The 144,179-nt window shown below is 47.9% G+C and overlaps 2 protein-coding genes and 1 long non-coding RNA gene across 9 annotated transcripts; 2 read left to right on the top strand and 1 right to left on the bottom strand.

Annotated features, from left to right (window-relative positions):
• Nucleotides 1-14,291: 14,291 nt before the first annotated feature.
• On the top strand, nt 14,292-20,826 carry TSKS (testis specific serine kinase substrate). The gene is made up of 10 exons (XM_030194971.1): nt 14,292-14,859; nt 15,158-15,256; nt 15,348-15,431; nt 16,803-16,886; nt 17,243-17,571; nt 17,697-17,891; nt 18,457-18,615; nt 18,870-19,002; nt 19,174-19,298; nt 20,652-20,826. Exons 1-10 carry the CDS (start codon nt 14,614-14,616, stop codon nt 20,824-20,826), a joined length of 1,629 nt encoding a protein of 542 aa, XP_030050831.1. The 5' UTR covers nt 14,292-14,613.
• A 3,261-nt stretch (nt 20,827-24,087) lies between these two features.
• CPT1C (carnitine palmitoyltransferase 1C) lies at nt 24,088-92,998 on the bottom strand. 7 transcript variants are annotated; one of them, XM_030197976.1, is made up of 19 exons: nt 92,937-92,998; nt 62,525-62,702; nt 55,937-56,076; nt 55,623-55,794; nt 55,362-55,463; nt 55,069-55,206; nt 54,825-54,902; nt 53,910-54,017; nt 47,320-47,407; nt 45,310-45,505; nt 44,928-45,116; nt 44,331-44,436; nt 44,104-44,220; nt 41,389-41,553; nt 34,465-34,599; nt 34,075-34,227; nt 32,996-33,109; nt 27,186-27,278; nt 24,088-24,864 (listed from the first exon to the last, which is right to left on the bottom strand). In XM_030197976.1, exons 2-19 carry the CDS (start codon nt 62,663-62,665, stop codon nt 24,775-24,777), a joined length of 2,325 nt encoding a protein of 774 aa, XP_030053836.1. In that variant the 5' UTR covers nt 62,666-62,702; nt 92,937-92,998; the 3' UTR covers nt 24,088-24,774. The 7 variants fall into 7 exon arrangements, with proteins under 7 accessions (XP_030053836.1, XP_030053839.1, XP_030053832.1 ...); XM_030197979.1 differs by lacking the exons at nt 47,320-47,407; nt 92,937-92,998 and adding exons at nt 46,679-46,763; nt 92,611-92,915; XM_030197972.1 differs by lacking the exon at nt 92,937-92,998 and adding an exon at nt 92,611-92,915.
• A 68-nt stretch (nt 92,999-93,066) lies between these two features.
• Nucleotides 93,067-95,361, top strand: LOC115466617. Its single transcript, XR_003941564.1, has 3 exons — nt 93,067-93,245; nt 93,311-93,387; nt 94,747-95,361. It is a non-coding gene; the product is annotated as an uncharacterized LOC115466617 (long non-coding RNA).
• The last annotated feature ends 48,818 nt before the right edge of the window (nt 95,362-144,179 follow it).

Here is a 144,179-nt window from a genome sequence, read left to right on the forward strand (position 1 = left end):
CTGTGTGTGAGTGTGTATGTCACAGAGATACCTCCCCCCCACCCTCTGTGGTCTGAGGACCCCTCCCCCTCATGTGTGCCCCTCCCCTCTGGACCCCCTGCCTGTCTCCCCCCTCTGCGTGGTTTGCAGGACCGTGCGAGTGTGTGTCTGTGACAGAGAGAGTGAGACTGGGTGAGAGAGTGTCTGTGAGAGAGTGTGGTTGATTGTCCTCTGTCCCCCTCCAGCCACCCAGCAATTCTCCTCTCTGCCCTGGCCCCCCCCTCCAGCCACCCAGCAATTTTCCTCTATCCCCTGCCCCCCCTCGAGCCATCCAGCGATTCTCCTGTGTCCCCTGCCTCCCCCTCCAGCCAGCCATAGATTCTCCTCTCTCCCCTGCCCCCCCTTCAGGCACCCAGCGATTCTCTTCTGTCCCCTGCCCCTCCTCTAGCCACCCAGCGATTGTCCTCTGTCCCCTGCCCCCCCTCCAGCCACCCTTTTATTCTCGTGTCCCCTGCCCCCCTCCAGCCACCCAGCTATTCTCGTGTCCCCTGCCCCCCTCCTGCAGCCACCCAGTGATTGTCCCCTGCCCCCCTCCAGGCACCCTGCGATTCTCCTCTGTCCCCCCCTCCAGCCACCCAGCTATTCTCCTGTGTCCCCTGCCCCCCTCTCCAGCCACCCAGTGATTGTCCTGTATCCCCTGCCCCCCTCTAGCCATCCAGCGAGCCCCCCCTCCAGCCACCCAGCTATACTCCTGTGTTCCCTGCCCCCCCTCCAGCAACCCAGCGATAGTCCTGTATCCCCTGCCCCCGTTACTGAAAGCCCTGGCCGTCTCGAGTTCGTTCCCTTAGTCCTGCCTTCTGAGTACCCGCCCTCAACATCATCACGTTTTGACGCGACCGCCCTTGACGTCATCACGTTTTGACGCGAGGGCACAGGAGAGAGAGATATGACACCATTAAGAACCCTTCAGTGAAGCCACGGAGTCAGCTTCAGAACGTTGGAGGTGCGTTTTATTATTTATTGCATTTGTATCCCACATTTTCCCACTTATTTGCAGGCTCAATGTGGCTTACAGAGGTCTGTTATGGCATTGCCATTCCAGGGTGTCAGATACAATTGGTGATGCAGAGAGATTAAGGATGGCAAGAGGTACTAAGAAATTGAAATACAAAGAAGACTTTCGGATAGGGGTGGATTGGTGAGGTGGTATAGTTAAAGCTATGAGCCCTCTTTGTAGGCCTTATTGAAGAGATACATCTTCAGGGATTTATGAAAGTTGGATTATAGTAGATGATGCAAGAAGGTCAGAGTAAAACCTATCTATAGATGGTATACCATTAAACAATATCCATACATTAAAGTGTCATTTCATAATATTGAATTAAAAATAAAAAACATGAAAAAATGTTGATACATTAGTTTATTATTGAACCAGGGTATGGTTGTGTATATATAGCAAAATAAAATGAAAGGATGTGTGCATGAGCCAATGAATCCAAGAAAGCTATGCAGGGGACTAACTTCAAATGATATATTATGAATTGTAACATACATTGATAATAATTTTAATTGCTGGATATAAAGGGAACTCACTGTTGAGTTCAAAAACAGTATTTGCATCAAACGCTTAAAGATTCACCTTTCAATCAGGTCCTTCTTTCTCATTTTTATTGAATTGTATGATTCTTATTTACATGTATATTTTTTATCAAATATGTATGTTTAATCAATATAGTGTTTTTTATTTAATTGTATTTCTTTTATATCATTTCACATCATTGTATTTCTTTGTTTTAATTCTGCTTATGTTTAATGTTCTGTAGCCCCCTGAGGCAGGCACTTAGTGCCAAAACACAGCGCCTACAATAAAGTGTTTTCACTATCGATGACTGTTCCGTGTCCTTGATCTTTCTCAAGCCTCAGATACCCAACTCATGCCAAGACTCCATGCTACCAATCCCAGGGCAAGCAATAGCTGCCCCATCTTTGTCTCAATAGCAGACTATGGACTCCTCCAGGAACTTATCCAAACCTTTTTTAAACCCAGCTCTGCTACTGTTACCACATCCTCTGGTAAAGACATTCAGAGCTTAACGCTATTGCAAATCCACAACTGGCTTGAAATCTCAAATCTGGAAATGGGGAATTTGGGAGTTCTGGCAAGAGGAAATGGACACAGAAAACCACCTTTGTTCAGAGCACCATGTAATGCAGCAATTACTATGCTTCTAGTCACCTTCACTGAATTTAAAAACTGTCATACTGGCTCAGACCAAAGGTTTCTGTGTCTGAGAGTAGCCTGCAGCTGGACATTGAAAGGAAAGCAGTAGAGATGCCAAATGATTGGGCAAAAGTAGCCTAGTGGTTAGTGCAGTGGACTTTGATCATGGGGAACTGAGTTTGATTCCCACTGCAGCTCCTTGTGACTCTGGGCAAGTCACTTAACCCTCCATTGCCCCTGGTACAAAATACGTACCTGAATATATGTAAACCGCTTTGAATGTAGTTGCAAAAACCTCAGAAAGGCGGTATATCAAGCCCCTTTTCCCTCCCTTAAATGACATACTTTTATGGTGTTAAGGCTTACAATCTAAAGGGCTCCTTTTCCAAAGCGCTGAATGCAATTCTGCCCCTCACACATGAATGGGCTTCTTCACATTCTGGGCACAGCTAATCAGTAGCGCTGCTTTGTAAAAGGAGTCTGAAGTTTGTAGCTGGGGCAATGAAGGGTGTAGCGACTTGTACAAGCTCCCAGGGAGCATCACAATGTGCAGTACTGCAACAGGTTCAATGTCCAGAACACTTGTAGCTATATTGGTGTAAGGAAAAAGTGAAATCTCTGAACATTAGGATCCCTTGATTGTATAACAACAGGAGCTTCTGAGATCACACAGGCCCCTTTGCCAGAGGACAGGGAAAGAGTTAAGAGGGGATCTGTGAAACAGAAAGAGGAAGTGGAGGAGGAGAAAGGGGACCACTGAGGAAAGAATGCAAGAAAAAGGTAGATGGCAAAAAATAAGATAGACATACAAAGTACAGAAATATTGAAAATAGAAGACAGTTTAATAGTAAAACAAACCCAGTTCCAAAACAGAAGAGAATGCAGAAACCAGGGGGAAGGAGGATACAATGAGAAGTCCAGATAGCACATAGCATCAGGCCTTACAGCTTGCTGAAATCCTGGTGCACTGCCCACACACCCTTTTCGGTCGCATGCTGAGATTTGGGCACCTGGTGTTGTCAAATAGAATGTGTGTTAAGCCTGTAAAATGTATTAGATATTTTCCTCTTTTAATTATGTCCTGAAATGTATCTCTTCTATTTGGCTAGCAGGTGGTGCTTCTTTGCTGTACAGCTGTTATAGGGAAATGAATGTTCTTTTTTCTTTACCACAAGCAGGAAGCAAGCAGCCGTATACTTTTAAAACTTGACTGGGCTCCGATTGGCCTGGAGTTTGAAAAATTACCCAGTGGTACTGGCTGTTGCGTCAGTCTTAGCCAGAGAGGAGAGACCGATATTTCCTCAGGAAAGAGATCGCTCTATGAACAGTTATATGTCCTGACCTTCCCAGGTACTGTTTAGACAGTATATAGATGTTTAGTGTTATAACTGATCCATATTTCAGTTACCTATTATTGTTTGATGATTGCACATTTTTTGTTCATTGTTCCAGTGTGACAATAAACCTGTTTAGTTTGTTGGCTCTGCTGTCTGGACTGATAAAGAATGCTGGTGGTTTGTGTGTTGGGTCTGTGAGTACTTTCTGTCAACTGTGGGACCACTGGGAGTGTGGCCTCCAGTAACCTAGAAATCACTGGGGATAATTTGAAAGCAGGAGACTTGCCCAGAGGCAGTTGTGACCCAGTCAGTGGGAAGAGGGTGGTGTAAAAGTGGCAGGTTCAGGTGGACCTGAGCCATGCAGGGGATACACCCTCTGTGGCTAACCCCAGGCGGGTGGCTAGGCATTTTGTGACAACCTGCAACTCTGAATTGGTGCCAATTAACATCAACTGCTTATTAGCATTCAGTTTATTGCTTGCTAATGACTCATTAACCAATTAGGTTGCAGGCACATTTCAGGATCACATCCAAACCTGGACAACATTTTTAGAATCCCGGGCTATAAATGCAAACAGTTCCACTGCTCTTTCAAATCATGCGATATTGCTTAACAAAACTGGACTTTCTTATGTAAAAACACTGAAAGGATTCGGTAATATGCTTTCACTCCCTTGCACTGAGTTCTTCATTCACTTCCAAGTGATGTCAGAGCCGGGAAGAATAAGGGCAAGGTCATGTGACTGCTGGCTATGACCTCACACATTGTGATATCATTAAGAACACCAGCACTCCACGTCTAGGAAAACTTCATTTGTATACATACACAGGATTGGGGGGGATTCGCTATTTTTGTGTTTAATCAGAGGAAAGGGGAATAAGTTCTATTTTTACAAGAATGACACCGGTTGTCTTTAAGACAATCTGGCAGTGCCAGGAGATTAATCAGATAGGGGACCAGCCATGTACCGATACAAAGCTGCTACCGGAGGTACCACTGACTGACGACCGTCAACCAAAACTGGACAAGCTCAGAATGTTTGTTAGGAGAAAGAAAGCCGTCTCCTTCCATGGGTAAGAGAGGTGGGCGGCTTACAGTTAGTGTATGACTATGTAAAACATGGCATCAGAAACCCGAAGCCTGACTTGTTTCAGCTCAATTTCAACTGTGATTTCACATCACACACCCAAGCTAATATGAGGCTTACCCCTCCCTTAACTGTGATTTCACATCACAGACCCCAGCTATTATGAGCTTTCCCTTCTTCACCACTAAGGCTCCTCTGTGCTTTTGCCAGACTTTACCCCTCGCACCTAAGAAGACTCCCCTGTGCTTATCCCAGATTTACCCTCACACCTGAGACTTTTTTGAATTCTGTTACTATTTTGTTTTAAAATCATTTTTACTAGTAGAAATCCCACACCCTCATTTATTTATTTATTACATTTGTATCCCACATTTTCACACCTATTTGCAGGCTCAATGTGGCTTACATAGTACCGGAGAGGCATTCGTAGACTCCGGTATGAACAAATACAAAGTGATGTGGTACAGCGAATGATACATACCTGTAGCAGGTGTTCTCCGAGGACAGCAGGCTGATTGTTCTCACGACTGGGTTGACGTCCAAGGCAGCCCCCATCAACCGGAAGAAAACTTTGCGGGCGGTCCCGCATGCAGGGCACGCCCACCGCGCATGCGTGGCCGTCTTCCCGCCTGTGCGCGACCGTTCCCGCTCAGTTGAATGACAAGCAAAGGAATAAGTAAAACGCAACTCCAAAGGGGAGGAGGGAGGATAGGTGAGAACAATCAGCCTGCTGTCCTCGGAGAACACCTGCTACAGGTATGTATCATTCGCTTTCTCCGAGGGCAAGCAGGCTGCTTGTTCTCACGACTGGGGTATCACTAGCTCTCAGGCTCACTCAAAACAAGAACCCAGGTCAATTGAACCTCGCAATGGCGAGGGCATAACAAATTGACCTACAAAGAACAACTGAGAGTGCAGCCTGAACAGGATAAATCGGGTCCTGGAGGGTGGAGTTGCATTCAAAACCCAAACAGATTCTGCAGCACCGACTGCCCGAACCGACTGTCGCGTCGGGTATCCTGCTGGAGGCAGTAATGTGATGTGAATGTGTGGACCGATGACCACGTCGCAGCCTTGCAAATCTCTTCAATAGTGGCTGACTTCAAGTGGGCCACTGACGCTGCCATGGCTCTAACACTATGAGCCGTGACATGACCCTCAAGAGCCAGCCCAGCCTGGGCATAAGTGAAGGAAATGCAATCTGCTAGCCAATTGGAGATGGTGCGTTTCCCGACAGCGACCCCCTTCCTATTGGGGTCGAAAGAAATAAACAATTGGGCGGACTGTCTGTGGGGCTGTGTCCGCTCCAGATAGAAGGCCAACGCTCGCTTGCAGTCCAATGTGTGCTACTGATGTTCAGCAGGGCGGGTATGCGGTCTGGGAAAGAATGTTAGCAAGACAACTGACTGCCTAAGATGGAACTCAGACACCACCTTTGGCAGGAACTTAGGGTGAGTGTGAAGTACTACTCTGTTATGATGAAATTTGGTATAAGGAGCATGAGCTACCAGGGCTTGAAGCTCACTGACTCTACGAGCTGAAGTAACTGCCACCAAGAAAATGACCTTCCAGGTCAAGTACTTCAGATGGCAAGAATTCAGTGGCTCAAAAGGAGGCTTCATCAGCTGGGTGAGGACGACGTTGAGATCCCATGACACTACAGGAGGCTTGACAGGGGGCCTCGACAAAAGCAAGCCTCTCATGAATCGAACAACTAAAGGCTCTCCAGAGATGGCTTTACCCTCTACACGATAATGGTAAGCACTAATCGCACTAAGGTGATTCCTTACTGAGTTGGTCTTGAGACCAGACTCTGATAAGTGCAGAAGGTACTCAAGCAGGTTCTGTGCAGGACAAGAACGAGGTTCTAGGGCCTTGCTTTCACACCAGACGTCAAACCTCCTCCACTTGAAAAAGTAACTCTTCTTAGTGGAATCTTTCCTGGAGGCAAGCAAGACGCGGGAGACACCCTCAGACAGACCCAACGAAGCAAAATCTACGCCCTCAACATCCAGGCCATGAGAGCCAGAGATTGAAGGTTGGGGTGCAGAATCGCTCCGTTGTTCTGCGAAATGAGAGTCGGAAAACACTGCAATCTCCACGGTTCTTTGGAGGACAACTCCAGAAGTAGAGGGAACTAGATCTGACGGGGCCAAAAAGGCGCTATCAGAATCATGGTGCCGTGGTCTTGCTTGAGCTTCAGCAAGGTCTTCCCTACCAAAGGTATGGGAGGAAATGCATACAGGAGGCCGTTCTCCCAATGGAGGAGAAAGGCATCCGACGCCAGTCTGCCGTGTGCCTGTAGTCTGGAACAGAACTGAGGCAGTTTGTGATTGGTCTGAGAGGCGAAAAGGTCCACCGAGGGGGTGCCCCACTCTCGGAAGATCTTGCGTACCACTCTGGAATGGAGCGACCACTCGTGCGGTTGCATGACTCTGCTCAGCCTGTCGACCAGGCTGTTGTTTACGCCTGCCAGGTATGTGGCCTGGAGAAGCATGCCAAACTGGCAGGCCCAACGCCACATCCTGACGGCTTCCTGACACACAGGGGGCGAGATCCGGTGCCCCCCTGCTTGTTGATGTAAAACATTGCAACCTGATTGTCCGAATTTGGATGATTTGGTAGGACAGCCTATCCCTGAAGGCCTTCAGTGCGTTCCAGACCGCTCGGAGCTCCAGGAGGTTGATCTGGAGATCTTGTTCCTGGAGCGACCACACCCCCTGGGTTTGGAGCCCATCGACATGAGCTCCCCACCCCAGGCGAGATGCATCCATCGTCAGCACCTTCGTGGGCTGCGGAATTTGGAATGGACGTCCCAGGGTCAAATTGGTCCGAATTGTCCACCAGTGCATCGAATTGCAGCAACTGACGGACAGGCGGATGACATCTTCTAGATTCCCAGTGGCTTGGCACCACTGGGAAGCTAGGGTCCATTGAGCAGATCTCATGTGAAGATGAGCCATGGGAGTCACTTGGACCGAAGAGGCCATATGGCCCAGGAGTCTCAACATCTGCCGAGCTGTGACCTGCTGAGACGCTCTGGTCTGGGAAGCGAGGGACAGGAGATTCTGCGCCCTCGCCTTGGGAAGAAAGGCCTGAGCCGTCTGAGAATTCAGCAGAGCTCCTATGAATTCCAGAGATTGGACTGGCTGGAGATGGGACTTCGAGTAATTTATCACAAACCCCAGCAGCTCCAGAAGGTGAATAGTGCACTGCATGGACCGAAGAGCTCCTGCCTCTGAGGTGCTCCTGACCAGCCAATCGTCGAGATATGGGAACACGTGCACCCCCAGCTTGCATAGATACGCCGCAACCACCACGAGACACTTCGTGAACACCCGTAGCGCAGAGGCGAGCCCAAAGGGCAGCACACAATACTGAAAGTGCCGTGTCCCCAGATGGAATCAGAGATACTGTCTGTGAGCTGGCAGTATTGGGATGTGAGTGTAAGAGTCCTTTAAATCCAGGGAACATAGCCAATCGTCTTTCTGAATCATGGGTAGAAGGGTGCCCAAGGAAAGCATCCTGAACTTTTCTCAGACCAGATATTTGTTCAGGCCTCTCAGGTCTAGGATGGGGCGCATCCCCCCTGTTTTCTTTTCCACAAGGAAGTACCTGGAATAGAATCCCTGCCCTTCCTGCCCGGGTGGCACGGGCTCGACCGCATTGGCGCTGAGAAGGGCGGAGAGTTCCTCTGCAAGTACCTGCTTGTGATGGGAACTGAAGGATTGGGCTCCCGGTGGACAATTTGGTGGAGGGGAGACCAAATTCAGGGTGTATCCGCACCGTACTATTTGGAGAACCCACTGGTCGGAGGTTACGAGAGGCCACCTTTGTCGAAAAAGTTTCAACCTCCCCCTGACCGGCAGGCCGTCCGGCACGGATACTTTGATGGCGGCTATGTTCCCATGGATCCAGTCAAAAGCCCGTCCCCTGCTTTTGCTGTGGAGGCGCAGGGGGAAAAACGTCCACCTGCAGAGGTGGATGCTGAAGGCGCCCGGTGGGAGAGCTTGTCGAGAGTGGTTTCCCGCTGGTGTAGTTGGTCCACCAACTGCTCGACCTTCTCGCCGAAAATGTTATCCCCCCGGCAAGGGACATCCGCCAGCCGCTGCTGGGTGCGGTTGTCCAGGTCAGAGGCACGCAGCCATGAGAGTCTGCGCATCACTATACCTTGGGCCGCAGCTCGAGATGCCACATCACAGGTGTCATAGATACCCCTGGACAGGAACTTTCTGCACGCTTTCAGCTGCCTGACCACCTCCTGAAAAGGCCTGGACTGCTCCTGAGGGAGCTTGTCGACCAGGTCCGCCAGTTGCCGCACAGTGTTCCGCATGTGGATGCTCGTGTAGAGCTCGTATGATTGGATGCGGGTCACGAGCATGGAAGATTGGTAGGCCTTCCTCCCAAACGAGTCCAGAGTGCGAGACTCCTGCCCAGGGGGCGCCGAGGCGGTATCCCTCGAACTCCGTGCCCTCTTGAGAGCAGAGTCCACGACCGCCGAGTCATGAGGCAATTGAGGCCGCATCAACTCTGGGTCTGAGTGGATCCTGTATTGGGACTCCACTTTCTCGGGGATGGTAGGATTAGATAGTGGCTTCAACCAGTTCTGAAGCAGTGTCTCCTTGAGGACATTGTGCAATGGCACAGTGGAAGACTCTCTAGGTGGTGATGGATAGTCGAGAACTCCGAGCATCTCCGCCCTCGGTTCATCCACAGTAACCACGGGAAAGGGAATGCTGATGGACATATCCCTGACAAAAGAGGCAAAGGAGAGGCTCTCAGGAGGCGAGAGCTTCCTCTCCGGTGAAGGAGTGGGGTCAGAGGGAAGGCCCACAGACTCCTCCGAGGAGAAATATCTGGGGTCCTCCTCCTCCCCCCACGAGGCCTCCTCCTCGGTGTCGGACATGAGCTCTCTCAGCTCAGACCTTAACCAGGCCCGTCTCGACTGCGAGGAACCACGTCCTTGATGATGGCGTTGAGCGGTGAACTCCCGCGCCGGAGGGGACGAAGCTCCCTCCATCGACATCGACGGGGACTCCACCTGCGTGGCGGTCAACACTAGCGCCGCAAGCGGCGTCGGTGTCGGAGGCCTCAGCATCGGGCCAGAGCCCACCGGCGCCTCCATCAACGGCGCCGGGGGCGCAAGCACCCCCGTTGCCAGCAGAGCCTGGCGCATCAGCCCTTCCAGGATCCCAGGAAGGATGGCTCAGAGGCACTCGTCAAGGCCCGCTGTCGGGAAAGGCAGAGGGGCCGGTGTGGGTGCCGGAAGCTGCTCGGGTCCAGGAGACGGTACCGAGGTACCCGCGGACTGACGCAGTGACACCTCTTCGATCGAGGGGAAACGCTCCTCCCGGCACTGCCGCTTCCCGGGCGTCGAGTCGTCCCTTGATGTACCGGAGCTGGCAGTCCCATGCGCCGTGGGCGACCGATGACGGTGCTTCTTGGCTTTCTTGCGATGCCCGTCATCGGCACTCGGCGGAAGAGACGAGGAGGAGGTGGAACCCCCCCGGCCTCGAGGTATCAGATCCGACAGGGTTCGGTCCCGATGGCCCTGAGCAGAGGGAGTGACCGGGGCAGACTGCCCGCGCGGCCACTCACCACCACCGTCGCCGGCGGGCCAAAGGTACCTGTACTCCTGGGGTCGACGCCAGAGTCGGTGCTGACTTCGTCGACATCGGTACCGAAGACCCGGCCGTCGACACTGATGCCGTACAGGTCGACGTCGAAGGGCCGGCGCAAATTTCAAAAAGACGGTCCCGCAGAACTTGCCTCGCCACCTGTGTCCGCTTTCGTAAGCCGAGACACAAGGTGCACATCTTGGAATTATGCTCCAGGCCGAGGCACTGGAGACACCAAGCGTATCGATCTGCGAGCTCTGCCGGCCGCACCGACCACACTTTTTGAATCCACTCGGGACCTTCGAGGACATTTACGGAAAAATCGCGTCAGCGAAGTCAAAATCGTCGATGGTGGCGGTGAAAAGCACACCCGAAAAAGAAGAAACGACTGCGCGGCCACAAGGCCGCAACGACGCGCCCTTGCGGCTAAAAACGAGGAAAACTCTTTCGCTGTTTTTTTTTTTTTTTTAAAGAAAATAACACGCGAACGCGTACTCGAAAAGAGAAAAAACCGCGGCTATGCCACAATCCGGTTTCCGGGGCTGACTAAGAGAGAGACGGGAACACGTCTCTCTCCAGCGCGGAATGGAAAAAAACTGAGCGGGAATGGTCGCGCACAGGCGGTGGGCGTGCCCTGCATGCGGGACCTCCCGCGAAGTTTTCTTCCGGTTTGTGGGGGCTGCCATGGACGTCAACCCAGTCGTGAGAACAAGCAGCCTGCGTGTCCTCGGAGAATAAAAAGTTCATTTGGAGCAGTCAGCGGAAGAGTTTTGTTGTGTCCATTACGTACTTTACTTTTGTTGTGTTGCAGGGATCAGGCATTTAGGTTGGATCAGTAGGGTATGCCTTTTCAAACATGTTAGTCTTTAGTAATTTCCGGAAGTTTAGGTGGTCGTACGTTGTTTTCAAGGCTTTTGGTAATGCGTTCCAGAGTTGTGTGCTTATGTAGTTAATTTGTATTTAAGACCTTTGCAGCTTGGGTAGTGCAGAGTTAGATATGTTCATGTTGATTTAGATGTGTTTCTGGTTGGTAGGTCAATAAGGTCTGTCATGTATCCTGGGGCTTCGCCGTAAATAATTTTATGGACCAAGGTACAGACCAAGGTACAGATTTTGAAGGCAATACATATGTTCTTTGATTGGGAGCCAGTGTAGTTTTTGGCGGAGGGGTTTTGTGCTTTTGAATCGTGTTTTTCCAAATATAAATCTAGCTGCTGTGTTTTGGGCTGTCTGAAGCATCTTTAAAATTTGTTCTTTGCATCCCGCATAAATTCCATTACAGTAGTCTATGTGGCTTAGTACCATTGATTGTATCAGGTTGCGAAATGTTTCCCTCGGGAAGAATGGTTTCACGCGTTTGAGTTTCCACATTGAATGGGACATTTTCTTTGTTGTGGATTTCACTTGGCTCTCTAGTGTTACGTTACGGTCCAGTATAATGCCGAGGATTTTCAGACTGTCTGTGATAGGGAGGGTGTAGTCTGGGGTATTGATACCTGTGGGGTTGTCCGCGCTGTATTGGGATAAAAGGATGAGTGTTTTTTTTTTCTTTGTTGAGTTTTAGTTGAAATGCATTTGCCCACGAGTCCATGATGGTCAAACTGAGCTTGATTTCGTTGGTGATTTCTGTCAGTTTGTGTTTAAAAGGAATGTATATTGTGATATCGTCTACATAGATTTTTATTTATTGCATTTGTATCCCACATTTTCCCACCTTTTTGCGGGCTCAGTGTGGCTTACAATAGGATATGAATAATAGAAATACATTTGTTACAATTTGGTTATGGATTACATTGTGCAAAGATATACGAGACATTCAAATATCAAATTAGGAATATGACAATGGGACATAAACAGAAATAATTGGAAGGGGACAATGGGAAGCTAAGGGGTAGTGTTAGACAAAGACATATGGTGTCTATAGTTCCGTGGATAAGTGTATGATAGACTGGGGTGCGGGATGAGGGATCAAAGTGGATGTATATTGCATTGATGAATAGTGAGTATGGACTCTATGTGAGTTGGCTCTGTCCGTAAGTTTGTTCAAACAGGTGAGTCTTTAGTAGTTTACGGAAGGAAGCTTGATCGCCAATCATTCTCAGGTTGCGCGGTAGTGTATTCCAAGCCTGCGTGCTCTTGTGGGAAAAGGTTGACGCGTGCAGCGTCTTGTATTTCAGGCCTTTGCAAGTGGGGAAGTGGAGGTTTAGGTGTGTTCGGGATGATCTTTTAGCGTTTCTGGGTGGTAGGTCTATTAGATCAGACATGTACGCTGGGGCTTCGCCGTAGATGATCTTATGGACTAGTGTACAAACTTTAAAAGTAACGCGTTCCTTAAGTGGAAGCCAATGTAGTTTCTCTCATAGTGGTTTTACCCTTTCATATCTTGGTTTTCCGAAGATGAGCCTGGCTGCTGTGTTTTGGGCTGTTTGAAGTTTCCTCAGTATTTGCTCTTTGCAGCCCGCGTATAGATGAAATGGTTGAGGCCTTAGTTACCAGCTCCATGACTGAATATTTATTATTTATTGCATTTGTATCCCACATTTTCCCACCTATTTGCAGGCTCAATGTGGCTTACAGAGTTTTGTTATGACAGTCATTCCAGGAAATCAGATACAATTCCTAATGTTACTCCTGATTTTGTCTCGGGGGGCAATTTCTCCAAATGGGTTAGTTGTGCACATGCCAAGACAGGAACGAACCTCACTCCTAAGCCAGGATCTCTGGTGTATCATCTCAGGCTCTCAAATTTACTGCAAACACTCACCATAGACTTACATTGTACCCTAGGAGGTTCATTCTGTGACCTCTTTCATTACAGTTTGGATTTCTCAGGGATACTATCCTCTAGGACCAGCCAACTTCCCCTAGCAGATCACAAAATCCTGCTTTGTAGCAAATACTCCAGAAATTTCCTACATTTCCCTGGGTACAATAGGGACAGAGAAAGTAACTGAATATAATGTAAACCACTTTGGTTGTACTATCACAGAAAGGCAGCATATCAAATCCACCATACTCGTTTACCCTTTGTGTCAGTGGCTGAACAGGGCCCAGCCCTGGATATCCAGCAGCCCTCTCTCTGCTTCTGGCCATCACCACACCACATGGTTTTGCCAACGATGAATTAGTTGGCTCCTGCTTGATGCATATCAGTTTCTTTCCTCCATTGGCTACTGCTCCTTTATTTATAAGGATTTATTTACTGCTTTTTTGAAGAACATTCTTCCAATGGCATGTACTAGAATAAGTCAAACATATGCAATAGACAATTACATAAGAGTACTACAGCCAAAATACATGACTCCACTTGTTAACGTTGAATCGTAGCTACCATCCAACGGCTCCTTGGTCTATCTTAGATCTCCACTCTCAGGAGTAACCACACTGTTGCACCATCTTCAAGAAGGAAGACTTTTCCATCCAACCCCTCTACATATGTTGGATTGTGAAGAGATGGAAGAGTGCTGGCCCTAAAGATGATCTCTGAGCTACTCCTCTAGTCTCTCTCTCTTTTTTCTTTTTTTTTAATATATTCTTTTCATTGCAAAAACATGCAGAAAGGTACACCACCTCACACTAAAGTTGTATCAAGTGAAACAACTCCAGCCATGAACATTTTGTGTTTTATCCCCCAAACCCAACCCCTCCCCTACCCACACTGATGCTAGTCACTGCCCCATTATATTCCAAGCAGGACTGGAAATGAAACAGAAAGTCCATTCTAAGCCAGCTACCCAGGACCTGCGGACATACACAAAACCCCAACACACTTCAACACCCAGCTATGTGCTCTATGTGGCACTGCACTCCAGATGGGTTCCCATAGTTGTTGAGACTTACACCATTCCCTTGAGGCTGAGCCCACCCATCATCAGCACAGCACAGACTAAATTTCACTATTGTGTTACATTAGGTGCCTGAGGCTGCCTCCCATTCATCAAAATAGCATTACAGGCCAATGTAGTCAAATAGTATAATAAAATATGGGAGCAAAGCTGTAACATCAGCAAACAAAAACAACTGAGAACTAAGAGCTAAATGAGCCTGTAGAAATTTATTACAAGGTTCAAAACCCTTGCGGCAATAACAAAAAAATATACCCAAAGTGGCTAAGTTGGGCCCGCATTTTAAACAAAAATTAGCAGTGGCGATGCCCATTCGAAACGCCGTCCTTGGGGAAATAGGCCTAGGAGACTGACCTCTCATCTCCTTCACGGAGATATACAGGTGGAAAGCTGCATCCTACATACTTTTTACATTGCACTTAATTCTAGTCCAAAGAAGAGGCAGATGTCATTTACACACTTAACACAAGGATCCCAGTTTCAGTTACTGATCGCAGTCAAATTAAGGAGTGTTTTTCTAACTGGATGCTTGAAAGAAACCCCTTCGCCTCCCTTTTCAGGGTGGAGACCTGTAAGGCCGATGATTCCATGCAGTGGCACCTGCAGCTGAAGCGCTCCTCCGCTTGCACCAATGTGTCGGCCCTGAATCTGGCTGAGGTGGACAATGAGACCACAGAGAGTGAGACTACAGAAGAGGGATCGGGTTTGGCCAGTGAAAATCTGATGGCCTTTCTGCAGCCTGAGCCGGATTCTGAAGAGGAGAATAACTCGGTAAGAAAGGAACTAAGAAAAGCAGGGCTGCCTGCTGATCAGATCACTGAATGTGACGTCTCCATCACTTCTGACTGAATGTTATTTGTTTGATTCTGTTTCTCAGTATTGCATCCATATACTGGTTTCCGATTAGCTAAAGCAAAGCCTGTGCTGCTGTTAAAAACTCTTCAGTGTAGAAATCCTGTGCATGATCTGCCTTTCCAAACCTGGTGTTTGTGTTCTCTCCATTACACTCCCAGCCCTCTCCTGGCCTATGAACCACTAAGTGTGTTAGAGGCTTTTTGTTTCTCTGCAGGAGACAGGCCTGAGCGAACGCTTGATGAAAGCCAAAGACTCCATCAGTGACCTAACGAAAAGATCTGCCAACATCAATCAACATGTAAAAAACTTGGAGGTATGTGCTTTAGCTCCCACCCTCCTCTTGATCTCACACAGCTGTGTAGATGCCTCTTCCCATGTCACCTAGTGCATGTATCTCTTTACAGAGCGAATGTGCGGCCTTGTGTGAAAATCTGGAACTGAGACATCAGGAAGCAGAGGAGTTGGAAGCTTACTGTAATAAACTGGAGGTACTGTCCGCTGTTGCCAGCCCACTGCAACCTTACGTGCAAGTGGTCTTCTCCAAGGCAGGCTTGGTTCCCATTTAAGAAGCTTTGTGTGTGTGTGGGGAAGTGGTGGTAATGGATGTGTGTGGATGGCAGGGTCTCTCTGGTAGACAGTTGGGTTCTATTGCTAGCAGTTTCTTCAGTGAAGGGATGGATTCTATTGCTGGAACAGTGGCTAGGTGCAGGGAGGACTATTTGAGCAAAGACACGTGGGGGGGGGGGGGGGGGGGGGGGGCAAGGTTCTCCTGTTGCCATCAAATGGATTGAGAGTGGGAACCCCAGGCTATGACCGAGTCCTGACACTATAAAATGAATTTATATACCCCATCTAGACAAATATAGCACTGCTTATCAATCATTTTGGGGCTGTAACCACTGCTTGCAGCCAAATAAAATTGTGCAGAAAAATGATGCACCTATGGAGAGCCTACCCAGGTCATGACCCCAAATGTCAGTTTTTTAACCCTAGTTGGGGTCCTGACCCACAGTTTGGGAAGCTCTGATAGTTGCCTTATTAAAAATTCAAAGTGTGATACATTTACATAAAATGGAGAAAAATTAAGCATCTCCTTAAAATACAACTCACCCCTCACAAAAAAAAAAAAATTAAAAACCCCAAAAAGGACTGAAAAACTACTGCCCATGAACTGCCACAGAATCCCCACTACTTTCAACATCTGATCATAGGTTACACAGTCAAGCTTTAGTCACTTTGCAGAATCTCAAATAATTAAGTTCCAGTTGTAAATCCAATGGTAAATCCTTCCACAACTGAGGACCTAAGAAAGCAAGTGCTCGTTACCTAACACATTAAAGCAGGACATAATATGGAACACTTAATAATGACAGCTGAGAGGACTGAAGATACTTCCGACATAGCTTGCAACGAACCACCCTAAAGACCATACACAGTTTCTTAAATTTAATCTACTTCTCCACTGGTAACAAGTGGAAACATTGGAGTGATATGATCACACACTTTTGCTCCAGTTAGTAATCTACAGCACCTATAAGCACTCCAGTTGTTACTTTGGCAAAATAGAATGTAAATAGTTGCAATAAGCTAGCTGATTAATGATTGGAGCATCCATCACCTGAACAAGGTCAGCTGTTTGGAAGAATAGCCTTGTGCACCATAAAAGGCATAAGCTAGCAAAGCAAGATTGAACCACGCATGATATTTGCCCATCTAAAGTCAACCGTGCATCAGAATAAATCCCCAGACTACATATCTACTAAGTCACCTTCAACAGGATTTCATTAATGTCATTCCCCATTCTGCTAAACTTGATACATTCTGACTTATCGGCCTTTCATCTTTCCTTGTGTGTACAGGAGACCTGTCAGAAAGTGACAAAATCTGTAGAAGACGCTGAGAAGAAGGTCAGCATGCTGAAGGAGAATTCCCTTATCCTGGAGGTACGGGGGCCATGATCGGGGTAAAGGCCAAAGTCCACCTTGGTCTTGGTTGCTAGTACCCATATTGGACAGCTACTGGTGAACAGCATCCTTTCCCACTCTCATCCTGTGACCAAGGAAGGTATTTATGAGGAAACAGCTGTCCTGCTGAGCACTGATTCTCTTTTTGAGAAGCCAGAATGGTTCAGTATCTGCTTTCTTCCAAGCATGCACAGTGTTATCATCTGCGTGTCATGGCTGTCAGATGCTGCAATGAGATGCTTAGCAGTGAGGTGTAGAGTGTAGGAAGCCCAAGGCTATGGTGTGGGGGCATGCTCCTGTGACATCCAGTGACATTCTACTCATTCCTCCTCCAGGAGAGGCTGAATTCCTTGCAGGAGGTGGTGAGGCAGCACGAGCTGGAAAGTCACGAAAGCAAGCAGCAGGAAACAAAGATGGCAGCAAGCACTGCAACGTGCAGCACAGAGATACCTTTCAGCCCTACAGGCCTGCCTAGAGTCACAGCCAGAACCGAGGATGCTTGGACAGGGGTGCTAAGTAAAGCCGTGGCCCTGATGCTCACCTCCATTGTGGGCCTACAGCACTCCTGTGAGCAACAGACCCAGAGAACACAACCGGCCATGGAGACTGCAACTCCTGTGATAGAAGAGATCAAAATGCTGACCTACACCCTGAACCAAATCAGGTACTGAAGGCTTTATATGCACTAATAGGGTGGTTGTCATGTTTACTTGGGGTAATGCTATTTCTCTCTCTCTCTGTGTTGGCAGAACGTGCCTGCAGTAATACTTTCTCTCTCTCCTTTGGCAGGGAGGGCCTGGAGGAGTTGGAGGGGAACCATCAGAAGGAGATCCTGTCACACGAAGAAGTCCTAAGGATCATTACTCATATCTGCAGTCGCTTTGATCTCTTCCTGTCCCAGTGGGAGCGGGCGCAGAAGGAGCAAGGCTTCATCGTACAGAGCCTCCAGGAACTGCAGTCCAACACAGATAATGTCTCCACCACGTAGGTCCATTGCGGGGAGGGGGGGGGGGGGAGTAAGAACTTGACTAATGACATGGTGCATCCAAGAACTGTAGTTCAATACAGCAAGGGTCTCTCCACCACCTGGGTTCATGGTTATTATATCTAGCTCCAGCTTGTCCTTTAATGGTTCACATTTGGCTTGGGCTGATTCCGGCAAGTCTGTAGCTGCTTGTTTGTATTCAGTGGGTTCTCTTGTAGCTCTGCAAGGCTTCTGGCTGTGGCTAGTTACGGTTTGCGTTTAGCTGGTTCTCTTCTAGTTCTCCAAGGCTTCTTGTTTTGGCTAACTGGGCTTTGTCTTTAGCAGGTTCTCTTGTGGCTCTGGAAGGCTTCTGGCTTTGTCTAGTTGTGGTTTCTCTTCACTTTTTTCACATCAGGCTCATGTCTAGCTCTGGAAGACTTTCTCTTTAGTTGTTTCACATCTGGCTCTAATTGATTGTGTTTGTCTGCCTCTGCACATCTGGCTTAATGTTTGCTTGGCTAGTCACATTTTTATTTCATTTGGTACTTTCAAATGCCAATCTAATAAATTGTCCTTCTTTTGTAGCATGAAGAGAATTTCCTCCTCCTTTTCTCAGCTCCAGAAAGACATGGACACCCTGTGGCAGGTGAAGCCTCTGATAGAAGACATCTCCAAGCAGCTGTCAGGGACAAAAGGCTTTGAAATGCCAGAGTGCTCCATGTTGGGGCTCACCGAATGCCCCAGGTACCAGTAGAGTATAGGGGAGACTATCAGCCCCAAAAGATGTAGAACTTGGCCTATGCAGAATTGTATAAACTAAAATATTGCCTGGGAGAGAAAGATGGTTGTACTGTTTGTAATTGAGTTTGAGCTCCCATTGAATGGAACGGTAGGTTGGGTGGGGGTTGTGGGGACCTGGACAAGATAAGTAAAAAGGGAACATTGGACTGGATATTCAAGATGATGGGTGCCCTATTTTCTTCCTTTCCTTCCTCTAGTGCCAGCTGCTTGACTACCGAGAGCCTTAAACAGACCATGGAGGAAGCAATGATCCCACTATTAGAGGAGATCAAACTTTTCAACCAGCGCAATGCCTGCACCAGCTGTCAGCAACTGCAAAAGAAAATCCTGGTACTGTGAAAAAGCTCTAGCAGCTAATGAATAAAGTCTATTTTCAGCTGCATAGCCAGAGATCCCGTTCTGCCCCCTCTTGCACTTCTCTACAGGATGCCCAATAGCTGTGATGAATTTAGTAGCGTTTTTCTCTCTTTCCCTTTCTTTTCTATTATTTCCCCCTAACAGGAGCTGGAACGTCATGCTCTTGAGACACACATGCAGGCGGTGGTGTTGAGATCCGACCTCAGAGTTGTACACGATGATGCCCTGAGACTGCAGAACATTCTGTCCCACCGGAAGCTGAAAACTGAGTGAGTGCCCAGAGCTGTGAATATTATCCGTTAGACAGCAGACATATTGGGGGAGCTGCAGAGATCTAGTTCTGGATGTCCTATCAAAAAAAAAAAAAAATCGGGAAACTGGGAAGCAAGTTGCCCCTAATCCTGTCTCTACGGTTTATCATAACTGATGTGTAAAAGAGAATCATCACAAATCTCCTCTAGGGATGGTACCCAGTATTTGTAAACAAAAGAAAAACAAGAATTATAACCTCAATGCCTGTGCAAGTCTAGGCAAAGAAGCTTAAGTTAAATATGAGCACTGGGCCCCAGTTCTGTGCTAAAACAGGACCTCCTCACCTGTGCCAGGGAGGAACTGCTGCACCAGAGTCTCCAAAATGAATGTGTGAGGACTTCTCCCTTATATGTAGTTTGAGGCTTCACTGATCCCCTATCATTAAATAGCAAGCTGACTCAAAAGGCAGAGACAGAATGGCAAATTGAACTAAAAAGAAAAGTCATTTCATGGGACTGAGAAGCACAGGGAGTGCGCTTCCCACGTGCATGCCAGTAAAAAACAAAAGCAGCTGCCGTGCCTCACTTCTGGCAGCTGCTTGGGAAGGGAACTGTCCCATTTCACTGTGTTGGGACTGTTCAGCTGACATGAAAAGACTTAACAGTGTCCCAGAGGCCAAGGGACGAGCAGGCCTCAACGCATAACTGCTGCTGGGTGTACATCAATAACCTGTCTCTAATCCATAAAGAGTTTAGTTGGTGCTCTTTGTTTTCCATATTTAAACCTGTGTTCAGCTTAGAATGTACATTATTGCTGAGCAGCATCTGGATGCCCAGTGCCAACTTCTAAAGGACTGTAAAACGTCACTCCTTAATGAAGCAGCCCTCCAGTGCGGTGGTTTTCAACCCAGTCTGTTTTTTAGGATATTCAATGACTATGCATAAGGTAGATTTGCACAGCAAGAAGGCAGTGCTTGCAAATCTAAATCATGCATATTCATTGTGGATATCCTGGCCAGGTGGTCCCTGGGTTGAAAATCACTGCTCTAGTGCAGGGCTTGTCAATCCAGTCTGCTTTTCAAGATATCCACAATGAATATGCACGAGATAAATTTGCATGCGCTGCCTCCACTGTATGCCAACTTCTTATGCATATTCATTTTGGGGATCCTGAAAACATGACCAACTGGGTATGTCCCAAGGACAGAGTTCAAAACCCACGCTCTAGTGCATGCAATGGGTTTTGTTCATCCATGTGACTGAGTACCCTACTTGAGGCACTAGGATTTATCACCTCTGGAAATAGAGTTGGTGTACTGAAGGGAAGACAAGGGCAAAATGCCAACTCCCTATCTCTAATCCTCCTTACAGAGAGAAAATGGACTTGGAGGACATCTATCTGAAGATGTGTTCCATGCAAGAGAAACTGTGCAAGCTGTCAGCAGACCAACCAACCGCCGTGAGGGAGGCTGATGAGACCCTGGAGAGCTGTAGGTCCTGTCCCGATGGAAATGTTCAAAATAGTAGCTCCATGTCATTAAATTAAAAAATTATTCACTGGAATCAAAGTCCAGATGGATGTCTCTTGACAAGGTTTCTCAAATTTACACCTAGGCACTTTCATGAGCCATGTACACACAGTGTGTTCAAGGAGGGAAGAGTCCAGAAGGTAACACTAGCAGCAGGGTACCAGCCTTGCTCTGTATACTCAGAGAGGGAATTCATGCATAAACCATTCTGAGTCAAACCAGCATCCGCTGGGACAGTATGACTGCAATCGTGGCCAGTCTGGGATACATTATACCTGGCAAGTTCCATGAGAAAATCAACTTTTCATAGCTCATTTCCAGGGAGAAAATGGCTTTCCTGTCAACTTGTGTAATCATTTTAAAGGACTTTTCCTCCAGGAACTTGTCCAACCCTATTTTCCCAATTCCATGTATTAAAATTAATATACCGCCTTCCACAAAATGCGTCGAGGTAATTTGCAAAAGTACAGAATTACATAAGCATCTACCATTTGCTGAAGACTGAGGAATACTTGCTGGCTGTGGACTGCACAGGACCCTAAATAGAGTAATGCCATTAAATGAGTGGCTCCCAGTTTCCATCTGAGGAGCTGAAGGCTGCACCAGCCCCCTAGTGAAGTCAGTTATGAGCTGGCTCAATCCACGGGCATCCATATCTTGGCCATAACCTACTCACCTGAACTGGTCTGGCATGGACGATAAGGAATGGTATATTTTAAAGAAATGTCCACACTTCATGCAAATTTTTAACCTCGGCAACCTTTTGAAAAGTAAATACTACAGCAAAAGTTCTCTCTCTCCACTGGCATTGTGACGACTATTGGGAAGTGGCCCCACCCCTGTTACCCCTTACACCAGGTCCCCCCTTCTCCTCAGTTCCAGGACCAGATGCTCCATGACACACGTCATTTACTGCATCTAGAAAACTGACTTCCCTAACAAGTCTGGATGAGACATTTACTCTATTAATACTGGAGTAATTGAAATCTATTACTATTGTGTTGACAAAAATTAAGGGGGGCTACCACAATTGGTAGCAATTCACTATCTCTTTCCTCCCTGTACAGTGAAAGGTAGAATACCCCACTACTATTCTCTTCCTCATCACACAAGGAATTTCTAGCCATAAAATCTGTGCATTGCATTTTGTTTCCTACTACTTATAGACTTCTATCCTGCCATCCTTAACATATAGTACCACTCTTCCAGCCATTTGACCAAAATGATAAAGGGGATGGAACTCCTCCCGTATGAGGAAGGGTAAAGAGGTTAGGACTCTTCAGCTTGGAAAAGAGACGGCTGAGGGGGGATATGATTGAGGTCTATAAAATCCTGAGTGCTGTAGAACAGGTAAAAGTGAATCGATTTTTCAATTTCAAAAAGTACAAAGACGAGGGGACACTCAGTGAAATTACATGGAAATACTTTTAAAACAAATAGGAGGAAATATTTTTTCACTCAAAGAATAGTTAAGTTCTGGAACTTGCTGATGGAGGATGTGGTAACAGAGGTTAGTGTATCTGGGTTTAATAAAGGTTTGTACAAGTTCCTGGAGGAAAAGTCCATAGTCTGTTATTGATATGGACATGGGGCAGCCACTGTTTGCCTCAGGACTGGTAGCATGGAACATTGCTACTAATTGGGTTTCTGCCAGGTACCTGTGACCTGGATTGGTCACTGAAGCAGGATACTGACCCAGTATGGCTGTTCTTATGTTCCTAGTTTGATATAATTTGGCATTACAATTTTCCATTGGGGTCCTCCCTTCTACCAGGTCCTCTGAGATGCTATATCTGCATTTAGTGTCATACATCTCACTCTACAATATTAGCTTTTTAGACTTCATTTACATACAATTGGGGCCAATAGTAGAAAAAAAAAAAAAAAAAAGTTCAGCTCCTAAATTTGTGCTCTATTTCAACCCACCTTAGAAGCATTTGCAGCTGAAAATCTGCCCATTACCACCCACTCCTAAATTTAGGACCTTAGTGAAATTGAGACATTCAGTCCTGTTAAATTTTCAGAGGACAATTTAGGAGCATAAGTCCTTTGACTAGTGGGCCCTATTCACCACCTGCCTAGAATCATTTTTCTTTCTTTATGCTTTGTTGAAATGCAGCTGGACTACTTGAGACGCTCTCACAATTGCACTATAACAATAATCTCATTTGCCAGTATTTTTGTTGAAGGTATACTATTCCAAACCATGCGTTCCTAGGATGCCGGTTCACATCAGTGTTCTCAGGGTGTTTTGTTTTTTGTTTTTTTTTTTTTTGGGGGGGGGGGTTACACTAGCAGCAGTGTGTCAGGAATACTCATTGCTTTTACACCATTTTACAGTTTACACATTGAGGCTGACTCAAAAGAAAGTTGAAGCAGACTTCCTGTATGTACTAATCAGGTTTTAAATAATGGCTTTTAATGGCCCTCAAGTGTTTCTCAATATTGAAATTGCATTGATAAATGGCAATAAGATTAATCAGAGACACTGAACACAGGAAACAAAGCAAAAGCTCAGAGGCAGACAGGATGCAACAGCCCCAAGCACATTCCTCTGGAGAAGAAATGCCCTGCTCCAGAGGGGAGTGACATGGCACTTGGTCCTTTGCCTACAGAGCTGTCCACAGGACAGTGGAATAGCCCTGTTTCTACCCAGCAGCTTGCAGGAGGAATGTGCCCTTGAAACAGCTCTGCTCATGATTTCCACAAGACTCTGGTGCTTTTCAGTCACAGAAATCCAGCATAGGCCCATGGCCAGGTAACGTTAATTAGCATGCAGCACACGTGGGAGTCCTGTGGCTTGAACAGCAAGATCCAAGTGAGGAAGGAGGCCTAGGCCAGAGCAGTACAGTAAACGTTTGCTGTCTCTGGAGGACCTCAGTTTCTCATCCAGCACTCTGCTCCTGACAGGCAGACAATCTGCAAATATCCCTTTCCGGGGAGCTGAGAATGGCCTCTGCAGTTTTCCCTGAGTGGGTTGATGGTGGGCTGGGCTCCACCGCAACACGCAGCATCCTCAGAGGTGGCAGCTCAGCGATGGACACATCTATTCCCATTGCTCAAGAGGACATAAGCTGGGGGAATGTTTCGGAATGAAGTCCACACAGCCCTCTTTGCTTGTCTGTGGGATCTGGTTTCCAGAGTGACACACCTTGCTGCTCTCCTGCACCTGTGCCTCACAAACTAGTAGATAAATGGCCCCAGCATATCACCTTCCAACTGGGAGCCTAAAGAGAAGGCAAACAAATACTTTTCTAGGTTTTATTTTTTTTTTTTTTAATCAGGGTTTATACACAGCAGCATGAAGTACCCATAGCAGGCCACCTGTTCCCTGAAACATGCAGAGCCAGCAGCGATGGAAAAGACCTAGCAGCAAGTGGTTTCATGCCTGTGTCCTAAGACAACCTCAGCACTCCACATATGGGAGGTAGAGCAGACAGATTAGATGCTTTGGTCTCGGTAAAATTCTATTTATACAGATATAAACCAATGCACTGTATACGTAAGAGGGGGCCTGGCTAAAAGGGTGAAGAGGGTGCAAGGATAAGCATGGGTGGGGGGGGGGAGAGGGAGAGAGAGAGCACAATGCAAAGATGAGTATACTAAGACTAAATTCAATGCAGTCTGAAAGGGTAAGGCAAAGCAGAGGATATGCCGGGTGTGAGAGAGAAAGCAAATGTTTCCTTTGCTGCAGGCAAGACACACTGTTAGGGAGAGGGGGCATTGACAGAGCTGCATGTGCCATGTGGTTCCCTGATTCAAGGTGCCCTACAGATCGGGTGGTTTATGTGTGCGTGGAGGTCCCTATGTAAAGCTGCTCCACAGTTCATACAGTGTGTGCAGCTGCTCTATAGACATTTTACGTGCTATTTCTGTGCTGTGAGCGATGAGGCAATCCCTGGCCTTGTTGGCATTTCTTTGCTCTTCCTTTCTGGAGTGCAAACGGCTAGCAGCCAGGGGTGGTCCTACTTGTTGAGGTACTTCTTATCCAGCCTGAACAAGGCCAAGATATCCAGGAGAGCCTTTTGGATGTGGGCACCAAATCGATGAGCACCCTGTAAAGATCCCAGAGAACAGCAGCTTAAGAAAGGGCAGAAGGAAAGAGCTCCATGATTGAAGCAAAGAGACTCAGACCTACAGGGGTCAATATTCAGCCACCAGCATGATTCCTGGATATTCTGTGCCAGACCATGTCCAAGCTTTGGCATTGAATATCCGGTTTATGAGGCACCAGTTAACACATGACCGCTTAAAGTCGATATTCTGAACTTAACCAGCAATGGATTGCCGCATAAGATAGGACTGTGTTTTATGCGGTAACCCTGGCTGGTTACACGCTAAATAATCAAAACTGGCCAACTGGCAACTCTGCACCCAGAACACTGCCTAAATAGCTGCTAACCGCTAATTTTCAGTGGCAATAACCGGTTAAGTGCCGCTGAAAAGAAGAAACTAGGCTTATCTGCTAGATTTCTTTCCTTTAGGCTTTCCAGATCAGTCCAGACAATACATTTAGGTTAGGAACGCGTATCAGCAGATGGAGACTGACAACACCTAAACTCTGAGTAGAATAACCCTCCTGTGCAGCTGCCAGGCAGCTAGTATGACAGTCTCAAAGCAGAAAAGACCACAGAAACATTAAAACTGTCGGCTGTTTTCCAAATACCAAGCACAAAGGGACAAGGCCGTGCTAAGCACTCTCTTTGTTTAACTTACATCTTATACAAAACCAGAATTTAACTGCTCTCCAGACCTCCACAGGTGCACACCACACCGACAACAGACTGCTACACCAGCACGCTAGCCACCTGCCACAAGCCAGGAACTAAGAAAGGGTTCTGGACTGGTTTGGAAAGCCTAAAGGAAAGAAAATTAGCGGGTAAGCCTGAATTTCTCCTTCCTTGTTGGCTGATCCAGACCGGTCCAGACATTACACTTGGGAAGTACCAGAGCAGTAAGAATCATGGGCGGGACCCACAGAGCCCTGAAGACAGAATGCCTGTGCTGAAAGCTGCATCCTGTCATGCCTCACATTAATTTGATAATGATGCATAAATGTACACAAGGAAGATCAGACTGCCCCTCAACAGATATCCTGTGGTGGAAAACTAGACTCCGCCCAAGAGGCAGCCACTTCCCGAGTGGAATGAGTTTGAGCCCCGAAGGAACCTGTCGGTCCCTGAGAAGACAGGCCAAAGAAATAATTTTGTTCAACCATTTTGCCAACATCGCCTTGGAAGCAACCACCCTTCCTGCTGCCTCCTAATAAGACAAATGATCCAAACAGCAGATCTCCTCAGTTCTCTACAAATAACCCACTGTACATCAAGGTGAGAAATCTGACATTGCTGTTTGTCCCTGGAAGAGTCCCCAAGAACCAGAAGAGACTGATTCACATGAAAAGATGACCTTGCTTCAGGCAGAAAGGAAAGAACCATCAGCAATGCCACCTTCTCTGCAGAGAACAACAAAGAAGGTTCCCTGCATGACAATGCTTGGAGCTCTGACAACCTCTTAGCAGACGTAAAGGTGACCAAAAATACCGCCTTTAAGGTAAGATCTTTCAGCTTACAAGATGACAATGGCTCAAAAGGAGCCCTCACCAGAGCAGACAAAACCAAATTCAAATCCCATGGCAGAACTAAAGGTTGGTGAAGAGGCTGATGAAGCTTGACACCCCTCCCCCCATGAAAACTTATGACATCAAGCAAGGAAGCCAGAGGCCTGCCCTGAACTGGACCCCGAAACAGGCCAATACCACCAGCTGCACCTTCAAGCAGGCCAAGGCTAGGCCCTTCTCAAAAAGAAACTCCAATATCTGGGGCAAAGACGCACGCAGAGGCGAACACACCCTATTCTGACCCTAGTCCTCAAAGACCCGCCAAGGACATATATCTCTTACGAGACTAACATGGTGATTATCACCACTTAAGGCTCACATGACCAACATGCAGCTGAGGCACAGTGGTCTTCCCCAAACCAGGGAGCCTGACACGGGGGAGGGACCCGGCCAACCGGGTGTGACACTCCTAGGGTTGTATGTGGCCCCCACGGACCAGCACCCCATTTCTAGAAGGCAACACAGGAGAACAACAAAGGGTCAAAACATCCAGAAAGACTGCCCCCCAAAAAGAAAAAACAGTTCTCCAGTGGGAAGTTTATGTGTTCTCAGTCTCTCTCTGCTGGTAGGCGTGCATAACCGAAGCGTAGTGTTTGAACCGGTCTGGAACAGCAGACAAGGAATTAGCAGATAGCCTTGCAGTTTAACTGGTTAGCGGCTGTTTCTGGCCAGTTAAATCATTTTGAATAATTGACCAGATAGTTTTTAGTTTGGCTATGGGAAGGAGAAGTAAAGAACTGGTCTGCGTTCACTCACTGTCTCAGGGCTGGAATGTTTGCAGGACACATGGAAATTGATAAGATCTTCTCCAACAATGATATAAGAGACACCGTAGCCATCATCTGCCACCTGGAAGAAAATGGTTTATTAGTCTTCATATACAGTCTTCATATACTGCCTTTTCTGGCTAACAGCAAAAAGCGAAAGCTACATACCTGTAGAAGGTATTCTCCGAGGACAGCAGGCTGATTGTTCTCACTGATGGGTGACGTCTGCGGCAGCCCCTTCAATCGGAGATCTTCACTAGCAAAGACGTTTGCTAGCCCTCGCGTATGCATGCACACCATGCATGCGCGACCGTCTTCCCGCCCGAACTCGCTCGTGTTCATCAGTCCAGTAAATAGCAAAGACAAAGAAAGACACGGGAAGACACACCTCCAAAGGGGAGGCGGGCGGGTTGGTGAGAACAATCAGCCTGCTGTCCTCGGAGAATACCTTCTACAGGTATGTAGCTTTCGCTTTCTCCGAGGACCAGCAGGCTGCTTGTTCTCACTGATGGGGTATCCCTAGCCCCCTGGCTCACTCAAAACAACAAACATGGTCAATTGGGCCTCGCAACGGCGAGGATATAACTGAGATTGACCTAAACTTATTCAACTAACTGAGAGTGCAGCCTGGAACAGAATAACAATGGGCCTAGGGGGGGCGGAGTTGGATTCTAAACCCCAAACAGATTCTGCCCGAACCGACTGTCGCGTCGGGTATCCTGCTGTAGGCAGTAATGCGATGTGAATGTGTGGACAGATGACCACATCGCAGCCTTGCAAATTTCTTCAATAGTGGCTGACTTCAAGTGAGCCACTGAAGCTGCCATGGCTCTAACATTATGAGCCGTGACATGACCCTCAAGAGTCAGCCCAGACTGGGCATAAGCGAAGGAGATGCAATCTGCTAGCCAATTAGAAATGGTGCATTTTCAGACAGCCACTCTCCTCCTGTTGGGATCAAAAGAAACAAACAATTGGGCGGACTGTCTGTGGGGCTGTATCTGCTCCAGATAGAAGGCCAATGCTCTCTTGCAATCCAATGTGTGCAGTTTGACGTTCAGCAGGGCGGGTATGCGGACGGGGGAAGAATGTTGGCAAGACAATTGACTGGTTCAGATAGAATTCCGACACCACCTTCGGCAAGAACTTAGGGTGAGTGCGGAGGACTACTCTGGAGACACCCTCTGAGAGACCCAAGGAGGCAAAATCTAAGCTGAAGTCTGGAACAGAACTGAGGGACCTTGTGATTGACTCGAGCGCCGAAGACATCCACCAAAGGGGTGCCCCACGCTTGAAAGATCTTGCGTACCACTCGGGAATTGAGTGACCACTCGTGAGGTTGCATGATCCTGCTCAATCTGTCAGCTAGACTGTTGTTTACGCCTGCCAGATACGTGGCTTGAAGAAACATGCTGTTCCGGCGAGCCCAAAGCCACATTCTGACGGCCTCCTGCCACAGGGGGCGAGATCCGGTGCCCCCCTGCTTATTGATGTAGTACATGGCAACCTGGTTGTCTGTCTGAATTAGAATAATTTGATGGGACAGCCGACCTCTGAAGGCCTTTAGAGTGTTCCAGACCGCTCGTAACTCCAGGAGGTTGATCTGTAGACCTTGTTCCTGGAGGGACCAACTCCCTTGGGTGTGAAGCCCATCGACATGAGCTCCCCATCCCAGGAGAGACGCATCCGTTTTCAGCACTTTTTGCAGCTGAGGAATTTGGAAGGGATGTCCCAGAGTCAAATTGGACCGAACTGTCCACCAATGGAGGAACTGAAGAAAACTCGTGGACAGCAGGATTACGTCCTTTAGGTCCCCAGCAGCTTGGTACCACTGAAACGCTAGGGTCCATTCAGCTGATCTCATGTGGAGGCGGGCCATGGGAGTCACATGCACTGTGGAGGCCATGTGGCCGAGCAATCTCAACATCTGCCGCGCTGTGATCTGCTGGGACACTCGTACCCAGGAAACAAGGGACAGAAGATTGTCGGCCCTCGCTTCCGGAAGGTAGGCACGAGCTGTCTGAGAATCCAGCAGAGCCCCTATGAATTCGAGTTTCTGAACAGGAAGAAGGTGGGACTTTGGATAATTTATCACAAACCCTAGCAGCTCCAGGAGTCGAAAAGTCATCTGCATGGACTGTAGAGCTCCTGCCTCGGAGATGTTCTTCACCAGCCAATCATCGAGGTAAGGGAACACGTGCACTCCCAGTCTGCGTAGAGACACCACTACCACAGCCAGGCACTTTGTGAACACCCTGGGCGCGGAGGCGAGACCAAAGGGTAGCACACAATACTGAAAGTGCCGTGTTCCCAGACAAAATCGAAGATACTGTCTGTGGGCAGGCAGTATTGGGATATGAGTGTAAGCATCCTTTAAGTCCAGAGAGCATAGCCAATCGTTTTCCTGAATCATGGGAAGAAGGGTGCCCAGGGAAAGCATCCTGAACTTTTCTCGGACCAGATATTTGTTCAGGGCCCTTAGGTCTAGGATGGGACGCATCCCCCCTGTTTTCTTTTCCACAAGGAAGTACCTGGAATAGAATCCCAGCCCTTCTTGCCTGGGTGGCAAGGGCTCGACCGCATTGGCGCTGAGAAGGGCGGAGAGTTCCTCTGTAAGTACCTGCTTGTGTTGGAAGCTGAAGGACTGAGCTCCCAGTGGGCAATTTGGAGGCTTGGAAACCAAACTGAGGGAGTATCCCAGCCGGACCTATTTGGAGAACCCACTGATCGGAGGTTAAAAAAAAGTTTTAACCTCCCCCCGACCGGCAGATCGTCCAGCACAGACACTTTGACTTTGGCTATGCTCTGCTGGAGCCAGTCAAAAGCCCGTCCCTTGCTTTTGCTGGGGAGCCGCAGGGGCTTGCTGAGTCGCACGCTGTTGATGAAAACAAGCGCGCTGGGGCTTGGCCTGGGCAGCAGGCTGGCGAGAGGGAGGATTGTACCTACGCCTATTAGAAGAATAGTTAACAGTCCTTCTTCCGTCATAAAAACGTCTACCAGTTGAGGTAGATGCTAAAGGCGTCCGGCGGGAGAATTTGTCGAAAGCGGTGTCCCGCTGGTGGAGCTGCTCTATCACCTGTTCGACCTTTTCACCAAAAATATTATCCCCCCCCCCCCCCCCGGCAAGGAGAATTCGCAATCCACTGCTGAATCCTATTTTCCAGGTCGGAGGCACGTAGCCATGAGAGTCTGCGAATCACCACACCTTGAGCAGCGGCCCTGGACGCGACATCAAAAGTATTGTAAACACCCCTGGCCAGGAATTTACGACACGCCTTCAGCTGCCTGACCACCTGCTGAAAAGGCTTGACTTGCTCAGAAGGGAGCTTATCCACCAAGTCTACCAACTGCCGCATATTGTTCCGCATATGAATGCTCGTGTAGAGCTGGTAAGACTGGATTTTGGCTACGAGCATTGAGGAATGATAGGCCTTCCTCCCAAAAGAATCCAAGGTTTTAGAGTCTCTGCCCGGGGGCGCCGAAGCATACTCTCTAGAACTCTTGACCTTCTTAAGGGCCAGATCCACAACCCCAGAGTCGTGAGGCAACTGAGTCCGCATCAACTCAGGGTCCCCATGGATCCGATACTGGGACTCGATCTTCTTGGAAATGTGGGGATTAGTGAGCGGCTTCGCCCAGTTCTCCAGCAGTGTCTTCTTGAAGACATGATGGATAGGTACTGTGGCGATTCCTTAGGTGGCAAAGGATAGTCCAAAAGCTCAAACATTTCAGCCCTTGGCTCATCCTCCGTAACCACAGGGAAGGGAATTGCCGTAGACATTTCCCGGACAAAGGCCGCGAAAGAGGAGGAGAAAGCTGTCTTTCAGGGGAGGGAGTGGGATCAGAAGGAAGACCGTCAGACTCCTCATCCGAGAAATATCTGGCGTCTTCCTCTGCCTCCCACGAGGCCTCACCATCGGTGTCGGACACTAGTTCATGAACCTCTGTCCGAAGCCGTGCCCGTCTCAACTCCGTAGACACATGGCCACGGTGGGAACGTCGAGAAGTAGACTCCGCATCAGCAGCGATGAAGCTCCCTCCATCGATGTCGTCGGAGAGTCTACTTGGGAGGCAGCCGACGCGGGTACCGCCAGCAGTACCGGCACCGGAGACCTCACGACGGGCAAGGGGCCAGCCATCGCCTCACTCGATGGCACCGGTGGCACAAGCACCCCCGATACCGGAGGAGAAGGGCGCAACAGCTCCTCCAGAATCCCTGGAAGGATGGCCCTGAGGCTCTCGCTTAGAGTGGCTGTCGAGGAAGGCTGGGAGTCCGGAACAGGCGACGAACTGAGAATCTGCTCGGGGCACGGAGGCGGTACTGGGCTGTCCAGGGTAGAGCGCATCGACACCTCCTGAATGGAGGGTGAGCGGTCCTCCCGTCGTCGATGCCTAGTGGGTGCCGACTCCCTCGGCGACCCAGAGCTCTCGGTACAATGATGGGAAGGTGACCGGTGACGATGCTTCTTTGCCTTCACACGATGTCACCAGAACCTCCCAGTACCGACGAAGAGGACGTCGAATCCAAGTGCCTCTTCCTCGGGGCCGGGTCCGAAGAAGGTCGATCCCGGGGGGGGGGGGCTGTACCGCAGGAACCCTCGAGGCAGGGGGAGACCTACTCGAGGGCTCACCACCACCAGCAGAGGAATGGACAGCCCTCACCTGCACTCCGGACGAAGAGGCACCCTCCGATGACATCAGTACCAACGATGATCTCGGTACCGTAGACGCTGGAGCACCGGTCGATGACCTCGGTACCGCCTATGTCGATGCACCGGCCGATGACCTCGATACTGAAACCGTCGAAACACCAGGTGAGGCCCCAAACAGAACGTTCCACTGGGCCAATCTCGCCGCCTGAGTTCTCTTTTTTAACAAACAACAGAGAGTACAGGCCTGAGGATGGTGCCCAGCCCCCAGACACTGAAGGCACGAAGCGTGCCTATCAGTGAGTGAGATAGCCCGGTTGCACTGGGTGCACTTCTTGAAGCCGCTGGGAGGCTTCGATAACATGGGCGGAAAAATCACGCAGGCGAAATCAAAATTTGCGATGATGACAAAGGCACCAAAAATAAAAAGGGAGCAAACCCATACGGGTGGCCAACAGGGCTGCTACCGAAAGCGAAAGGAAACTTGTACGGGAAAAACAACTCGAAAATAAAGGAAAGTTTTCTTTTTTTTGAAGAACACGCGAACTAGAAAAATAAGAAGACTTCCGAAACGGAAGGACGCAAAAAAAGCGCGAGGGTCTCCTCAGGGCACAGAACGATGGTAAACACAGCAGTCCCGAGCACGGAAAAAAGAAGACTGACGAACACGAGTGAGTTCGGGCGGGAAGACAGTCGCGCATGCGCGGTGTGTGCGCGCGAGGGCTAGCAAACGTCTTTGCTAGTGAAGATCTCCAATTGAAGGGGCTGCCGCAGACGTCACCCATCAGTAAGAACAAGCAGCCTGCTTGTCCCCGGAGAAAGGTATACAATACATAAAATCAAATTAAAAGACAGAAAATGAAAGGAATTACAGCAAGTTGTAATGGGGTCAGATGCTTAATTATGCATTGACCCCCCCCCCCTCTTTGCTACTGCTTCCATGGCCCCCGCTCAAACGGCAAACATGGACACAGTTTTCTAGTGCAATGCACAGTCTAAATCCCCTTCCTACTCCATATTTCTGAAACTTACTCTCCCTGAATGCTAGTCCCAGTTTTACTATGGAGAGAGAGTAAGCTTCAGAAAGATGGAGTAGATAACATTTAGAAGGCACAGCAAAGGGCAGAAAAAGTAATGAGACTTTACTCACGGGTCCAAAGCCACCTCCACATGAGACATACTCTGGGTGGTTCACCAAATCAAACAGCTCCACCTGCTGAATGGGGGTCTGACTAGTGGACAGTCGCCAGGGCTCGGACAGTACCTGCCAAGGAGATGAGGGGCATAACAGCAAGATGTTATACCTGAACATGCAACCACAAACTTCTGCAGTGAGAGACAAGCCTCAGAAAGCACTTCAAGGTATCTGAGCACCATCCCCCCCCCCCCCCCCCCCCATGGATGAAAAGGGGCCTTTCCTCCCTAAATCCCCTAGAGAGCTTTCCTTCTGTATTTTTCTCTATAAGGACATATAGGGGTCCCGTCCTGTCCCAGCCCGTGTATGTGTTCCCTGGAGATTTCCCTCTCTGTATCTCTCAGTCCCTCTCTACAAGAATGTAACAGAGGGTCCTGTCCTATCCCATCCAGATCCACTCTCCCTCCTGGTGACTATTTTATGAAGATTTCGATTTCTTCCCCCCTCCCCCTCTCTCTTGTAGTCAGGGTGGCAGATGTATTTCTTGATGGGGTTGTATAAGCACAGTCTCTCCTCAGTGAAAAAAAATCTATAAGCCTCAATATGCAAGAATCCAGAGCAGCAAGGTAATAAGCAAACCTTGAAAAGGCAAGGGACCCACAATAGCAGGGAAGTACAGGTAAAGGAAATGTGTGGACGCTGCAATAATGCAGTGCAAAGGGGAAATTGGCATGTCGATAACCCATCATACTGTACATTCTCTGCTAATACCGTGACTGCAAGCCCATTACTTACATTCTTCCATTTCTGCTCACACAGGAGCTTTGTTCTCAGTAAGTTGTCACCAGAGCCAGGCTTTTTTTTTTTTTAATAAAAAATTCCCACATTTGCAGATCGTGCCATTCTATAAAATGCCAAGTTTGGCAGTTCAGACCCTGGCAACTCAGGCTCCAGGACACACTTAAGCTTCGCTAGCTTTTCTTACCACAGTTTACCCGAGGGGGGGGGTGCTAAGCTGCTAAAAATGTCAGGTTGGAAGACTGGTGCTAAGCTTGGTGTTCAGGTCTGCCCAAATCTCAAGGCCCTTTCTGTACCTCCTTCAGGAAGGGAGAATCCTTTCCCAGGTATTTTGACACAATGTAGAGGCAGAAGAGGTGCCGATCAATACCAGCTCCAGTCATGGCGTTCCTATAGAGTAACTGGTGCTTCTCTGCTGCTGTCTTGAAGAGCTTCAACCGCTGCTCATCCTAGAGGAAAAGGAACAGACACTTCGCTTACTAGCTGCAAGCAAGAAGCTCCTCATTTAAATCTCATACGCAAGGGCTTGCCGGGGGGGGGGGGGGGGGGGGGGGAGGACCTGGGAGATTTCCATGCTGTCTCACAGCTCAATGTTTCAACAGGAAGCCCTCCACACACCAGGGAATGCTCTCAGTCTCTCTACTGTTCTTCTGTGTGCAGCAGTCTCTGCTACCTGCTGAACTCACCGTCTCACTACAGTTCATCATCGCCTTCACAAAATTTGAAGATTCCACCGTACAGGAACGAACAGTCTCAGTCCTGCCCTCTCGGAAGAGCCGAGTCATGGATGCCTCATAAGTTAAGCAGAATTTGCCTTTGTCCTAAAAAGAAGTAAAGGAAATACAGATTACACGCCAGGCTAGCCTAGAGACAGTGTAGAGAAATACATCCAGAAATACCCCCCACACATTACTGGGGACAGAAACTGTAGAAACTTGAATCTTTCCTACTGTAAAACAGTGCCTTGTAACTCCAATTTCTTAGGCAGCCTTATCTCTTAAGTATGGGGCTCTCTAAGATGGCAGTTAAGGGTCAGAGGAAAATTCCAGTTTTCTGTAAAGCCACTGGTCAACTTTTAACCCAGGGGAACGAGGAACCCAATAACACAAGACGACACTTGAATAAGGAGGAGAAAGGTGGTGGCCCCCCAGCTGTACAAGTCCAAGGTCTGGAACTCTCTCATAAGAATAGCCATACTGGGTCAGGCCAATGGTCCATCTAGCCCAGTAGCCTGTTTCAAACTGTGGCCAATCCAGGTCACAAGTACCTGGCACAAATCCAATTAATAGCACCATTCCATGCTATCAGAGAGGCTGAATGAATTCTTTGACCCGATTTTTAAAGAAAAAGATATGAGATATGGTTTTCAAGGGTGACAATGCGGAGGAACTGAAAGAAATCTTTGTGAATCTGGACGATGTACTGAGCCAAATCGACAAATTAAAGAGTAGTAAATCACTTGGACTGGATGGTATACACCCCAGGGTACTGAAAGAACTTAAATGTGAAACTGCAGATCTGCTGCTAATGATCTGTAACCTGTCGTTAAATCATCCGTAGTACAAGAAGACTGGAGGGTGGCCAATATAACACCTATTTTTAAAAAGGGATCCAGGGGTGATCCGGGAAATTACAGACCAGTAAGCCTGCTGTCAGTGCCAGGCAGAACAGTGGAAACTATTATAAAGAATAAAATCACTGAACACACAGACAAGGTGAAATTAGGCCTTACCTGCTAATTTTCTTTCCTCTAGATCCTCCAGACCGTTCAAGACGCTTGGGTTATGCACTCCTACCAGCAGAGGGAGACTGAGAACACTAAAACTTCTTATACAAGTAGCCTGTGCAGACCTTCTACTAACCAGTAAAAGAGTAACAAAGCAGAGGAACAAAACACCTCCACCTAAACAAAACCACTGAACCCACACTCAGATCCCCTCCCCTTAAGATGGGGGAATTCAACTGCAGATGGGCACAAACGGTACCGCAAACTGCCCTTAGTAAAACTCCAGGACCCAAATCACAGGAGCTACTAGAAATATCAGCAACGGAAGTCTAAAGAAAATATCATACTGAACTGTCCGATACACTGGGTGGGCTCTTGAACAGTCTGGAGGATGTAGAGGAAATAAAATTAGCAGGTAAGGCCTAATTTCACCTTCCTCAGCAATCCTCCAGACCGTTCAAGACGCTTGGAACGTACCAAAGCAGTAAACACATCTAAGGGTGGGACCTGCGAAGCTCAGAGGACAGGACTGCAGCTCCAAAACTGGCATCCTCCCTTGCCTGTACATCCACTCTGTAATGTTTGACAAAAGAATGCAGGGAGGACCACACCGCCACTCTACAAATGTCCACCAGTGGAACAAAACTACTCTCTGCCCAAGAAGCCACCATCCCCCTAGTGGAATGTGCCTTGAGCCCCACCGGCACCGTACGGCCATTCAATATGTAAGCCGAAAAGATGGCATCCTTCAACCACCGAGCTATAGATGCCTTAGAAGCAGCCGCTCCCTTCTTGGGCCCCCCATGAAGAACAAATAACCTGTCCGAAGACCTGAATTCTTCCGTCCTGCGCAAGTAAACCTTCAACACTCTGTGCACATCCAATTTCGCCAAATGACGCTAAGAAGCATCCCCCGTCCGGTCCCCCCAAGACCGGCAATGAAATCACCTGATTGACATGAAAGGAGGATACCACTGTAGGCAAAAACGAAGGGACATGACGCAGCGAAACCTTTTCCTTAGAAAACCACAGAAACGGAGGCCTACATGAAAGAGCCTGAAGTTCCAAAATCCTGCAAGCCGACGATATAGCTACCAAAAAGACCACCGTCATAGTAAGGTCTTTTATCGAACAAGACTCCAAGGGCTCAAAAGGAGAACCCGCCAAAGAGTCAAGAACGATATTAAGATCCCACTGAGGAACTACCGGCCGCTGAGGACGAAGCAACTTCACCCCCCTCAAAAAACGGACCACATCCGGGGAAGACGCAACCAACCTGCCCTGCACCTTACCCCAAAAACACGCCAAAGCAGCCAGCTGCATCTTCAAAGATGACAATGAAAGGCCCTTCTCAAACCATCCTGCAAGAAATCTAAAATGCACGACACAGAAGCTGTCGAAGGGACACACGCCCGGTCCCCACACCAATCTTCAAATATGCGCCACACACGCACATAGGCCAAAGACGTTGAACGTTTGCAAGACTGCAGCATCGTCTGAATCACCTGAGGGGAAAACCCTTTCCTTCTCAACCGTTCCCTCTCAAGGGCCACACCATAAGAGAGAACCGAGCTGGATCCGGCATGACAATTGGACCCTGACACAACAAAACCGAGCCCCCCAGCCACAAAGGCTTGCCTTCTAACAAGCGCATCAGATCCCTGAACCACAGCCGACGCAACCAATTCGGAGCCATCAACACCACCGGACCCGCATGACATTCTACCCTCTGTAGAATTCGACCTATCAAGGGCCACGGGGGAAACATGTACAGCAACACCCTCTGAGGCCACGGAAGGACCAATGCATCGATCCCTTCCGCTCGCGGATCCCGACGCCAACTGAAATACCGAGGAACCTGAGCATTCTGTGCCGACGCCATGAGATCCACTACTGGCATTCCCCACTTTAGAACTATCTGGTCGAACACCGACCGGTGCAGACCATTCTCCAGGGTCCTACATGTGTCTGCTTAGAAAATCCGCGTTCACGTTGTCCACCCCAGACACGTGCGCCGCCGAAATCTGCACTAGATGCCTTTCCGCCCAACTCATGAGCAGAGCCATCTCGATTGTCAACCGCGGACTCTTTGTACTGCCCTGCCGGTTGACATACGCTACCGCTGTCACGTTGTCGGACATGATTCTTACTGCCTTTCCGACCACACTTGAGCGAAACACCAACAGAGCTAGCCGAATCACCCTCGTCTCCAACCGGTTGATAGACCACTGAGCTTCCTCCGTCGACCACCGCCCCTGCGTGGACTGACCGAGACACTGAGCTCCCCAGCCCAGCAGACTGGCATCCATTACCAGAATCACCCACTGAAGAGGTTCCAACGGCGTGCCCTTTTTCAGATGGGCCGAGCACAGCCACCACTGGAGACTGCGCCGAGGAGCCCCCCTCAATGGCAACCGCAACTTCGAACTGTGTACCTAGGGAGACCACCGGGACAACAGAGCTGCCTGAAGCTGACGCAAATGCGCCCTGGCCCATGGTACTACCTCTATTGTCGCTGCCATGAGGCCTAGAACCCGAAGGTACATTCAAACCGTCGGACTCTGAACGGACATTAACAGCCGGACCTGCTGCTGAAAAGAGGCGATCCGAGAATCCAGCAGAAAAACACAACCCACTGCCGTGTCGAACCGCACTCCCAAGTACTCCAGACTCTGCGACTGGATCAACTGATTTTTGACTACACTCACTACCCATCCGAGCAATTCCAGAAACGAGACCACCTGAGCCGTCACCGCAACACTGTGAGCCCGAGACTTCGCCCGGATCAACCAGTCGTCCAGATACGGATGCACCAGAATTCCCTGCCTCCGCAAAGCCGCTGCTACCACCACCATTATCTTGGAGAAGGTGCGTGGAGCCGTTGCCAGACCAAAAGGCAGGGCACAGAACTGAAAGTGCCTCCCTAAAACAGCAAAACGAAGGAAACGCTGATGGGCCTCTCGGATCGGCATGTGCAGATATGCTTCCGTGAGATCCAGTGACGTGAGAAATTCTCCCTGACGAACAGCCACTATGACCGAGCGCAGAGTCTCCATGCGGAAGGATGGCACCTTGAGCGCCCCATTGACCCTCTTGAGATCTAAAATGGGTCGAAACTGGTCCTCCTTCTTTGGCACCACAAAGTAAATGGAATAACAACCCATTCCCTGCTCGTGCCGAGGAACGGGTACCACAGCTCCCAACTGGATTAAGTGACCCAGAGTCTCTTGAATAGCCTTTAACTTGACTCGAGAGTGACAAGAAGAGGGAAGAAACAGATCCGGCAGCGGGTGCTTGAACTCGAGCGCATAACCGTCGCGAACGACCTCCAGCACCCACTGATCTGAAGTAATTTGGGTCCACCCCTGATAAAACAGACGAAGTCACGCCCTGACCTTCACCAGAGGCTGGACCCGCACACCTTCATAAGGAGGACTTATTACCATTTCCAGCACCTCCGGAGGAGTCCTGACCTCCTCGACAACCCCCTCGAAAGGACTGCGTCCGCTGGAAAAAACGGCTTTTAGAAGGCGATACAAATCTGCCCGGCCTGTACCACCTCGCGTCCTTAAACCGACCTCTAGCCGAACCACCTCGACTAGCCGCCTTAGGCCGTAACTCCGGCAACTGTGAGACCTTGGTATCCCCAAGACCACTCATCAGTTTATCCAAGTCCTCTCCAAACAATATAGAACCTTTGAAAGGTAGAGAACATAACTTTGCTTTAGAGGCCGCATCTGTCACCCAGCCCCTAAGCCAAAGAGCCCTACGAGTCGTCACCGCCAGAGCCATATTCTTAGCCGAAGCCCTTAGCAAATCATAAAGGGTGTCCGCCAAAACCGAAGACCCCATCTCCAATTTGGCCAGGTCCTGAACCAAACCAGTCCTAACGCAGGCTCATCCAAGAGCTTCTCCGCCCAACGGAAACAAGCTCTGGCTACCAAGCCCCCACACACAGAGTCTTGCAAGGCCAAAGCCGACAAATCAAAGCTGCGCTTCAGAAAGGACTCTAGCTTCCTATCCTGAGGATCCAGTAAGGCTGTACTGCCATCCACCGGAATGGCCGTAGCCTTGTAACCGCCTTAACCACCGCATCCACAGTAGGTGGTTTCAGCAGGGCCAAATCTTCCGGAGGCAAGGGATACAGCCGCGCCATAGCCCTAGACACCTTACAAGCAGCCTCCGGCACAGACCATTCCTGAAAAACCATGTCTCTAATGTCTGAATTCATAGGAAAGGAACGGGAGGCTCTCCGAATCCCCTTAACTAAGGGATCTACCTGGGGTCCCTCGGCAGAGGGAGTGGCCGCCGGAGCAAACTTCAAAGTAGAGATCACCTGATCAATGAGCTCTAACAACTCCTCCTTATGAAAAATGTGAACCACTAAAGAATCTTCCCCAGGCTTTAGCCCATCCTGACCCTCAAACTCATCTAAGAGATCCTCCTCTCCTGGGTCACTCCAAACCTCCAACCCAGGCAGAGAAAGTATCTCCATAGGCTCCGAAATATCCACCCGCGGGCGCTTAACTCCCACTGAGCTAGCAGCCTCCGGGGAACAAGCAGCCCGAGAGAAGCCAGCTCTCCAGGCATTTAAACAGAGACCAAACAAACTCAGGAGGGAAACCAGACCCCCCCCCCCCCTCCGACGCTGCTGAAGCCCCAACAACACTTCCCGCAGTCTCCACGACGGACCCCCTCGCTCCCGAGGCGGCAGGTCCATCGCGTGATCCACGGCTAAACTAGGCACGCTTCCCGCCACACACGGGTCCCCCGGCGCCGGTACAGAATGTGCGGCCAAAAGGGACGCACTTCCCACCAAAAACGGCTCCGTCGAGGCCGACACGGGACGTGCAGCCAAAACCGGCCCCGCCTTTGCCGGCCCGGAATGTGCGGTCAAATCGCCGCCCAACACCTCCGCCGACTCAGCTGAAAGCACGGGGGCAAGAGCGCTGACAACGTAGGCTTCCCACAAAATTTACATTGGCCACCTTTCACTTCAAGGGAGATGGAGAGGAAAAAGGGGGGAGGGACCCGGGGCACCCGAGTTTGCACCCCTGAGGCTGAAAGCCAACCAAGCTGAAAACAAATCCTAACAAGCCTCAAAGAATTCCTGTGGCACAGAATAAAAGCAGAATAAAGCCAACAATAAAGAAAAAGCTGAAAGACAACAAAGAGAGACTAATGGGCTACCTGCTGGGAGACTGAGAAAATACAGAGGCTAGGGTCACATGACCAGGGCTCCTATTGGCTCGCTAGAGTCAGAGTTTTTTTCTCAGTCTCCAACCTGCTGGTAGGCGTGCATAACCCATCAGTCCAATCCTGGGCCGGTCCGGAGGGATGCTAAGGAAATACTGGTTAGTACAAGGTCTGCACAGGCTACTTGTATTAAGAAGTTTTAGTGTTCTCAGTCTCCCTCTGCTGGTAGGAATGCATAACCCAAGCGTCTTGAATGGTCTGGAGGATTGCTGAGGAAACATGGTTTAAATGAGACAGAGACAACATGGTTTCAGCCAAGGGAAGTCTTGCATCACCAATTTACTTCATTTCTTTGAATGTGTAAATAAACACATGGATAAAGGTGAGTCAGTTGACGTAGTGTATCTAGATTTTCAGAAAATCTAGTGTATCTAGATGTTCAACAAAGTCCCTCATGAGAGACTCATGAGACTGCTGGAGATGGGAAATACTGAGGAGCTGGACTGGATGCCAAAGAGTGATGTCTCAGCTCAGTTTTCAGTTCTCTATCTCCACTTGCTGGTTGATGGATACAACTATCCCACATGTTCTGGAATAGAGGGAAACTATGTAATGTAAGATTCAAAGCTAGAAAAGGAGAGAGATGAAAAGCAGGGGGAAAAGAAGTAACATGGACGATGAACCTTACCCTATAGTGTGCCAGCTGCAGAGCGATCTGGACAAAGGCATCAGGGCTGGTCCGACACTTCTTGATCAGACCTTTGCCAAAGTCTTTAAAGGGAAAGGTGTGGAAATCGACATCATCTGCCAGCGCCTGCACTTCTTGGAGGGAGCTGTCAATCGCCTCCTGGCACTGCAAGACAAACACAAAGTGAACGGACTTCTTCAGAATGGAGTTTGCCCAGAGGCCACTGAGGATTCTGGAATCTGGCAGGCTCCTGCTCCTTGCTGGACATCCGGGGGGGGGGGGGGGGGGGGGGGACCCTGCATTCCAGAGGCATAGCCAGGTTTTGATGTCAGAGGGAGCAGACTTTTTTGTTAAGTAGGCACCGGTTGGTGTCGGCTAGGTGGCAGTGCCGGTACTGTCACTCAAGTGGGATGGCTGTGGCAATGATTTTACACAGGCAGCTTCTGCTGGGTCCCGCCTATGAGGAAAGTAGGAAGTTACATCAGGAGGCGGGATGCAGCAGAGGTCCCTGAACTGGCCAGAGCAGGCAGCCTGTCTTCTTAACTACAAGTAAAAATATTCAAATTGTGACCACCACCTCAGGAACAGCACAACCACTCTTTCCACTGCTAGACACGTTTTAAGATCAGATGGGCTTTTGTTTGTATGGCGACTCTACAGGATGTGGAAACCACTAGTCCCAAGCATTTTTACTTCAGGTAACAAGGGCCACCAACCCCAGACCCTACTTTCAAATAGGGCCAGAAACTTTGTGAAGTAACACGAAATACTGCAAGGAGATTCTCAAAACCTATACTAAAAACTTACCACACCATAACTGCCCTAACCCACCTATGAAAAGACAGTGATAAATATTATATCGGGCCCTAGAGCACCAATATACCTGCTACTGGGAAACTGACTGCTACAGATTCTTGCACAAACACTACATGCTAGCACAGGGGTGGGCAACCCAGTCGAGTTGTCAGAATTTCCCCAATGAATATGCAAGAATATTCATTGGGGAAATCCTGAAAACCTGACTGGGTTGAGGCTCTTGAGGACCAAGGTTGCCCACCCCTCTGCTAGCAGAATCCTTCACCTCAGAATATAGAAAGCCTCTCATCTGATACAAAATAGGGGACCACAAAAACCATGCAGACAAAACCTGAAATGGAGACCCCCAAGAAAGCCAGACTCTAAAGTAGGGCAGTGCTGGTAAAAGAAAAAAAAAAAGTATTTTCCTCTATACTTTGTAAAATAAAAATAGAAAAAAAAATGTACATTTAACAAAGCAGGCATATTTTAGTCCTTATAAAGTATTACATAAAAATACATATTTTTTTTCTTTTCTACCTTTGTCATTTGGGAAGTTTCTTTTTATAATTAACCCATTAGTGCCCAATGTTCCCGTAAGAAGCCATATGGGAACAGTGGGCACTAATGGGTTAAGCTGGTCTCCCATTTCTTTTCCACTTTCCGTGAGTCAGTTTTCTCCCAAATTCTTTTCCAGGTTGGCCTTTCCATTTCTTCTCTCTCGTTTTCTACCTTTCCTTCTGTCAGGCACTGATCTTTCATTTTGTTTTATTCCTCACAATTTTCTCTCCTCTATGTTTATATCCACCCATTTATTCTACTCTCATTCTCTCTCTCACTATCTAGTCCTTAGTCTGCTTTTCACAGATTTGTCTCATCTACCAACTGGCTTTTCCCATCTCCTTCATTCCCTCCCTTTGCCCCTCTGTCCTTCCTCAGTCTCCTCCCCCCCCCTTACTCATTCATTTTTATAATATACCACTGCATTCCACAAAGCAAAAGGAGCAAATTCCCACAAACCGTCTTTCTCTTTTGATCTAGGCACAAGAAAAAAAAGATTTTAAATGCTCCCAGGTTTCAACCTAATTCATGTTTAATGTGGGATATACATGTCATAAATAAATAAAATAAACATCAATGTTGAGCACCTAATTATCGTATAAGATGTCTGTTTTAGTGGCCCTTTACCAGGAGAAATAAAATCTTACATGAATATAACATGTGCTAGGGTGTCCGTATACTCTACCTATGAAAAGTTATTCCATTATTACACTTCCACTGTGTACATCCGTATGCTGCATAAGCTGACATGTTTGAAAATATAAGTGAGATTAAATAAAAATGCTACCAACAATACATTGGACACATCTCTCTCGCTTTCCACCCCTCATGATCACTCACTGACAGGTCCACGGAGGCATGGAAAAAAGAACTGAACGCTTAGCTTAGTTTCCTTGCCCTGTCCCTCACTTACTGGTTCACCCCGCTGCCTGCCCAGTGCCTTGGATGAGAACAAAATGAAGCTGTGCGCGGGGTCATCATAGCTCCATGTGTGCCACCTGCTGCCAGTTTCCCTCCTCCTCCGCCCTCCCATGATGTAACTTCCTGTTTCAAAGAAGAGGGAAAATGGCAGTGGAGCACATAAGAGCTATGATGACCCCACACACGGCTTCATTTTGTTCTCAATCAAGGCGCCAGGCAGGCAGCGAGGCAAACCAGTGAGTGAGGGACAGGGTAGGGAAGGTAAGTTTGTAGTTCCTTGAGGGGCTGGGATAGCCTAAGCTATGGTGCATAGGTGCCATTTTTTTTTCTTTTTAGTCTTCAATCCAAACCTACTTGTATGGTCCTGAAATATCAATTACATAAATGGGTGAATGAAACCTTCTCTCCATTTGCTCTGCAAAGACTACACATGCTCACCTCTGCAGTTATCTCCCACTGCATCCTCTGTGGTGCTGGCAGCATGGGGTCTGCCTCGCCTTTGCAGTGCCCATCTACATTATAACCCAACTGGAAACAGTCCGTTGCAAGCACAGACTAAATAGTGGAAGAAAAACAAACAGAATAAGCAGGCAGTTTGCTGAGAGCTGCAGCCAACTAGCCATGATAAAGCGCAGCTCTGGGTTGACTCTCTCTTCCCTACTGACCTCCCACAGGTGTCCAACGATAGGTGCGTCAGCCCACGAGTGCTCTGCATTCAGACCAATTTTCCCGTTCTTGAATATAATGAATGTAAATGATTTATCGAACCACCTATAAAAAAAACCAGGTGAAAGAGTTTGAAGACTGTAAGACTATACACGTGGGAAAATGTGGACATGGCCTCTATCCATATACTATCTGTGAGCAGAGCCTGAATCCCAGAGAGTCACATATGGCTTATGCAAATCACCACTACTTGGCTCACCTCAGTGCATAACCCCTAAACGGAACCATGACCAGATCTCAAACAAGGCCCACATATCTGAAAGACAAGCACATTAATACTTACTGCTACACAGACACAGGGATCTGCTGGGTATTGGTTATTGCTGGAGACAGATTTTTTTTCAGGCTCAACTGCAATTAGCTTTCCAGGATATCCAAAATTAAAAATACATGAAATACGCTGGTGTGATCTAAAGATCCAGGCAATGCAAATTCCTCTCATGCGCATTCATTGAGTATATCCTGAAAGAACTGCAGTAGCATCAGGTCCGGGACAGAGTAGAAAGAGCTTAACTCCACACTGACCTCTTACTAACCTGTCATAACACTTCCCATGCAGCAAGGACTTGGCATAAGCATCCAGAGAATTCACCGGATCCTCATAGCGTAGCCCCTGCTCGCTGTCATCAAGGGTGACAAAGAAAGCAGCTTTCTCCACCAGCTCCAGGCACTGTCCATTCTTCCCGTTCCGGAAATAAGCTTTTCGTGCTTTAGCCCAGAAAGTCCTGTAAGACAATTATCTTCAGGGAATACTCTACTCATCTGCAGGTCCTACGCCCCCTTCCAAAATGTGGACAGCCTGCGTGCAGTGCAAAGTGTACTATTAAAAAGACAGGTCCTTAGGACAGCCCATAAAGAGATCTTCCAATTATAAGCTGTTAATTCTGTTCTGGGGGGTTCCCCTCTCTCTGCTCTCACCTGTTCCCTGCAGTCAGGGCTGCCAGCTTCATTTCACCTGGAAGCGCAGGGGACTCATCATCCAAAATGCGCTGGAACTGCAACTCGAGCTCCTTGGGCTTCAGCAGTCGCCCACCATGGTAAACCCAGACGCGGAAAAAGCGCCCTTTGTGGTACACCACGATGTGCTTGCTGTCCTGGTAGTGCTGAATGGAATCTGTACAAGAGAAAGAGGAGCACAAGAACATGTGTCTGTCGTTCTAAGAGCACTGGAGCTCATGCCATACTGACTGTTTACTAAAGCGGAATTCAAACAACCCAAGAACTAGATTACTGCAAACATAAGCTCTCAACAGGCAGAACCTCAGCTCAACCTAGTATCCCTCTTGGTTTGAAGGCCTAAAACTTTGATAATAAATGCAAGCAATGATGTCTTGCAGATACAGCAAGGGTGACAGTTAATGGCATATCCTTGCTCCTAAGAGAATAGGAAACAATTATTTTCTGGTGCACTACAGGTAGACGCTTTCTTCCTCTCCCATTAGAAACAAATGCACTAGAAGCAACCCCCAGCATCCAGATTCCCACCCAAAGCACAAGACACTCCACAAACAAGAAAGATTCACAGACACATGCACATTAGTGAAAACACATCATGTCAGAATTACAAAGTGAGCAACTGAATGAGCGGGCAAGCCAGCAAGCCAAACTTCACCCCCAACCATCAGCACCCAAAGACACTTAATACAAACACAGAAGGCTGAGATTAAAAGAAAGCCACGTCACCTACCCCCCCCACCCCCCCCCCCCCCCCCGTGCACAGGCCTCTGCTACTACTCCCCTGACCCCAAGTAAGGTTGTGACAAGTCATCCTGCCCCGCTGTGTGTATTCCCTGGAAATGTTCCTTTCTGTATCTCTCAGCCCCTCTCTCCATAAGGATGTTGGCAGGGGTTTTGTCCTTGCACTGTCCCAGCCTCCCTGTGTGTATTCCCTAGAAATTTTCTCTCTCAGCCCCCCTCCCCGAAAGATGTTACAGAGGTCCCATCCTAATCCCATATATATTCCTTGAAGAATTCCCTTTATCTCTTTTTTATTTTTTTTTTTTTGGGGGGGGGGGGGGAGGTTTAAGGATACTGCAGGTGTCCTATCCTACACTGTCTCAGGTCCCCCCCTTCCCTCATGTATAAGCACTGAATATTTCCCCGTCTCTAAGATCACGGTATGAGTGCCAGTTATGCAAATTGCAACTCAGGCTCCCTCCTTCTTCTGTTTCATGAGGCCAAGCGCAGGTTCTCCTCTCATGCCTGTATTTTAGAAAGGCTAAAGCCTGAGCCACTGCTAAATGGCTTCTGCATCGCCCTCCTGTATCTGGATGGGGAAATGTCCTACCTGTGTCCAAGCCTGGGATGCGAATTGTGTTAAACATGCGCTCGTACTGAGCGGAGCACATGGGTAAGGTGCCCTGGATCATCAGCTGTGAGAAGAAAGGGGCAGAGGGAAGCGGAGGGCACAAAAAGAGAAGAAGAAAAAGCCAGAGGGAATGAAAAGCGACAGAGAAAAAAATAAAAAGACAGGAGGAAAGGGAGGAAGAGAGATCATGATCAAAAGCCTTGGAGAGATCAGATCACATCCGTAGCTACTCCGCTTTTATACACAACACACACAAGACCCTTCACCATTCTTATGAGTCCATCTCCCCGGCCTTTTCCTTTAGGTTTGCACACAAGCTATACAGTTTCTTCCACCTTTATCTAGGGAAAAATCCCTCCATAAATGCTTTGATATTCTGGAGTACGTGAATGGGGATGAGAAGCAATAATTGGCTACCTGAAAGTATCCAATCACAAACTTTCCGCTGAAGGTGGCCTGTGATTAGCATCCAGTACTAGCTGAACAAAGTCAGTCTACCAGGAAAACGCCTCACAGCAAGTGAGCAAACCTTTAAAGAGGATGAGAAGGAAGAAGGAAAGGTGGATTCTGTTAAGCCCGCTCACCATTACAGTTCATTTCTGGCTCACCCAGGAACTCACCTGTCTCTTCTCCAGGTATACGTGTGGTGTTAAAGGTTCGCTCCCACTGGGATGAACAGAGCGGGATAATGGATCCGGGGACCCTGCTCTGTGCTCACAAAGAAGGAAAGGACGGAGGGGATGAGGCATGCGGGCGAGCACCAGCCAGGGGTGCCACAGGGTCAGATAGGTTCCATAGAAGGGAGATAATAACAGAATGCAAGATCAGTCCCCCAGCCCTCTGCATCTCTTCTTGACCCCCCAACCAGACACAAAAATCAAGACGCTACCCTTTCTTCTGCAGGGCTTTTCCACTGTGCCTGAGGTCCTGCAGAAATGACAAACAGGCTGGTGGCACCATAGGGGCTAACTCGAGCTTTTGGGGACATGTGCCCATATCATCAGATGAATGATCTCAATGCACAGATGACTACTCCACTGTGTCTCACGCAGGTTCTTGCAGGATCTTACATGACTGGTGATAACAGAACTATATATTCTGAAGACTAACTGCTTCAGACTGAAAACTGATTTAATTCACATTTCTGTCCAGGTATCAACCTTAATCTGTATGGCACACTATTGCCACAGTATGGTAAAATTATGTATCATACCTGATAATTATCTTTCCATTAATCATAGCTGATCAATCCATAGACTGGTGGGTTGTGTCCATCTACCAGCAGGTGGAGATAGAGAGCAATCCTATGTGGTCATGTGCTGCCGGAAACTCCTCAGTATGTCGATATCAAAGCTCCATCCGCAGCACTCAGCACTTAGAGAATTACACCCACAAAGGGACACTCTGCCCAGCTCACCACCGCCGAAACGGGGGAGGGGAATCCGTCCAGCTCATCCCCTAGGAGCGGGGGAGGGACACCACACCCGCCGATGCGGGGAGATCTGGCTTATCCTGCAACCGCGGGAGGAGCTGACTGACCTTAACACCGCCGAAGCGAGAGGGGTACAAAGCTGCCCTACAGCCGCACAAAGCGGGAGGGAGCGCCGGCAGAATTTAGGTCTCAATCCAGCCCAGTAAAACGGAGGGGAGAGAAATGCAGCAGCTCACTGTAACACAAAATCGTCTCCTGAAGAATCCAATTGAAAAAACGAACACGAAGTCCTCCTGAACAGGAACTGAAGACTAAACTTGAACCTGAAATGCAACCACAATATAACAGCACAGATATCTGGGAGGCTATGGATTGATCAGCTATGATTAATGGAAAGAAAATTATCAGGTATGATACATAATTTTACCTTCCATATCATCATGCTGATCAATCCATAGACTGGTGTGATGTACCGAAGCAGTACTCACCCAGGGTGGGACATAGAAATCCCTGACCGCAACACTGAAGCTCCAAACCGGGCCTCCGCCCGAGCAGCCACAATCAAGCAGTAATGACTGGAGAAGGTATGAGGCGATGCCCAAGTTGCCGCCTTACAAATCTCTTCCAAGGAGACGGACCCGGCCTCTGCCATCGAGGCCGCCTGTGCTCTAGTGGAGTGAGCCTTCAGTCGGATAGGCGGCACCTTCCCCGCGGCCACATAAGCCGTTGCAATGGCTTCCTTGACCCATCGTGCCACTGTAGGCTTGGCAGCCTGCAGACCCTTACGAGGACCTGCGAACAGCACAAACAGATGATCCGACTTCCGGAAATCATTGGTCACTTCCAAGTATCTGATGATGACTCGTCTCACATCTAGATATTTGAGAGCAGAGTACTCCTCTGGGTAGTCCTCCCTACGAAAGGACGGTAGACAGAGCTGCTGATTCACATGGAAGCGAGAAACAATCTTGGGCAGGAAGGAAGGCACTGTGCGAATAGACACTCCTGCCTCAGTGAACTGCAGAAAGGGCTCTCGACATGATAGCGCCTGGAGCTCAGAAACTCTTCTGGCTGAAGTGATAACCACCAAAAAGACTGCTTTCAACGTCAGGTCTTTCAGAGATGCCCTCGACAAGGGTTCAAAAGGCAGCTTCTGCAAGGCTCTTAGCACCAGATTGAGATTCCACGCAGGTACCACTGAGTGCAGAGGACGGCGCAGGTGATTAACTCCCTTGAGAAAGCGCACCACATCTGGCTGCGAGGCCAGGGAAGCACCCTTCAGGCGACCCCTGAAGCAAGCCAGAGCCGCTACCTGGACTTTAAGGGAACTGAGCAACAGGCCTTTCTCCAGACCTTCTTGCAGGAACGCCAACACTGAAGAAATTGGAGCAGTGAAGGGAGAAAGAGAGCCTGCCTCACACCACGATGCAAAGGTACGCTCTCAGCATAGTGGCGATGGCCTTGTCTGAGAAGCCCTTCTTCCTCAGACGCTGCCGCTCAATAGCCAGGCCGTAAGACCAAAGGGGGAGGGATCCTCCATCACCACAGGACCCTGATGCAACAGGCCCGGCTCCGCTGGCAGCCGCAGAGGGCCGTCCACTGAGAGCCCGATCAAGTCCGCATACCAGGGACGTCTGGGCCAGTCCGGACCCACCAGGATTATCCGGCCCGGATGCTTTGCCACCCGGTCTAGCACCCTGCCCAACATGGGCCAGGGCGGGAACACATAGAGAAGCTCCTGTGTCAGCCACTGTTGGAGAAGAGCATCTACTCCCAGAGATCGAGGGTCCCGTCCTCTGCTGAAAAAGCGCGGCACTTGGCAATTGGCCGATGACGCCATCAGATCTAGGCTCGGCTGGCCCCAGCGCTTCGTGATGTTCAAGAACGCCTGAGCAGATAGCTGCCACTCTCCGGGATCCAAGGTATGGCGACTGAGAAAGTCCGCCTTGAGATTCATGACTCCCGCAATGTGGGCCGCCGACAGCTGTTCCAGGTTCGCTTCCGCCCACTGGCATAGATTCATGGCCTCCTTGGCTAGAGGGGCGCTCTTGGTACCTCCCTGGCGATTGACTATGAGGCTCATTTTCAAAGCACTTAGCCTCCCAAAGTTCCATAGAAACCTATGGAACTTAGCCTCCCAAAGTGCTTTGAAAATATGCCTCATAGGCCACAGCCGTGGCATTGTCCGACAGGACCTGTACTGGCTTCAACGCCAGTACCGGGAGAGACTCCAAAAGCGCCAACCGAATGGCTCTGAGTTCCAGGAGGTTGATAGACCACTTTGCCTCTGCAGGAGACCAGAGCCCCTGCGCTGTCCTTCCCAAGCAGTGGGCTCCCCAGCCCGTCAAAGAGGCGTCCGTCGTGACGACAACCCACTCCGGGGTCCAAAGAGGCATTCCTGCGGGCAGCTTGTCTGGCCTCAGCCACCAGCTCAGCGCCTTGCGCACCGCTGGATCCAAGGGAAGGCGCACAGCATAATCCTCCGACACTGGAGTCCATCGCTGCAGCAGGGAGTGCTGTAGAGGTCTCATATGGGCCCTGGCCCAGGGCACTACTTCCATCGTGGCCGTCATAGAGCCCAACAGCTGCACATAGTCCCAAGCCCGAAGAGGAGAGGCTACTAGGAACTGGTCCACCTGAGCCTGAAGCTTGACAATCCGATTGTCTGGCAGGAACACTCTGCCCACTTGGGTATCGAAACGAACTCCCAGATACTCCAGGGACTGAGTCAGGCGCAGCTGGCTTTTCTCCCAGTTGATGATCCCCCCAGGGAGCTCAAAAGAGCAATCACCCGGTCTGAAGCTCTGCCGCACTCTGCATAAGAGGGGGCTCGGATCAACCAGTCGTCCAGATAAGGATGGACTTGTACTCCTTCCTTGCGTAGGAAGGCCGCGATGACCACCATTACTTTGGAGAAGGTCCGCGGAGCAGTAGCCAACCCGAACGGGAGGGCTCTGAACTGGAAGTGTCGGCCCAGGACTGCAAAACGCAGAACGCGTTGATGAGGAGGCCAGATGGGAATATGCAAGTAAGTTTCCTTGATGTCCAAGGATGCCAAGAACTCCCCTGCCGCTATAACAGAGCGGAGAGTCTCCATTCGGAAGTGCCGAACTTTCAAGGCCTGATTGACCCCTTTGAGGTCGAGGATAGGCCGCACAGAACCTCCTTTCTTTGGTACCACAAAGTAAATGGAGTAACGTCCCTTGCCAAGCTGATCTTCTGGCACCGGAACGACCGCACCCAGGCGGATCAGATTGTCCAAAGTCTGCTGCACTGACACAGCTTTGACTGGAGACTTGCAGGGAGAGTGCACAAACCCGTCTCTTAAGGGTCGGCAGAACTCTAGCTTGTAGCCATCTCTGATGACTTCCAGCACCCAAGCGTCTGAAGTTACCCTGGTCCACTCGCCCAGAAACAAGGACAGACGTCCTCCAATCTGCTCTGAGCCATGGACCAGGGCCCCGTCATTGGGTACGAGACCCTGGGAGAGGCCCGGAGGATGCACCTCCGGGACGGCGGTCTCTGCGAAAGGAATGCTGCTTGGGGGAGAAGTTCCTTTTGAAGGAAGAGGGGGCAGAGGAGCCCGACTTGCCCGGGCGATACCGACGGGCTTCCTGAAACCGTCCTTTGGAGGAACCGGGGCGGGCACCACTGGCCCAAGCCCTGACCTCCGGTAACCTCTTGCCCTTAGACGTGCCGAGATCGGTCACAATCTTGTCCAGCTCGACCCCAAAGAGCAACTTGCCTTTAAAAGGCAACTTAACCAGGCGAGACTTAGAGGCGTGGTCAGCAGACCAATGCTTCAGCCAAAGCCAGCGCCGTGCAGAGACTGTCTGAGCCATACCTTTAGCCGAGGCTCTCAAGACATCATACAGCAAGTCTGCCAAGTAGGCCAAGCCCGATTCCAGGGCCGGCCAATCAGCCCTCAAGGAAGGATCCGAGGGGGAAGCCCGCTGCACAATCGTCAGGCACGCCCTGGCCACATAGGAGCCGCAAACTGAAACCTGCAAACTTAAAGCAGCCGCCTCAAAGGACAACTTTAAGGCCGTCTCCAATCTTCTGTCTTGTGCGTCCTTTAGGGCCGTGCCACCTTCCACCAGCAACGCCGTTTTCTTAGTCACCGCAGTGATTAAAGAATCCACGGTAGGCCAAACAAAGGCCTCCTGTTCACCTTCAGGGAGAGGATAGAGGCGGGACATAGCCCTAGCCACTTTAAGGCTCGCTTCTGGGAAATCCCATTGAGCCGAAATCAAGGTGTGCATGGCTTCATGCACATGGAAGGTTCTAGGCGGGTGCTTCGTCCCCAGCATAATGGCAGAGCCAGCAGAGGCTGAGGGACAGACGTCCTCCGGAGAGGAAATCTTCAAAATGCTCATGGCCTGCACTAACAGGTTGGGCAAATCCTCTGAGCGAAAAATCCGCGCTGCAGAGGGATCATCCGCTCCATCCGAGCGGGAATCCGTCTCCTCCAAGGAATCCCCAAAGGACCGTTGGGAGAACTCAGATACGCTGCCCTCATCTACATCAGAGGAGACCAAGTGTTCTAGGGCCTGGAAATCCACCCGAGAGCGTTTGCTTCCGGAGGCCTCAACCCCTTTATCAGACAGGGGAGCAGGGGCAGCGTTTTGCATAAGAAAAGCCTGATGCAGCAGCAAAATGAACTCAGGGGAGAAACCCCCCAAACTGTGCACTTCTGCAGCCTGGGCCACAGCCCTAGACGCACCCTCAACCGGCGCTCGCAAGAGTGGGAGAGAAACATGCTGTGCATCCAAAATGGCGTCCGGCGTGAAACTCCGAGGAGCCGTGCGGGAAGAACAGCGCTTAACTTTTGCCGCTTTCTTGCCGTCGCCCGAATCAAGGGCGACCATAGCATTAACGTCTCCCATCTCGAGGGCGGCCCAAGAAGAAGCCGTCCGAGCAGAGTGGCCAGCCAAAATGGAGGGGGCGAGCAGCGGGGGATGGGCGCTTATGGCGGGAAAAACCGCCGCACCGGAGGAAGAACCGGGACACTGACCGACTCCAAACTGAAGCCCAAAAAAGGCGATTCAGGCTTTGAAACCCCCGCATCCCCGCTAGACGAACCCACGCGGTCCGGGGAGCAATTCTTCGCGCCCTCGCCCTCCGACGCCATAAGCCACGTGGAGACCGATCGGGGAACCCCCTGCCCGCTACAAAAGGTAAAAATTACCTGCTTCTTGCTCCGAGCTGTAACAAACTGGTGTCCCAGTGAGCAGCTGCAATAAACGCAGATATAAACGTTGAAATAAACGCCCTTAAAGGACGTTCAAAATTTATTATTTTTTTTTTTAATGGAGCCAGCAGGAGGGGGGAGAAAAGGAGGGACCTGGCACCACCAGGTTTGCACTTGCTCAAGAAGAGCCCTCAACCCCAGGTACTCAACAACAAAACCTAAGAATTAGGCTTGGAGACCTAGCCAGAGCTGCTGCTGTGTGTGACCACCACCTGCTGAGATAGAGAACATACTGAGGAGTTTCCGACAGCACATGACCACATATAGGGAGGCAAAAGGATTGCTCTCTATCTCCACCTGCTGGTAGATGGACACAACCCACCAGTCTATGGATTGATCAGCATGATGATATGGAAACCTGAAATATATTTTGCAAACATCAGAACATTCAGAGCTGCACCCCTTAAGTCCGTAAACCTGTGCCTGTTAGGATGTCTCCAGGCTCTCTAGAGAACGAAAACCCAAGGTTTGGTTAATCAAGTCTGCCCCTTGCCAGCCACTTACAAGTTAGAGCCAGCGACACTTACCGGCTTCAGCTCCTCACGGCTCAGCCTGCGACGGTACAACAGGATGGCGTGCACGGTGTTACCAGCCCGTGCAGCCTGGATGGGAGTCGGAGTGACATATAGAAAATCCTAGTAAGTGAAAGAGGTGCTTAGTGCAGAGAAAGAAAAGGCATAAACTGAATCCAGATTCAGCTCAGGAAGAGAATATTCCTCCTAGGCACGAAATTCCACATCCCTCTTTGGTCTTTAACGTCAAAAAAAAAAAAGAAGGAAAGGGGATGGTATGGAATTTGGTATATCACCTTTCTGTGGTTACAATCTAAGCAGTTTACATAGTATATACAGGTACTTAAATTTGAACCTGGGGCAATGGAGGGTTAAGTGACTTGCCCAGAGTCACAAGGAGCTGCAGCAGGAATTGAACCTGCTTCCCCTGGTTCTCAGGCTGCTGCACTAACCATTAGGCTGATCCTCCTGCTAGTGTGTTACAGAAAGAAACTTAAAACTAAGCGTGAGTCACACTCGCCTATCAATATTTAAAACAAAAACAAAGCATGCGAGCATGAAGTCACTTCCTAATGGGAACTGGTAAGTAGTAAGATCCAGCCCAGGAGGAGATTAACTTTATGGAAAATATTATGGTAGACAGAAAGTCATCACAGAGTAGTAAAGAAAATGTCACTTTTCTCCTTGGACAAGCAAGTTCAGCCACACAGCCAAGCAGAGGCCACAGCTCTGGTTTTCAAGAAACCCTCAAACAACATTCATTAGGTATAAACATATGAGTGATGGCTTAGTTTGCAGGCCAGCGTATGGGCCTTGAGGAGAAGGGCAGTGCACTGCTGTCTTCTAGCAGCAGGGATGTTATATGCTGTCTCTGTTAAAGGTATCAATATCTTGCACATACAATATTGATATGTATGCAGCAGCACTCACCATGGCGTAATAGTTGCTGTTTACCATGAGGGGGCTCCGCCCTCGCAGGTAGATATACTCCTCCCACCAGTCGCTCACCTGGGAAAGACAGACCGGGGAGGGGGACAGGCTCCATTATTGACAGTAGCAAAGACACCACAAAACAAACAGAGCACACAGTGCAGGATGCACAGAAAGAGAGAGATCGCAACAAGAGGGTTACCAGGTAACGGGAGATAAGAAACCATAGCCAATGTTTCCTTACGTAGTTAGATGCCCAAAGGGACTTAAGTTTTAGATACCACTGGAGCCGTGGGGCCAGGTTCACTTCAAAGTCCTTTGCCAAGCCAGTCATCCTTTTGAATTCTTGGTCATTCATCAGGGGTCTGACAGATTCCAAGTACTAGAAAACAAGGGGATGCATCTCAGATGTCATCTAGCTAGAGCACAGTGCTTTCCTACCAACAGACACACCATCAGTGCCCAAAATGGTTACACGCTCATGTGAGATGCCACTGTGCAACATTGAACTATGCATGGGACTGCAAAAAACCTCACCCTGGTCATCGTGTCTTTGATGTGTGGAACTGGAAGGCGAGGAAGGGAAGCTTGGTAACTGTACAGCATGGGCTTTCGACCAGAGAAAATCTTCACCAAAGTCTGGCGGTACAAATACAAACATTAACAAATCAGGAATCCAATCCTATGAAGAAAACCAGCCCACCTACCCCCTCCCCCCCCCCCCCCCCCCCCCCCCCGAGACAATCAAAGAGCTAAATGAGAGCACTATCACCAGCCCAGTAAGGAGAAAGCATGTACCAGCCAGAACTTGGTGGTAGCAGACATCTTTCCATGCTGCTCATACATCCAGCCGTGGTAGGAAAGCAGCTGCTTCAGAATGTACCTCATGGTCATAATGAGAGCCAGCCAGAGGACTGTGGAGAAGAGCAGAGCGCTAATAATGTTCTGGCCCTGATGAGACAGGTATGCGCTGCGGAGGAAAGGAGCGAGAATGAGTTTTACACCGAGGAGGGACAGAGAAGCGTGGTGAGACGGTTATGCGCTACAGCGGAGAGATGAGAGAATGAGTGGTACACAAAGGAGGACATTTAGGCACAGGCAAGTGGAGGTACCTGACCGGCAGATGCTCTTTAATCTTCCCAATCATACCCAAGGAGGGGTCCACCCGCGTATACATTGCTGCTATGATGGTGATGACAACAAACAGCCAGCTGGAGGGACTGGCAGGATACACTCCCGTGATGACGCTGTTCTGTGTACAAGATAAGCACAGCACAGTAAAGGAAGGGAAAAATTATGTATAATCATACCTGATAATTTTCTTTCCATTAATCATAGCTGATCAATCCATAGACTGGTGGGTTGTGTCCATCTACCAGCAGGTGGAGATAGAGAGCAAACTTTTGCCTCCCTATATGTGGTCATGTGCTGCCGGAAACTCCTCAGTATGTCGATATCAAAGCTCCATCCGCAGGACTCAGCACATAAGAGAATTACACCCACGAAGGGACACTCTGCCCAGCTCACCACCGCCGAAACGGGGGAGGGGAATTAACCCAGCTCATCCCCACACAAGTGGGGGAGGGGAATCCGTCCAGCTCATCCCCGCGGAGCGGGGGAGGGACACCACACCCGCCGATGCGGGGGGATCTGGCTTATCCTGCAACCGCAACCGCGGGAGGAGCTGACTGACCCTAACACCGCCGAAGCGGGAGGGGTACAAAGCTGCCCTACAGCCGCACGAAGCGGGAGGGAGTGCCGGCAGAATTTATGTCTCAATCCAGCCCCGTAAAACGGGGGGGAGAGGAATGCAGCAGCTCACTGTAACACAAACTCGTCTCAACTCTTGAAGAATCCAAGTGAAAAAACTTGAACACGAAGTCTTTCTGAAGTAACTGAAGACTAAACTTGAACCTGAAATGCAACCAGAATAAAAACAGTACAGATATCTGGGAGGGGCTATGGATTGATCAGCTATGATTAATGGAAAGAAAATTATCAGGTATGATTATACATAATTTTACCTTCCATATCATCAAGCTGATCAATCCATAGACTGGTGGGATGTACCGAAGCAGTACTCACCCAGGGCGGGACATTGAAATCCCTGACCTCAACACTGAAGCTCCAAACCGGGCCTCCGCCCGTGCAGCCACCGTCAAACGGTAATGCTTGGAGAATGCATGAGCTGAAGCCCAAGTTGCCGCCTTGCATATCTCTTCCAAGGAGACGGATCCGGCCTCTGCCATCGAGGCCGCCTGAGCTCTTGTGGAGTGAGCCTTCCGTTGGATAGGCGGCACCTTCCCCGCGGCCACATAAGCCGCTGCCATGGCGTCCTTGACCCATCTTGCCACTGTAGGCTTAGCAGCCTGCAGACCCTTACGAGGACCTGCAAACAGGACAAACAGATGATCCGATTTCCGGAAATCATTGGTCACTTCCAAGTATCTGATGATGACTCATCTCACATCCAGATATTTAAGAGCAGAGTACTCCTCTGGGTAGTCCTCCCTACGAAAGGAAGGGAGACAGAGCTGCTGATTCACATGGAAGCGAGAAACAATCTTGGGCAGGAAGGAAGGAACTGTGCGAATAGTCACTCCTGCCTCAGTGAACTGCAGAAAAGGCTCTCGACAAGAGAGCGCCTGGAGCTCGGAAACTCTTCTGGCTGAAGTGATAGCCACCAAAAAGACTGCTTTCAACGTCAGGTCTTTCAGAGATGCCCTTGCCAAGGGTTCAAAAGGCGGCTTCTGCAATGCTCTTAGCACCAGGTTGAGAATCCACGCAGGCACCACTGAGTGCAGAGGAGGGCGCAGGTGATTAACTCCCTTGAGAAAGCGCACCACATCTGGCTGCGAAACCAGGGAAGCACCCTTCAGGCGGCCCCTGAAGCAAGCCAGAGCCGCTATCTGGACTTAAAGGGAACTGAGCGACAGGCCTTTCTCCAGACCTTCTTGCAGGAACGCCAACACTGAAGAATTGGAGCAGTGAAGGGAGAAAGTGAGCCGTAGAAGTAGAGCGCTTCCTCGCTCTCAACATAGTGGCGATAACCTTGTCTGAGAAGCCCTTCTTCCTCAGACGCTGCCGCTCAATAGCCAGGCCGCAAGACCAAAGGGAGAGGGATCCTCCATCACCACGGGACCCTGATGTAACAGGCCCTGCTCCACTGACAGCCGCAGAGGATCGTCGACTGAGAGCCTGATCAAGTCCGCATACCAGGGACGTCTGGGCCAATCCGGACCCACCAGGATTACCCTGCCGGGATGCTTTGCCACCCGGTCTAGCACCCTGCCCAACATGGGCCAGGGCGGGAACACATAGAGGAGCTCTTGTGTCGGCCACCGTTGGAGAAGAGCATCTACTCCCAGGGATCGAGGGTCCCGTCCTCTGCTGAAAAAGCGCGGCACTTGGCAATTGGCCGATGACGCCATCAGATCTAGGCTCGGCTGGCCCCAGCGCTTCGTGATGTCCAAGAACGCCTGAGCAGATAGTTGCCACTCTCCGGGCTCCAAGGTATGGCGACTGAGAAAGTCCGCCTTGACATTCATGACTCCGGCAATGTGGGCCGCTGAAAGCTGCTCCAGGTTCGCTTTCGCCCACTGGCAAAGACTCATAGCCTCCTTGGCTAGAGGGGCGCTCTTGGTACCTCCCTGGCGGTTGATATAGGCCACAGCCGTGGCATTGTCCGACAGGACCCGTACAGGCTTCAACACCAGTACCGGGATGAACTCCAATAACACCAACCGAATGGCTCTGAGTTCCAGGAGGTTGATAGACCACTTGCCTCTGCAGGAGACCAGAGCCCCTGCGCTGTCCTTCCCAAGCAGTGGGCTCCCCAGCCCATCAAAGAGGCGTCTGTCGTGACGACAATCCACTCCGGGGTCACCAGAGGCATTCCTGCAGACAACTTGTCTGTCTGCGTCCACCAGCTCAGCGCCTTGCGCACTGCTGGGTCCAAGGGAAGGCGCACAGCATAATCCTCCAACATCGGAGTCCAGCGCAGCAGCAGAGATAGCTGTAGTGGTCTCATATGAGCCCTGGCCCAGGGCACTACTTCCATCGTGGCCGTCATAGAGCCCAACAGCTGCACGTAGTCCCAAGCCCGAATAGGAGAGGCTACTAGGAACTAGTCCACCTGAGCCTGAAGCTTGACCAACTGATTGTCTGGCAGGAACACTCTGCCCACTTGGGTGTCGAATCGAACTCCCTAGATACTCCAGGGACTGAGTCGGGCGCAGCTGGCTCTTCTTCCAGTTGATGATCCATCCCAGGGAGCTCAAAAGAGCAACTACCCGGTCCATAGCTTTGCCGCACTCTGCATAAGAGGGGGCTCGGATCAACCAGTCGTCCAGATAAGGATGGACTTGCACTCCTTCCTTTAGCAGGAAGGCCGCTATGACCCCCATTACTTTGGAAAGGGTCCGCGGAGCAGTAGCCAACCCGAAAGGGAGGGCTCTGAACTGGAAGTGTCGTCTCAGGACTGTAAAACGCAGAAAGCGTTGGAGAGGAGGCCAGATGGGAATATGCAGGTACGCTTCCTTGAAGTCCAAGGAAGCCAAGAACTCTCCTGCCTTCACTGCCGCTATAACAGAGCGGAGAGTCTCCATGCGAAAGTGCCGCACTTTCAAGGCCCGATTGACCCCTTTGAGGTCGAGGATAGGCCGGACAGAACCTCCTTTCTTTGGTACCACAAAGTAAATGGAGTAACGTCCCTTGCCAATCTGATTTTTTGGCACCGGAACGACCGCACCCAGGCGGATCAGGTTGTCCAAGGTCTGCTGCACTGCCACAGCTTCGACCGGAGACTTGCAGGGAGAGAGTACAAACCCGTCTCTTAAGGGTCGGCAGAACTCTAGCTTGTAGCCGTCTCTGATGACTTCCAGCACCCAAGCGTGTGAAGTTACTGTGGTCCGCTCACCCAGAAACGAGGACAGCCATCCTCCAATCTGCACTGGGGCGTGGACCAAGGCCCCGTCACTGGGTACGAGACCCTGGGGGAGGACCGGAGGGAGCACCTCCGGGACGGCGGTCTCTGCGAAAGGAATGCTGCTTGGGGGAGAAATTCCTCTTGAAGGAAGAGGGGGCAGAGGAGCCCAGCCTGGCCGGGCGGTACCGACGGGCTTCCTGCAACCGTCCTCTGGAGGGACCGGGACGGGTACTAGCCCGAGCCCTGACCTCTGGTAACTTCTTGCCCTTAGACGTGCCGAGATCGGTCACGATTTTGTCCAGCTCGACCCCAACGAGCAGCTTGCCTTTAAAAGGCAATCTAGCCAGGCGGGATTTAGGGGCGTGGTCAGCAGACCAATGTTTCAGCCCAAAGCCACCGCCGCGCAGAGACTGTCTGAGCCATGCCTTTAGCTGAGGCTCTCAAGACATCATACAGCAAGTCTGCCAAATAGGCTAGGCCCGATCCCAGGGCCGGCCAATCAACCCTCAAGGAATGATCCGAGGGGAAGCCCGCTGCACCATAGTCAGGCACGCCCTGGCCACATAGGAACCGCAAACCGAGGCCTGCAAACTTAAAGCAGTTGCCTCAAAGGACGACCTTAAGGCCGCCTCCAATCTTCTGTCTTGGGCGTCCATTAGGGCCGTGCCACCTTCCACCGGCAAAGCCGTTTTCTTAGTCACCGCAGTGATTAAAGAATCCACAGTAGGCCACAGATAGGCCTCACGTTCACTTTCAGATAAAGGATAGAGGCGGGACATAGCCCTAGCCACTTTAAGGCTCGCTTCCGGGACATCCCATTGAGCCGAAATTAAGGGGTGCATGGTTCATGCACGTGGAAGGTTCTAGGCGGGCGCTTCGTCCCCAGCATAATGGCAGAGCCAACAGGGGCTGAGGGAGAGACGTCCTCCGGAGAGGAAATCATCAAAATGCCCATGGCCTGCACTAACAGGTTGGGCAAATCCTCTGGGCTAAAAAGCCGCGCTGCAGAGGGGTCATCCGCTCCATCCGAGCGGGGATCCGTCTCCTCCAAGGAATCCGCAAAGGACCGTTGGGAGACCTCAGAAACGCTGCCCTCATCTACATCGGAGGAGACAAAGTCCTCCAAGGCCTGGAAATCAACCCGAGGACGTTTACCTCTGGGAACCTCAACCTCTTTATCAGAAGAGGGAGCAGGGGCAGCGTTTTGCATGAGGAAAGCCTGATGCAGCAGCAAAACAAACTCGGGGGAGAAACCCCCCATACTGTGCACTTCCGCAGCCTGGGCAACAGCCCTAGACGCACCCTCAACCGACGCTCGCAAGAGCGGGGGAGAGACATGCTGCGCATCCAAAATGGCGTCCGGCGCGACACTCCGCGAAGGAGCCGCGCGGGAAGAACGGCACTTAACTGTAGCCGCTTTTGTGCCGTCGCCCAAATTAAGGGCGTTCATGGCACTAATGTCTCCAACCTCAAGGGCGGCCCACGAAGAAGCCGTCCGAGCCGCGTGGCCGGCCAAGATGGCGGAGGCGAGGAGCGGGGGATGGGCATTTATGGCGGGAAAAACCGCCACGCCGGAGGAAGGACCGGGACATTCATCGGTCACGAAACTGTCACCCAACAAGGGCGAATCAGGCTGCAAGACCCCCGCATCCCCTCTAGAAGCGCTCAAGCGATCCGGGGAGCGCCCTTTGCGCCCTCGCCCTCCAACGCCATATGCCACGAGGAGAAGAATCGGGGAACCCCCTGCCCGCTATAAAAAGGTAAAATTACCTGCTTGCCGCTCCGAGCTGTAACGAACTGGTGTCCCAGTGAGTAGCTGCAATGAACGTTTAAATAAACGTCGAAATAAACGCCTTTAAGGACGTTTAAAATTTTTTTTTTTTTTTTTTTTTTAAACGGAGCCAGCGGGAGGGGGGAGAAAAGGAGGGACCTGGCACCACCAGGTTTGCACTTGCTCAAAAGAGCCCTCAACCCCAGGCCTCAACAAAACCTAAGGATTAGGCTTGGAGGCCTAGCCAGAGCTGCTGCTGTGTGTGACCACCACCTGCTGAGATAGAGAACATACTGAGGAGTTTCCGGCAGCACATGACCACATATAGGGAGGCAAAAGTTTGCTCTCTATCTCCACCTGCTGGTAGATGGACACAACCCACCAGTCTATGGATTGATCAGCTTGATGATATGGAACAGACATTTCTCCAGGAGCTGATGAATTTACATTATCATCCTCCTCCTCATCAGCTCCGCAATGGTCTGTGGTATAAAATAAAGAGCATGAGAGCACAAGGATGTCCTGGAGAATAGGACTCAGCCAACAGTGCTGGATAGCAGTGTGGGAAAGCAGAAATGGCCCAACCAGTTTACAGCACAGCACTGGAGAACAGGGCACAGCGAAGTGTGCTGGATAGCAGAGAGGGAAGCAGTGGGAAAGCAGAAATGGCCCTCCCAGTTCAGGGCACAGCGAATGTTTCCGAATTCTATTCTTTCTGGTTCTTTAGATACTGTATCCTGCAGTTTATTTCTTTTGTAAACCACTTCAGGACTTTTTTTTTTTTTTAAGGGTAGAAGTGGTATATAAAACTAATGAATAGAACAGAATGGCGAAGAGTGCTGGATAGCAGTGTGTGAAGCACTGGGAAAGCAGAAGCGGCCTTCCCAGTTCAGGGCACAACGAAGAGTGCTGGATAGCAGCGTGGGAAGCGGTGGGAAAGCAGAAATGGCCCTCCCAGTTCAAGGCACAGCAAGACAAAAGCCCTGTACAGAAGAAACTCACCTTAAACCTGGCAAACTTCTTCTTCCAGGAGCGCAGCCCAGATAAATAGACTTGTTTGAGGGCCTCATGGCTGAGCTGGAGGTCAATGCCTTCGGGGGTGACAGTGAACTGAAATGCCACAGCCTGGTGGGCTTCTGCCATCTTGGCACAGGCTTAAACTTGAGATGTTACAGTACACCTGAAAAAGAAATGAACAGAAGATAGGACTTTGAAGTGGGTGGATGTGCCATGCTGAGATTAGCAGATTTAGAGATTTTCATAAATTAATTTCCACATTTCCTCTTGGACTGAAGTTGAGGAAAGATCATTCAGAGCCTTTGCAACTGCTCCACTGGCAGTGACAAACAAATTAATGTGTTTTCTTTCCTGCCCACCAATGAGAACTAATGTACATGTGTTATTAAATATCTGTATCGTGCAGTTACACAATATTCCTTCCTCAGCGACCCTTCAGACTGGTCAAGACGCTTGGGTTATGCACTCCTACCAGCAGAGGGAGAATGAGAACACTAAAACTAACAATTTATTTTTTTTAATTTTTGTTACATTTGTACCCCGCGCTTTCCCACTCATGGCAGGCTCAATGCGGCTTACATGGGGCAATGGAGGGATAAGTGACTTGCCCAGAGTCACAAGGAGCTGCCTGTGCCTAAAGTGGGAATCGAACTCAGTTCCTCAGTTCCCCAGGACCAAAGTCCACCACCCTAACCACTAGGCCACTCCTCCACCTGCCAACCCCCAAGCAGCCAGTAAATCTCAGTCTCCAGCAGAGGGTAGATGTGCAGTCTGAGCAGTCAGTCTGGTCTGGTACGCCTGGGATTTGTTTTAGGCCTTTTGTTGGTTAGCACCCTGTACTTAGAATCTGTGTGCTTCGGGGAAGTGGGTCCCGGTGGGGCTCCGTTTTTCCCCTGGGGTGTCACACCCGGTGATCGGGTCCCTCCACCTGCTGGGCTCTCCTGAGCCCTGTGCCTCGGCTCCTGTGTGACTGCAGGAACCTTGAGAGCCATAGTCCTTGTTAGCTTTTAGCAACCGGGCTGGGAGGTAAGAAGCCAGTTGAAAAAAAAGAAAAAAAAAAAAAAAAAGCTCGCTTGTTTGTTTTGGGGCTAACCAGGAGAGCTGCAGTGCGTTTGTGAGAGAGAGTGAGTCTGGGCGCTGCTGCCTGTTAGGTTGCTTACCTCCTTTCTTCCCTGAGGGATGTAGGCGGGGAAACCATCCTGTTGCCGGTTCTGTGAGCGCCGAGGTGTGGACGCGCCGGGGACACAATGCAGGCTCTGTGGGGAGCCGAAACCGCCTCTTTCTTTGCCTCCGGTATTGTCCGCAGAGGTTTCCAGGGTCAGCTCGTGCTCTGTTGATACGTCCTTGCTCCCGGGTGCTGTAGCGGCGGTTCCGAATTTGGCAGGAACCACCACCATCTTGGATTCCTCCGGCCCTGTGGTTTCGCCTCAGACGTTGCAGGATTTTCAGGGACAGAAAGTAGGCTAGTCTCCTGAGTGCTCAGGGGGCATGGAATTCCCACCTGAGTTTATTTGGTCGATGTTCCAGGCGTGGAAGTCAGGATCCCAGCAGGTAGACCAGAAGGGGGTAGGTCCCTTAGTTGCCAAGCGCCCTCGTCTGGAGTGGTCAGAAGACCCTGAGTTTTTGTCCTTACAGCACTCAGAAGAGGAGTACGGTGAGCTTGGAGATGACGTTCTTTTGGACACACCTGTCCTGAGGAGGGGTCCTTGCCAGGTGAAGATCCCTCGGTAGTGAGGATCTTTCAAAGAGATGAGCTGGCTGAATTGACTGATCAGGTGGTTGCTACACTTAAATTTGATTCTCCTGAGACCATGGTGGCGGAGGTAAAGCAGGTAGACCCGTTGGTTAAGGGTATTCGCCGGTCTTCCCGTTCTTTTCCCATGAATAAAGACTTCAGAAATATGGTCATGCAGGAGTGGTCTTCCCCAGATTCTGCTTGTAGGGTGGCTAGAGCTATGGCGAGGCTTTATCCTCTTCTGTAAGATGATAGGGACTCCTTAAAGTCTCCTACAGTAGACGCGGTGGTGACGGCGGTCACTAAAGCCACTGCTATTCCTGTTGATGGGGGGGCTGCTCTCAGGGATCCTCAAGACAGGAAGCTGGAATCCTTTATTAGGCGTAGTTTTGATCTGAACGCCTTGTCGCTGCGAGTTCTGGTGCGGCAGTTCTGACTTCTGGTTTTCGGGGTTCCCTCCCTTAGACTATTTACTGCTTTGGTACTTCCCAAGCGTCTTGACCGGTCTGGAGGATCGCTGAGGAAGGTGAAATTAGGCCTTACCTGCTAATTTTCTTTCCTCTAGACTCTCCAGACCAGTCAAGAACCCACCCGGAATGTTGTAGTCTAGTGTGGTCTGCAGGCTGGTTTTGGTTTTGTGCCTCAGGGTTGCTATGGCTGATAGGTCTTTAGTTCTGGACTTCTCGTTTTCTGAAGTTCAGTGGTGGTAGCCTCTGTGTTGTCAGGGGCGGACCACAGCGCTTTGGCGTTCGGTCGACAGAAGCACATTCGTGTCTGTTTTGAGTTCTGAGTACAGGGTTCTATGTATTCGTTTTATGTGTTTGATTGTTCTTTTCTGCTTTGTTACTGATTTACTGGCTGCTTGGGGGTTGGCAGGTGGCTTATACATTGTTACAGTTTTAGTGTTCTCAGTCTCCCTCTGCTGGTAGGAGTGCATAACCCAAGCATCTTGACCGGTCTGGAGGGTCTAGAGGAAAGAAAATTAGCAGGTAAGGCCTAATTTCACCTTGTATTATGATTCAGTATCAACCGATCAGATACAAAGTGCTTGGGAACACTTCTGCCTGTCGTCCTAAGTTTAATGCTGTGGGGAGGGCAGGAGACCCACAAGAGGGCAGGAAGATCTTCAAGAACTAAAGTGGTAGTGCTATTTTCAGCTGCCCAATGTGTTTAACTCTCTAAAATACCGATATATTAAAAGATCGATGGGACAAAACATTCAGGACACGTGGCAATTAAGATGGCTAAATGCAAATGCTAGCTACAGGCTTCTGGCCATCATTTCTCAATGGAAAAGAACTGTAAAGCTCTTAAGCTCGATACAGAGGAAATATGCAGACAAGCTCAAAGAGCAATCAAAAAGAGAAGGGCCCCAAGGGAAGCATGGCAAAAGAGGGCAAAGGCAATAAAGGGTGGTTAAGGGTAATGACGAGGGCTGAAGCAAAAAGGCATTCCCTAGTAATTCCAATACATTGAATCTTGGAAGCATGCTTACGCAAACCAGAATGGTGCTTTTCTACACTTCTGCCTCTACCATAAGAGGAATCCTGCCTAACCACAAGAGAGATGAACACGTGCTGGTGAGATGAGTCCTGCCCACACGAGTCTGCAGCTCTATCCCATAGTCAGTTGTGGCTGGGTTTTAACAAAAGCTGAACTCTGAGCCCCAAAAGCCAGGCTAAGGAGCCTGATTCGCTACTTTAATGTGCATTCCCCCCCCCCCCCCCAAACCCCGTCTTATGCCTGCCTAAGCATGCTACTCATATCACTCTGGGACTCTCCTCAGCTGACCCTTGATTCCTGCAGTTTACACCAGAATCCACATTTATCAGCTCTGGACAAAATGGTGCTAGAGCAGGAATGTCTCCGAGAAACTCTGGCATCTCCGCATCCCAGCTATCACAGGCAGAACAGGAGAACCTGGTGTGCAGGACATGGCAGAATACATGTGTGTCCATCTTTCTCGTGGTTTATCAGAAAGACAAAGGACCTTCATCATACTGAAGAAGTATCTACGGACAATGAAAGAGACCTATGTCAAGGTCCAAGAGCAGCTGCAGGAATGGAATACGCAGACTGCAACAGTACAGCTAGGAAACCAGAAAGCACATTCAGCACCCTCACTGCAGCCACTACCAGTCTCCTTCAACATGAAGTAAAGAGGCAGCAGTCTGTCTGCTTTCAGGATGAAAACAGTTCCTGGGAATGTGAAATACACACTGGAACAGGGGTTCTCAGTAAAAAGCAGAATAATGCTCACACCCCTCTGGTGATGACTGCCAATCTGGAACAGCCCTCTGTAGCTCACGCTTTTCATGTACTGAATTGGGGTGGAGAGGGTACTGCCGTCTATGCTGTTCTTTTCAGTTTCCATGATGTGAGGGTAAGGGGTGTAAGAAGTGCTAGGTGAGTTCTGAAGTCTAGGGAAGCAAGCCATACAAATAAGGTCTATCAGGACCTCTGCCAAGTCTTGTCTGATACTCTAAATGATTCAAGAGAAGAGGAATGGGTGGAAAGGTTTACAATAGGCCTTGGTTCCACAATATGCTGAAGGCATCCTCTACTAGAGTATGGGACAAAGGGCTATTGGAGCAAAATATTCAGCACTTGGTGTTTTCTGTGGCAAAGAAATCTGCAGACGGGGTAAGGCTGCAGAATATCCACTGTGTAATGAGGCTCTTAGGAGATTTTGTGTGCCCAGGAAGTATGTGGCTTGGAGGAAGGAGTGGAGCTGGAGTACCAGGTTCCAAATGCGAGATGCTTTCCTGCAGAAAAGTCGATGGAACTCAAGCTGCCTCGTTTATGTAAGTAAAAATCGAAAAATTGTGTCTTACCTGAGAATTTTCTTTCCTTTATTCACAGCAGATGACTCCAGAGACTTGTGGGTTGTGTCCATCTACCAGCAGGTGGTGATAGACAGCGCTGAACTGCACTGCAGTCCTTATAGGACGGAATGCTCCTCGGCCAGTAAGTATTTCTCATAACAAAGCAGAAGGAAACAGTTATAACATTTCAACTTCCCCTTCCCTGCAGTGAAACATGATAAACCAAGAACTGCAAAGATGAAAACTGAGCACAACAGACCATCTAAAAATAGAAAACGCAGAGACCCGGATCAACTTTTTACTGATTCTTCGATTAGAACTTGATTATCGCGAGACACTGGCCAAACCGTCAGTCCATCTTAATATCCATCCTGAGGTTTGTCCTCACTCATGACCACCATCATATTTAAGATACGAGTCTCCAGTTCCTTTGAAAATGGTTAGTTCTTCCCATGACCAACCTATTTTGATCAGCCTCCTAAACTGTAGATCCCTTTGTTCTAAAGTAGTTTCCTTAGCGTCCCTCCGGACCAGGATTGGACTGATGGGGTTGTGCACGCCAACCAGAAGGTGGAGACTGAGAGAATTCTAAGACTTGAGAGCCAATGAGAGCCCTGGCCATGTGACCCTAGCCTCAGTATTTTCTCAGTCTCCAGCAGGCAGGAGGTAAGCCCATTAGTCTCTCTCTATCTCTTTCTCTTTTAGAGACTACTAATAAGAACAATAATGCTGCTACTTCTTCTTCTGTGCCTGGGGAATCTCTGTTAGAGGATTGGCAGATAGGGATTTCTTTTCTTTCTTTTCCAGCCTCTGGGGTGTTATACTCGGGTGTCCCGAGTCCCTCCCCCACTTCCTCCCCATCTCCTTTACTTAGTTGGGAAGGGCTACTCTTTCGGTAGAAAGTTGTATTGCCTTTGGGAGAGGCAGCCACTCTAGGAAGTTACAAGAACACATATTTTTCTTTCCCCAGATTTTTAACGAGCAAGCTCTGCGGTTTAAAAAAAAAAACAACAACCCAGACTGCTTACGAGCAGGCAGCTCTGTGCTATTCTATTTCTCTTCAGCACCTTTCTTTTTTCTAGCTCAGCTGTTTAAAAAAAAAAAAAAAAAAGACAACTTAAGAAGATAATAGTGTCTGGGGCTTTCCGAGCTATTTTCTTACTCAGAATTCCTCTCTCTGTTTTTCCTCGCGTTTTGGGCAGCAGGCGGCGGCTTATTAAAAAAAAAAGGCGCAAAGTGTCGTTCCTCAGCCGCAGAAAGCTCCGCCATGCAGGGGAGGCTCGAGCATGTTTTTGTCAGCACCGGAGTGTTCTCTGTCAACTTTTCTACGGAGTTACGTGTTTCTTCGGGGCCTCTTTGTCGGGCGGAGTCGGCGTTTTCATGCTTCTTCATTTGCCCGGTCCGTCGCGTCTGTGTCGGTGTCCTCCGTTATTTTCCCTCATTCTTTTAATCTTTAGCGCGGAAGGCCGCCATTTTGTTCCCACAGCTGCAGCTTCTCCAAAGTAGCGCTTCTCTGCTGTTCTTTTCTTCTAGTATGCACAGGGAAACGGAGGCAGTGTGCTTCGTGTACCCTCAGGAGACAGGCATTTTTTTTCTCCTGACTTGTTTTCCAGATATTCTAACTAATATTACCTTGAAGACGTTTTGGGAATCCATGGTTACATGCCAGTCTCACCTGGTTTGCTTTATGTCATAAACAAAAAAAGCAACCACTGGGCCTTCACAGTCACAAAAAGAGGGAAACAGCATACAAAAACAACCAGACAAACAAAAACAGCAAACACTGGGCCTTCAGGATTGGGAAAAATGTAATCCTTTATTACAATGAAGACCCGACACGGGCCGTGTTGCGGCATACAAATGCCTGCATCAGGGGTCAAAAAACTCCTATAGGTCAGCTTATGGACTAGTAAGCAAGGATGTGAAAAGAACAATCAGGAAATATTCCCGGTTGTTGAAACAACTCGTATATGGTCAGAAAAATGCCTTCAATGTTGTAAATCGCCAAAAGTCATAAAATCATAGTTACATGCCACTTTTTTGTATACATCATTTTTTTCTGCTTGTATCTGGGCACTGGTCCACGACCCTACTCATCTTCTTATTTACTCTGTCCAGGGGTTCTTGCGGTTTATTTAAGATGGTTATGCTTTTCACTTCGCCAACTTTCTCTCGGATGTCTTTCGGCAGTCTACCTATTACTCTCACGGCAAGGCAAGTGAAGTAGGGGACTCCCTCCAAAGGCTCTTGGACCTTAGACCATTTCCTCACTAGATTCTTCCGAATGCAATTTTACTTTCTAGTTGCTAAGAAGGAATTTTCCTTCATCCTATTTGGAATCTCAAATGTTGTCAAGCGCGCTCTCAAAGTCTCAAGTCTTTATCACAAAAACCTTTGATCCGTCATAGTGGCCCTTCGTGCAGCACATTTTTTGACAGAAACTTTTCTGCATATTTCTCTCAGGACCAGTCTCTAAATGTTCACCATAGTTATGCTACCCCTCAGAAAAGAGGACATTCTTGTTCACTCATGGCTAGACGTCTAGCTATTGGAAAAAAAAAAAAAAAACATCTTGTTGACAGTCAGCAGGCCACAGACCAAGGGGTGCAATTTTTATTGTTCTCAGGATGCCTAGTAATGGTGGCCAAGAGCCGTCTAAATCTTTCGCAGTCTCCACAATATTTCGGGGTTACCTGCGACATAGTTGCAAGGTTTTTCCCTTGGCAATTGCCTTTTGCAGTCTCATGAGCTGCACTCCTGTGCTCTTTCTTTTTTTTTTAGTGTCCTGAAGCATTTGCAACCTTCTTTGCCAGTGTTAACCTTTGCATGTTATTTATGGGGCAGGTCCTTTGCATTTCAGCTCCCCTTTTGTTTGTTCTCCTGAGACTGCTGGTCTTGTTTTTGTGCTTCAGTTGGGTAGGACATTCCTGAGACTGCTGGTCTTGTCTTTGTGCATCAGTTGGGTAGGACATTCCTACTGGCATTCGGTCTTTCCTTCCAGGACTACCATGTGGTCTCTTTACTTTGCAACTTAACTTTTCCTGCTTTGCTATTGGCATTCGGTTTGCTTCCAGAGCTAGCATGTGGTCTTTTTACATTGCAACGTACTTTTCCTCCGGGTGGCATTTTGGCACTCTAGGGGACTGTCAGTTGCTCTCGGATCAAGTAGGTATCCCTGGGGGCTAGCGATTTATTCTGAGCAATCTGTCTTTTGTGAGCATTGTTGCCATGTTATGTTATGTTAGTCCGGAATACTCTTCCTGTCCTCTGGTAGGACCGTTATCATCTTAGGTTACTTCAAAATACTCAATCTTGCTCTCTGGCAGGACAGTTTCTATCTTATATTCTTTCAGAATGGTCTTCGGTCTTCTGGCAGGTCTGTTGCCTTCTTATGTTCGTTCAGCATAGACCTCTGGTCCCCTGGTAGGTCTGTGGCCACCTTGTGTACAGAGGGCGCATCCTTTCCTCTGGCAGATCTGCCATCTGGTCTCTCATAGAGGTGGTCATTTTACTTTTTTTACAGGTCTCGCATGTGGCCTCTTTACAGGATTGACATGTAAGTCATTTTGTTCCTGCATGTTTCACTCATCTCTATATGCAGACTAAGGCATAATCTAGCGAACAGTGCAGTGGGATGTCATCGGGGAGGCCAAGGTTCGGTTCCCACTCTGACTCTAGTCGTCCTGCCTCCTAGGAGGGTTGACATCCGGTCTTTTGCAGCATTGACATTTAGTTTATTCCATGGCTGGTGTCTGTTTTATTCCAGGGGGATCATTTGTATGGATCTACCATCTGGCAAGCCCCGTGGCATACTGTCCCATTCTGGCATGCTGGCCTTCTCTTCAGGTTGGGCATTTTGATCAGGCATTTGGATCTCAGGAGGGTAACCCTTATGTTTCCTTGCGGAGATACCAGGCTGCCTTTTGGGGCTGTCATCTTGCCTTTTGTGTTATGGGGCTTGGGTTTTCCTGCTTTATGGGCCTGGGGTTTTTTTGTTTCTCTAGAGGAGCTTCTCTCTTCCCCAGTCTGCCCTCTTTGTTTCTCTCTTACTCAGGCTGGCATATGCTCTCAGTCTGGGACAGGCATCCAGCCTTGCTAAGCAGGACGGCGTCCTTTGTAGTCGCAGTATTCTCATCTCAGCTTTCAGCCTCTGTGCCTTAGCAACATTGTCAGACTATAGAGGGACAGGGAGTTAGTCTTCTTCGCCCGATAGTCCGAAATTATCTTGTTTCCTTTAAGGTTTCTCTCTCTTCTAAAACAGTGTTTTTAGTAGTCATCGCTTCAGCTAGGAGAGTCGGAACTGCAAGTTTCTTCATACAGGTTTCAGTTTTTTTCTTTTTGGAATTTTTTTCCAAGGAGCAAGTACGTCTATGTAGGGAGCAGGGGCGTATCTGCGTGGGGCCTCAGGGGCCTGGGCCCCCGCAGATTTCGCCCTGGACCCCCCTACCGCTGCCAACCCTCCCCCTCCGTTGCTCGCCTACCTTCGCTGGCGGGGGACCCCAACCCCCGCCAGCCGAGGTCCGCGTCCTCCTGCCGCTGCCGGCTGCCTTTGGTCCTTTAATTCTTCCATTGAAGCTGGCGCCGACGAAAGTTTCTTTTGAGTCTGACGTCGCTGCACGTTGTACGTGCAGGACGTCAGACTCAGAAATTGTTTCTGAGTCTGACGTCCTGCACGTACAACGTGCAACGTGCAGCGACGTCAGATTCAAAAGAAACTTTTTCGTCGGCGCCAGCTTCAATGGAAGAATGAAAGGACCAAAGGCAGCCGGCAGCGGCAGGAGGACGCGGACCTCGGCTGGCGGGGGTTGGGGTCCCCCGCCAGCGAAGGTAGGCGAGCAACGGAGGGGGAGGGTTAGCAATGGCAGCGGCTGGGGGGAGGGGGATCGGCAATGGCGGCGGCGGCGGCGGGGGGGGGGGGCTATAATGTGCCCCCCCTCTCTGGCCCTGGCCCCCCCTACCGCCGCAGTTCAGATACGCCCCTGGTAGGGAGTACTTCTACATCTGGGTACTTCTTTTCTGTCTACCGTAGTTTCCCATTTTCATCTTTTCCAATCACTTTTTTCTTATTGGTCTGGGATATTCTGCGGGCGTGCAAGATCACAGGAAATTATATGCTTTACATATTAAAAGAGCTCTTATATATTTAGAGAGCTGTTACAAGCTATTTGGTCCTTCTAGCCAGTTGGAGTAAGGTTTTGATGTTTCGGCCTCACTATATCTTGACGGATTAAGGAATTGATAACTTCTATTTGCTCACTGGGGGACCATTTTCGGACAGTGTTACAACATATGCTACATCTTGAGAAGGGAAAATTAGGTTCTTACCATGATAATTTTCTTTCTTTTAGTCATAGCAGATGAAGCCATTACGTATGGGTTGTGTCCATCAACCAGCAGGGGGAGATAGAGAGCACTCAACTTTTCACAGTGCCTCATGGCCAGCTAGCTCCACTGCCTCTTCAGTATTTGAAGCTTTCAAAGCAGTATGGCAAACCGCATTGGGAATAACATGAACTTTCCTCACAGCGAACGATGGCCCCTTAACAAGGGCATAAACTCAAAAAAGGAGGGAATGAACTCATCCTCCTGGAGGGAATAAACTCGTCCTCCACTTTGTATAAACGGAGGGAATACTTGCATCCTCCTGGAGGGAATAAACTCATCCTCCCAAAACATGAACTGGAGAGATTGAACTCATCCTCCTATAACTGTAACAAGAATCCTGAAGACTGTTTTCCAACTCCCCAAGGAAGGAATAACACTTCAGGAAACAAGAACAGCACCTAAAATCAGAATCACTGCAGTACAGACAATCATACAGGGAGGGCTCATGGCTTCATCTGCTATGACTAAAGGAAAGAAAATTATCATGGTAAGAACCTAATTTTCCCTTCCTTGTCATCAAGCAGATGAAGCCATTACGTATGGGATGTAACAAAGCAATCCCTAAATAGGGTGGGAACAAGCCACACCACGCGCTAGCACCTGTGCTCCAAAACGCGCATCCCTTCTGGCAGCCACATCCAGCCTGTAATGTCGAGCGAAAGAGAGCTTAGAAGCCCATGTTGCAGCACTGCAAATCTCATGAAGAGATAGTGCTCCAGTTTCCGCCCAGGAAGAGGAAATCGCTCTTGTGGAATGTGCCTTAAAGGCTTCAGGCGGAGCCCGGCCAGACAGCAGATATGCTGAAAAGATAGCTTCTTTGAGCCAACAGGCAATAGTGGCTTTAGACGCTGAAGACCCTCTGCGAGGACCTGCAAACAGCACAAAAAGATGATCAGAGGTCCTGAAAGCATTTGTAATTTGCAGATACTGCAACAGAGTCCTGCGCACATCCAAAAGGTGCAACTGCCCAAATGAATCTGGAAACTCCTCCTCAACAAAGGAGGGAAGAAAAACAGGCTGGTTTAGGTGAAACGCTAAAACCACCTTAGGCATGAAGGAAGGCATGGTCCAAACCGTGACCCCTGACTGAGAATTGCAGAAAAGGGTCTCTACAGGACAGCGCCTGGAGCTCTGACACCCGTCTCGCCAAGGTAATCGCCACTAAAAAGACGGCCTTCAGTGTCAAATCTTTCTCTGAAGCACGCCGAAGCGGTTCAAAGGGAGCCCCCCTGAAGGGCCTTCAATACTAACCCCAGGTTCCAAGCTGGACAAGGTGCCCGCACGGGAGGACGGAGCCGAAGCACCCCTCTAAGAAACCGTGCCACATCTGGATTAGCAGCTAAGGACACGCCTTCAACCTTGCCATGCAGGGAGGCCAATGCTGCCACTTGCACCCGCAGGGAATTATAGGCCAAGCCTTTGTGTACACCATCCTGCAAAAAGTCCAGAATCGGTGAGACAGGAGCCCACAACGGAGAAAGCGCTCTTGAAACACACCAGACTTCAAACTGGCGCCAAATCCTGACATAAGCCACAGAAGTGGAGCGCTTAAGGGCCTGCAGGAGAGTGGAAATTACCTTATCTGAGTAACCTGTATCTCTCAATTGCGCCCTCTCAATCGCCATGCCATAAGACCAAAGCGGCAGGCGTCCTCCATGGTCACCGGACCCTGTAACAACAGGTGCGGAACTAGAGGTAAAGGAAAGGGAGCATCCAGCATCTGTCGGAGGTCCGCATACAAAGGCCTCCTGGGCGATGAACACCACTTCTCCTGGATGCAGCTGAATCCGCAGGAGCACTCGCCCTTTTAAGGGCCACGGAGGGAAGACATACAGCAAGCCCAGGGGCCAGGGTTGTGCCAAGGCATCCAACCCGGCAGAGCGAGGATCCCTCCGTCTGCTGAAGAAGCACGGGACTTTGGCATTCGAACTGGTCGCCATAAGATCCATCACTGGCTTGCCCCATTTGGCACATATCTGCAGGAATACATCGTCTGCTAGTTCCCACTCCGCTGGATCGATCTAATGCCTGCTTAGATAGTCGGCTTGCATGTTGCTCTGACCTGCAATGTGAGCTGCTGACAGGGACTGTAGATGCAGCTCGGCCCAGGGGCAAATTTGTTCGGCCTGCGTGGCTAGAGCTCTGCACTGAGTTCCGCCTTGTCGATTTATGTAGGCCACTGCTGTTGTGTTGTCCGACATCACTCTGACAGCCAATCCTTCCAGGGTCACTTGAAAGGCTAGAAGAGCCAGAAACACCGCTTTCAACTCCAGGCGGTTGATAGACCACTCCGACTTGTCGGGCGTCCACAGACCCTGGGCATGCTTCTCCTGGCAATGTGCACCCCAGCCCTTCAGGCTGGCATCTGTCACCACCAGGTACCAATCGGGGAGCGCCAGCGGCATTCCCCGCCGCAACATGCTGTCCGAGAGCCACCACTCCATACTGAGGCGGGCCGCAGGGAGCCAAGAAAGTCTGCACTGATAATCCTGAGATACTGGAGACCATCGTTGAAGTAGAGAATACTGTAGAGGTCTCAGGTGCGCTCTCGCCCATGGCACCACTTCCAAGGTGGCCGTCATCGATCCTAACAGCTGGACAATGTCCCAAGCTCGCGGGTGGGGCATCCTCAGGAGCAGACGGACCTGATTCTGAAGCTTGCACCGCCTTTGCTCAGGAAGAAAACACATAGCCCGAGGCTGTGTCGAACCTGGCCCCCAAATATTCTAGAGATTGTGAGGGGGTCAGGTAACATTTGGCCATATTGACGACCCAGCCCAGAAATTGAAGGACTGAAACCACTCTGGCTGTAGCTAAACGACTCTCTTTTTCTGAGTCTGCTCTGATAAGCCAGTCGTCTAGGTATGGGTGAACCCGGATACCCTCTCGGCCTGAGAAAGGCAGCTACTACCACCATTACCATGGAGAAGGTTCAGGGAGCTGTGGCGAGGCCAAAAGGCAAGGCTCGAAACTGGAAATGTTTTCCCAACACCGCAAACCGCAGAAACTTCTGGTGCGGTGGCCAAATTGGTATGTGCAAGTAAGCTTCTTTCAGGTCCAGAGACGTGAGAAACTCTCCTGGCTGCAACGCCGCAATGACGGAGCGCAGGGTTTCCATGTGAAAATGCCGCACCCTTAAGGACTTGTTTAGCTCTTTTAAGTCCAGGATCGGGCGAAAAGACCCGCCTTTTCGTGGCACCACAAAGTAAAAGGAGTAGCGGCCTAGACCTTGTTCGGCGGGAGGCACCGGGGTCATAGCCCCTATCTGGCACAGACTGTGCAAAGTCTCCTCTACCACCGCCCGTTTGGCGGCAGAACCGCATCGGGACTCCACAAACACGTCTCTCACCGGGGCATCGAATTCTATTCGGTATCCGTCTCTGATCAGGTCCAAGACCCACTGATCTGCGGAGATTTTGGCCCACTCCTCGAAAAAGAGGGAAAGTCTTCCTCCGATGACAGGAAACCAGGAGGGGGCCGGCGCACCATCATTGAGAGGGTCGCCCCTGAACTCCAGGTCTTGAAACGGCAGCTGTGGAACGTTTGTCTGAGCGAAAGGAGTTTCTCTGCTGAAAGAGGGCAAGCGAAGTGAACCCAGCAGCATGCCCCGGGCGGTACCTTCTAGCTTCACGGAAGCGAGGTCTGTAAGAGGAGCGGACCGCCTGACCCTTAGAGGAAGACTTCGGCCTATCTTCGGGCAAGTGCTGAGGTTTGGAATCCCCCAGGCCTTTAACAATGTTTCCAGCTCCTCACCAAACAGGAGAAGGCCTTGAAAGGGCAACTTCACCAACCTTTGCTTAGAGGCAATGTCCGCGCCCAATGTCGTAGCCAAAGAGTGCAGCGAGCCGCCACTGCTACAGCCATTTGTTTAGCCGAAGCTCTGACCATAAGGGGCGTCAGCCAAAAAGGACAAGGCCGACTCCATCCGCGGAGACACTTCAGATAAGGTCTCCGCTCCATCACCGGGCTGTTCCACTGCCTGCTGTAACCAAGTCAGGCAGGCTCTAGCAGCATAACAACTGCATGCAGACGCCCGAACAGTGAGACCTGCCAAATCAAAGGACCGCTTCAGAGCCGAATCAAGCCTGCGGTCTTGAATATCCTTCAGGGCAACACCTCCTTCAACAGGGAGGGTAGTTCTGTCACAGCCGTGACCAAGGCATCCACTTTAGGCATTGCAAAGTGAGCCAAATGTTCCTCACTCAGAGGGTATAATTGCCCCATAGCCCTGGCAACCTTCAAAGGTCCCTCGGGGTCAGCCCATTGAGCCGAAATAAGCTCTTGGATGGAGTCATGCAAAGGAAAGGCTCGAGCAGGCTTTCTGGTACTAGCCATCCTTGGATTAACAGAGGAAGCTGTGCCACTCCCAGGATCTTCAATCGAGAGGGCTTGTAAGGCATCTGAAATAAGTTCTGGCAGCTCCTCGCGGTGGAAAATCCTCACCGCAGACGGATCATCAAGCTCCTGTGGCAATTCTGCACCCGACTCTGGCTCCTCAGCCCAAGAAGTTCTGCCAGACCCCTCAGAATCCTCATAGCCCGACCACGGGGGGGAGGGGGGGGGGGAAGGGGGGTGCGCCACACTCAGAAGGGGAATTAGCCCTTCTGTGTTTATCAGGAGGATAAGAAACAGGCAAGCCAACTCCAAAAGGCCAGGATCCACCGGGGGGGGGGGGGGGGGGGGGGCAGGCAGAGGGTCCGAAGATCCCTCTGGAAGAGCTCTTTTAAGCATGTACACCCTATGCAGCATTAAAACAAGATCAGGGGAGAAAACCGCTCCCTGACTGCCCGGACCCTGCCCAGGGCTATCAGCTCTATTATTAGCCTCACTCAGAGGATCCCCCCCGGATTCAGGGCTCTCTGTCGCAATGGAGGCCGCGCCATGTGGAAAATCCAAAATGGCGTCCGCTGCCAGCTCAAAGCGCAAAAGATCGCCGCTCGCCATGCTCGGGCCGGCTCTACCGTCTGTACAGCGCAAATTACAGAGCCCTGCTGCTGATTTGCACTTGCCACATTTAGAACAGCGCTTTACAGTCTCCGCAGCGCCGAAAACGGCGGTAAAATTAAAAAATGGCGGTTCGCACCAAAAACGTCCCGATCGCGGGCCCACCCCGGAGGAGTCAGAAAACTCTCTTACCTCACTAGACCGAGTATCACAGCTCCGGTCCTGCAGAAGAATATCAAGAAAAAAAACCTCTTTTCCAAGATCGCTGCGCTAAAGCGCAACGCAACTTTAATTATTTATTTATTTATTTTAACGCTGTGAGGAAAGCAGAGGCAAAAGAGGTAAATAAAAACCCTCCGGAGGCTCAGATAAGTGGGAAAGGCAGGGAAAGACGAACCAATGTGCCTGCATCCACTGAGTGGGAAAGGACAGGGAAAAGCAAGCTAATAAGTCAACATCCACGGGGGCATGGGTAAGGCAGGGAAAGGGCTGACCTATGTGCCTTCAAAGTGAAGCTGCTATAGCCTCTAACACCCCGGCTAACAACTGGCAAGCCAGGAGCCATCCCCAGGCAGATTTTTGATGGAGCTCAAAGAAGCTGCAGCCACCCTGCTTGGGGAGATAGAGAATACTGAAGAGGCAGTGGAGCTAGCTGGCCATGAGGCACTGTGAAAAGTTGACTGCTCTCTATCTCCCCCTGCTGGTTGATGGACACAACCCATACATAATGGCTTCATCTGCTTGATGACAAGGAAGCGGGGTTTTTTTTCCTTCGCAGAGCGATTTTTGGTGCTCTAGGTGCACATTTTGTAAGGTGCCATTTTGGGCTTAGCTTCATTCTTTTTTGATTGATACACACTCTACATGTACATTGTCACCAGGAGGCGATCTATGCAACTCGAATATTCTTAGCAGGTTTTATAGGGTCCCTCCCTTAAGATTACTGCTTTGGTAATTCCCATCAGTCCAATCCTGGTCCGGTCCGGAGGGACGCTAAGGAAGGAGAAATTAGATCTTACCTGCTAATTTGCGTTCCTTTAGTCCCTCCGGACCGGACCAGGCCCCTCCCATGTTTAGTCAACTTTTCACATTTTCTTTTTTTTTACATTTGCAGTGATATCGTTCCTTTCCACTCACGGAATACCAAAAAAAAAATATATATATATCCTAGTATATATATAGAATTTTAAGTGGGCCATTCCACTTCTCTGGTGAGAGTTGCTGGTGAGCTCAGTTGCTGATATATATATATATATAAACTTTAAGTAGGACATACCACTTCTCTGCTGACAGTTGCTGGTATATATATGTAAAACTTTTAGTGAGCCAGAGTTGCTGGTGAGCTAATACAAGTGAGCCATACCACTTCTCTGGTGAGAGTTGCTGGTGAGCTCTAATACTCGGCATTGCCGAGTGCTTTGTGGCTGCTATGATTCCATGTGGCACAGAAGGCTGGTCTTTCTTTCTTTCTTTCTTTCCTGCTTTGTTAGTCAAATACTGAGGCTAGGGTCACATGGCCAGGGCTCTCATTGGCTCTCTAGTCTTAGAATTTTCTTAGTCTCCACCTGCTGGTAGGCTTGCACTACCCCATCAGTGCAATTCTGGTCCGGTCCGGAGGGACTAAAGGAAAGCAAATTAGCAGGTAAGATCTAATTTCTCCTTACTTAAAGACCTTATTTTATCCTCAGGATTAGACATATTTTGTTGTACTGAGACTTGGGTCAGAAATGCAAAACAGAGTTACTTATATGAATCCCTCCCCCATGGTTACGAAGTTTTCTCACTTATCAGACCCTTTAGGAAGGGTGGTGGCTTAGCGATTTATTTTTATTCCACTGGTCATCAGATTTCAGAATGTCAATCGTCTTTACCATATGCAGAGCTAATGGCACAGTTTCAATCCCATCACCATTTACTTTGTTTATTTTCTACTGTCTGCCGGCCTTAACCCAAGCTCAGTGGGACACCTGTTTTCAGGCTTTGGCCGGTATGTCTGTCTAATTCCTGAATGTGCTTATACTTGGTGACTTTAACCTTCATGTGAACACACCTAATCAAACACGGGTGAAAAACTTTAGTCTTTTCTGTCTAACCTGGGTGTTAGACAATGGGTCACATCGACCCACTAAGGTGGTCATATCTTGGACCCTGTACTGTCCTCCCTAGACTCTTATTACTCCCTCAATTCCCTCAGTGGTCCAGGTTCCTTGGTCCGACCAGTACCTTGTCTGTTTTACTATTCCTGTCAAAGCCCCTATCTTGACTTCTCAGTCCTCCCCAAGACAATCTCGGTGCTGGGACTCTGTGGTGCTCATGAAGAGCCCTTGGGGTCCAGGCAAATGGCACGCTTAAGAGCAGAAAATCCCACTGGTACTTCTTAGAGGCCCACTGGGTGGGAAATTTGAAAAGGGGGCTCAACACAGGTTGGTGTTGAGTGGAAACCTACTGATGCTATGGATTTTTTGTTCATTTTTTTTCTTTTTGTTATTTAGAGAGAAGGCTGACGCATCTGACCGGGTTGCATGAGTGGAAAGAGGATGCAGCGAACAAAGCGGGAAACCTGGCACACGTCTACAGCACATGAAAGTGCATATCTGGACTGGCAGCTGTTGGAGGATGTCACCAAACTCGTAGTTGCATTATCCTGCCTGTCACCAGAGAACCATGCTGAAGAACTAAGAAATCTCAGCTAGTCTGCACTCAAAATCCCCAAGCCCTGGCCACGTGACCTAGAATCTAGGGGAAAGGTTATAACACAAAATCAGAAAGAAAACTGCAGTCAGACGGGGGGGAGGGGGGGGGGAGAGCCCAGGAATTAAAAACACGTGTGCTGTTAGTGATATGCAGCTTCCAGCACATAGCTACAAGCTTGTAATACTGATCTGGCTCCGAGAATGATTCTTCCTGCTCTCTGCACCTACCGTGGGCAGCTCCAGATAGGCTGCAGAGAATACCTTCTCCTGCTTTACACTTAGTCCTTCTGTGACTGTTCTCTTGTGCTTGACTGCTTAAATATTTTAAATTTAAATGCTTTACTTTTTGTCTATTAGATTGTAAGCTCTTTGAGCAGGGACTGTCTTTCTTCTGTGTTTGTACAGCGCTGCGTACACTTTGTAGCGCTCTAGAAATGTTAAATAGTAGTAGTAGTAGCTCCAAGGAACATGAGGCGCCTCAGCAAGCAGCAGGATTTCTTCTGTTCACCCATGTGTTGCTGAAGTTACCCACTTTCAGTGCTGCCGGCTATTTACCCACTTTCAGTGCTGCCGGCTATTTAAAACTGTAGTAACTCAACCTGTTTTTGACTCTGCCAGGACTGGTAGGACAAGTTGTTGCTGAATTCTGGGTAATAATGCAGAATTATTACCGGGTATCATCTCTCCCTCACTGATAACCCTTCCCAGTAACTCTTTCCAGAGGCAGTGGAAACCTGGTATGAATGATTTCTACTGGAAGGGAAGTGGTAGTAGCACAGATTAACAGGCACTCTTGTGTCCCACCATCAAACATATAAATGGCAAGTGACCGACTCACCTGCAAATGCGCAGTACAGCCCGAACGTTGAGACGTCAAAAGTCCAAGCCCCGCCTCCAACAGCTCCAGAACCAGAAAGGAGGAGGAGTCAGAGGCGGGGCGAGGGGCGGAGAGTACACTAAACAGCCCCAAAGGTACGTGGAGAGGACGGGGTGTGGGAATCGGAGGGGGCGTGGAAATCAGAGGGGGAAGGAGGAACGAATGAAGGCCCCCCTCCCCGACGTTGCCGATGCCGCTGCTCCTGCCTCCCTGTCACAGTAACACCTATACAACACGGCCGAGACCACAATCAAGTCAAGTGCAACGGGATAACAATTACGCTGCGCGCGACACAAATGCGAGAGGTTCGCCAACCCACGCGACTCTTCCATTCATACTTCCACAGCCGGCCAGCGCCCTGCCTTCCTCTCCTCTGATTGGCGGAGCCCCGAGGGGAGGAGCCATGGCGGCGGTGACGTTTCACCCCAAGAGGCGTGGCCCCGGACGCAGACATCGAGTGCTGCGGTTTCGGGGGGAGGAGCCATGGCGGCGGTGATGACGTTTCACCCCGAGAGGCGTGGCCCCGGACGCGGACATCGAGTGCTGTGGTTTCGCGTGGGGGTAGGGGGGGAGGCCAAGGGAAAGAGGAGGGTTGCTAGACATGGGGGGAGGGCAGGGGAGAGAGGAGGGTTGGTGGACGGGGGGAGGCCTGGGGAGAGAGGGCTGCTGGACATGGGGGGAGGGCAGGGGAGAGAACAGGGTTGCTGGACATGGGGGGAGGCCAGGGGAGAGAGGGCTGCAGGACATGGGGGGAGGGCAGGGGAGAGAACACGGTTGATGGATGGGGGGGAGCCCATAGAAAAAAAAACTCGCCTGTTTTAACAGGCTTAACGGCTAGTTCTAATATAAAACATGGGGCAGACCCAACACAGAAAAGAGCTTTGTACAACAGTCATACACAGTTAGGAGGGTGAGCAGAGCATGAGAACAACAGAATACAGAGTAACCAAATAAATAAACACTACTGCTAAGCAGGTCCAGACATATAAACACCAGGATCCAAGTAGTGAAGCAGAGAAACTGGGCATGTGCAGGAAATGGGGCAAACCGCAGTTATATCTGGTCATATAGGCCTACCGTACCTGGGTTCTGAATACGAGCACTACTTCAAGAAAAACTAGATTGTGCCAATGCTCCAACATTCTACCTGGCTGAATGCAGCTGGAGAGCGTACGGTAAATATTTCAGTCTTGGATTTTGTTAAACCCTTTAAATAATGACCACAAGGAGTAGATTTCAGTAATGCATCTAACTGCAAATCTTACACTAATTTTGAACACAAGGTATGCATATTAACCTGATTATTCCACCTCTATGTGGCTACATACATATGCAGTGTTCACCTGCTGCAAAACGAGTTGTATAGTTACATGCATAGAATAACACGCTGTTTATGTGCAGAAAAGGTAAGATAAGTGCCTAAATCCATACCATGCCCACCCAGCTCCCTTCTCCCGAATGCCTCTTTTTCAAGTGGTCAAATTTACGTTCACCAAGAACTTACCACAGAGAAGAACTAATAGTCGAACCCCAGAGAAGCGATGTAGAGCTAAAACTTTCCTCTCAGCAAAAAGCTACTGTACACTAAGCTCACTACAGCAGAGTTTTGCAGTGAGGGCAGACAGAGCTGGTCTATGTACCCCACCCACCCAGAGAAGGGAGAGGCCCAGTTTTATAATTCCTCTTAACAGGTTCAGCAGGTTGATGATAGGGCAGCTAACGCCTTTGATTTTCAATAGGCTACAAGGAAAAGACAGGAATTAGGGAAAAGGCTAAGGTGAAACCAGTTCAGACAGTCCCACAGAGAACATGGAAGCAGGAGACTGCTGCCACTCACAATGTTTAATGACATTCTTGTGAACAAGTATTTTATCCAGGAAACCATAGTTAACACTAACCAAACTGCAGACTGGGGTACTCATTCGAGAGGCAACATTCAAACTGTTCATGCTGGACCAAAGTGCACAGTCGCTTCACATCAATTTTCAAACAAGGTGCCTGTATAGCTTCACCTTTAACCCTGCTGCAGGTGCAAAGCTCTCTCTAACTTCTACATGCGCTACAGGTATATCCATGGAAAATACAATCTACAAAAATTCTCTTCCTCCTCTGTCCTATGCACGCATCCTCTAAATAAAGCTGAAGTATGACCATCATGGAATGCCATACTGACCATGGCTGCAATGAGATACAGTAACCTTTCAATAAAGAATACATCAATTAAAAAAAAAAAAAAAATTCTGATTAAAGGTACAAACAATGCAACTTTGCACATTATCTTTTAACACCTCGTTGTTTATTACTATGTAAAGCGGTAGGTCCCAGCACTCACCACCCCCAAATCCAGCCAGTTGGGTTTTCAGGAGATCCATACTGTATCTGCATGGAGACAGGGCATGTACTGTAAATGCATCTCATGCATATTTGTTGTAGATACCCTGAAAATCTGACTAGCTTGGGGGGGGGGGGGGGGGTCTCTCAAGATAGATTTGGGAATTGCTGGCATAAAGTCCTGAACATAAATTTTGCTTTGAGACTCATGTGCAATTATTCGTTGCAGTCAACATGTGCGCTATCGGGCTCGCCAATGCTAGCCTGGAATCAATCAGAGTGGCACAACATGTGCGCTATCGGGCGCTGGCTTAGATCAATTGGAGTGACACAACATGTGCGCTATCGGCCTCCCCTTCCATCCTTCACTGTAAGGTCTATAGTACCTTACATTTGTGTAAGAGGCCTTGTATCATTTTCCTAAGAGAGCTATATGCCAAATCAATGTTTTTAGGAGTTTTTCTATCCTGCCCTTCCACTATGGAAATCCATCCTGCATTCACATACTGGACTCACTGAGGAAAACCTTGGATTTTGCTGAAGACAATAGATGCCAACCTTGTTCACAGAAATGCTCTATGACATATGCTTTCTAGGAATAACAGCGAGTTCTTTGAAATATATCTGGAAACTTAACCTGTGACAAGAACCAACCTTGAGCAAACAATTTCTTTTGGGTCTTCTTTGGTACAGGGTTGATGGGTTGGATGCTCTACATGTATAAATGCAAGCACCTACAGGCGAAGGAGCAATTAGATCTTACCTGCAAATTGGCTTTCCTTTAATCCCTCTAGACTGGCACAGATGGGTTATGCACTCCAACCAGCAGATGGAGACTAAAAATAAACTGAGCTTCAAGTGAGCTTATACGAGGGCAGTGCAGACCTCGGGAAACCAGTCTATGTTTAGCAAAGCAGATAACCCACAGGACTAAACAAGAAAGAAAAAAACACGCCAAAAGGAAATCAAAACCTCCATCCAACTTCGCCACCTCGATCCCCTGACTGAGGCTGTCTGCACTGCTGCTGCCAAATAGGATGAACAGGATACACTAGCCCCAACCACCTGCAAGAAAGCTGGTGAAGGGCTGAATCCTGACACTCCCCTATGATTGTATTTTTTTTTTTTGTACAGTCCCAAGAAAGAACCAACTTCATGAGAGCACCAGCTACAAAACAACCCCCCAAAAAGAAAAAATGACTGTCTGCTGGGAGGGCTAGAAGGACTAAAGGAAAGCCAATTAGCAGGTAAGATCTAGTTGCTCCTTCCATAGCATCCCTCTGGGCTGGCACAGAAGGGAAGTACCAGAGCAGTGACCATCATGGGTGGGACCAACGGAGCCCAGCTGTCAGAACCCTGGCTCCAAACCACGCATTTTGACGAACAAACACATCAAGGCGATAATGGCGTGTAAAGGAATGAAGAGAAGACCAGGCTGCAGCCTTACAAATTTCCATCAGAGAAACCAATGAATGCTCTGCCCACAAAGCCACCACAGCCAGAGTAGAATGGGCCTTCAAGAAGGAGGGAATAGGCTGTTTCCGAAATAAATAAGCTGAGGCCACCGCCTCCCTTGCCCAATGGGCAACAGTGGCCTTGGACGCCGGTCCTCCCTTTCGTGACCCTCCCCAACACGAACAGATAATCCAAACGGCGAAATGCGAGTCACCCTCAAATAGCAACAGAGGGCTCTGCGAACATCGAAACAGTGCAAGCGCTTCTGCTCCTCCGAGCAAGACTTGTCCACCAAGACTGTGGAGAAACTACCTTAGCAGAAAGGAAGGAACTGCCCAGAGAACCACTTTCTCCCGAAAAAAACTGGAGGAAAGGATCCCTACAGGACAGAGCCTGCAACACGGAAACACACTGACCCGAAGCAAAGGCCACACGAAGCAACGTCTTCCATGTCAAATCCTTCAGAGTACAGGACCCCAAGGGCTCAAAAGGCAGTTCTACGAAGGCGGACAACACCAGGTCAAGATCCCAAGGTGGAACAGGCCTATGAACCAGAGGATGAATAAGACATATGCCCCGAAAGAAACGAAGGGACTCCAAAGGACACCCCTGAATCAGGCCCCGAAAGCAGGCAAAAGCCACCAGCTGCATTCTCAAGGAAAACAAAACGAGACCTTTATCTAGTCCAGCCTGCAAGAAATCAAGAATCTGGGGAACCGCAGCCCACAGCGGCATAATGGAATGGTCCCACACCAGTCCTCAAACGTGCGACAGATGCGAATATAGGCAAAAGAATCGAACGCTTCTTCGAATGAAGAATAGTGGCAACCACTGGGGCAGAAAACCCTTTCTTCAGCAAACCTGCCCTCTCAAGAGCCAAGCCGTAAGCAAGAACCGAACTAGATCCAACATGAGCACCGGACCCCAAGACAGAAGATCCGTCACCAATGGAAATCGAAAAAGATCTGCCATGAGAAGCTGAATTAGGTCTCCGTGACCAATCCAGCGCCACCAAAGCCACCTGCACAGCATGACGCTGAAATTGAAGCAGAATGCTGCCTATCAAGGGCCAAGGGGGGAACATATAAAGAAGGCCGACGATGGGCCAAGGATGTACCAGTGCATAAGTCTCTCCGCCTGGCCGTCCTTCCGCTGGCTGAAGTGAGGAACCTGAATGTTGACAGCGGACGCCATAAGGTCCATGACCGGGAGGCCCCAGCGGTCCACTATCTGAGAGATAGCTTCCATTCTGGACTAAGCTTCCATTCTCCTGGGTAAAGGAGATGACTGGGAAAGTCTGCTTGCATGTTGTCCACCCCAGTGGTGACCTGAACTGTGGAGAGACCTACCAGATGAACTTCTGCCCACACCCCTGCGTCTGTAAACTGGAGAAAGGGATCCCTGCAGGAGAGTGCCTGCAGCTCCGACACCCTTCTCGCCGAGGCAATGGCCACCAAAAAGACAGTCTTCAGCGTGAGGTCCTTCACCGATAAGTTGCGCAAAGGCTCGAAAGGAGGCCTCTGTAGAGCCCGCGGCACGAGATTAAGATTCCAGGAAGGAAGAACCAGTAAACGCGGTGGCTGAAGGTGGTTAACCCCTCAGGAAACGGACAGCATCAGGGTGTGATCCCAGAGAAGCCCCCTGCAGGCCAAGATTGGGGTGCGATGGTGGAAGAAGGACTTGGCCCCACCGGGTGTACCCTGCTAACCCAAGCAGGGAAACCTCAACCCCAGATCTAGGCTACACCACCACCCTGGGAAGGGATAAGAACAAGATCAATTCAGAGCAGCAAAGGAATGACCCTCCACCTGCTAGATAGAGAGAATACTGAGGCTTGGGAGGCTGCAAATGACCAGATGTCTCTGGATAGATCTATGAGATGCTATGGAACTATTCTTTGAGTGGAAAAAATATTTCCTCCTATTTGTTTTAAATATATTTCCACGTAATATAATTGAATGTCTCCTAGTCATTGCGTTTTTTGAAAGAGTAAAAAAAAAAAAAATCAATTTACTTTTGCCCATTCTATACCACTCAGTATTTTGCAGACATCAATCATATTCCCCCTTCCCTATGGAGTTTCTCACAGCGCCATCGTGGCACCCGTATTTCTCTCCCCACTTGCAACTCTTGTTCAGGATTATAGGGTTTCTATTTCCCTATATGCAGACAACATAGTAACATAGTAGATGACGGCAGAAAAAAGACCTGCACGGTCCATCCAGTCTGCCCAACAAGATAACTCATATTTGCTACTTTTTGTGTATACCCTACTTTGATTTGTACCTGTGCTTTTCAGGGCATAGACCGTATAAGTCTGCCCAGCACTATCCCCACCTCCCAACCACCGGCTCTGGCACAGACCGTATAAGTCTGCCCAGCACTATCCCCGCCTCCCAACCACCAGTCCCGTTTCCCACCACCGGCTCTGGCACAGACCGTATAAGTCTGCCCAGCACTATCCCCGCCTCCCAACCACCAGCCCCGCCTCCTGATCTTGACTAAGCTCCTGAGGATCCATTCCTTCGGCACAGGATTCCTTTATGCTTATCCCACGCATGTTTGAATTCCGTTACCATTTTCATTTCCACCACCTCCCGCGGGAGGGCATTCCAAGCATCCACTACTCTCTCCGTGAAAAAATACTTCCTCACATTTTTCTTGAGTCTGCCCCCCTTCAATCTCATTTCATGTCCTCTCGTTCTACCATCTTCCCATCTCCGGAAAAGGTTAGTTTGCGGATTAACACCTTTCAAATATTTGAACGTCTGTATCATATCACCCCTGTTTCTCCTTTCCTCCAGAGTATACATGTTTAGTTCAGCAAGTCTCTCCTCATACGTCTTGTAACGCAAATCCCATACCATTCTCGTAGCTTTTCTTTGCACCGCTTCGATTCTTTTTACATCCTTAACAAGATACGGCCTCCAAATGTGCAACTTACGGCGGCGGCTGATCTAAATTTGACATCTCATCTGGGCACCTGTTCAGATGCAGTAGCAAACTGGTTACAAACTCATGGGTTGAAATGAATCTAGAAAAATCTTGCAGCCTCTGATGAGTCTAGTCCTCAGAGACATCTTGGCGCAGTTGGAACAATTAAAGAGTTTGTGGCTCAGCACTAACATTTGTGGTGGATGTCTTTGATGGCCATTTCCTACCCCGAGGCATCATTTAAAAACATCTAGTATATCATATAGGTCATTATCTACATACTAACATAGTAGATGATGGCAGATAAAGACCCATACGGTCCAGTATGTCCAATAAGATAAACTCAATGCATAAAGTATGATGTGCTACTTCATATGCGTACTTGATTTTGATTTGTCCTTGCCTTTTCAGGGCACAAACCATAGAAGTTTGCCTGGCACTGCCCTTGTTCTCCAACTACTGAAGATAGGTTGTACTCAATTTTTAGCGAACAATATCAAAACATTCTTTTTTGAGAGGGAATGGGGGTAGACCCAATGAACTCAGAAAGACAAACCAAAAACCTAAAAGGCGAAGAAACCCCTTACTACTACTACTTATTTCTATAGCGCTACTAGATGTACACTTGAACATGAAGAGACATTCCCTGCTCGACAGAGCTTACAATCTAATTAGGACAAATAAGAGATAAGGGAATTACTAAGGTGGGGACCGGCTCAGGAAGTTTATTCCAGGCATATGGTGCGGCAAGATAAAGGGAACGGAGTCTGAAGTTAATCAGCAAAAAATAACAAAAACCCCAAAAAACAAGAGAAAAAAACACACCCGTGTGAACTCATAGCCAAAGCTAGACTAAAGGGACTCATGAGGTACTAGTGCATGGGAAGACTTTTCTGAATTCAGACAATATTCTGTGTCGATGCCATTGTTATGTCATACACTTGTCGATGGAGAATCAAAGTCATACTATTACAAAGGAACATTATGAGGAAAAGGCAAAGACCAAATAGAAGAGCAGTAACCTGAGAATGATAACATGGAACTACTACTACTTAACATTTCTAGAGCGCTACTAGGGTTACGCAGCGCTGTACAAATTAACAAATAAGGACAGTCCCTGCTCAGAAGAGCTTACAATCTAAAGGTTCACACCTTGCTGTGACTAACAGATGAGAACATTTATGAACTCTACTCTGTATACAACTCTTTAAAAACTTCAAACGCGCCGCTGCAATTTCTAGCACACCACAAACCCTACCTGAAATTCATTTATATATCATGCACGCATAAAAATATAGCCAGGAAGCCAAACTGGTAGCGAACTGAGGTTGCAGGAAAGAGCAAATACTTTCTGCACAGTTGCCAGCACAGCGAGATCTTATGATCAAGAATCCTTTGACAAGAGAGATTTAATGAATCTCTAATCCTTACACAACGTTTCACCCAAAGGCATTCTATATTTTCCCTCTGGAGATTAGACTTCAAATTCTGCCATTTTCCCCACAAAGGAATTTCAATACACAAATCCTGCTCTTTGTCCAGACACACCAGTGTTCCTCTTTCCTGTTCATAGGTGTGAAGTACTAAGCCAGCATGCTCTAATTTCAGATTACTCCTGACTGTGTGTGCCTTACATTAGTAATGAAAATTACATTGTTCCTTCTTTTCCAAGGGGGGGCTTGGTACTTTGATTACAGAAACACTCTCTGTCCTGTTGGATGCCAACCTCTCAACAGAGCACTATTAACTGCAGCACCAGAGGAGCTCTCTTACAGTTTTCACTTTAAAAGCATTCAAGCAAAATAAAGCTTTATGGCTGATTATTAACATAAGTGAATGCCCATCTTGCATAAAGAGGACCAGAAATGCCACAGGCAGGAATCATTCAGGGCAAATAAATACCAATGAGATAATGCCGTTAAAGAACCTAACTTTGGGAAGCATACTGCCCCTCGACCCTCTATGATCACTAGAGGCCATCAGAGATCTCCACTCATCATGAACTCCCTGTGCTCAGACTTTAATGCAAGCTCTCAGGCACAAGAGAGCGATTTAACATACCCACTGCAATCTTGTACTCAGGAGGCTGTAGACCCTGGCGCTCCTTTACTTGAAGAGGGTCTCTCCCCTCCCCATGCAGATCTTATCCAAATCCATCATAAATATATGCCTCTCCTTCCCCATCTTAAACCAGACCCTCTTCTCCTTCCCCATCTAAAGCAGACCCCTTTAATACCCTCCTGCTCAAATCCATCATCAAACATCTACCCCTTCAACTGAAGTAAATTTGTCTCTCCTCCCCACTCTAAACCAGACCCTGTACTACTCTCCCGCCAAGATCAGAGTCCACATCCCTCCCCCCCCAAATTCAAACCACACCATCTCTCCTTTTAGGCAGAATGGCAGATCATTATTTATTTATTTGTAATATTTGTATCCCACATTTTCCCACCAATTTGCAGGCTCAATGTGGCTTACATTTGTCGTGATGGCGGTTGCCATTTTCGGGTAACAGATTTATACATAGTGTTGCGTTAAGGTGCATACATACATGGTAACAGAGATGGAACATAACATACAAAGAACAGTTCATGGCATATATACCATGTACATACATACATGATAAAGAAGAATACATTATGGTATTGCATGAGGTTCCTGAGTGGTAATTCACTCGACCCTACTTGTCCCTCTAATTACCGACCCATCTCCCTCCTTCCTTTTCTCTCCAAATTACTCGAACGTGCTGTTCACCGCCGCTGCCTTGATTTTCTCTCCTCACATGCTATTCTTGACACACTACAATCTGGTTTTCGCCCTCTCCACTCAACCGAAACTGCGCTTACTAAAGTCTCCAATGACCTATTACTGGCTAAATCCAGAGGTCAATATTCCATCCTCATTCTTCTTGATCTTTCCGCTGCTTTTGACACTGTCGATCACAGCATACTTCTCGATACCCTGTCCTCACTTGGATTCCAGGGCTCTGTCCTTTCCTGGTTCTCTTCCTACCTCTCCCTCCGCACCTTTAGTGTTCACTCTGGTGGATCCTCTTCTACTTCTATCCCTCTGCCTGTCGGCGTACCTCAAAGTTCTGTTCTTGGTCCCCTCCTCTTTTCTATCTACACTTCTTCCCTTGGCTCATTAATCTCATCCCATGGCTTTTCCTACCATCTCTATGCTGATGACTCCCAAATCTACCTTTCTACCCCTGATATCTCACCTTGCATCCAAACCAAAGTTTCAGCGTGCTTGTCTGACATTGCTGTCTGGATGTCTCAACGCCACCTGAAATTAAATATGACCAAAACTGAGCTTCTCATTTTCCCCCCCAAACCCACCTCCCCGCTCCCCCCATTTTCTATTTCTGTTGATGACTCTCTCATTCTCCCTGTCTCCTCAGCTCGAAACCTTGGGGTCATCTTTGACTCTTCTCTCTCCTTCTCTGCTCATATCCAGCAGATTGCCAAGACCTGTCGTTTCTTTCTTTACAACATCCGTAAAATCCGCCCCTTTCTTTCCGAGCACTCTACCAAAACCCTCATCCACACCCTTGTCACCTCTCGTTTAGACTACTGCAATCTGCTTCTTGCTGGCCTCCCACTTAGTCACCTCTCCCCTCTCCAGTCGGTTCAAAACTCTGCTGCCCGTCTCGTCTTCCGCCAGGGTCACTTTACTCATACTACCCCTCTCCTCAAGACCCTTCACTGGCTCCCTATCCGTTTTCGCATCCTGTTCAAACTTCTTCTACTAACCTATAAATGTACTCACTCTGCTGCTCCCCAGTATCTCTCCACACTCGTCCTTCCCTACACCCCTTCCCGTGCACTCCGCTCCATGGATAAATCCTTCTTATCTGTTCCCTTCTCCACTACTGCCAACTCCAGACTTCGTGCCTTCTGTCTCGCTGCACCCTACACCTGGAATAAACTTCCTGAGCCCCTACGTCTTGCCCCATCCTTGGCCACCTTTAAATCTAGACTGAAAGCCCAACTCTTTAACATTGCTTTTGACTCGTAACCACTCGCCTCCACCTACCCTCCTCTCTTCCTTCCCGTTCACATTAATTGATTTGATTTGCTTACTTTATTTATTTTTTGTCTATTAGATTGTAAACTCTTCGAGCAGGGACTGTCTTTCTTCTATGTTTGTGCTGCGCTACGTACGCCTTGTAGCACTATAGAAATGCTAAATAGTAGTAGTAGTATGTCATCGACTATGGAGAGACCATATTCGGCATATTCTTCACAGGCAGATTAGTATCCCCCCCCCCCAATTCAAACCAGACCCTCTTCTTCACCCAGGCAGATTAGTATCCCCCCCCCCCCAAAATCAAACCAGACCCTCTCTTCTTCACCCAGGCCGATTAGTATCCCCCTCCCCAAAATCAAACCAGATCCTCTCTTCTTCACCCAGGCAGAATAGTATTCCCCCCCCCAAAAAAAAAAAATCAAACCAGACCCTCTCTCTTCTTCACACAGGCAGATTAGTATCCCCCCCCCCCCCCAAATCAAACCAGATCCTCTCTTCTTCACCCAGGCAGAATAGTATCCCCCCCAAAAAAAAAAAATCAAACCTGACCTTCTCTCTTCTTCACCCAGGCAGATTAGTATCCCCCCCCCCCCAAATCAAACCAGATCCTCTCTTCTTCACCCAGGTAGAATAGTATCCCCCCCCCAAAAAAAAAAAAATCAAACCAGACCCTCTCTTCTTCTTCGTGGCAGATTAGTATCCCCCCCAAAATCAAACCAGACCTCTTCTTCACCGTGGCAGATTAGTATCCCCCCCTCAAGTCAAACCAGACCCTCTCTTCTTCACCAAGCAGACCCTTTGTTTGCCAGGCCCCAGCCAGATCAGACCCCTCCCCCGGGCGGCCGAACACTATAGCTCACCGTTACTCACACTCCACCGGCTCTGCAGTACCTACTCTCATTCCTCCTCGCGGTCCTCGTGTGCCGCCGCCTTTCACTACTACAGACACTCCGCCATCCCCTCGGGAAGGGTAAATGGCGGCGGCGGCGTCTCAAGCTCCCTCTCGCGCCGGTAATAGAAGGAAGGGGAGGCTCGCGCTCCCTGATGCGTTCGCAAGAAGGGGAAGAGACGGCTCGCGCTTCCTCTCTCGCTCGTGATAGAAGAGGCGGCTCGCGCGAATCCCTGCACCCGTAACAGAAGCCAGCACAGCGGCTCGCGCTCCTCCCCCCACGCACGCGCCTCTTACCACTGCCGAAGCCATCAACACTAGATCCCGAAGGGCACAGCGGCCCAACCAAACCTTCCCAGCCGCCCACTGACGTCACGCTCGGCCTGTCGGCCAACACAGCCCGCGCAAATCGGACGTGCCCTCGTCCCTCCCACGCCACGTGACCAGGGCGCGTCTCCCGCCGGTTGCCTGAGAGACGGCGCACCGGCCGCTGACTGGGCGTGTGTGGGCGGGAAGAAGACGGTAGAGGCCGCTTCATTTTTCCTCTACTTTAGTCACCTGAGAGTAAAGTGCTGTGGGAGTAGCCGTGTTAGTCCACTTTTAAAGGTAATAAAATAGAAATAAAATAAGATGACCTTGTTTATTGGTCTAACAATACATTTCTTGATTAGCTTTCTAAGGTAACCCTTCTTCGGATCAGCTGAGAGGAACGTTAGAGCATGAGGAAGAGAAAGAAACTACTAGAAAGGTAAAATAACCGACACAGGGGAGAAAGAAATTACACAGAAAAGAAAAATAACTGAAATGGGAGAAAGAAATTACACAGAAAGGAAAAAAAATAACTAAAATGGGAGGAAGAAATTACACAGAAAGGAAAAAAAATAACTAAAATGGGAGGAAGAAATTACACAGAAAGGAAAAATAACACAGAAAGAAACTACACAGAAAATAACCCACCCAGGGAAAAAGAAATTACACAGGATACTAGGAATTATTAGGAAAGGGATGGTAAATAAGACCAAGAATATTATAATGCAACCTCACCTTGAGTATTGCGTTCAGTTCTGGTTTGCGTATCTTAAAAAAGATATAGCGGAATTAGAAAAGGTTCAAAGAAGAGCGACCAAAATGATAAAGGAGATGGAGCTGCTCTCATATGAGGAAAGGCTAGAGAGGTTATCTTCAGCTCAGGAAAGAGACGGCCAAGGGGGGATATGATTGAGGCCTACAAAATCCTTAGTTGTGTAGAACGAGTAGAAGTAAATCAATTTTTTACTCATTCCAAAAGTACAAAGACTAGGGGGACACAAATTATATGAAACTATTTTGAAAAATAGGAGTGTGAAGAAACAGTGTGTTTTAAGCCAGTAAAATATATTAGATATTTTTCTGTTTTAATTATGTCCTGATGTGTATTTTTCCTATTTGGCTAGCAGGTGGTGTTACTTTGCTGTAAAGGTGTTACAGGGAACTGAATGTTCTTTTCCTTTAACAAGCAGGAAGCAAGCAGCAGTATACTTTCAAATCTTGTTGAGTAGGCCTGGAGTTTGAAATTACCCAGCAGCAGTTACTGGCGGTTGATTCAGCCTTAGCCTGGGAGTAGAGAGAGACAGATGCTAAGGCTTTGCGAACAGATATGTGTCCTGATCTCCCCACATACTCTTTAGACAGTATACAAATGTCTAGTTAGTGTTATAATTGATCCCTTCATCAGTTGAGGGGTCCTTTTACCAAGCTGTGCGAAAAAGGGCACTGCGTTAATGGCAGGGGCTGTTTTTCCCGTGTGGCCATGCAGTGAGGAGCCCTTACTACCATTGAGGTGGTGATAAGGGTGCCTGCGCTAACCCAGCGGTAACCAGGTAGCGTACAGTGATGCCCGATTACTGCTGAGTTATTGCCACGCAAGCCATTTCCGGGGATCTACTGTTTCCCAAAAAAAATGGTGCATGCTTGGGGTGGGACACCGCCAGTAGTCCTGGAAGAGCTTACCGCCTCTCTGTAAAAGGGCCCCTGAATGCATAATGAGCTCAAAATAATGCTGCTATGCCAATGTACAGAGAACTTTGAGTGGCATGAAACTGTGCCTGTCCTTCTCTTAAATTTCCAGGCTCTTCAGACCAGTGCAAGGTCCCCCCACTCTTCCCATGATTTCTTCAATGTAAAAATCTTTCCAGAAGGACGCATCTTGAACAGAAGAGAACATTAATTTCACAACAACCTATTTCTGTCCTATGTCCATGTAGCTTTTGTTATAAATGTAATTTACCCTTTCATCATTAATTTTCCATAATAAAAATACAAGCATGCTGTTTTATAGAGGTTTTCTCACAGTTTACCTAGAAACCTATGGCTAATCCAGATGATGTGAAACTTATGTGAACAACCACTGTGGTGACATCTTGTGGCTGCCCTTGAAAATGCACATCATGCACAATGGAATAATTTTAAAAGTTTTTTACACGCATAAAACAGAGAGGTCTTTTGTTGGGGCAGGGTTTGGAATAACTTGGATTTTCAAAAGTACGTGCATACATTTTCTCAAATGCTTTGTGTGTTCTAAACAGAAGCTGTAACTATGCCTGTAGCTTCAGTGTGGGAATTGCTGTTGTGTTTATATGTACGCTTGCTGTATGAGCTAGGCAATTTGTTATAAAATTAACCCCTTTGGGACCCCTAATTTAGGGCTACATCTAAGGAGCATTTTTCCCATAGACACATTACACTTGGGACTAAATTCTATAAATGGTGCCTAAAAAACGGTACTGACAAAAAAAAAAAGCACTAATAAATGCTATTCTATAAACAGTGCTCAAAAGGGTCCTTTTACCAAACCGCGGTAAAAGGGACCCTGCGCTGGCTGCAGGGGCCATTTTTGCCGCACACGGGGCCCTTTTTTTACCGCAGTGGGTAAAAGGCCAAAAAATATGTAGCCATGTGGTAAGATTTCACTTATCATGTGGCCATGCGGGGGTGTGTGGCACTTACTGCCACCCATTGAGGTGGCGGTAAGGGCTCCTGCGCTAACCCTAGCACCAGAAATGGCATGCACTGGGGCTAGAACTATCACAGGACCCGCATTGGACCAACAGTAGCTCCAGATTGGCGTACAGCTTACCGCCAGTTTGTAAGAGGACCCCAAAGTTAGGTGCCGGGAACTGCGGCTACTTTTAGGCGTGCCTATTTACACCAACCAAACCCTGGTGTAAGTCCCCATTCCTAAATTAGTCAAGGATCCCCCAAATTCTAGAACAACTCACATAAATTAAAGGATCACCCTGATCTACCCTTGGCCCTCCCATAGGCGCATCCCCTTTTTGGACCTTCATTTAAGTTTAGGTGTATAAATTTTAATTAAAGCCATTTATCAATAATTGCTTGTTAAAATTCCCATTATCAATGCTAATTGGCTCACTTTCCAATTAATAGATTAATAGGGGTGGGCAACTATTCCAAATTTTAATCTCAATCATGCAATTTAAAATCTTAATCACATGATTAATCGCACTTAAATCATGGCATCCATTTTGGGCACATGCTATTCAATTTTTTAGTGTTGACCTATACATCCTTTTGAACAAATGCTCAGCGTGGCTGATTATCCTGCACATGCTTGTTAAAAAATGTTTAACTGTTATCTGGTTCTTCCTAGGGTCTCTTCATAGGGTCTCTGGCAGCAATTCCCACATGCAATTCCAACTGACGCTGATGCCTTCCTTCTGCAATGTTATCCCAATGTGAAATAGGATAGACAAGGGAGAGAAAGCAATGCTGGACAACAGAGGGGAGTTAAAATTTTTGATCAGCATTAAAAAATCTAATCATAGTTAACATTTAAAAACATTAATTGAATTAATAGTGCACTTGTACCTCTAGGCTTTCAGTTAAGTCAGCCTTTGGAATCACTCTGTCAGGGTGCAGTGCAGACCACGAGTCTTCATTAATTAATACTTGTGGTTTTTCTCTTAGTTTTGCTTCTCCTCCCTGTAGTAATGTGGCTTCTTGGCCAGGGGCCACAGACCAACACACCTAAATCCAACCAAGTAGGTGTCACCATTGTGTTGTCCCACCCGGGGGGGCTGTGAACACTGTTTCTACAGCCGCTGTAGACCTGGCCATGCCACAGAGCAAAAGACTTGAGCTGGCATACACAGCACAGCCACTGAGCCACTAGGTCAGCTCATTTCCAAGCTAACTTAAAAGGCAAATGTTTTGTTTTTTTGGCTGTGGATGGAGAGACAGGTTCTGCAGTGCGCCCAGAACTCCATTTCCTTTCTGCGTTGCTGGACCTGTCAGATGTGACCAGTGGAAAAGAGGTTCTTATTATTAGTGGGATTAGTTAAGAGTTCTGCTAGTGTGATGGCCTTACCTGCTGTCTTTCCTTTAATTTAGACCTGAACTCACCTTTTCAAACCTTAGCTCAAGGCGAGTTATATCCCCCCACAGAGGATATAACTCCCCAGAGGACTAGATTTATTACCACTGAGTTTTCTTTGTATAGTATGCAGCAGTGTAGAAAGATTTGTATCAAATTAAATTAACTTGTTCTAAAATGTAACTTACAAGTTACCCAGTTTCAGGAGGGAAATTTTAGGCCAGTCCTGGACTTCTGCCAACCTCATCATGATACCTTAAGGGAACTGCAAACACGGATTTCAATGGGTAGAATCAGGGACTACAAATACCATACTGCTTTGGGATAAACTGTACCTGCTGTACACCACCTTGGGTAAATCTATTCATAAAGGCAGTTAATAAATCCCAATAAATGTAAGTGGAGGAGTAGCCTAGTGGTTAGTGCAGTGGACTTTGATCCTGGGGAACTGAGTTTGATTCCCACTGCAGCTCCTTGTGCCTCTAGGCAAGTCACTTAACCCTCTATTGCCCCTGGTACAAAATAAGTACCTGAATATATGTAAACCACTTTGAATGTAGTTGCAAAAACCTCAGAAAGGCAGTATATCAAGTCCCATTTTCCCTTTCCCATAAATTTAAAACCAGAACTGACCAAAAAATCTCCTTCCTGGAACTGGGTAACTTGGCAGCCATTTTTAACACCCTTTATTATCCATTCATGTATGTAGTTTAAATTAATACAAGCCTCAAAATTGTCAGTGGTCCTATTTACTAATAACTTGTATTAACTGCACTAACACAAGTTTGAATGCAAATTAACATGTATTAACCCACATCAGCTCAGGTTAGTAAGTCTTACCCATTGTTTGTCCCTGAGGAAATGGAGAGTGAAGTGACTTGCTGCAGGTAACATGGTACAGTCAATGGTACTATGCCACGCAGATTACTATAATGGAATCTATGCGGGATGCAAGGAACAAATCATAAAGAAACTTCAGACCGCCCACATAGCAGCCAGGCTTGTATTTGGAAAAAGACGTTTTGACAGCGCCAAACCACTCCAAAACTGCATTGGCTACCAATCAAAGAACGTATCACTTTCAAAATCTGTACAACTGTCCATAAAATTATCTACGGCGAGGCACTAGGATACATGACAGACCTTATCGACCTGCCATCCAGAAACACCACAAAATCTGCACGATCATACCTAAACCTCCACTACCCGAGCAGCAATGGACTCAAATACAAATCCACCTATGCATCCAGCTTTTCCTACCTAAGCGCACAACTATGGAACGCATTACCAAAAGCAGTAAAAACCACACTCAACCACCTAAATTTCCGGAAAGCACTAAAGACAGACCTGTTTAGAAGAGCATACCCCACCGACCCAACATAAAAATACCTGGACACTTGCGACATAATATAACCAAAGACCGTAACGGACGTTACTTGACACTTCTTCCCCCTTTCCCTCCCTAAGTCCCCCCAATTGTACCTACCATACATGTACCTCATTCTACCACAATATCACTTTGAGGCTTATTTTCAAAGCACTTAGCCTCCCAAAGTTCCATAGAAACATATGGCACTTAGCCTCCCAAAGTGCTTTGAAAATATGCCCGTTTGTATTCATTCATACTATGTATTTGTTCAGACCGGAATCGGCTAACGCCGTTAATGGTTATATGTAAGCCACATTGAGCCTGCAAAAAGGTGGGAAAGTGTGGGATACAAATGTAACAAATAATAATAATAATTTTAAGGGGTTTGCAATTCTTCTAGTTTCTGGGTGGTGGTCTTTATTTAATTGCCTATCTTTGCTGTTCCAGGTTCCTTTCTTCATCTCCCAGTTGGTGGAAGATTTCTAGCTGCTAGGATTTTCCAGACCAGTAAATTCCTGATGAGGTGGGAGGGTGCAGAAAGGCTCTGGATTTTCACTGGAAGGGGTTAGATTTGGATCCTACTGTTGCTACTGAAGGAGATTCTGCTGCCTTTGGGAAGCTGTAACAAAGAATCTGATGATAGCATCAGCATCCTTGGAGGACTGCTGGTGAGCAGATAACTGGTTTCTGGATGTCGCCCTTCATTTTCAGTTTGATTTCCTACTTTTCACTTTGGTCATCATAGCTAGTTACAATACAAATCTCAAACACCTTACTAGGATAAATATACTTAGGAGACTACAAGTCCCAGCTTGCACTGGGACATTAGATCAGTCAGGCTGACTGAAAGAGAGGGGGGGAGCAAGCCACTGTCTGGAGCTCTGAAGAAAGCATAGCAGGAAGGAAATTAGGCGGTATGGTTGTGTTCAGTGGTAGATCACTTTAATTCATACAGCTTGGACCCAGTAAGATGTCAAGTACTCTGTTTATATTAACTTAAATACAATATAAAACTGTGTACATTAAACATAATCTTCTATAAATATATAAAATTGTATATCCTTAAATAGCATATATACAGAATTGTGGGTATGCTGAGGAGGAGAAATTGTGAGGTGGGGACATAGAGGCGCAGCATAGGTGCTGCAGAGAGAGAGAGAGTGTGTGTGTGTGTGTGCGCGTGCGTGCAGAAGATCCAGGATTTACAAGTGAGGGACTCGGGTGAAGGTTGGTGGGGGGAGGTGTCCAGAAATGCTATGTGGACAAGAATTAAAAAGTGAGAGACCCAGTGATAGGAAAACAGACAGCTGAGGGGAGATATGATTGAGGTCTACAGAATCCTGAGTGGTGTAGAACGAGTAGAAGTAAATCAATTTTTATTACTCGTTCCAAAAGTACAAAGACTAGGGGACACTCAAGGAAGTTACATGGAAATATTTTTAAAACAAATAGGAGGAAATATTTTTTCACTCAACAAATAGTTAAGCTCTGAAACTCTTTGCCGGAGGATGTGGTAACAGCGGTTAGCATATCTGGCTTTAAAAAAGGTTTGGACAAATTCCTGGAGGAAAAGTCCATAGTCTGCTATTGAGACAGACTTGGGGAAGCAACTGCTTGCCCTGGGATTTGTAGTATGGAGGGTTTCTGCAAGGTGCTTGTGACCTGGCTTGGCCACTGTTTGGAAAAACAGGATACTGGGCTAAATGGACCATTGGTCTGACCTAGTATGGCTACTTTATGTAGGGCGTGTCTTAAGGTCTGACGGTTTGAGAAAGTGTACCCAGAACTATGGTGTGGGCAGGAACTAGAAGTGAGGAACCCAGGGATGGAATGTGTATAAGGGTTGAGGATTGGAGAGAAACTCTAAGATGGGGTTGGTTGGGGGCTTATCAATCTTTTTGTGGCTGTTACCCTATGATTGTGGCCAAATAAAATTGTGATACCCCCCCCTCGAGGTGCAAAATAATGATGCTCCTGTGGAGAGCCCTTCAATTTGTGAGCCCCCCCCCCCCCCTTCAAATGCAGGTTTTGTGACCCCATTTAGGGTCCCAAGCTATACAGTTTGGGAAGCTCTGATGTGTAGGGTGTGTTTAAGGTCTGAGTGGGTCTCGGAGATGAGATGTGCCTATGGGCACAGGGTTTGGGGGAGACCCAGGCATAGGGTGTGTCTTAAGGGCTGAGGTTGGGGGAGACCAGTGATGGAGTGTGAACAAGGACTGGAAGCGGGAATCCAGGGGTGCAGTGCTGCAGACATTACACTGACACATTCACTCATGTGACTTCCATTCTGTTTCTCTCATTCCCATCATAACTGGATTCTGATGTCCTCTACATTCATTTCTTTGGAATGGGGATTAGAGCTTCACAGTAAGCACCAGCCTAACCCTACTAGCATCATGCTATATTGTCCTGCTTGCTGTCCTTGGTGCCCAGCTGCACAGCTCTTGCTGCGCTGAAGTTCCATCAAATACATTCTTTTTAGACTAATTAAAGCCTGATCAATTATGTACAACTCAGTTTTCTCCCGTGTATTGCCTCATATCTATGCTGTGAAAATGATTTTTTTTTTCTATGGTTCGAGCAGAAACAAGGGAAGAAATTTGACAGGACCAGCCAAAGAATAACTGTTCAAAGTGAAAAAGTAGCAAAGGATTTTAGAGAAAAGTATGGGGCAGAAATTTTGAAATACTTTTCTTGGCCATGTTTCTGTGAGACCCTGCTGTTTGTGCACTCACTGCTTCTCACAGAGAGAAGCTCTGTGCTCGAGGATGCAGGAAGGAAGTGCTTGAGGAGTGCAAGGTACTCATGCTGATGCAACAGTGGTGCAGTTAGTTGCCCTGTTTACATCAATTACAGAGTTCTGTTAATACACACACATAGGTGAATTCATTTCTTCTTTCTCTTAAAGTTTGCAGTGGCTAACCCAAGAGTGTGCAAGCATCAGTCCCAGCTCAACATGTCCCTTTTTGTCCATGGCTGCTGATTGTTAGGTGTTCCCAGCTGGAATCTCATTGAGGTAGAGGTCTCTGGCCTTGCTTCACAAGAAGGCCAAGATGTGCAGGCTTCAGCTCTACATGTCTGCATTTCGTGGGAAAGCATGTCTTGTTGCATTGGAAGGTGTGGAATAGGAGGTGGTACTAATGATTTAGGCCTAGGTGGCTAGCTGTCTCTGAACCACGGCAGTCCTCCTGGCAAGACTGTTCTGCTCTTTCCTTGCCAAAGAGCGACGTCTGCGCCCATAGCCCAGTGGGTCCTTGGTGTTTCTGTTAGAATCATTTTTCCCGTTGTTGTTGCCAAGGCGGTAGAGCGTGCTGGCGAGGTTCTGAAGCTGGCAGGTCCCCAGATGGCACCCTCGCATGGCAATGCCCATGGGGATGTGGCGCTTCTCTCTTTGGTGATGAGATAGGGGGCTGTAGGGCAAAGGAAGCAAAATATGCAGTCAAATTGGGGCTGTGACCGGGTCTGGTTGCATTGGTAAAGGATGAGGGATGGTGGGGGAAGAAGAAGACCATGGAAGCCTGCCACACTGGGTCTTGCATAGCATCGAGTCTTCCACTGCTCCTACCAGAGGGGAATTTGATTGGCTTTTTACATTTTCTTTAAATTTTGGATGCTTGTGTGACATCACATTTCTGCCTCATCAGCCAATCACATCTCAGCTTTTACCCAATAGTCTATGTAACTGTACAATAATCAGGCTACTGTACCCGAATATAATTTACTTTGGGCTACTCCTGAAAAAGGCCTGAGCCAAATCCACAAATTCCTACAATAATAAGTCTAGCATACCTGAATGTTACTTGCCTTGGGCTACTGCTGAAAAAGCCTGAGCTAAATCCAAAAATTTCATATGATAATCTGACAATGCATGGCGCTAATAGGTTTCAGTGGCAATATGAAACCATGAGTGCAAAGAGCAAGTCATTGGGAACCTTGTTCACTCATCCACATTTCTTTATTTTGTACATTTTAGAAAGATCTAGGAGAATGCCTGAGCCTGTTGACCATGGCTTATCTTGGGCATATTAGGCTAAGAAAGGCTGAGTAAACCCTGCAGGTGACTCTAAGAAGTCTTACCTTTCAGGAGCATTGATGTGTTCCTGGACCTCCTCAGGTGCTACATACGGGAAGCGCTCTTCCATCCACGTGGCTGAGAGACCTTGTGATGCTGATTTCAGGTTCTTTAACATCTCCAAGAAGGAAACCACAGGAGGAGACAAAGCTCTAAAACAAAAGGAGGTAAACAAGGAGTCCATTAGTAGTCACTGCCAGTTGCTTCCTCCACAGACAAGCAGGATAGGATCAGCCATACATAGGTGATGTCACTTCTGACAGCAACAGGTTGGATCCACTGTCCAAAGCTACCTTTCTGGGCGTGTATGCTCACAAATTGACTCAAAATGGGGGCTTAGAGCCCTTCCATGGCTTGGTACCTCTGGCAGTCACCCTGCTTGTCCAGCCTGTATGACAGACAGCCCTATGTAAGAAATGGAGTCTCTTGTTAGTTTTTATCACCTGTTTTTGCTCTCTTCCCGTTGTGTGTTGCAGAAAGCTACTGTCAGGACACAGAACAGCACAGGGAACAGTTGATGGCGAGTCATGGTTTTATAGAGCATCTGAAAGAGAGAAGGGGGATAGGTGGCACTGTACCTGAATGAAGAGGGAGCAGAGAACAGAGTTACCCTCTCTATTATCTCTCCCTTTCTCCAACTAGAAACAGATTCATGAAACAAGTTGCCCCCATTTCTACATAACCTGTAGCCCAAGAGGGGGTAGCGTGTGTACACATACAATAACTCCCCAAGGAAAAGAATGCTAGGATCCCCTTCCTATTGCAGCCGGTAGCACCCATTATGCTCTTAAACAGCAGAATCACCTCTAAAACTAGAGAAAGACACACAGACCATGCACAGAAGAGAACATTATGAGTGTCCTGCCCCTCCTGCTCAAATATTTTCATTCAGAGACCTTTTGAGTTTCCTCTGTCCCTCGCTCTGCAAGGAGATTTAAAAGCTCCCTATCACCACAGAGAGACCTGTGAGCTTCTTCCCTTCCTGTCTGTACAGGGAGAATCAGGAGCTCTCTCCCTTTCTATCTTTGCAGGGAGATCTGGAAGCTCCCTCTCTCCCTATCTTACTGGGAGACCTGGGAGCTCTCTTCCTATCCTCACAAGGAGACCCATAAGCTCCATTCCTCCCATTTTCTGCAGGAGATCCGTGTGCTTCCTTCTTCCCTATCTCTGGAGGGGAGACCCGTGAGCTTGCTACCTCCCTCCCGCCCTATCTCTGCAGGCAGGCAGCTATTGGAAACAACCATGGAGTATGTTAACTGCAGAGATTCCTAAGATCCTGTGGCAACCAAACCAGAATCCTGCAGAAAACAGAAAAGTGAGATAGAGGACACAGAAGAGTCCTTTTCTTTACTATTCACATGGTAGATCCCAGAATAGCTGCTGAACTGTGATATAAGGTGTGTGTTATGTATTTATAGAAGTGCTGATGATGGAACTGTGGGGTAGTTATGTAAAGACTCGTACCACAATTATTTGTAGTGGCTGACTCATGGAGCTGCTCTGTGTTAGGCTACTTTGAAGGCTACACTGGAGTGAAAGGACACTGCAAGCTGCAAGTTCTGGCTTACATTGCATCAGAAAATCTTTGATGGTGACCAAGCAGTCTCGCTGAACAAGAAAGAATAAGAGCAGAAGCCGTAAGCAAACCAAACCCCTACACACCTAGTTACTCCTAAACACACACACAGAGCTTAATGCTCTCTGTATCTCTGTCTAGGATTAATATCCATTCATAGACGGCTGGGCTGTCTAATATCCAGTTAGTGACTGTCTATATAACATCGGTCCATTCATTGTTTGATACTAGTTATAGATTCAAAGTCTGTCTCATAACTTTTAATCATTCAATATGCTTTATATCTCTGTAATAAGTATTATATTGTTCCTTACCGTCTCATTCAATCCTAAGGTCCTCTCACTTTTTAAAATTTACTCATTCATTGACTTGCTCTCATTCTCATATCTGTTAAGTAACATTTTCCTCGCTTTATAGAATCCAGTGTCTCTTCTCATAATATCTTTTCTTCAGTGGACAGTCTTTGTTGTCTCTGAATTGATGAATAATCTGTCTAGTATCTAGTCATCTATGAACTGACTCATCTTTTTCTAGTGTCTGTGCATCATGAAACTGCCATCCCCTTTTTTTTGTGTGTTGATGAACTGTCTCTTGTCTCTTTCTGCTGTCTATACATTGATGGTCTCTCTCTTGTCTCCTAGTAGTGTTGGTGTATTGTCGAATTGTCTCTTGTCCCCTTCTAGGGCCTATTTTCTCCTTAGTTGTTAATCAAACCTTATCCAGAGGGCTTTTTAGTTTATGGGCTGGTAAAATAATAAATAGCCTGGAACTGATACAAAGTAGACTGCAGGTTTCCACAGCACTGTTGTTAATGATAAGAAAAACATTTGTAGAAACCAATAACAATCTGTACATTTTTCTATGGCAACTTGGAGCCCCAAGCACAGCTTGCCTATTTCTGTAGGTCCTACCTGTTTGCAGGTGTCGGCACTGGTCCTGATTGTCTCTGGCTGAGCTCCTCTCCTTTGCCTGCAGCTCTGGGCGCCTCCTTTTATCCTGTCTGTCTAGGGAGGAGTTGGGAATAGGGCAGGAAACAGTGGGGGGGGGGGGGGGGGGAGCGGGGAAACGTGACTGCTGGATGATGTCAACACTAGTTACAAATCTTAATTAAACCACACACACATACAAAACCAACTCAGAAGATAAGCCCACCTCAAGCAACTGGCAAAGAAGAGGACAGAATGGATCTGTTATCCACAGAGGTGACCCAGAATAAAAGTGTAATGTCTACCAAGGAAGCATGTGAGACTGCAGGAGAAGAAGTGATGGGTGAGGATATCCCTCATGAGCACCCAGCCGACATGAGGCTGGAGGAGAAGAAGTGATGGATGAGGGGGTCCCTAATGAGTACCCAACCAGAGTGTGAGGCTGCATGGGGAGCAGTGATGGGTGAGAAAGTCCCTAACAAGCACCCAACCAGTGTGTGAGGCTATAGAAGAAGCAATGATGGGTGACAAGCCTGCTTATTTTCGAACACAAAACGGGAGATGGCCGGCCATCTCCTAAACCCGGCCAAATCGGTATAATTGAAAGCCGATTTTGGCCAGCTTCAACTGCTTTCCGTCGCAGGGCAGGGCCAGCCAAAGTTCAAGGGGGCGTGTTGGCAGGGTACCGAAGGCGGGACACGGGTGTCGTTAAGCGATGGCCGGCTTCGGCTGATAATGGAAAAAAGAAGGCCGGCTCTGACGAGCACTTGGCCGGCTTTACTTAGTCCATTTATTTTTAGGACCAAGCCTCAAAAAAGTGCCCCAACTGACCAGATGACCACCGGAGGGAATTGGGGATCACCTCCCCTTACTCCCCCAGTGGTCACCAATCCCCTCCCACCCAAAATAAATTATAAACATTTTTGTGCCAGCCTCTATGCCAGCCTCAAATGTCATACCCAGCTCCATCACAGCAGTATGCAGGTCCCTGGAGCAGTTTTTAGTGGGTACTGCAGTGCACTTCAAGCAGGCGGATCCAGCCCCATCCCCCCCCCCCACCTTACACTCATGGTGGTAAATGCGAGCCCTCCAAAACTCACCCGAAACCCACTGTACCCACATGTAGGTGCCCCCCTTCACCCATAAGGGCTATGGTAGTGTTGTACAGTTGTGGGTTTGGGGGGGGCTCAGCACCCAAGGTAAGGGAGCTATGCACCTAGGAGCAATTTGTGAAGTCCACTGCAGTGCCCCCTAGGGTGCCTGGTTGGTGTCCTGGCATGTGAGGGGGACCACTGCACTATAAATGCTGGCTCCTCCCACAAACAAATGCCTTGGATTTGGCTGGGTTTGAGATGGCCGCCATTAGTTTCCATTATCGGCAGAAAACAATGGTGGCGATCTCTAACGCCGGCCATCTCTAAGGCCGGCCCAAATGTTGAGATTTGGCTGGCCCCGACCGTATTATCGAAACGAAAGATGGCCGGCCATCTTGTTTTGATAATACGGTCGGGTATGCCGCTTTACGGGGCCGGCCTTAGAGATGGCCGGCCCCGTTCGATTATGCCCCTCAAGGTCCCTAATGAGTACCGAACCAGAGTATGAGCCTGCAGGGGGGAGCCTTGATGGTGAGGAGATGCATAATGAGCACCCAACCAGAGTGTGGAGCCTCCAAGGAGCAGTGATGTGTGTGGAAGTCCTTTATGAGCAGATAGCCAGAATGTTGGACTACAGGAGGAACAGTGATCAGAAGTGCTTTTTAGCAAGCACCCAACATGAGGTTGGAGAAGGGAGCAGTGTGGGGCATCCTCCATGTTAAACAAGACATTGCATGCATTTTACATCTCATAAACCTTTATGTTTGAACATAAGCCTTATATGGTGCAAACCTGTTCAGAGAGAGCTCTGGTTCTGGAGCAAATGTTATTAGAGGAGAAAAGCATCCACAGGAATCTTAGTGCACTCAATTCCAGTGAGAGGGACAGAAAACGCAAATACCATTTTTTTTTATCTAGCTAACAACAGCAGGAAACGGGTTCACATAGGAGTGCTGACTCACAAACTACAGGCATAAACTTGTCTTCCATGAGTGTTTGGGAGGCGGGGCTAGTGCTGGGCAAGACTTCTACAGTCTGTGCCCTGAAAATGGCAGATACAAATCAAGGTAAGGTATACACAAGAAGTAGCACTTATGAGTTTATCTTGTTGGGCAGACTAGATGGACCATGCAGGTCTTTTTCTGCCGTCATCTACTATGTTACTATAATAGAACTGTGCATTGTGACCACCGTCCCTCCTATTGTACATGCCATGGTGTGATCGTTTTCTATACCTGTTTACACAACACTCTGTGACCACTGCCATCCATACATGCCACTCTTTGCTTGCTGATCCCTCCCCCATTCATGCCACTCCCTGCCTGCTGTCCTCCTCTCTGCACATTCCACTCCCTGCCTGCTGTCCCTTCCTTTGCACATGGCACTCTGTGACTGCTGTCCCTCCTCTGTACACGCCACTCTGTGAGCTGTCCCTCCTTGTGTACATACTATTGTGTGATTTATTTATTTGTAGCATTTGTATCCCACATTTTCCCACCAATTTGCAGGCTCAAGATGGCTTACATTTGCCGTAGTGGCGGTTGCCATTTCTGGTTAACAGAATTACAAATGGTGTTACATTAAGGTGCGTACATACATGGTAAAGAATAATACATTATGGTATTGCATATAAGTTCCTGAGTAATAGATTGGATTGTAACCTGTGTTAGGTCATCAATTATAGAGAAATAATTTTCAACATTAGGAATTAAAGTGGTAGTGCTTGTTCATTAGCAGCAATGAGGTTAGTCAGTCAAGTGATAAGAGTTCGGTTCTGTCTAGTTCATGATCAGTCTTATTATTTAGTAATTAGGATGGTTGTTTATGGTATGCCTTCTTGAACAGGTCAGTTTTCAGTAGCCTTCGGAAGATAGCTAGGTCTTGCGTTGTTTTTATGGTCTTTGGTAGTGCGTTCCATAGTTGCATGCAAATGTAGGAGAAACTGGTTGCGTATGTGGACTTGTATTTTAGTCCTTTGCAGTTGGGGTAGTGGAGATTGAGGAATGTGCGTGCTGATCTTTTTGCGTTCCTGGTAGGTAGGTCTATAAGGTCTGACATATAGGCCGGGGCTTCCCCGTGTATAATTTTGTGGACCAGGGTGCAAACTTTGAACGCAATTCGTTCTTTTAATGGAAGCCAATGTAGTTTTTCTCTTAGGGGTTTGGCGCTTTTGTATTTCGCTTTCCCAAATATGAGTCTGGCTGCTGTGTTTTGAGCGGTTTGAAGCTTCTGTACACGCCACTCCCTGCTTGCTCTCCCTTCCTTTGCATATACCACTCTGTGACTGCTGTCCCTCCCCCTGTACATGCCACTTTGTGACTACTGTTCCTTTCCCCCCCCCCCCCCCCCGGCTAGCCACCTTGTGCCTGCACTCTTTCCCCCTGTACATGCCACTGTGTGACTACTGTTTCCCCCTCTGTTGCTGCAGTCCCTTCCTTCCCTCCTCTCAGTACCCTTCTCTACCAATGCCAACTCCAGGCTCCGCCCTTTCTGCCTCACCTCACTCCATGCTTGGAATAAACTCCCTGAGCCCATACGCCAGGCCCCCTCCCTGCCCATCTTCAAATCCTTGCTCAAAGCCCACCTCTTCAATGTCGCCTTCAGCACCTAACCACTACACCTCTATTCAGGAAATCTTGACTGCGCCAACTTGACATTTCGTCCTTTAGATTGTAAGCTCCTTCGAGCAGGGATTGTCCTTCTTTGTTAAACTGTACAGCGCTGCGTAACCCTAGTAGCGCTCTAGAAATGTTAAGTAGTAGTAGTATACTCCACTGTTTGACTGTAGTCTTTCTCTCTGTATAGGTCACTCTGTGCCTACTTCCTCCCATACATGCCATTCCCTGCCTGCTGTCCTCCCCTCTGCACATGCCACTTTGTGACCGCTGTCCCCTCCCCACTGAACACACTGCTTTGTTCAAATCCTTGTTGTAAAGCACAGTGTAGTCTGATTCTGGATTAGTTTAAAACCACTGAGGAAGGTGTTTGCAATGAGCCTGTGAGCAGTGGTGCAAAGTGTGTAAAGCTCTCTTTTTTCTTTTTTCCTGCAGTCCCTTTCACTTTTGTCATACAAGTCCATGGCTATGTAGCAGAGGCCTCACAAGCCACACTTACAAATACTATAGGAAGCTTTTCCTGCCACCTGCACAAGGAGATGGTAAATTCCTTACAGGGGGCCATGGCTGCCCCCTGGACACAGGCCAGACCAAAATAACCCTGAGATAAAAAGGAAAAGAAATGTGGGTATAAATATCTCTGGCACATGAAAAGGCAGAAGACAATAGTCAGAAGGGGAATTTGAGACGTGCAGTTTAAGACGCTTGCACGGAGCCAGAGGCTTGACTCATGCAGTCATGTGAGAGAAGTGTAGGCGGAGCCCCTGAAATAAGATCAAGTATTCTTCCCATGGAAGGTCACCCACAGAATGGTTCGTCCTTGCCCCATTGCATGCTTTTGTTTTCCCCATCTGAGCCAGCTCATCCCAAAGAATATGCAGCAAATGTGTCAGAAATGCAAGGGCAAATTGTAGAGCCATTCTGCTAACACAGAGTGTCTCTCAGCTGTGGTCCCTGAAGGTCACAAACAGGGTAACTAAGCCAGTCAAACTGGCTTAGTTCTTAGAGACCCGTGTGTGTACAGTTTCGTGAGGATATGCTGACTGACCAGACTGCAGGCTGTCCTATATAACACAGTTCAGTTCTTATCTCCACCTGCTGGTAGGTGGACATAATACAAGAAAATACAAGCTCTAGCTCTAATACTTTCACAGTAGCTCATATATAATTACTGTGAAAGTATTAGAGCTAGAGCTTGTATTTTCTTGTATTAGTTTACCAGTGTTCTAGCTATTACTGCAGTTGTGGGTAGGTGGACATAACCCATTCATTTCTGGATTCATCAGCTATGACTAAAGGAAAGAAAATTATCAGATAAGACATTTTTCCTTTTTTATTTAGTAACAAAAATTAATACTTGAAAAAAAAATGCAAGTGACGGTAAGATGAAGAGGGTATAACATCTCCGCCCAGATCTGAGCACTCTAGGAATATTGGTCGTATGCCTAGGTCCCTGGATGCTCAGAGAGCATAAAGCCATTTGCTTTGCTCTATGGGAGTCTAGACCCTTGAAGGACCCATGGCGCTATGTGCACAATCATTTGCTGGTGTAGGATTGTTGCACAGAATTATTTCCCCTTCTGAAGTTTTGGCTGAGCCTAATCTCTGCAAAGTAAAGGGCTGTGCTCTGCTGCTTGTGCTCAAAAAAGCTTTTCTCCAGGCCTAGAAGGAAAAAGCAGTGCAGTAATAAGGGATAAGGGGAGGGAGAAGATCAAATCTACACAAGAAACACAGGGGAGAGGGTACCAGCCAACCTATGTCTTTTCTAAATCACTTCCACATTTCATGTGGCTCCTTTTTAGAAAGACTTTACATAGAAGAAGTGGCACAAAAAAAAAACATAGTCAGTTTTGTAATAGCTCACCTAAATATAGCTTGAGCACCCTTGAGCAAACAATAATGATGCAGAAAAAGTGTCCTTAGACTGGACCTTTGTCTCAGCCAGAGAGCGAAGCCTTTGCTGGAGCTCACTTATTTGGCTCTGTGTCTACATGTCTTTGCCCTGGCCTCACTCTTTTCTGTTATCTTTCAGGAGCTCTCCTGGTAAAGACCTCCCTTCCTGGAACAGAAATAGGCTTCCTTTTGTTGGATGCATTCTGGCAACTGCAGGACCTTGATGATAATGAGGGAAGGTGGGAGGGGCTGCATGTTCTCCCGCAGCTCCACTTGGACAACCTGAGTATTCCTCACAATCAGCAGAAACCTATTTACCCTCCACAGATGATCTTGCTGCTTATTTTTTGGTAAAATATGAGCACTCAAACTTTCTATGCTATCCACTTTACAAAATCCACAATTTCCACCTTTCTTTCCATCAACACTACACACAAATATCATTAAAGAAAATAATTCTCCAAATGAGCTTGTTAGTAGTTTTCATCCACATGTTCCATCTGGTCTGTCGGCATCTTTCCATTACTCTACCCCAACTTCCATACAGAAAATATTACTTCGCTTAATATTACAACAGCACAACATGATCCAATACCATTTAAACTCATCCAGAAATTTGAGACTTTGTTCCTATCTTTTTTATACAGAATTACGTTTTCTTCTTTAGATTCGTTTCCAGAAGCTAGAAAACAGCCATCATTCACTACTACTACTACTACTTAACATTTCTATAGCGCTACCAGGATTACGCAGCGCTGTACAAGTTTAAACATGGGGAAGGACAGTCCCTGCTCAAGAGAGCTTACAATCTAAAGGTAACAAGCTATGTAGTCAGAGTAGGTATCATGAATGGGGGTTAGGCGCCAAAAGCAAGGGAGAAGAGATGGGCTTTGAGTAAGGACTTGAAAATGGGCAGGGAGGGCGCATGGCGTATGGGCTCGGGAAGTCTGTTCCAGGCATAAGGTGATGCGAGGCAGAAGGGGTGGAGTCTGGAGTTAGCGGTGGTGGAGAAGGGTACAGATAGGAGTGATTTGTCCTGAGAGCGGAGGTTACGGGTGGGAACATAGGGGGAGAGGAGGGTAGAGAGGTAATGGGGGGCTGCAGATTGAGTGCACTTGAAGGTCAATAGGAGAAGCTTGAACTGTATATGGTAGCGGATCGGGAGCCAGTGAAGCGACTTGATGAGAGGGGTGATATGAGAGTATCGGTTCACGCGGTAGATAAGACGTGCGGCGGAAATTTGGACAGATTGAAGGGGGGATAGGTGGCTAAGCGGGAGACCAGCGAGGAGAAGGTTGCAATAGTCAAGACGAGAGGTAACGAGCAAGTGGACGAGGGTTCGGGTGGTCTGTTCAGAGAGGAATGGGCGAATTTTGCTAATATTATAGAGGAAGAAGCGACAGGTCTTAGCTGTCTGCTGGATATGGGCAGAGAAGGAGAGGGAGGAGTCGAAAATGACTAAAGTTAAATATGAAAAAAGCCCAAGCAAAATAACTAATTATTGTTAAATTGCAAAACCTTCCCTTAGTGTCAAAGGTAACGGAAAAACTGGTGACTGATCAAGTAAATGATTTAATTATCAAGAGGAACACTTTACATTTACATCAAACTGGCTTTCACAAGAATCACAGCACTGAGACAGTTCTCTTAGGGGGTCTTTTACAAAGGTGCGCTGGCGTTTTTAGCTGGCGCTAAACACTGAGACGCCTATAGGAATATAATGGGTATCTTAGCATTTAGCACCACCTGAATTTTAGTATGAGCTAAAAAAGTTACCTCAGCTTAGTAAAAGACCCCCATAGGCATTTGCACCTTCGTTCAAAATCAGATTATAATAAAACAGTTCTTATTCCTTTTAGACTTATCCACAACTTTTGATCTCATAGATCATACTTGAAAGACTTCAGTCTGTTGGTGTCATAGAGGTACCATATTTATGGTTCCAGTCATACCTTTCTGGCAGGACCAATATAGTACAATGGAGGAACACATCCTCCAAACCCCACCAAATTGCCTGTGGTATCTCACAAGGGTCTATTTTATCGCCAATGTTATTTAATATATTTAGGGAACCATTGGCCATGCTGTTCCAGTCTCTAGACTTAACATCATTTATGTATGTAGAAACATACATGACTGCAGATAAAGGCCATATGACCCATCCAGTCTGCCCATCCTCTGTAACCACGATTTGGGTTTCTACCAGGTATTTGTTACTTGGCTTGGCCACTGTTTAGAAAACAGGATACTGGGGGCTAGATGGACCATTGATCTGACCCAGTATGGCTACTGTCATGTTCTTATGAGTATGTAAATATTTTTATGGATGTTTTATTGTGATCTGTTTAGTGTTTAGGCAGAATTTAAATTAATAAAATAAATAAGTAGCATAATTTGCCAAGAAACCAGATATGAGCACCTGCATGATGGGTTGGAAGGATACCTTAGAATCAAGAAGGACTCCCAGATAGTTATAGTTTAGTTTATTTGGGTTTGCATACTGCCATTACTAACCCGCAGATCACAGCAGTGTACAATTCTAAAAACAAAGAAAACAGAAAAGAACTACAACAATTGATAGTAAAGGAGGTAAGTCGGGATAAGGATATCAAAAAGAACTGGAGAGAAAGATGGCTATGATAGAAGGCCAGTTACACAGCACATTACTGTTTTGTCTTGGTTGAGGACCAATCTGTGGTTGGTTGGTAAGTGAGGCAGGTTTGTAGAGGGGTCATGTCAATTTGAAATTGACATGACCCCTCCTATCCAGATTCAAACAAGTAATTGCAACTGGCAACAGTGTACTCCTCCTACAATTCGACATGTCGAGCACATTCGATATGGTAAACCATAAAATACTATTAAACATCCTAGAATACTTCGGGATTGGAGGAAGCGTACTTAGTTGGATCAAAGGCTTCCTAACCGCAAGAACATACCAAGTGATATCAAATTCGAATACATCATCACCATGGAAACCAGAATGCAGAGTACCCCAAGGATCACCACTCTCACCAACCTTTTTCAACCTAATGATGACACCTCTAGCCAAATCGCTATCCAACCAAGGCCTCAATCCTTACATCTACGCAGATGATGTTACGATCTACATCCCGTTCAAACATGATCTATTAGAAATCACAAATGAAATCAAACACAGCTTCCAAATCATTAATTCATGGGCAGATGCATTTAAATTAAAACTCAATGCAGAAAAAAACACAATGTCTCATCCTCTCATCACAATATAACATGAACAAACCCACCACTATAAACATCCCAGACTACTCCCTTCCTGTTTCAGATAACCTGAAAATTCTCGGAGTAACAATTGACCGAAATCTTACACTAGAAAGCCATGCGAAAAATACAACAAAGAAAATGTTCCATTCAGTATGGAAATTCAAAAGAGTAAAACCTTTCTTCCCAAGGGAAATATTCCACAGCCCGGTACAATCAATGGTGCTAAGCCACCTAGATTACTGCATTGCAATTTATGCCGGATGCAAAGAACAGATCATCAAGAAATTCCAAACTGCCCAAAAAACAGCAGCCAGACTCATATTTGGAAATACGAAAGCGCCAAGCCCCTAAGAGAAAAATTACACTGTCTCCCACTTAAAGAACATAATACGTTTAAAATCTGCACTCTGGTTCATAAAATTATTCACAACAAGGCCCCAGTCTACATGTCAGACCTCATAGACTTACCAACCAGGAATTCAAAAAGTTCAGCACACACATTCCTGAATCTCCATTACCCCAGCTGCAAAGGACTAAAGTATAAATCAACATATGCATCCAGCTTCTCCTACATAAGTACGCAACTATGGAATGCGCTACCATATGCCATAAAAACAATGCACAGCCTAACAAACTTCCAAAAATCACTAAAAACCAACCTGTTCAACAAGGCATACCACAACGATCCATCCTAAATACCAAACAACGAAACTTATACCCAGTGGCGTAGGAAGGGGGTGGGGCGGTCCACCCCGGGTGCACGCCGCTGGGGGGTGTCGGCGCCTCGCTGGTTCCTTGCTCTCTCTGCCCTGGAACAGGTTACTTCCTGTTCCGGGGCAGAGAGAGCAGGGAACCAGCGAGGCGCCAACACCCCCCCCAGCGGTGCGTGCACTCGGCGGATTGGCTCTCCCACCTGCCCCTCACCACCTTCCAGGTATGTTCTTGGGGGGGGGGGGGGTTGCGCTCCGGAGGGGGGAGGGTGCGCTGCGTTGCACCCGGGAGGGGTGTGCAGCGGCGACCTGCCCCGGGTGTCAGCTGCCCTTGCGACGCCACTGCTTATACCAGAACTGGACTTAACCAAACTCTCTATACCTGACTGCTTCATCTACTTGTCTCGAATGAAATTTAACGCAACACCACTTTATTTCTCATCCCGAAAATTAATTCTCTATATTGACTACTTAATCTGCTCTGTCACTTATGAACTTTAATGCAATACCAATTTGTATTTCTTCTTGCTGGAAATGGTGATCGCCATTACGGAATAATGTAAGCCACATTGAGCCTGCAAATAGGTGGGGAAAATGTGGGATACAAATGCAACAAACAAATAAATACGTTGGAAAACTCAAGAGAAAGTCATCAGCATAAAAGAAAGTTTTAATGTTATGAGATTCGCTGAGGGTAATCACCGGGCTAAAATAAATGTTAAAAAGGATTGGTGATAATATGGAACCTTGTGCAACCCCACAAGTGATGGGATGGGATTTTGAAATTGTAGTTTGGAAATTGACAGTAATCAATAGAAATCAAACAAAATTAAAACATGGAAAAGAAAATAAGATGATACCTTTTTTATTGGACATAATTTAATACATTTCTTGATTAGCTTTCGAAAGTTGCCCTTCTTCATCAGATCAGAAATAAGCAAATGTGTTAGCTGACAGTGTATTTAACAGTCTCTCATAGATGGTCTAGCAGGGTGGATAGGAGATGTGTATGGGGACTTCAAAGCATTCCATAGTCTAGCAGGATGTTTGTGGGGAGGGGAGGGGAGGGGAAGGTGATAAGCAGTGAAATATAACTCATGGTTTATAGTGGGCTAGGAAACCCAGATCTTTGTTAAGTCCTGACCGTTGGGTGTCAAAATATTCAATCATTCTGATTTCAAAGGTTTTACATTCCTGTATTGTTTTAAAGTAACCTTTCAGTATTCTCACTGTGAAATCACTGGTACGGTGTCCTGGTTCTGTAAAGTGCTGTCCCACCGGGGTGGGGGCCCTACTGGCAGTATTGTTCATGTGATGTCTATGTAAATTGAATCTTGTCTTAAGCATCTGGCCTGTTTCTCCAATATAACAACCTTCGTTACATTTTTTACACTGAATGATATATACCACATTTATGTTAAATATCTTTCCTTTGGGCATGACTGTGGGGTCCTGTGAAATGTTTTGGCATAGTTTGCAGGTAGATATATTACAAGGGTGTGTGCCTTTCTGTTTCCTTTCAGTCTGTGTTGGCAATTTACTTCTGATAAGCTTTTGTTTTAAGTTGGGTGGCTGTCTGAAGGCCAGTACTGGTGGGGATGGGAATATTTCCTTCAGTAATTCATCCTCCTGGAGCAAAGGTTGTAGATCTCTTATGATTTTCCTCAGTTTTTCCAGCTCTGGATTGTATGTCACTACCAGGGGAATTCTGTCTATGGTTTTTTTTTTTCTCTTTGTACTGTAGCAGATTTTCCCTGGGTGTTTTGAGGGAGGAGGCAATATGTTTGGAGATTATTTTGGGGTTGTAGCCTTTCTGTTTGAAGGATGCAGTCAGGCTTTTGAGGTGTCTGTCTCTGTCCCCTGGGTCAGAGCAGATATGGTGGTATCTTGTGGCTTGGCTGTAAATGATGGATCTTTTTGTATGTGCAGGATGGAAGCTGGAGTTGTGGAGGTAGCTGCATCTGTCTGTGAGTTTATTGTATACAGATGTTTGTATACAGCCATCACTGATTGAGACTGTGGTGTCCAAAAAATTTACTTTTTCTGGGGAGTAGTCAATTTTAAATCTGATTGTAGGATGGTATGTATTGAAGGAAGGGTGAAATTGTTTCAGAGTTTCTTCACCCTCCGTCCAAATCATAAAAATGTCATTGATGTACCGGTAGTATTTTAGAGGTTTGGTCTGGTGTGTATTCAGAAATGTCTCTTCCAGCTCAGCCATAAAAAGGTTGGCATATTGGGGTGCTGTCCTGGTGCCCATCGCAGTGCCCATTATTTGTAGATAGATATCATTGTTAAAGCGGAAGTAGTTGTGAGTTAAAATAAATTTGATTAATTTTTTAATAGTTTCTGGTGAGTATTGATGGTCCAGTGTGGATGTTTTTAGGAGTTTACCACATGCAGCTATGCCATCCGCATGTGGAATGTTGCTGTATAGTGATTCTACATCCATCGTGACCAGAAGGGTGTTAGGTGGTAGTTGCTTGATATTTTTCAATTTATTCAGAAAGTCTGTGGTGTCTTGTATGAAGCTGTTGGTTTTGTGCACGAGAGGTTTCACGTGTGGGATAAACATAAAGGAATTCTGTTCAGAAGGAATGGATCCTAAGGAGCTTAGCCGAGATTGGGTGGCAGAACCGGTGGCGGGAGGCGGGGATAGTGCTGGGCAGACTTATACGGTCTGTGCCGGGGCTGGTGGTTGGGAGGCGGGGATAGTGCTGGGCAGATTTACATGGTCTGTGCCCTGAAAAGGACAGGTACAAATCAAGGTAAGGTATACACAAAAAGTAGCACATATGAGTTTATCTTGTAGGGCAGACTGGATGGACCATGCAGGTCTTTTTCTGCCGTCATTTACTATGTTACTATGAGTCCAGATATTTCCTCCATGAGTGTGCCAATACCTGATATGATTGGCCTTTCCGGGTTTCCAGGTTTGTGGATTTTGGGTAGCATGTAGAATGTGCCCACAGACGGTTGGTTTGGTATGAGTTTCTTCAAATGTGGCTGTACCTGTTTAGAAAATGTTCTGATAAGGTCTTTTAGCTGTTTTGTATAATCCTGTGTGGGATCCTCAGTTAGTTTCCTGTAGTATTTATTGTCTGAGAGCTGTCTGTGTCCTTCTTCAATGTATTTTTGTGTGTCCATAATTACCACTACACCTCCTTTGTCTGCGGGTTTGATGGTAATTGACAGTGAAAGAACTTTCCTGTAAGAAAGAGGTGAACTAATAGAGAACAGACCCAGATAAACTGATTTGAGATAGCCATGATAGTAAAAGTGAGCGGTCTACCAGGTTGAAACCAGTGGAAATGTTGAGGGAAACTATTAAAACAATGTAACCAGAATTTAGAATAGCATGGAGTTTGCTAAAAAGAGTTGTAAGACCAGTTTTGGTACTGTAGTATGATCGAACCCTACCTTGTCTTGGATGGAGTACGAAAAGATGTTCAGCCGGCCTGGTTGAAAAGTGAGGTGAAGGAAGCTATTAGGGCTAAAAGAAATGCCTTCAGAAAATGGAAGAAGGAACCGTCTGAAAATAACAAGAAACAGCATAAGGAGTGTCAAAGCAAATGTAAGGCGCAGATAAAGAAGGCCAAGAGAGATTATGAAAAAAATATAGCATTAGAGGCAAAAAAACATAGTAAAACATTTTTTCAGTATATTAAAAGCAGGAAGCCGGCAAAAGAATCGGTTGGGCTGCTGGATTACCGAGATGTAAAAGGGGCGATCAAGCAAGACAAAGACGTAGCGGAGAGATTGAATGAATTCTTTGCTTCGGTCTTCACCGAGGAAGATTTGGGTGGGATACCGGTGTCGGAAATTATATTTCAAGCGGATGAGTCGGAGAAACTTACTGACTTCACGGTAAACCTGGAGGACGTAATGGGGCAGTTCAGCAAAACTGAAGAGTAGCAAATCTCCTGGACTGGATGGTATTCATCAGCGATCCCTACTAGTTCTGGTTCATGCCTCTGCCCTGCTGCCCTACCTGTCCGCTCTTATCCCTCGGCTCCAGCCCACTCCAGTCCGGCTTGTTCTGGTCGCTGCCCTGCTCTTCTGCCTCCGCTCCTGCTTGTCCCTGTCCGTCTGTCCCAGCTTGCTCCGGTCTCAGTGCTCCACTACCTAGTCCCAGTCCATCTGATCCAACCTATTCCAGTCTGTTCCTGACCGTCTGTCCAGCCTGTTCTGGTTCAGCCTGTTCCAGTCCTGCTCCATCATCATCTGCTCCAGCCTGTTCCAGTCCATCTGTTCCAGCTCCTGCTCCATCATTGTCTGCTCCAGCCTGTTCCAGTCCATCGCTTCTAGTCCTGCTCCATCATCGTCTGCTCCAGCCTGTTCCAGTCCATCTGTTCCAGCTTGTCCCGGTCCGTCGACTCCAGCCTGTTCCAGTCCGTCCGACCCAGTGTGTTCCAGACCTGCTATACCACTGTCTTCTGCTCCAATCTGCTCCAGTCCTGCTATACCGCTGTCTTCTGCTCCAATCTGCTCCAGTCTACTCCAGCTTGTTCCAGCCCACCTGCTCCAACTTGTTCCAGTCCATCTGTTCCACCGTGTTCCAGTCCGCCTGTTCCTGCTTGTCCCAGTCCTTCCACTCCAGCCTGTGCCGGACTGCCTATTCCAGGTTGCTCCAGTCCAGCTGCTCCAGCTTGTACCAGCCTGTTCCAACCTGTTCCAGCTTATTCCATCCCAGCCCGTCTGTTCCAACTTGTTCCAGTCCATCCGTTCCTGCCTGCCCCAGCTTGTTCCAGTCCGCCTGTTCCAGCTTGTTCCAATCCAGCCATCTCAGCGTATCCTGTTGCTCCTGTCCATCCATCCCACCTTGTTCCTGTCCATCTGTCCCAGCTGCTGCCTGCCTGCCTGTTAACCCATCGAGTAACCTGCCTGCCTGCTTGCGAGCCTCTCAGCCATTGACTCACCTGCCTGCCTGCTGCTAGCTTGTCAACCATTGACCTACCTGCTCGCCTGCCTGCCTGCGAGCCTCTCAACCATTGACTTACCCGCCTACCTGCTGCTAGCTTGTCAACCATCAACTTACCAGTCCATCAATTCCTAGCCTCCTACCCAGCTCTCCATTCTATCTATCTGCTTAACACCTCAGTCACTACACTGTCACCTGTTACACATCAGTCACTACGTATGACTCCTATCCACATTCTCTTCCTTGCCCTGTCCCTTCCTAATCTCTTTTCCCCCCCACTGTCTACCACTGGAACTCGCTACCCTCCCGCCTGGCCCGCCACGGCAATACCCTGTTCACCCCCATCCCTCACCACCTCACCATCCCTCTTGTCCCCCTCCTCCATCCTAGCTCTCAACCTTCAACACTTCCTTCCTGCTATTAACCCATCCCCATTCCTCCTAAGTGCACCCCATCTTCGTCGCCTTCATCGCCCGACCTCCCCCACCCTCCTCCGCACTCTCTTGCTGCTCCTCCTGCTATCCGCGGAAGACATTAACCCTAATCCAGGTCCCCCTCATCTGTCCCCGTCCTATCCACACGAACGATCCCGGGACGTCTCCAATCTTGTCTCTATTCCCCTCCTCCCCCCCTCTTCCCTCCCCTTCTCATGCGCCTTGTGGAATGCCCACTCAGTCTGCAACAAATTGTCCTTCACTCACGATCTCTTCATCTCCCACTCCCTTCAACTGCTCGCCCTAACCGAAACTTGGATCTCCCCGGATGACTCTGCCTCAGTCGCAGCCCTTTGCCATGGTGGTTATCTCTTCTCACACACTCCCCGCCCAATTGGCCGCGGTGGAGGCATTGGGTTACTACTCTCGCCCTCCTAAAGTTTCCAACCCCTCCTCCTACCGCAGTCTCACTGCTTCTCATCCTTTGAAGCCCACTCCATCCGGCTATTCTACCCACTGCCACTCAGAGTGGCAGTCATCTACCGCCCCCCTGATAAATCCTTCTCTTCCTTCCTCACCGACTTCGATGCTTGGCTCTCTGTTTTTCTTGAACCCTCATCTCCGGCCCTCATTCTCGGAGACTTTAACATTCATGCTGATGACCCATCTGACCCTCATGCTTCTAAGTTCCTCACCCTAACATCCTCCTTCAACCTCCAGCTATGCTCTACCACCCCTACTCACCGTGACAGCCATTGTCTTGACCTCGTCCTCTCCTCCTCCGGCTCACCCTCCAATTTCCAAGCTTCAGCTCTTCCTCTCTCCGATCACCACCTGATCACATTCACACTTCTTCACCCCCCCCCCCCCCGCCCCGTCCAACTTTAACCACTGTAGGATAAATCACAGATAATAAATTACCTGTGTCCAGGTTCCTCTAAGCAGAACTATCTGCAAGCAAATAATCCTGAATTAGGTCTAGGGGTGGGAACCTTGGAACCTAGCCAAATACTTCCGTTAGAAAGAACTGTAGCTGAGAACGCAGGCTGATATATATATTAGATTTATTATGGTATCAGGTAAGAAAATATTGCTAAGGTATACAAAATAGAACTCTGCAAAGCTTTGGCTGAATACAAAATTACTGGCTGATAAAAATTACACTCATACGTCACACTACTAAACACTAATTCTTACTGGTTACCAGATAAAAGTACACCACTGATCAGTCACACTATGTTACGAGGTAGTACAGTTATTAGCAGCTTCTCCTGATCACCAGTATGATGGCACCAGCCTTCTGCTCAGGTAAATACCACTAACTAGCCCCCGACTAGTAGGAAATGAATCACCGTGTTTCTCACCAGGCTTAGACCTCAGGGTCATCTCTCTCGGGAGCTGGCACGGGACACCTCACAGACTCAAGCTGGATTCACAGCGAGTCACAGTCGCAGCTGGAAGGGAACTCTGCAGCAGATAAGGAGGGCACAGGTCATTCCGTGCTGATACAGCTGAACCACGATACTTTCCTCCAGATACACAGTTCATCAGTTGGTGGACCTTCTTTGTTCCCGCTCTCCCCTTACCTCTTGGTCCGGTGGCTGCAGGAACCAATCTGTCTCTTCCTTGGTTCACTGCGTGGCAAGAACAGTTCGTTGTTCTTGACCTTCAAGTTGTTACATTTTGGTATGCATTTTCTGTTTCTCACCCGCCTTGCTGGAGCCAGCCTCTCAGGGAGATAAGGGGGGCCTGGTTTGCCCACAGCATGTCCTTGGTGTTGAGCTTCTGCTGTAACTTTCCACAAGCTGCAAAGCTGTTTCTTGCTGACACAGAGAGGTGTGGGTCAGAGTTTACAGCCTCCATTTTGCTGTCATAGGATTATACAGGCCAAGGCCCGCAAGGTGAGACACACAGGGAAATACTCCTACACCACCACCTCCAGGAATCTCCAGGCCATTGATCCCCCCACCTTATCCTCTAGCATCTCTAATCTCCTCCCATCCATCATGTCCTCCGAGACTGTCGACAAAGTGGTCTCCACTTACAATGCCGCTCTCTCCTCTGCTCTGGACACCCTCGCACCATCCACCTCCCGTCCCACAAAGCGTACTATTCCTCAGCCTTGGTTGACCCCTTGCATCCGCTACCTTCGTTCCTGCACCCAATCTGCCGAATGCCTCAGGAGAAATCCCGCACCCATTCAGATTTCCTTCACTACAAATTCATGCTATCCTCCTTCCACTCCTCCCTATTCCTTGCAAAACAGGACTATTACACCCAATTGACCAACTCTCTCAGCTCCAACCCTCGTCGTCTCTTCGCCACTCTTAACTCTCTCCTCAAGGTGCCCCCCGCTCCCACTCCCCCCTCACTCTGTCCTCAATCACTGGCTGATTACTTCCGCGACAAGGTGCAAAAGATCAACCTTGAGTTCACTAACAAGCCATCACCTCCTCTTCACCCACTAACCCTCTCCCTCAACCAACCAACCCAGGCCTCCTTCTCCTCCTTTCTTGAGATCACCGAGGATGAAACCTCCCGCCTTCTTTCCTCCTCGAAATGCACCACCTGTTCCTCTGATCCCATCCCCACCAACCTACTTAGCACCATCGCCCATACTGTCAACCCCTCCATTTGTCGCATCCTTAACCTCTCTCTCTCCACTGCAACTGTCCCTGACACCTTCAAGCATGCTGTAGTCACACCTCTCCTCAAAAAACCATCACTTGACCCTACCTGCCCCTCCAACTATCGCCCCATCTCTCTCTTACCCTTCCTCTCCAAAATACTTGAGCGCGCCGTTCACAGCCGCTGCCTCGATTTTCTCTCCTCTCATGCCATCCTCGATCCACTCCAATCCGGCTTTCGCCCTCTCCACTCGACAGAAACAGCACTCTCTAAAGTCTGCAATGACCTGCTCCTGGCCAAATCCAGAGGCTACTACTCCATCCTCATCCTCCTCGATCTTTCCGCCGCTTTTGACACTGCCAATCACGACTTACTTCTTGCCACTCTGGCCTCGTTTAGGTTCCAGGGCTCTGTCCTCTCCTGGTTCTCCTCCTATCTCTCCCACCGCACCTTCAGGGTATACTCTCATGGATCTTCCTCCACTCCCATCCCGCTATCTGTTGGAGTTCCACAGGGATCTGTCCTTGGACCCCTTCTCTTCTCTATCTACACCTCTTCTCTAGGCTCACTGATCTCATCTCATGGTTTCCAGTATCATCTTTATGCTGATGACACCCAGCGCTATATCTCCACACCAGACATCACAGCAGAGACCCAGGCCAAGATATCGGCCTGCCTATTCAACATTGCTGCCTGGATGTCCAACCGCCACCTGAAGCTGAACATGTCCAAGACCGAGCTCCTCGTCTTTCCACCTAAACCCACTTCTCCTCTTCCTGCACTCTCTATCTCGGTTGATGGCACCCTCATCCTCCCCGTCTCATCTGCCCGCAACCTCGGAGTCATCTTCGACTCCTCCCTCTCCTTCTCTGCGCATATCCAGCAGACTGCCAAAACCTGTCGCTTCTTCCTCTTCAACATCAACAAAATTCGCCCTTTCCTCACTGAGCACACCACCCGAACTCTCATCCACGCTCTCATTACCTCTCGCCTTGACTAATGCAACCTACTCCTCACTGGCCTCCCACTCAGCCATCTATCCCCCCTTCAATCCGTTCAGAACTCTGCCGCACGTCTTATATTCCGCCAAAACCGTTATTCTCATATCACCCCTCTCCTCAGGTCGCTTCACTGGCTTCCGATCAGATACCGCATACAATTCAATCTTCTCCTCCTTACTTACAAATGCACTCACTCTGCTGCTCCTCACTACCTCTCTACCCTCATCTCCCCCTACATTTCTGCCCGTAACCTCCGCTCACATGACAAATCCCTCCTCTCAGTACCCTTCTCCACCACTGCCAACTCCAGGCTCCGCCCATTTTACCTTGCCTCACCCTATGCCTGGAACAATCTTCCTGAACCCCTACTCCAAGCCCCCTCCCTACCCATCTTCAAATCCTTGCTTAAAGCTCACCTCTTCAATGCTGCTTTCGGAACCTAACCTTTCGAACATATAGGCTGCCCCAATCTGCCTGACCTATCAGATTGACTGTACATTTGTCTTTTAGATTGTAAGCTCCTTGAGCAGGGACTGTCCTTCCATGTTAAATTGTACAGCGCTGCGTAACCCTAGTAGCGCTTTAGAAATGTTAAGTAGTAGTAGTAGTAGTAGTAGTACTGATAGAACTGAAAAATTAGCTTATGGAGCTACTGCTAGTGATATGCAATTTATCCTTAAAATCGAGCGTGGTACCAGAAGATTGGAGGGTGGCCAATGTAACGCCCATTTTTAAAAAAGGTTCCAGGGAAGATCCGGGAAATTATAGTCCGGTGAGTCTGACATTGGTGCCGGGGAAAATGGTAGAGTGTCATGTTCCTCACCTGTTCGGCGCTTCTCCAGACTGGCTTGGGCCACGGGTTCCTCAGAAAGGTCAGGCTTAGGAAGGTCTGTTTCAGTCCTAAGTGGCAGCCGTCATCTAGCTTGGATCAAGACCACGGCCATCTTGGTTGACTCAGGGGAATCAGCCATGTTTCGGTTTCCTAGTCCGGCAGCCATCATCCGGCTTGGAGCAAGGACAGCAGCCATCTTGGCTAGCTCAGGAGGGGGCAGCCATCTTGTATACGAGAACAGGAAGGAAGCCCATATTTGGATGTTGTGCTACTCTGCTGATGGGGGCAGCCATCTTGGATCAGCTGCACATGTTTGAGACTGATTCCTACACTATTTAAAGCCCTGCCTCCAGTCCTTCGTTGCTTCGGCCTCAATTGTGTTTGAGGTCCACGCTGGTACTCCTTGCCTTCAGTTCCAGTGTTCCAGACCTCGACTTGTTTCCCAGACCTTGCTTGTTTGCTGCCTGCCTTGACCTTGGACTGTTTTTGACTACTCTTTGCCCTACGGATTTACCTGGCTTTTGGACTGTGTCTGTTTGCCTGCCTGTCTGGTCAGTGGTCGTGCAATCCCGCCGGTTCCAGAAGTCCTGATGGCTGCCCAAACCTGGGGGCTCAACTCCCAGGGAATGCCGGTCGTTCCCCAGGTGAAGCTAGGGGTTGTCTGGCTGCCTGACTGAGTGCAGTGTCACTCCATCCTAGCCGTGCTCAGTCAGGGCACAAGGGCTCACATTTCTCCAGTCATAACATGGAGGCTATTATTAAAAACAAAATTGCAGAGCACATCAAGGACATGGATTACTGAGACCGAGTCATCACGACTTTTGTGTGGGGAAAACTTGCCTGACCAATTTACTTCAATTCTTTGAAGGAGTAAACGAACATGTGGACAAAGGGGAGCCGGATGATATTGTATATCTGGATTTTCAAAAGGCGTTTGACAAGATACCTCATGAAAGGCTACAGAGGAAATTGGAGGGTCATGGGATAGGAGGAAAAGTCCTATTGTGGATTAAAAACGGGTTGAAGGATAGGAAACAGAGAGTGGGGTTAAATGGGCAGTATTCACAATGGGAAAGGGTAGTTAGTGGGGTTCCTCAGGGGTCTGTGCTAGGACCACTACTTTTTAATATATTTATAAATGATTTAGAGATGGGAGTAACTAGCGAGGTAATTAAATTTGCTGATGACACAGTTATTCAAAGTCGTTAACTCGCAACAGGATTGTGAAAAATTACAGAAGGACCTTATGAGACTGGGAGACTGGGCGGCTAGATGGCAGATGACGTTTAATGTGAGCAAGTGCAACGTGATGTATGTGGGAAAAAATAACCCGAATTATAGCTACGTCATGCAAGGTTCCACGTTAGGATTTACGGACCAAGAAAGGGATCTGGGTGTCGTCGTCGATAATACACTGAAACCTTCTGCTCAGTGTGCTGCTGCGGCTTGGAAAGCGAATAGAATGTTGGGTATTATTAGGAACTGTATGGAAAACAGGTGTGAGGATGTTATAATGCCGTTATATCGCTCCATGGTGCGACCACACCTTGAGTATTGTGTTCAATTCTGGTTGCCGCATCTCAAGAAAGATATAGTGGAATTAGAAAAGGTGCAGCGAAGGGCGACTAAAATTATAGTGGGGATGGGACGACTTCCCTATGAAGAAAGACTAAGGAGGCTAGGGCTTTTCAGCTTGGAGAAGAGACAGCTGAGGGGAGACATGATAGAGGTATATAAAATAATGAGTGGAGTGGAACAGGTGGATGTGAAGCATCTGTTCATGCGTTCCAAAAATACTAGGACTAGGGGCATGCGATGAAACTACAGTGTAGTAAATTTAAAACAAATCGGAGAAAATGTTTCTTCACCCAACGTGTAATTAAACTCTGGAATTCGTTGCCGGAGAACGTGGTGAAGGCGGTTAGCTTGGCAGAGTTTAAAAAGGGGTTAGACGGTTTCCTAAAGGACAAGTCCATAAACCGCTACTAAATGGACTTGGGAAAAATCCACAATTCTAGGAATAACATGTATAGAATGTTTGTACATTTGGGAAGCTTGCCAGTGCCCTTGACCTGGATTGGCCGCTGTCATGGACAGGATGCTGGGCTCGATGGACCCTTGGTCTTTTCCCAGTGTGGCATTACTTATGTACTTAATAAGAGAAGAGAGTTGTTCAAAAATGACATTTTCCAGTAATTTAGAGAACCGCTCATTCACACTGCAGTTTGGAGCAGCGCTGGTGACATTTTTAGAGCCTGACTGGAATTGCTCATGTCAAGGTCCCCTAAGTGCCAGGTGCAGTACTGGGAACTCTTTTTTTTTTTTTTTTTTTCTTTCTGCAGTGTTGAGCCCCCTGACTGGCATTGGGCCCAGGGAATACCTAGCTTTCACTCATGGGAGTGGGCAGGAAATACTTCAGCCAATTTGTTTTTTAATTTATTTTGAATGACTTCTGCCTTTTGAAGGGTACGTTTATCACTCTGCTGGTTTAGGGTGAGGCAAATTAAGCAACGGTTTGTCTTCTAGTACCCCACCAAAGGAAGACCTGGGGTTTGCCAGCCTTCTCTGCCCCTCACAATTAACCTTGGTTGCATTTTGGCTCTGTAGTACTGAGTGGTATATTTTAGTCAACAGGAAATTGAGAACATTTACAGAAAGGGTCTGAACTGTGCAAATCCTTTCCTGCACCTTTCTCTATAAATTGTGCTCTTCTCAAGGTCTTGGGTTGTTGACGGAAACAGCAGCAACCAAAGAACACAAGTCCATCTATTCATAGACTTCATTTTCCCTGCTCACAAAGCACACTTCCCAGCCTTGGCTGACGTTTCAGTATGGCGGCCAGGGTTGTCTTTTCCTGTCCTTCTCACAAAAACAACACTACACACAAGCAATGCTTCTCTTTCACGGTGCCCATGAAAAATAGTGACATTTTTGACAAATAAGAAAGCTTGCTGGGGGATGTGGAAATAGATGGGCAGAGCGCTAGTATACAAGGACCTCTCCCCTTCTCCCTAAAACATAAGATTTGGGTCACCTGCCATCCTCACCTGGTATCTATATCCTTAATGACACAGCCTATCAAATTAAACCATTTGCCTTCTAGCCAATCAAATTAAACCACCACATAGCTAATCAGACCATAGAATATTCCATTCTATGCTTTGACCCTCCTTCCATTCACCTCCTGAGTGAGAATTTGTGTTGGTTTGATCCTCCTTCTATTCACCTCCTGAGTGAGAATTTGTGTTGGTATGCACAAATATAGAGCATGTATGTGTAGGAGAGATAACAGCTAGTTTAAGTTGCAGTGTGGTACATTTTTCAATGTTCAGGGCTCCTGAATATAAGCAATTTACAACTACAGTAGTAAAATATTCATATAATGGCACACATTACAGCATAAAAAAAACAATATATAATTAGAGGTGTGCTACTTACAATAAGTAAATAAGTATTGCCATACTGGGACAGATCGAAAGTCCATCAAGTCCAGCATCCTGTTTCCAATAGTGGCCAATCCAGGTCAAAAGTACCTGGCAAGATCCCAAAAAAGTACAATACATTTTATGCTGCTTAGCCTAGAAAAAAAGCAGTGGATTTTCCCCAAGTCCATTTTAATAATGGTCTATGGACTTTTCCTTTCGGAAGCCATCCAGACCTTTTTAAACCCTGCTAAGCTAACTGTCAACACAATACACATAAAAACATCTTAAAACAGCAAAGGGTATAACAGAGGTGGAACATAGACACAGATATGGTATATTAAGACTTGAGATGGATAAAAATAAGCCCCCCCCCCACCCCGATATGTGCAGGGTGGCTACGTGGTCTTCTCTGCACTTTTTTGTCTGACATTACAGGTTGGATGTTCAGGCTCAGTAGGATGCTTCTTTTGGTACTTCCATGTTGCTCCGCAGACTTTCCCACCCACAGTGAGTACTGCTTTGGTGCTTCGCACTTGTGGGGAATGGTCTGGAGAAGATTATAAGGAAGGAGAAATTAGGTCTTGCCTGCTAATTTACTTTCCTTGAGTCTCTCCAGACCATTCCCGAACCCCACCCTGGAAGAATGTGTGGTTTCTCGGGTGTCACGAGGGGTCTTGGAGCTGCAGCATTGCTCATATTTAATTCTGGTTCTCATTTCCTTTCCAGGGAACTATTGGGTGTTCCACTGTTGGTTATTCCTCTGTTTCTGTTTCTATATTTCTTTCTAGTTTATTATTACTGCTTGGCTATGCGCAGGTCAGGGTTGCACAGTCCCTTGTACAGGTATCACTAAGTAGTTCTCAATCTCCCTCTGCTCTTAGGAGAGCCTATTACCCACTCATTGGGAATGTTCTGGAGAGACTCATGGAAAGTAAATTAGCCGGTAAGACCTAATTTCTCCTTGGACAAGTTCCTGGAGGAAAAATCCATAGTCTGCTGTTGAGACAGACATGGAGAAGCCACTGCTTGCCCTGGGATTGGTAGCATGGAATGTTGCTCCTATTTGGGTTTCTGCCAGGTACTTATGCCTTGGATTGGCCATTCTTGGAAACAGGATACTGGGATAGATGGACCATTGGTCTGACCCAGTATGGCTATTCATATTATTATTATTTATTGCATTTGTATCCCACATTTTCCCACCTATTTGAAGGCTCAATGTGGCTTAGTTTTGTTAACATTGTCATTTCAGGATACCAGGTACAATTAGTAGTGTGTAGCGATTAAGTAAGGGAAGAAAGAAGAAGGAAGGGAGTGATTAGGGTAGTTATAGAAGGTGAGCATTCATAATTGAGTGGGTTGGTGAGGTGGCTCAGTGAGGTTATAGGTTCTCATTGTAGGCCTTGTTGAAGAAAAACGTCTTCAGAGATCTTCGAAAGATAGTTGTTTCATTGATTGCTTTTAAGTCTGTAGGTAATGCATTCCATAACTGCGTGCTCATGTAAGAGAAGGTAGTGGCATGCATCAGCTTATATTTAAGTCCTTTGCAGCTGGGGTAGTGCAGGTTGAGAAATTTGCGGGATGATCTTGTGGGGTTTCTGGGGGGTAGGTCCACAAGGTTTAGCATGTAGATTGGGGCGTCTGCGTGAATGATTTTGTGAACAATCATGCAGATCTTGAACGCAATGCGTTCCTTAAGTGGGAGCCAGTGAAGTTTCTCTCTTAGGGGTTTTGCATTTTCATATTTAGTTTTTCCAAATATGAGTCTGGTGGCTGTATTCTGGGCAGTTTGGAGTTTTTTGATTGTCTGTTCTTTGCAACCGGCGTACAGTGCATTGCAGTAGTCCAGATGACTTATTACCATTGACTGCACCAGGGTACGGAACATGTGTCTCGGGAAGAAAGGTTTTACTCTTTTGAGTTTCCACGTGGCGTAGAACATCTTTTTCGTCGTGTTTTTCACATGGGTATCAAGAGTGAGGTTTCAATCAATGGTGACTCCCAGAATTTTCAAGTTTTGTGAGACAGGAAGGGAACAGTATGGTGTGATTATGGTGGAGAAGTTTTTTGTGTTATGTTGTGAGGTGAGTACAAGACATTGTGTTTTTTCTGCGTTAAGTTTTAGTTGGAATGCATCTGCCCAGGTGTGCATTATTTGGAGGCTTTGGTTGATCTTGTTGGTGATTTCATTTAGATCATGTTTGAACGGGATGTAAATTGTGACGTCATCTGCATATATGTAGGAGTTGAGGTTTTGATTGGCTAGTAGTTTGGCTAGAGGTATCATCAATAGGTTGAATAAGGTTGATGAGAAGGGGGGATCCCTGGGGGACTCCACATTCAGGTATCCATGGGGGTGATGTGTTCGTTGTGACTTGGTATGATCTTGTGGTCAGGAATTCTTTGAACCATTTGAGAACTGTGCTTCCTACTCCGAAGTATTCTAGTATGTGTATTAGTATATCATGATTAACCATGTCGACTGGACATGTCGAATTGTAGGAGGAGAATGTTGTTGCCAGTCGCAATAGCCTGTTTAAATGAGTTCACTGCGGACACTAGAACAGTTTCGGTGCTATGATTCGACCAAAATCCTGATTGAGACTCGGGCAGAATTGAGTGTTTATTTAGGTATTCAGTAAGTTGTTTCGTCACTATGCCTTCCATGAGTTTGGTCATAAGTGGAATAGATGCTACTGGGTGTTAGTTGGTTAGGTCCATTGTGCTTTTCTTAGCATCTTCCGGCAGCGGAGTGAGTAGGATGTTTCCTTTATCCGTGGGAAAGAGTCTGTTTTGAAGCCTGTGATTTACGTGGTTCGTGAGGTTTGTTTTGAATTGTTTGGGTGCGGATCTTATTAGACTATTAGGGCAGATGTCTAATTTGCATTGCGATTTGGCGTATTTTCCGAGCCAATGTGAGATTTCATTTGATGAGAGCGTGTCAAAGTCGGTCCATGATCGATCTGCTGGGCATTCTCCAGGTTTTGGGTCTAGACATTCAAGGATATTTGTGTAGTCCTTTGTATTGGTGGGTGTCATGAGTCGGAGCTTTATGTTTTTTTCATTGAAGTAGTTTGCAAGGTTGGTTGCTGATGGGGTATCTGAGTTGTTGGAGGTGACCGTAGTAGTATTTAGAAGATTGTTTACGAGTGAGAAGAGTTTGTGTGTATCCTTGTAGTTTGGTCCTGTTTTGGTTTTGTAATAGGTCCTTTTAATTTGTCTGATAGTGTATTTGTATTTTCTTTGTAGTTGTTTCCAGTCTTTGTGTATGTTTTAATCTTTTTTCTTTTTCCATGCTCTTTCTAATCTTCTGACCTGTGTTTTTAGTTTTTTCTATGTGAGGTTCTGGTTTGAAGTGGTGCTATATTGTCTAGTATTGTTCTGCATCTGTTATCCCATTCTTGGAGAAATTGGGGTGAGTCTGTAGGTATTGTCCATTCGTCAGTGTAGAATTGTTGCCAGAATGTTAGTGGGTCTATTTTGCCTCTTGTAGTATAGGTTTGTTGTTTTTGTTTTTGTTGTGTCTTTTTTGTTCTCCAATGGAGGGAACGGTTTGCACTGTAGTGGTCGGACCTTGGCCTGGCTGTCCATTTTGTGTCCACTGTGTCCACTGTGATTGGCTGAGAGAGACCCCTGTCTGTGATTGGCTGAGAGATACCTGAAGGGGCATAATCAAAAGGGAGGGACATTCAAGAAAGTGGAGCTGTGGCCAAGTGGTTAGAGCACTGGTCTTGTAATTGTAATCCAGAGGTGGCCAATTCAAATCCCACTGATACTACTGAAAAAGCCAAACAAAAATACTTTTGATTTTAGGACGTCCATGACGAGCACTTGGATTTTTTTTTGGGTGGGAGGGGATTGGTGACCACTGGGGGAGTAAGAGGAGGTCATCCCCGATTCCCTTCTGTGGTCATTTGGTTAGTTGGGGGCTCCTTTTTGAAGTTTGGTCGTGAAAAGAAAGGGACCAAGTAAAGCCGGCGAAATGCTCGTCAAGCCTGGCTTTTTTTTTCCATTATCGGGCGAAGCCGGCCATCTCATGAGCATGCCCCCGTCCTGCCTTCATTACCCTACCGACATGCCTCCTTGAAATTTCGCCGGCTCCGGGACGGAAAGCAGTTGAAGCCAGCCAAAATCGGCTTTCGATTAAACCGATTTGGCCGGTTTCAGGAGATCGCCGGCCATCTTCCGATTTGTGTTGGAAGATGGCCGGCGGTCTCTTTCAAAAATGAGCTGGATAACCACCAGCACACACACAAAGGTATACACCAACATGCACCCACAAAACCAACCAAAAAGACACATAACCACCAACACAGACACACATTCTCACCCAACCAACATATACCCATCCCACCCAACTGACACATATAGTCATAAACACAAACCCACACTCACTCAACCGATGCCCACGCACCCAAGAATACACATAACTACAACACACACACAGACACCATCACAAACCCACACTTAACCAACACCCAACCAAAAACATACATAACTACCCCCCCCCCCACACACGCAAAATTAACGTTTATTATTTATATTCCGTGTTATCCAAAGCTGATTATAATAGTACATTCATAAAATTTAACACATAAACAGATAGTAAATGACATCAATACCACGCCAAAATTAACACAAAACAGTCTGCTGATGTTAAGTCATCCATAGGAAGTTGGAGGCCTTTGAAAACTTCACTGGGAGGCTCAATCTCCAGTTTACCAACTTTCTTAGTATTGTCTTTGTCACTCCGTTAGTTACCTTCCTGTGATAATGTATTATATGCAACACTTAGAGTCCCCTGACGTTGTTCACCCTATTACCAGAACTACCTTTTCACCATTTCAGAGCTCAGGGAGGGGAGTTAATGAAGCCCAGACTGAGGCTGGGGAGGTCTCCTAGGACAGCCTGAATGTTTCCAGATGATGACAAGAATCAGCAACTAAAGTTCCTAAGCTTGGAACTCTACTGGATATGTACGTCTGAAACATAAGATTTGGATGACAATAATGTTATTTAAATTCAGATCTATGAGTTTACAGGGGGGCCTCTACCGCTGTATTTCCTTATATCTCCAGAGACTCTCAAGAGAGACGTAGATCTTTGTTAAATAAGAGGCAGGTAGCTATTTCTTTGGACGTCATTTATTTTACATTTCCCATGTTTATTTGTTGTGAACTTTCAGAGTAATGCATATATTTTTATTACCCCACCCCAGCAACTCCGGAATGTTCTTGATAATAGGTAATTTGATATTTTGTTAACTTAGCTGATATGGTAGCAGGGGCGTAGCCAGACACCCAGTTTTGGGTGGGCCTGAAGCACTCCGCCTTGTCCCACAAGTGATTTGGTCTCTCCCTCTCTTGCCTGCATGTCATATGGTCTCTCAAGCATCCCCCCTCCCCTGCATACCTTTTAAATAGCTGATTTTCACTGGAAGCGAGCAGTAACTAATACACACTGCTCATGTTGGCCCCACAGCCTTCCCTCTGATGCAAATTCCTGTTTCCGCATAGGCAGGAATACATCAGAGGGAAGGCTGTGGGGTCGGTGCAAGCAGTATGTATCAGTCACTGCTTGCTGCAGGCGAAGATCTACTATTTACAAGGCATACAGAAGGGACAGTTGTTGGGGGGTTTTGGCTGATGGGGCTTGGGGATCCCTGCCAGTCACATCATAGGTGTGCTGCTACTGGGTGGGCCTGAGCCCAAGGTGGGTGGGCCTGGGCCCATCCAGGTCCACCCTTGGCTACGCCACTGTATGGTAGTGCTTTGTGCTTGAATGGATTGCACCCTTTTGCTTCCTTTTTACCTTTAAATAATTATTTTCTTTTTAATATATAGTGTTCACAGTTTGGAGATCTAATTTCTTTTGGTTTCCCTTCTCTTTGAGGTTTTTTTCTACGTTTCTTTATTTTCTAATGTTGTCTTAATTTTATATTCCAGTTTCTCTATTCTGGAATTCTTCAAGGTTTATCATGTTATTATGTCAAAAGTGATACAGCTAAAAAGTTAAATATCAGCCAGTGCTGGCCACCAGTGGCTGTAGGAGAGTCCAAAGGAAAAAAGATTATGCCTAGACCAACACTGTAGGGATGGTTGGTGGGCCATTACATTTGACACTCCGGTTGCTTTAAGGGAGAAAGTGATTCATATGCCTCTGAGAGCTTGGGCGCCCTGGATGTCTTTAAACTAGGCTTTTGATTCTGGATTTGTTCAAGGTACAGTCTCCTTCTGCTGCCCCTGGTCATGCCCTACTACCCAAAGAGCTTTGCTCAGTGACCTTGGGGTTCTGTCTTACCAGCAGCTGTACACGGCCAGACAGGAAAAAACAAGAAGGCTGAAATATACACAGCATTGCAAACAATGAAGGAAGAAAGCAACAGCAGGAAGCAGCTCAGTCGGAGGCGGGAAAGAGCACAGGGAGCATATCACAGGTGTGAAAACAGGAGCTGAGTCTCATGGGCCCCGAGAAATCATAGTGCACAACATCCTGTATGTGTGTTGGGCCTCAGGACCTGTGTATTCAGTGAGGGGGAGTCATGAGGATAGCACCAGCAGCAGTGTACCCAGCTCTGTACCAGAATTACCCAGGACTTGTGTATTCAGTGAGGGGGATCTGCAAAGGTGGCATCACCCCAGATATGCTTGAGCAGTAGGCTCAAATGACTAAAGGACAAGGTGCAGAGTATTTTTGAATTCTAGTGACTAATAGGCAATCATGAGTTAATTTGTACAGAGGAAACCCCTGTTGTTACTCATAGGCCTGATGCATTCTTTCAGAAGGACACTTTGCCTCCGGGAACAAAGAATGGCCTTTGTCCCAACCAGAGGAGAGTCTTGAAATACAGGAAGTTCATAGAATGCTAACAGGAAGTGAAAGGCCTAAAGCTTTTACCTTTTTCTATCAACCACCTGTGTGCTCTCAGCAAGGAAGAGTTGGAGGAAAGGTTACCAGCAAAAAATAAAAATGTAGAGATCATCTTAAAATACATATTCTAATAAACAATTTGGAAAGTTCTGCAGTGCTGCAGAAAAAGCTAGAGCCCAACTGTGGTCTAGGATAACATGGGCAGAGACGGGATGCAGGTTACAGCTCTTATTTTCACTCTTATGTGTCCATATCTCTAGAAAGCAGTTCCTTTTCTGACCAGTTATACAGTGATTATTTATTTATAGCATTTATACCCCGCTCTTTCCCGCTCGATAGCAGGCTCAGTGCGGCTTACAATGTCTAGGTACATAGTATCACAGGAATAACACAATTTAAGGGTATGAAGTATCACAGAGGTACTACATTGTATGGGTAAAAATTGTCATTAGGATAATACAGTTGTATAGAGAAGGATAAAAGGAAGAGATGTGGGGGAAGGATTGAGGCATGTTTAATTTTATTGGTGTGGGTTAGAGTCATAACTTAAGTTGGGTTGTTTGGGTAGGCTTGTTTGAAGAGGTATGTTTTCAGCATCTTTCGGAAGCGTAGATGTTCTTTTGTTGTTCGGATGAATCTTGGTATGGTGTTCCAAAGTTGGCTGCCTATAACTGAGAAATTGGATGCATAGTAGGTTTTGTATTTGAGACCTTTGCAATTAGGCAGGTGAAGATTGAGATATGTTCGAGAGGATTTGGACCTGTTCCTGGCTGGAAGGTCGATTAAATTGGTCATGTAACTTGGAGATTCTCTGTGGATTAGAAAGCAATTCCTTTTCTGACCAGTTATAGAGTGAAAGTTACTAATCACTGACATCTGTCTGTCAAAAAGCCACGTAGAAAAAGTTAATAAACAAAACTAAGGCCCAAGTCTGAGGATAGCTTATGTCATGTCTAACAGCCTTTGTCTTGATCTATGCTAAGATCCTTCTCTTTCCCCATTCCTCTTCCCAGGAGCCTCCATCTCTACTCCTATTCTCTTTCCAGAAGATCCCATCTACCACAATTTCCTTCCCAGGAGACCCCCACCTCTACCCCATTCACTTCCCAAGAGATCCCATCTTCCAAAGAAATCCCATCTATACCACTATTCCCTTCCCAGGAGATCTCTATCTGTACCCTCATTCCTGTACCAGAAAATCCCACCTCATCCCATTCCTTCCCTGGAGCTCCCATCTGTGCCCTATTCACTGCCCTTCAGAGCCCCGTCTCTGCCTTCTGCACATTCCTCCCTTTGCCCCACTCCTCTCTCCAGCTTTTGCTTTTCAAAAATTGTTTCTGTGTAGACAAACAGCCCTGAATCCTGGGTTCTGGAAAAACAGTGGCTTGCATCCCAGAGTTGAATCGTCATTTGTCATCCTGTGACCCTGGTAATCTATAAACAAGAGGAAGCCATCCATCCTTAAATAACATGTTTGAAGCATAGAATGTCTGAAACAAAATATTTATCAGATACCAGGATGTTCTTTCACCAAGCCTAAGATTCCCCTATCTGACATCACAGTGTTTCTGCGATAGTCTGAAGCAATGACAGTACAGTTACCTTACCAATGTTTCATTAGAAAAACACCATTCTCCAAGGGCAAGCAGGCTTGCATATTCTCATACATGGGTAGACACCAATCCACACTGTCCGGTCCAGCATTTATGCCAAAGTTAAAAAAAAAAAAACAGCTTTATGAAGCATGAGCTGCACTCCACTGTGCATGCACGAGTGCCCTCCCACCTGCCGCAAGAACGCGATCCCCTCAGTTTCATTTTTTCTGCGTGAAGAGAAGCTTCGCTTTTTGGTCTCCCTTCACACATCCGATAAAGAGCTTTTTTGAGTGCCATCAGCCTTTTTTTTCCTTTTATTTCAACTTTGTTTCTTAAAAAAAAAAAAAAGTACCCTTTATTTTCTTAGTCTAGTTTTGCCTGCATTTAAGTTTTCTTTTATTTTTGACGTGGGCTGCTTTTAGGCCCTGACTCCAGTCATGAACTCCCTTTTTTTCATGCCTTCACCCCTTTTTCAGGCACCATTGAGCCATTTGATTTGGCTGACGAGGTCTTCCCGTCCATGTCCACGGAGACTCCCAGTGGCTTCAAGGGTTGTACCTGGTGCAACCGGACCGTCTTATTTATTTATTTGGTGCATTTTTACCCCACATTTTCCCACATAAGCAGGCGCAATGTTGTTATTATTATTATTAACATTTGTATAGCGCTACCAGATGCACGCAGCGCTGAACACCTGACATAAAGAGAGACAGTCCCTGCTCAAAAGAGCTTACAATCTAAATAATACAGACAGACGAGACAGTTACGGGTGAGGGAAGTAAAGGTGAGAAGGAAGGAAGGGACAAGAGGGAGGGCAATTGAGTAGTGGCTAGGAGCTAAAAGCAATAGTGAAAAGGTGGGTTTTCAGCATAGATTTGAAAACAGGTAGAGATGAAGCTAGACGTATAGGTCCAGGAAGTCTATTCCAGGCATAAGGTGCCGCGAGAGAAAAGGAACGTAGCCTGGAGTTAGCAGTGGAGGAGAAGGGGGAACGATAAGAGAGATTTGTCCAGTGAGCGGAGTACACAGGGAGGAATGTAGGGAGAGATGAGAGTGGAGAGGTAATGGGGGGCTGCAGAGTGGATGCATTTATGTTTTCAACTTTTATCAACAACATATATTCAATACGTACAACCAGTCATGAAATTCCATCCTAATCAAACATCAAACAGTTCGAGCCTACTGCTTTCACTTATTTTATTCCCTTATCCAACCCCCCCTTCCCAATTCTCTCCACTCCCAACAACTCCCCTCCTCTGACCCTCCTAGTCTCTCCCTCCCTCTCCCTCCCCATGGAAAACTCGCAATCATCCTAAAGAAGGAATTGTCCCACCTTCAGCTTCAATATAGTGTCTACAGCACATTAAGTACAAAGCTCTTATCCTTAGCTGATAAGGTATCTATATATTTTCCCCAGATCTTCAAAAACTGAGTTTTTCGTTTTGGGGATCCTCTGGCTTCTCTTGCCTCCCACATCAGCAGCTGGTGCACCATATTCCGCCAATGCGAGTGGATGCATTTAAAAGTCAGTACGAGAAGTGGCTTACATTAAGTCAAAAGGATACAATTTAACACAGAGATGGCACAGAAACAGAATGTGACAGAAGGGGAAGGTACACTGAATGACACGGGTAAATGACAGGGGTGAAGAGCCAACAAGAGAGAGAGGTTAAACAGTGGAGGAGCCAGGGGAATAAGCCTTGGTGAATAAGAAGGTTTTTAAGGACTTCTGGAACTGTTGATGGTCGATGAGCTCCTTAAGCTGAGAAAGGACACCCATTCTTGGTGTCTGTATTGTCTTGGGCTTGACCATAGCCATGCTAATTGTGTTCTCTGTCTTCGTATGAAGAAGAGGACCCAGGTTTCCTGGGAAGCTCAATGCGAAAAGTGTTTTGGAGCCAGGTCCAGTTCTTCGATGTCGGTATCAAAGTTGGAAGCGTCGGCATCAATGTCGAGTGTCACACCGCCATCGGGTATATCAGTAAGTATGGCTGCTTCGAGACCTCAAGACACTGGGAGCAGTGAAGCATCAAATGGGTCTCCACCTGTCTCGAGGCCTCCTGCTGTGCAGGCTCCCCAAGACCATCCGTTGTTGGATCCGACCCCGAGACGACATGAGGATTTAACATTGTCCTCGTCGGCACTGAGCAGTATGGGTGATGTGCTTCAGGTGAAGGCCATGAAGCACCGGCATCAGTCACCTTCGATACACAGTGCCAGGAGCTCCAGGGTGCTGAGGGATTCGGTACCCAAGAAGCGTCAGTGCCAGGAGGACCGCTTTCCCTCCATACAAGAGGTGCTGATGCGATTGTCTCCAAGCAGCTGAGATCCTGCTCCTGTATCAGCCCCAGCGGTTCTTCACCCTGTGCCTCAGCCAATGCTCCAGCTTTTCCCGATGTCAGCCCTCAATGAGCACATCCAGGCCTTGTTCCCTGAGCTGCTGGATGGCCTAATGCACCAATGTGCTTTGGTATCGGGGGGGGGGGGGGTGCTTGCGCCTGCCATACCTTCTGCTGTGGCCCTGCTGACCCTCAGCCTGCGTTGCAGCCTCCAACACCAGCGCTGCTTGCGTCTCTGGTATCGACTGCCACCCAGGCTGCTATCCCCTCAATGTCGGTGGTGGAAGCTTCGCTGGAGCTGAGGTGGGAGCTGGTCTCTCGACACCGCTATCGAGGACTTGGCTCCTCGGCATCGAAGCACACTCAGTCTCGATCATCTTGTAGGGAGATTTTATCCGACACTGGAGCACTCATGGGAATCAGAGGAGATCCCAGATATTTTTCCTAATACGAGTCTTTTTGTATTCTTTCTGAGCCCTCCCCACCACCTGCGAGGAGACAGTCTCTGCCAGAGAGCCTTTCTTTCTCATTTTTTTTGTGAGGGAAATGGCTGATGCTATTCTATTCCCTGTAAAAGTGGAGGATGAGCCCAGGGCCAAGATGCTCGTGGTCCTGGACTATACATCCCCTCCTGAGGAGGCTGTGATGGCTTCTCTCCACTAAGTACTCAAGGCAGTCCTCGTCAGGAATTGGGCATCCACTCTGTCGGTCCCTGTTGTCCCCAAGAAGATTGACACCCAGTTTCGGATCCACGATGAGCCCGAGTTTGTGCGGCCTCAGTTGCCTCATGACTCCATGGTGGTGGAATATGCTCTAAAAAAAGCCAGAAGTACTAGGGACTATGCTCCCCCAGGCAGAGAAGCTAGGACCCTGGATTCTTTTGGAAGAAAGATGTACTAGGCCTCTATGCCCATCTCCCGTATTCAGTCATACCAGCGCGAGCGTTTACTTGCGGAACTCAGTGAGACAGCTGTCAGGCTTGGTCAATACACTCCCTCTGGAGCCAAGCCTTTTCGCCAGTTGGTCAAGCAGCAGAAGGCATATCGAAAGTTCTTGGCCAGGGGCACTAACAACATTTTTGATGTCCTCAGAGTATAGCAATGCGCAGACTCTCATGGCTACGTGTTTCTGACTTGAATATTCTGTTCAGCAGAGGTTGGCAGATACCCCTTGCCGGGGGAATAATCTTTTCAGAGAGAAGGTTGAGGAGGTCACAGACCAAGAAATACATTGATACAATCTCTTCTCTCTTCCGTCAGGCGCCTTCTGCATCCACCCCCTACTACTACTCTGCGTGTAGGTGCAATCTTGTGGCTCATCAGCCTGCTCAGCTCCAGTGCACTTGTTCTTGTCAACAGCGTGCACCTAAGACCCCTGCTGCTCCCCAGTCAAAGCAAGGGACGAGTTTTTGACTGGCTCCAGCAGAGCATAGCCACAGTACAGGTGTCCATTCTGGATGACTTGCTGGTCGGGGGGAGGTTGAAATTTTTTCACCAAAGGTGGCCTCTCATAACTTCCGACCGGTGGGTTCTTCAAATAGTCCTTCTCAAATACACCCTCAATTGGCATTCCAAACATACAAATTGCCCACCAAGATCTCATTCATTTAGCTCATAACAGGCAAGTACTTTCAGAGGAACTCTCCGCCTTTCTGAAGGCCCATGCGGTCAAACCTGTTCCACCAGGAGAAGAAGGGCATGGATTCTATTCCAGGTACTGCCTTATGCAAAAGAAGACGGGGAATGCGTCCCAACCTAGACCTAAGGGCCCTGAACAAATTTCTAGTCAGAGAGAAGTTCAGGATGGTTTCCCTGGGCATCTTTCTCTCAGTGATTCAGAAAAATGATTGGCTATGCTCTCTGAACTTAAAGGACATATATACTCATATCCCTAATACTTCCAGCCCACCGGAAGTATCTTCAATTTCGACTGGAACACATCAATTTCAGTACCGCGTGTTGCCTTTTGGCCTCTCTTCAGTTTGGACTCCCAGTCTGCATAGCGATGCTGTGATTACCGTTAAACACTTGGTGAAGATCCTGGAAGCTGATATGTGTTCCCATATCTCGACAATTGGCTGGTGAAGAGCACCTTAGAGGACAGTGCTTGGGAGTCCATGCGGATGACTCTTCGGCTACTAGAGTTCATTTTAAACTACCCCAAGTCCCATCTTTACCCTGTCCAACAATTGGAGTTCATAGGAGCCCTGCTTGACACACAGAAGGTTCGAGCCTACCTCCCAGAAGCCAGAGCACACAACCTTGTCTTGCTGGCGTCCAAGGTATGAGCCTTTCAGCAGGTCACAGCTCGGCAGATGTTGAGATTGCTGGGCCACATCATGGCTTCCACAGTGTACGTTACACCCATGACACGTCTTCATGAGACCAGCTCAGTGGACCCTGGCTTCTCAGTGGTTTGAAGCCATGGGGAATCTGGAGGACGTCATCCAAGTGTCCACAGAGCTCGCTTTCTCTCTTCAGTAGTGGACCATTCAATCCAAATTGACTCTGAGACTTCCATTCCAAATTCCCTATGTATTGGGGACCACAAGGAAGAGATCTATATAAATAAATAAATAAATATATAAATATATAAATAAAATCCCCCCTCAGACGTTCTGAAGCTCACTCCATCTGTCCTGAACTCCTGTCCTCCTGGTAAGCTAGGCTATTCGGACTACTCAGTCTCAGCCACGCCCATCTGGGCCGTAGGCCACACCCCTATCTGCACATAAAAAGCACCCTCAACATTCTAAAGTACACTCTGAGGCTTCAACAGTTCGTATGTTCGAAGCTCTGTAACCATTTTTAAGCACACTACATCTCTGCCCCGCCCTGACCCTTATGTTTGTGCAGCGCTGCGTATGCCTTGTAGCGCTATAGAAATGCTAAATAGTAGTAGTAGTAGTAGATCTCCCTATATGTCCTACAGACAGCCATACAACCCATCATGCTGGGGTTACCTTGGCTACAGAGACACAATCCGACTTTTAACTGGGGAAGTGGAGAGATCACTTGTAAGGCAGACGACGAGCCGCAGGACTTAGATGTGGATGCATGGACTGATATTAGTGACTCACAGTCTCTGAACTCTAATGCTTCGGCGCTCGTCGCGGCCACCGCTTGTATATTACCCCAGAATCGACACTTTCAGGTTGAAGCCTGCACTACTTCCAAGCCTACGCTCACCTCCAGAGGAGGTTCTAGGAAGTCTTCACACAGTTTCTATTCTCCTACTATGCTCATAACACAGAACCCTGGTATGGCTTGTAGTTCTGCTCCAGTGCGAAATGCTAGATCTAGCCCTAGGCACAAGGTCCAGCCTTTCATCCAGAGACCTGTTTTCAATCTCTAGTTCTATAGGTTCTGTTCATTCACCTAAACTTGGTAACGGGTTTCACCGAAGATATCCCTGGAGACCCAAACCCCCTGTGGAGACCGGGGGAGTCTTGAGGGAGAGGTACTGTCACGATTGTGACTATGTTCCTGGTTGGACTTGCTTTGGAGTTCCTCCAGCCACGCCAAGTCTATATGTAAATCCTGAAGCCTGGGGGGGAAATCCTGAAATCCGGTCCAGTCCAGGCTAGTCCGTTCCTGGATCCTGTTCTTGCCAAGCCGTGCTCTGCTGTTCCTGCAATCAAGCCTCACCCTTATTCGTGACCTCAGCTGGGATTGCCTTTATCAAGCACCTGGGAACTTTCTGGTTTACCTTTGCAACAGAGGTCATCTGATGAGCTTCTCGTCGGTGAGTGTTGTTGCAGTGCTACCCTGTTACTTCTTATCCTGTCTTTGACCCTGCCTGTTTTCTGGAGTATTCTACTGTTTGCTGCCTGCCTTTGACCCTGCTTGGTTCTTGGAGTACTACTACTACTATTTATGATTTCTATAACGCTACAAGGCATACGCAACGCTGTACACCATACACAAAAAAGACAGTCCCTGCTCAAAGAGCTTACAATCTAGATAAGATAGGTAAACAGACAGAACAATTAAGAGTAAGGGAATAAAAGGTGAGGCTAAAGGACAGGGCAAGTGAGTAGTGGTTAGGAGTCAAAAGCAGTGGTAAAGAGGTGGGCTTTAAGTTTGGACTTGAAAACAGCCAAAGACGGGGCTAGTCGCACAGGCTCGGGAAGTCTATTCCAGGCATGAGATGCTGCAAGACAAAAGGAACGGAGTCTAGAATTAGCAGTAGAGGAGAAGGGGACGGAGAAGAGAGATTTATTTACAGAAAGGAGTACCCGAGGGGGGGGGCATAGGGAGAGACAAGAGTGGAGAGGTACTGCGGAGCAGCAGAGTGAATACACTTATATAAGGTCAATAAGAGAAGCTTGAACTGAATACGGAAACGGATAGGGAGCCAATTAAGTGATTTAAGGAGGGGGCTAATGTGTGCATAGCGACTTTGGCGGAAAATGAGTCGCGCAGCAGAGTTTTGGACTGATTGAAGAGGAGAGAGATGGCTAAGAGGGAGGCCGGTGAGAAGCAGGTTACCAGAACCCTTATCCACACTCTTATCACCTCTCGTCTTGATTATTGTAGAGTACTCAGAGATGAAGGGACGGATTTTGTTAATGTTATACAGAAAGAAACGACAGGTTTTGGCAATCTGTTGAATATGAGCAGAGAAGGAGAGAGAGGAGTCAAAGAGTATTCTACTGTTTGCTGCCTGCCTTTGACCCTGCCTGTTTGCTGGAGTATTCTACTGTTTGCTGCCTGCCTTTGACCCTGCTTGGTTCTTGGAGTATTCTACTGTTACTACCTGCCTCTGTTCCTGCTTGTTTTCTGGGCTACTTGTCTGTTTGCTGGCCGCCTGCTGGACCCTGCAGTTCTGGGTTTTCCCTTCTGTCTCATAGTCCTGCCGGCCGCCCGCCTGCACCCGCGGGCTCAACCTCTGGGGAACGGCGGTCAAGCGCAGGTGAAGCCTAGCCATTCCTGCCTTGCCTGTTCCAGTCTGCTCTACTTCAGCTGCAGCTCCAGTCCTGTTCCTACCAGCCCGTCTTGAGTTCTGCCTGGTCTCCTGTTTGGGGTGGTTTTCCTGCCGCTGCCGCTCCTCGGCATTGGCCCAAGGGCTCACAAATCCAGGTTGCCCTAGAAATTCTGACAGCAGGTACTTGCAGAGGAACTCTCCGCCCTTCTCAGCGCCAATGCGGTTGAGTCCGTTCCACCGGGGCAAGAAGGGCTGGGATTCTATTCCAGGTACTTCCTTGTACAAAAGAAAACAGGGGGGATGCGTCCCATCCTAGACCTAAGGGCCCTGAACAAATTCCTGGTCCGAGAAAAGTTCAGGATGGTTTCCCTGGGCACTCTTCTTCCCATGATTCAGGAAAACAATTGGCTATGCTCTCTGGACTTAAAGGAGGCTTATACACACATCCCGATACTTCCAGCTCACAGGAGGTATCTTCAATTCCGTCTGGGAGTGCAGCACTTCCAGTATTGTGTGCTGCCCTTTGGTCTCGCGCCTGCGCCCAGGATATTTACAAAATGCCTGGCAGTAGTTGCAGCGTCGCTAAGCAGACTGGGAGTGCATGTGTTCCCTTATCTCGACGATTGGCTGGTGAAGAACACCTCGGAGGCAGGAGCTCTACAGTCCATGCAGATGACTATTCAACTGCTGGAGCTACTC

Source organism: Microcaecilia unicolor, chromosome 3, assembly GCF_901765095.1.
Source record: "Microcaecilia unicolor chromosome 3, aMicUni1.1, whole genome shotgun sequence".
NCBI lineage: Eukaryota > Metazoa > Chordata > Amphibia > Gymnophiona > Siphonopidae > Microcaecilia > Microcaecilia unicolor.

Excerpts from the sequence above, each read along its gene's own strand:
- CPT1C (XM_030197976.1), bottom strand. The coding sequence starts at position 62,665 with ATGGCAGAAGCCCACCAGGCTGTGGCATTTCAGTTCACTGTCACCCCC. Across the intron at positions 56,077-62,524 it reads AGAAGTTTGCCAGGTTTAAG|AACAGCGTCATCACGGGAGT; the intron begins GTGAGTTTCTTC and ends TCTTGTACACAG. Across the intron at positions 45,506-47,319 it reads TATACCTGGAGAAGAGACAG|ATTCCATTCAGCACTACCAG; the intron begins GTGAGTTCCTGG and ends TCTCTTGTACAG.
- TSKS (XM_030194971.1), top strand. The coding sequence starts at position 14,614 with ATGCTTGAAAGAAACCCCTTCGCCTCCCTTTTCAGGGTGGAGACCTGT. Across the intron at positions 15,432-16,802 it reads CTTACTGTAATAAACTGGAG|GAGACCTGTCAGAAAGTGAC; the intron begins GTACTGTCCGCT and ends TTGTGTGTACAG. Across the intron at positions 19,003-19,173 it reads AACTGCAAAAGAAAATCCTG|GAGCTGGAACGTCATGCTCT; the intron begins GTACTGTGAAAA and ends TCCCCCTAACAG.